Source organism: Neolamprologus brichardi, chromosome 8, assembly GCF_056152115.1.
Source record: "Neolamprologus brichardi isolate AB-2024 chromosome 8, ASM5615211v1, whole genome shotgun sequence".
NCBI lineage: Eukaryota > Metazoa > Chordata > Actinopteri > Cichliformes > Cichlidae > Neolamprologus > Neolamprologus brichardi.
This window is the reverse complement of record NC_142111.1, coordinates 17,606,382-17,728,277: the sequence shown is the minus strand read 5'-3', so window position 1 is coordinate 17,728,277 and position 121,896 is coordinate 17,606,382. Positions and strand designations below refer to the sequence as shown.

Here is a 121,896-nt window from a genome sequence, read left to right as displayed (position 1 = left end):
TTAAAATATTGAATACTGTATTTGGCTTGCCGTAACCTAAAATCAGATGGTTTAATCCCTACAAGATGAATGTTAACTTTGTTTAAATGGAGCTCTTGTTACGTCAGGCATCACATCAACAAGTGTTTGTTTTTCGGCCCGCCTCTCCCTCTGTCTCTTCCCATCTTCCTCTGTGTATTGGATGTTGAGCCCTTGTGCTCAGTAACTCTTTTGTCCTCCAAACATTCCCTTATACTGCTACTTGCTGCTCGGCTGGAGACAGTACCCACTAGCACCTACTTTATATCAACAAAGGCAGTGTTTACTTCCTAAACACTAAAGAGTGAGAAGAACTGGATTCAAGTGAAAAAGGACTGTACGTCATTAACTGGTGAGTAACACCACCATCATGGAATGAAATTGATAATAACTGTTGTGAGTCTTATAACCTAAAATAATATATCTGAAACTCTCATTCTGAACATTTTTCTCATATGTTCTCAAAACAGGAACTGCGACAAAGATGACCTTGATCATTACTGTAACTGCTGATTCCTTGCAGTGCATTTCTAGGATGACTCTTGTCAAGAAGTCGGCTTGAGCCGGGAGTTTCTCATTAATACCTCCACAGTAAACGGCTTTTGTTGAGGAGCTGAAACTTGAGAGCTGTGAGTGGTAACCGAAGCTCCAGAGGGATGACTCTCCGTAGGCCAGCTGCCCACCTAAGGAGGACTCCAGGTTGGAGGAGATCAGGAGATGAGTCCTACTGGGAGAGCTTGATGTCAGAAGGGCCCGCTGTTTCTCATCCACCACGTGCACCGCGGCCCCAGAGCGCCATTGAAGGTGGCCAGCTGGACAGCTGGCTAGAGCACCTGCAGGCTATGCAGAGCAAACTTAAAGCCCCAGCTCATAATCAGGCTCGAGGGTTCAATGACCGAACAACATCCATGCCTGTTCTGAACAAAGAGCCAACTGGACGTGCTTGGAGACACACGGGTTTTCCCTCTTTCAGCAGGGTCTCATCTTCATGTGAGAGTTCAAGCCTATGTGACAGCTCGCTGGGCAGCCAGGAGTCCCTCCAGACTGGGGTTTTTTCACCTCCGGAGCGCAGAGGAAGCTGGGAGAGAGCCCATATCATGCAGGCTCCAGAAAAGGAACAAGCCGAACTTAGTTATCTTTCTCCAGTCAAAATTGGATGGCTGCCAATCCAAAGAAGAGTGATGATGGTTGCAGATACTTGCAACCAAAACCAATTTTTGGACCATGCTCCCGGCCACGTAAGACACATAACACCTGGTACAAAAAACAAAAAAAAAAACGTTTGGCAATAGAATATTTTATGAAATTCTTTTATCTGCAGTTAAATTAGTGAGGACGGAAGAATGTAGAGAAATTGAGCAGTTGCACTCTGCACCTTTCTGGAAAACCAGTTAGAGTAACACAATTTTAAAACAAGCATTGGCAAAGATTTAGCTTGGATTTGGCTTTGGCAACATTTTGAATTGTGTGATTTTTGCATGTTAGGGTTGTGTATGCTCATGGAGTCTGAAGCTAAGTGTTTTGCAATGAAAGTGACGGTGCTTTGTGGCAGGCACTGTAGAGTAAAACACACACAGTGCCACAGAGAGCCATTTGTAGTCAAGTCTCTGTTACCCAGGAAGAAGGCAGCGCTCTGGCATCCTTTGAAAACAGCTTACTCTGCAGGAACTCAGTGGATTCTCAAAAGGTTTACGACTCATTTGGAGCTATGTGCTCTGTGCCCAAAGAGAGAAGCAAGTCAATGTACAGAAATAATTCAATAGGAGCATCACCCAGTGATTTGATAATATGGCTTTGAATTGATAAGTTGCTGTGCTGTAGAGATCTGACTGAACTGATGCATTAAGCAGATTCCTAGTGACTCCTGACTGATAAAAATGACTCTGTTTATATTTTCAGTTGTTTCCACTCTAAAAAAAAGAAGAAAAAAAAAAGCTCTGAATAATTGTGGTTAAAACTGAAAACTTTAAGGGAGATGTGCTTTATTTAGGAAAATTGATATAGATAATAGAATAGTTAGACTGAAAACAAGAGGAATCAGCTAACCTGATATTGTCGGACAGACATGGACTAGCTATACCTTTTCCCTTTTCAGTCTTTCTGAGAAAACCTGTTAGCTAGAAGTTGGCTGCTGTGATAGCATCATATTTACCATGCAGGTCTTAGTCAGTATACAAAAATAGACAGTAAACATATTCCCGTTGAGCTTATTGTGTCATTTATTAGTTTGAAATCTTACTAAATATAACATGATGCACATTTTGAACATTTTGGCCACCATTAGCATCCAGAAGGACAATAAAGGTGGGTGTGCTTCCTTGTTAGTGACACCTCACTTAAATTGTTAGTTAATATTAATCTCTGGCTTTCTTTTCATCTTCCTCCCATTGCCCCCCAACCAGGGATTTTCTCTCTACTATTGTAGGGTCTTTGCCTTACAATATAAAGTACCTTGAGGGGACTGCTGTTGTGATATAAATCAAACTGAACTGAGCTACCCTATCAAAGTGCAGACAGATTAAAATCCACCTGACATAACATCTCTTTTGGAAAAGCTAAGATGCTAACAGCCAAAACACTTCAAAAATGGGGCTTTGCCTTTTCCCACTCTTTTAAATGTATCAAACACTGACCGAAAAAAAAAAATCTGTACTCCTAGACCAGTGGTTCTCAAAGTGTGTGGTGCGGCCCACTGGTGGGGCACAGAGTTCTTAAAGGTGGGGGTGCAAGTTACCTGGCAGAAAGGTCATGCAGAACTGTTTAGCATCAGAATCACTTTTATGGTGGAACAGAGAAATTTGCGGCAGTTACGTTACTAATATGCGCATCCACTGAAAAGCTGCAGCTGCGTGTGTAAGTTGCCAGCCGCAATAAAGAAGTGTACCAAAAAGTGCGAGCATGTGGTCGGGTCTGTCATGCATGCATGTCATTTACAGTGGTGCCGATACCCAATACTGGGTCACTTGAGACCCGACCAATGTTCGCACTTTTCAGTACACTTCTTTATTGTAGCTTTTCAGGTACATCCTACACACATTAACAACAACAACAACAACAGGACCTAGTTCATTCTGTTTTAAGCTGGCGAGGCATGATTGGGGATGCCGCTTAGGTGCGTCCGCTCCCCCGCAGCCGCACCACAGACCACGCCCCGGCACAGCTCTGCAGTCAAAAACAGGCTCGCTGCAGCCACTAAGAGTGAATAGTATTAAACTCTCACTAAATTATATATTTTTCATCTCAAGTTCACACTTTTCTGGATTACTTTTTTTATAAGACTAAAACTGAACTTTATTTTTCCATGTTGGCAATTTTCACATTCTGTTTAACTTGTTCCACTTTTGCAGAAGTGGTGCAGACTAATGAAGCAGTCTAGTGACAAAAGTTACAAATAGTTGTTTGAAATGAAAGTTGTTGGTTTAAAACAAAAATGACTGAAGGATTCACTGGGAATGAGATTATTATCTAAATAAAGTTGCAGCTAGGCTTTTCTGTCATTGTTTTGTTTAGATGGGGCTGAAAATATTTCTTCGTGCCATGTGGGGAACGATGTAAAAAGTTTGAGAACCACTGTCCTAGACAGTTATTACTAATGTAATAATATTTTTTTTGTAATTTCTCTGTCACACTCTTTCTTTTTCCAGCTGAAACTGAAACAACCCATCACTCCAACATTTCAGAAGAATCAAGCAACACCTAAGGCACAGTGTACGTATGCAATTTGCCACTTGTATAACAGCTGGGCTTTCAGCTGAGTGTAGTAAAACAAAATTCAGTTATGCAAATCTATACATTATGCAAGTGTTATAACTGAAAACCATACATAAAATAAAAGATTCAAAAAAAAATGTAAAGAGTAGGCTATTTGTCTGTCACCAAGAAACGTAATTAATGGCATAATAAATATGGTCATAGGGTAACTATAGGGGCTGGGTTAGCTAGGAGGGGAACAAGAGCTTATTTCAGGGCTGACTTGCCACACAGTTTACTTGCCTGTAATCAGCTCCTTGCAGCAGTGTTGCCCCTGTCCTTTTCCAAATGTTCCACACCGACTGGCTGGATGATCACTTTAAACGACATCTTCTAAAACAAAGTCAATTTCAAGAACAACTGATCGTGACTGTTGTGCCACGGTGTTCTGGCAGTATTGCAGGCAAAGGAAATGGGCACTATTAGGCCTGAAAAGCTGATGAAAAAGAGGTAGGGGCTGGCATGGAAACAAAAGGGCAGAAAGATAAGACTGAGAGATGCTGACTGACTGGAAAAGTGGCCGTGTTAATCTTTGAACATGGCATCTAGCTCCATCTGGATTTGATCTGAGGTTTGATCTTTCAGCCTTGTTCTTGTTTATACATAGATTATCCTGACAGGGCTCAGGCTCAGAAATCAAAGTAATCCATTCATGACTTTGATAGACAGCATACTTTCAAAGATAAGTAAACCTCATTAATATCTTATAAAGGCCTAATTAAACTGTGCCGATTAAGGTGCATGACATTTTGTATTTATTATTATTAACCATTTTCAAATAGTCTTTGATATAGGTTAGATTGCCTTGTCACAATCCAGCTGTTATTTACCGTTTAGTTATAATTTCTGTGCAACACATACTTTTAGAAAAACTGCTTTTAACACACAGCTTTTCCCAAGGTTTTCTGAAAACAATAATAATTACCTCTCAGTTAAATAGTCCATAAATATAGTTCAGTTGAACAAAAATAATAAATAGTCAGGTGCACACAATGGCCGAACTCAACATCAATCACCACCAGTGAGTTGAAACAGGAAACAACTATCTCTATGAAGGACTGCATCCAAATTTGTTTTATTGCTAGTCACTTTTGCTCAGCCGCCAGTGGATTTAAGTACACAATTTCACACCTGAAACCAAATGAATTTTAAGTCGCAGTTATTCCAATGAGAATCAACTCAGTTGCCCTGGAACTAGAAAATGTATTTCTCGTTATTTTCTCTCTCTCTCTCTCTTTCTGGTTGTTGCTGACAACAGAACAAGCAGAAGTAGTTTTAATCAGAGCTGAGGTCTCATTGCAGACATTTAGTGCCCTCTGCCTCCATAAAAGTCACATTTAACAAACTTGAAATGGTCTGGTGTTAATGAGCAAATGATAATAAAAATTGGATTGTGTGCTTCAAGGGCCTTCATGTTTGGACAGGGTGGTTAATTTTCACCCTGCTCACACTTACTTTTTAGATAAAACTCATGAGGATGATGAATAAATTGGGAGGGCAGGAACTCCAGATGGGTATTTGCCATATGGCCTTGCTTCTTTATTTTCCTCTGGGATATTATGGTCAGCTGTTGATTCAGGGAAATGGCAATTTGAGCTCAGCTAGTAGAGGTAATGAGAGAAGCTTTTCAGGGTGGTGGGGCGGGGGCTTTCTACAGACAGAAAAAAGCTATGTAATGATTAAAGCAGGTGAAAGGAGGCCTTAGAAGGGCCAAAGTCTTTTAGGAAGTCTGGGAAGACATTTGTCTTTAGGTCTAATCTTGTTTGCAAAGCTCTGCAATTTTCACCTGCGCTCTCATTTTCTCCCTCAAACTGAAAAAAAAAAGAAGAAACCCAATACAGATTACACGCACAAGGGTTATCCCAAAGTGAGAGCATGTTACCATGGTAACAGCAGCAGGTGGAAACGCAGCCAGGCAAGCAGTCAGGGTGGCAGTCAGGGCTGAGAGGCAGACCAGTCAAGTTGCTGTATCTCCTGGGTAAGGAGACAAGTGACTCTGGAGTGGTGCTAAATTCACTTTGCTGTGCCACTGTCAATTATTGACAGTGTCAACATTGCTCTACAGTCACAGGAATGCATGACTTGCATGTTTGTGTGTGGCAAAGACAGAGAAAGAGAGAGAGAGAGTGCGGGCGAGTTAGGACGTGAGAGTATGTGTTGCAGAGACTGTGACAGTGGATCATTTGTTTTGCCTTGATACACAGATGCAGAGGTGGAGAGAAGTCACGCCATTGCCACTGCTCTGGGTGTGAAGACGTGGCAGACACCTGATCAAGGCGCTCCTGTTATTAAACAGGTAACTGATAACAGGTTTTGGAATATAAAGTACCACATAGGTTAGGAGACAGTTTTATAAAGGAAGGATATGATGATGATTGTTATTACTGGGCCCATTTATGGCTGGAGATGCAAGGTATTTCTTTTTATATAATGATAAAAATTGTTGTTATTGTTGTTATCATGCTCACTTTTGCTCTTTTGCTTAAACCAGAATCTCGCATTTCTAACCAGGCTTGGTTATATACAAACAGCAATGTATCTATCTATCTATCTATCTATCTATCTATCTATCTATCTATCTATCTATCTCTATAGCTATATCTATAGATAGATAGATAGATAGACATTGTTGCTGTTTTTTTTTTTTTTTACCTTTATTTAACCAGGAAGTATCTCTCGCAAGATCTCTTGCAAGACTGTACTAGGCCTGACATATAAGAGAAATAACATTTTCACATAAATAACATTTTTTTCTAATGGCAGGAGAAACTAGATTATAGAATTAATCCCTTAAAGGATTTCTCAAGATAATTTATTGAACTAGAGCTTAAAAACAGACAAATAAATGGAGCAGTGGAAGGAGAGAGAAAGCGAGAGAAATGGTTGCAGTCTACAAATAGTATCTGACTTGATCAAGACAAAGTTAAGAATGAATGTCATGAAGTGATCTCTTTGTTCTATGGATCTATAAAGTTGTGCTAGATGATTTTTCTTTCTGGCAAATTGTTTTGTTTTTCCTTAAAATTCAGCCATAGAGTGCAATCGCTATAGTCACTTCAAATCAGGTAGAAACTCCCCAACATTGTGGATAATAATCCTGTGACACAACAAACCCCTATGAGAAACCACTTGCCAACAGTGAGGAGAAATAAAAACTTCCTTTCAGCAGAAATTTCTGGCTGCTGAAGCCACAAGTTATTGCTAAACCACACTCTGGGAAGGTGTCATCTGCTGTGACTAGTTAGAGTGAGGGGGAAGCAAAGAAAGAAAATGAAATCCAAAGATACAACAAACAATATAGGTAGAAACAGTCAGCAGGTTGTTTAGGCCCATAACAACAAATCAGGAACACGAAGCTGTGGATTCAGTTAAACCTGCAGAAAGTACAGGAAGGGAAAGAACACAGAGGACAAAAGCACATACTACAGAAGAGAGAAGGCACAGTATTGTCATAAGGAAACCAAGGTTAACACAGTTTAACGGGTAGTCTTTACAAACACAGCACAAAGTCATGGTCAAAGCAGTGGTGTGGACTTCCTTAAAAGAAAACTGAAATGGCTAAACTCCTTTATGGTTTATGCACCTTTGATAAACGAGGGAGATATGTCTTATCATTTAAAAGAGGGACATATCAGTGTTTCTCCATGCTCCATAAACACCATCAGAATGCTCCAGCCTAAGGACCAGAATCTTTGCTTTTCGCCTATTGAGGATAGAGTCTCATTGTTATTCTGTGAGGGATAAGTCACGCTGTGTGCTGGCTTTGCCTGCTGCTGCTTCCATTGCCACTGGGGCATTTAGTGTGTCAAGCATGTGGAGAGTCATCTGACTAAAGAACAAACAGCAAAGCCCTGAAGAAAGACAAGACATTTGACCTGTTGTTGAAATGTAATATTGGAAAGATGTCATGTTGTCAATATTTTATGCCAAGCTATGTTTCATTTTCTACATATGCCACTTAAAAGCAGCAGCACAGACTGAATGCAGATGAATGTGAAGCACGTCTTTTAATGTGTTGATGTATGACAAATCATTAACCATAAGACATCATCAACAACAGTAGGGTAGGACTGGGTTTTCATATATAATTAAAAAATGTTATCACATAAAATCTCATTTGTCCACACGCTGTAGGTGCCAGAAAAGCCTAGCTTTCCTGCTAATGAAGGGGACAGACCTGTCGGCTGGCAAGCTCTGAGGAGGGGCTGGAATACCAACAGGGTGTCAGCTTTCCCTGGAGGCAGTAAGACCAATGAGCTCCCCACAGGGACCAACTCAGACCCTAATAGGAAATCCCTTTTGATGAAAACAGCCAGCACAGAGGCCCTCAGGCATCCTCTGCTGAATCGCACAACTTCTGCAACAAGCAATAGTACGCAACCTTCAGACATACAGACAAACTCTGCTGTGGGAATCCTTATCCCTCAAAACAAACCTGGCTTCTCCTCCATCACCATCTCCTCCAGAAAAGTGAGCAGAACAGCTAGTCTACCTGGCTCTGATACCAGCAACCACTCTTCCCAGTCACGTGAGTCTCCTTCTCCACACAACAGCTTGGACCACCAGCTCATGGACCCAAACTCCAGGCATTTAACAGTGCAACGGAAAGCCACTATAGTCAAAGTAACAGAGAAAAGGGTGATTTCAAGTCCTGTATCAAACACAAACACAGCACGGACACCACCGGGAAGCAATGGTCTGGACACAGTGGTCCACAGAAGGAAGGCCACCATCATTAAAGTGACAGAACACAGAGAAAGCTACAGTCCAGGCAGACTGAGGGCCAAACACCCAGAGTACAGACACAGCTATAGTGAGGGAACATATATGGGCAACAACACATGGAGTCAGGAAAATCATTCACAAAATAATGAACAACCTTCTTATCGTCATCTGAATTTTATCCCAAACTCTGCAGCACCAAATACATATACTTCAGATCCAGAGAAAAATGGCTCGCGGCACAGATCCACACTGAATCTTTTCCTAAACAACCCTCCTGGTGTAGCAGCACCCACATCCTCAGAGATTTCTCCAAAGCCTGTTGGACAGCGATCGGGGAGGCTGCACAGACCACTGAGCTGGTATGGCAATGTGATTGGACACACTGAGACAAGCAAGGAGAATTCGACACAACCATCTGCCAGGAAATGGAGCGTTGGACTTCCAAAAGAGACTGATATCAACCCTTTGAACTCGGACAATCGTTTCATCAGTCCTGAAAAAGCAGTGAAAAGACCAGGTCAGCTTGTGGCAGAGACACTCATGTCAAAGGCCGGTGAAAAAGAAAGATTGCCTCTACCAAGAAGCACTTTGCAGGCAGAGTCCTCCAGTCTGACTCTCATCAAGGCCCCAGGTAGGTTTCTCTGTCCCACTTTGGGAGCCTTCTTGTCAGCACACATACTCCCTCAGTCTCTGATCTCCACTTTCAAAGGATGGCAATGTCTAAATATGCACTTCCTTTGTGCCATTTGTGTGTTCTAGCTTGAAGTTATTACACACCCGCCTAGGTTTGATACAGTCTTTCACTTTTGATGTTTTATAGGCATTATTAGATTGCAATGATATTACTTCTTGATCTGCTGACACGAGCCCAATTGTCACTCTCGGAAGATGTCTTCGCCTGTGTCGAGCAACATCAGCTAGACGCAAAGGCGCCCATCAGCACCTAGATATGCATTCTCATTTTCACCTTTTTTTCCATTTTCCCACGCAGGCCTTTGCATGCATAATCTATTCCTGCCCCCTTTTCACTGGCAGCACAGGGAAGGAAGGGAAATCACAAGCTGCTAAACATGGTGAAAATAAGGTATTAGAATGTGTTAGGATCTGGTTTGGCGTTAAAGCCCTGCAATGCAGCAGTTCTATTTGTATGTGTTTCTTTGCGCTAATCAGGTTGTGGGGGACACAAATCTGTTCACACAGTAATATTGTGGGGACTCGGGCCATCTGGATGCCCAAAATAAGTCTTAAAAGTTTTCTGCTTACTTTAAAATAGATCTAACATGCATTTTCTCACCTTCTGTCATATTTACAGTTCTGTGCAATAGTCTTACGCCATCACCGTTTCTTTATATGCTCAGAAAATAGGAACTAGGTGCAGTGACTTTTTGACAACATACATGGAAAAAAGTATGTAAGGCAAAAACAGAGTCTGTAAAATTGTAACAAGCCTGAAAGTCAATATGTGGTATGACTACTTTTATTCTTCAGCACAGCCTGAACTCTCTCAGACAAGCTTTCTTGTCATTTCTTTAAGTGGTCTTCTGGAAGAGTTTTCTGCAAGCTTCTTGAAGGGCATTCAAAGATCTTCTTTGGGTATTGGCTGCATTTTGTTCTGTTACCTGTCAAGATTAGAGATGGGAATCCATAAGAAGTTAGGGATTCTGATTCCATTATTGATATCCCTTATCAATGCGATTCCATATTAATTCTCTTATGGATTCTCATTGGGATCTCACTGGCTCCAAGTAACCACCATTGCTAAGCAGCAATAAATAAATTACATTCATGCAAATGAATTACATGCTGTGGGTCCAATGTTTGTGCATGTTCGTTGAAGTATTTCCCCTCTTTGTCGTGATCAGTGTCAGGAGTCGTTACTCATAAAAGTAATTACACATACTTAAAAGTAATGCAGTACGTTACTTAATTACTACCAGGTTTATGTTACTCTGTAAAATTGAAACAAACTGTCTCAAAATCAACATTTCACGATATAAATTTGAGGCAATAACCCCACAAACCAACACAAATGCCCAATTAGGACACACAACTTTAATATCTTTTTCTCAGTAGAATACAAAGTTGGCCGTACAAAACAATGACAAAAATCAGCACAATGATTCTGCTTTAGAAACACGAGCAGGTAAAAGGCGGCTGCAGTCTGACTGCTCATCTGTTTGTTATTTGTTGAAGTCCAGGGTCTGCATTCATTCAGCTTTCACTTTGGGATCTTGGCTAGGTTAGCGTTAGCTATCTGTGCAGAAGTTGTGTTAGCCGCATAATGCGTTTTTTTCTGTCCTGGGTGCAGTTTTCCACTTTACCATTTATCACTGACGGCATATATGATGACTCTTCAGCGAACAGCAGTTCCTGTGTGAGGTCTTTGGTGATTCTTTTTCCTATTTCTAAGGGCATGACTTGCAGATACTACTGGAAATTGGGTTGTTGTTTTTTTTTAGCTTAGCATTCCTTTTTGTTTTGGTTTCCTCAAATTCTTTTTAAGGACACACTGCACAACATTCAGAAATAGACAAAGTTTTTGGGTAGCAGCTCTTCAGGAATATCTTGTTGTTGCAAAAAATAATATTTTATGCCAGTCAAACTGTGTTATCGTTGTCATTTTTCATAGCTTCAGCAAACAAAGGAGAAATATTGTGTTTTTGACAGGCTGCCCGCCAGTGACAAATTGCCTAAAGATTCTATTCAAAATTAATTCTTTGCTAAGTTGTCTGGTATGTGTAGACACAACACTGGTTTATCCATTGAGTTATGTGTATTTTTTAATCCTTGAATGATTAATAGATCAATTTTAAGTGGCTTAACAAACAAAAAAAAAGCAAAAAACCTCACAAGGACTGGACTGAAAGTGAGTGAAGAGCAGTCAATGTCAAAAGAAAAACATTTGAAAGAACTATTGTGCAAGGCCACTCTGGCTTCTCAGAAGAAAAAGATAAAGAAATGATTGGTGGCTCAATACTTTTACACAGTGCTGTATGCACACAGAGAGATGGATACCACTACTAAATAAATATTGCCACTAAAGTTTTGAATAATGAAGCTAAAGTTGTTACAAGTAATCTATACGAGCCAAAAGCTTTGTCCTCACACTGATTCTAATTCCTTTCTGCCTGTAGCATTATATTCGATCCAAAAAATATTCTTGGCAAGAAAGCAAATAAGTGTATTTTCCAAAAATCTCAAAATTTCAAGTTAAGTCTTCACAGTGTGCAGTTGTTAAAACACTCAGCTGAAGCTATCTTTCGGAAAATCTGAATATCCAGGTGAATAAGTAAGAAGATCAGGGAGTCTTCTGCTGAGCAACTGTGTTTCTTGATTCATGATGTCTTTTCTCTGTGTGAAATTATTAATTATTCTTTAATCACATTCATTAAGAGTGTCATCAATTAATTACAAGGCCCTAGGCAACATCATTTAAATTCAACGTTTGTTACAGTCAACCACCAAATGAGGCAGGATATTATACGGTGCAGAAATCTGCGCCGAAGCAGGAATGATAGCTCCGAAACAGCCACTGTCAATGTTTTACTCACTCTTCAGTCACATCAAAGCCCTTTTGGATTTCAGATCCCCACTCCCAAAAGTCTCCAGAGGAAGTGACTGCCCTCAATGCGGCTGCGATCATAGCAAATATCAAACTCCAAAGACAACTTAGTAAGAAGAAAAAACCAAGTGGCGATTCTGAAACGGATTCCACTGCATCACCCCCGGGAAATTCTGGTATTATTACTTCTCTCTTCCTCTAATTATATATATATACTCATAATGTCTCATTGTATAAAGCATTTATCTTCATTAAAATAAAGTAAAACTATTAGTGGTTCAACATTTTCCCCACACACCTATACATCCTTAATTTAATCAATACTAATATGGTAAAATTCGTTGACTTTTACATACTATGCCAATCTGGTTCACTCCAGTAATTAATATGTCATGGAGACCCAGGGGGCTGCTGAGGAACTGTGCATTGCAGTCAGGCCTGTGAAGCTAAGCCATGTGTACATGAAAACACAAAGTAGTTGATTTCCTCTGTCTTGATAGTGACAGATGAGGGAGAACGTGCAAAGCAGCATCCTAATCACAGCCGACGCCTCAATCGGCCTCATGCTGAATTTGTTCCACTGAGTCTAGATGCTGAACAGTCATCTGAAGCTGTTTCTCTTCAGGTGAGTTTATTTTCTGTGCTAATAAAAGAAATTTGAAAAATTGATTTCATTTTCTAAATAAAAAGTCCAGAGCCACAGTGTAACCAGCCAGAGTAACTTCCCTCTCCTAAGAGTTTTTGTTTTAGGTTTACAGAACTCACAAGGCAAAACTAGCCAGTGTTTTCTTATAAAGGTTCCAAAAACAATATAAAGAAACCACTGTAATACAATTCAATATCAACAAAAAAGAATGACATATTTATACTGGCTTTAGGGTTTTTTTTTCCACAACATGCCTCACCGTGTATGCTCAGGTGCACAGGGAGTTTGAAACAAGGGTTGTGCTTAAATGTTTTCTCAAGAAGAACAATGTATTTGTGGTTTTGGCAGGACGCGTTGCAGAGGTCTAGACCAGACTTCATTAGTCGTTCCCAAGGTAGAGTGCGAGAGCTGGCGCGAAAGGCACAGGAGAGAAGGAAACTGTCAAATTCAGTAGGCCCACAGTTGGAGAAGGCACCCAGGCAGAGGAGAGCTCTCAGCACTGGGTCTACCTCTCTGAACGGTAATGCGCTAGCAGCCAGCCTCACCTCTTGTCTCCAGTGTACTGTCCATTGTTTCTGTGCAGCTGCAGTGGCTTTTTGCCACACGACTAATCATACACGGATACAGATTTAGACAAAAAAGGGGGGCAAAGGGGTGTTTGTCAGTCAGTGTTGTTTTTCTGAATTCGTGAAAATATTTCTTTTCTAATTAAAGTTAATGATAATATCTCCAAATATTTCCAAATCCACTACAATCAACAACAACCAACAAATATTACATTAAGATTTTGCAGTAGCTTCTTCAGGAATTATTTAATTGAAATTATGAAATGAAAAACCTGGATAAGTACGTTTAATAACATAGATAAAATGTTAAAGTAGCTTAATGCATCTTATGGATTACATAACAGACTGATATCCTAAAGTAAATCACTCTGATACACTTTATTACATTTTCTTTTCTTTTGAATGTAGTTAAAGATTTTGGAAACAGAAAGTGGCACACCAGGTGAAACTTTGACTAAATATAATAAAAGCAACCTGAAGTAAGATGTTAAATAAATGGTTTTAAAGACTTAACGGAGATTTTATGGCTCTCTCTGCCCTCTACAGGCTACAACAGAAAGGTGCACCAATGTCAAAATACCAGCTGAGAAATCAAAATGATCAGTGGTGTAATTACAAATACCCTGCAGAATGTGACAGGTGCAAATGTGATGGTGCAAAGTGCCTTGAGAAACAAAAAGAGAAGGTTACATGCTTTTTAAAAAAAAGATAATCTTATATGTTCAAATTCAATGTGACATTTTTTATGTTCAAACAAAAAGGAAGTGTTTTGTCTATTCCAACTTGTGTAAAAGAAAGACTGACTGCGATGCTTTGCCCTTGTGTGTGTGTGTTTCTAGGTAACCTTTTCACACACAGAGACAGAGCATTTTCTAGGAAAGACATGCAGCCCAGATCCAAGCTGTAAGCGCCATCTATGTTTTTACTTTGGCTCACTATCAGATGCTTTTGCGTTTTAGGCTTGTATCACTCCTGCATGTCTAGGCAGAGCTCTCCTCAGTGACATCTCCCTACAAATATGCTGTTCTTATCTTCTCTGTCGAACCTTTTGTGCATTTTTTCCTTAGGTTTTGTCTTATTTTCTTGGCAAACTTACAAAAAATTAACAAGCTGACATAGTTGTATACATATAATACTGAGCAGATGTTTTTGCACCACCCCTTTTCCATTTATATATGTATATATATTTCTGCTGAGCCACTTAACAGTGACCTATGAATCATTGAAGCTTCGAAGAGGCACTTCAAGGTATACCTTCGAGGAATAAACCAGTGTCGACACATAAGAGCCAACTTAGCCAACCAATTTTGAATTGTGTCTTGAAGCACTTCGTTACTAAAAGCCTGTGGAGGCTCTGGCTTGCAGGCAGTCCTTTTAGGTTGGAAATCTTGTCAAATTATGTCATCCCACTAGATTTTGATCCAAAAAAACGATACCATCTGTAAAGCGTCTCATTAGAAACAGCTTCATTTTCAGGATGACAATGATCTTAAACACACTGCCAATGCAGTAAAAGCCTTCCTGGGCAGGTCTGTGGCAGGGTCAAAACAGAGCAACAGACAACCATTCACACCTTTGACCAATTTAGAATCACAATTAACCTTACCCCACTAACTGCATATTTGGACTGTGGGAAGCCAGAATACCCATATATAAGTGTGACCCCCCACAGGGACACATTTAAACTCCATGCAGAAAAGTTCTGGACAGAGGTTGGATTCAAACCCAGAGTGCTAACCACTATGCTATTGTGCTGCCAATGTGGCACATGTTTGTGTAAATCTTCAATAAAATTTCCGATTTTGCTACCAAATAATGACGAAACAAGGGGTGGCTCAAGACTTTTGCACAGTAATATAGTTCCTAATAAATGTTTTAGTTTTTTTTTTTTTTTTTTGAGAACCGCAGATTCCATATCTAAAACACCATTTTTATTTTTGTACAGGACACCTGCAGATCTCAAGAGACAAAAAGAAGAAGAAAGGAGGGAGGTCAGTTTGAACAACAGATATCGAGCTGAGCTTTACAAAAAGGTAAATCCTCTACCTATTTTTCACAAAACAATCACAAATATATTGTTGATAGATTGATAGATTTATCAATTGTGACCTAATGGCTGTCAAAAAAAAAAGTTTAAAAATCAAAGTGACTTGATTTCTGTTCAGGAATGCAAGAGAATAAATGTAATTCGACATCTTAACCAAAAAATAACAACGTGCTTTACTTTTTTCTGCTTTTTTGTAAAACAGTACATTTTAAAGTTTGTGGATAACAACAATAAGCAAATGAAAGATGATCAGTTAATGAGACATCTCCACCTAACATGAGTTCAAACCATCTAATTCTAGTTGTCATCTCATTAAATATCAGCACCAGACGTTGTTACAAACACATATTTAGGTAAAACTTACGTCATCAAATCATTGAACATGGAGAATAAAGCAAATAACTCCTGTCTGGTAGTTATCTGCCCGAGACACTGAACAGAACATTAATAGCATGTATGACCCGCAGGCAATTGAGCAAGTAATAACACACCTTTCCCTTACAGCTCAATTAAACCTTGGAAAGAGTGAAACCTTTTTGCAGTAATGGCAAACACTTAAGGGTTTCTATGTTAATAATGCAGCCTTGTCTCTCTTCAGAACGAGGCCGCTGTTGAAAATAATGCAGTAAAGTGGGCACGTAATCCATTATAATTAGCTGAAAAAAAAATGGATTTGAGTGGGTCGCACGAGGCTGAGTTTAAAGGACTTTTTTGATGCAAATATCAGGGGGCATATCACATGGACAGCCTTTATTCTATTTTCTTGTGGGGCCCTAATATCAAATTATAACAGATAAAAAGACCCACAGTTACTGATAAGGTTTGTCATTTGCTTTTGGAGGTCTGAACAATGTTTTGGTTTGTAGAAAATTACACTTTAGTTACTGCATGATCCACCAAATATTCAGTGTTGCAATAAAAATCTAGCTATAGGGAGAAAAATCGACTTTTAAATGGTTTACCTTTCATTTTTATACAGTTTTTAGAGCACTAGTTGTTTGTTAATCTGATGAAAAACAACAAAGAAGCTTCAAGCATGTAGCAATATAAAAAATTCTTTACATAATTAAATGTCTGCTCTGATTGTTTACAGAGAGACCTACAATAGACTGACTTTTTACGCCATTGCATGATTACTTAAACTTTCCTTTGCACTTATTTTCCACTAGAGGGCGATGCTGCCTAACTTTTCTATTTTCTTGCACGCCTGCAAAAGGTTCTGTGAGGGAAACCTGATCTTAAAAAACACACTTCAGAGACATATTTGTCATGTTTAGCGACTGCTAGCGAGCATTCCTTTTTTGCCATTTTATAGTCAATAATTCTGACCCTCTATAGAAGTGAGTTTGATTTAGAGGAGCTGTAGTCTCTCTTTCTCCCCCTGCACCCCACACCCTGCCTCTCATTATGAAGAGAGACTGTGAACAGTCTCATTGTGCTGGGTGTATGAGCCCGTGTTCCTCGTGAAACAAAAGGCCCTTTAGTGGCAGAGAAATCCACAGCGCAGTGCCACCATTCAGCCGAGCCTGCAGACAGAGTGGGTGCCCACACACAGCTGCTCCTCCCACACTGCTGCTGTGGCAGATAATGCAGGGGAGAAGGGCTATGATGCCAGAAGATCCAGCGGGTCTTGAAAAAGGAGCTGGAAAGCTTAACAGTTTGGGTGAGAGGGTGCCATGTACCAGGAATCAGTCCTGTTTCTGCACATGACCTCTGAAGATTAAGGAGCATGCTAGGAGACTTTTGTCTGGACCAGATTAGTTGTCTGTATATAGCCTTTATGTTGTGATATGTGTCAGCCACTTGTGTGTTTTCTTGTTACAGAAACTGCTGGATCAACTTCTTCAAAGGAGCAACAACTAAACAACTGACCACATGGATGAAGATGTAGAGAAAGGCATAAAAGACTGATACAGTGAACTTTGCCCTTTGTCAGTTTAGTTTATTATTTTTCTAGAACCTGTCTTCTTATGTGGATTAAAAACATATATTCTCATACAAAGTAAAAAAAAAAAAAAAGACATTTAACCTTAATGCAAATTTATTGCACTTCCTGATCAAACAATATGTAGTAAGCAAAATCAGCATATCTCACTATGTGACCTTATCACAGATAAATCCAATTACATATTTGTTCATTCTTTTGCTCTTCTATCCAAATCTGGGAAGAATGTCTTTCTGTGCTTGCTTAAAACACGTTAAACTGCTTGGAAAGCGAGCAGTGAACACACTCGGACAGGGTCCTTATGGATTCTAGAAACATCTTCAAATCAGCAGTGCCTGCCGTTTAAATGACCTTTCTATGCTCTGTCACGTGGTTGTCCTAGCCACCCTTGTGGTATGCAATTTCAAATAAAGGTCGAAAGTATGAAATCATGTCTGGACAGTCTGTTGTGGTTTTAATCAAACATCCGCCTCGCCGATATGGTTTCGATTAACTTCTGTTTATGCAGTTTGTTGTCTTGTTTGCACTTGATTGCAAGCTGCCTTTGTTTTGAGACTACTCCATGTAATTGGATGCAGAACAAGCGTCTCACTGTAGCAGTGGTGTCTTCTGACAGTCACTTTCACATGATACCATGTGATGTGAAGCAGCGATGTAAGACAAAATCATCCATTATGCTTCACAGTCAAATCCGGGACAGTCTTTAACCGTCGTCTTCATTTAACATCCAATGCTGAAAGAAACGTGAAGTGGGCTCTGCCACCTTTCGATGCCAGATGGAGGAATGTGACCTCTTTACAGTGGAAGCCCCCCCTGTTAATGGACAGTTCAACTGAATGGAGCCTTTGTCTCTGTCATTGTGTCATGATGGACCAAGCCTCGCTGTTGCAGATTCAAATTTGTGTGTTTTGATTCAGAATGAATATGCAGTGAGCGAGGGGTGTTGCACAACAACGTGATGATTCTGGGTAAAGCAACGTGTCAATATGTATTTTTAGAACAACAGACAACAGAGCAGAAGATCTTCTCATTACTCTCAATTGTCATTTTTCCTCATTTGTCTTTAGGTTTGTTATTTGTTGTTGTTATTTTGAAAGTTGATTACCTCCTGTATCTCTCCTCAATATTGAACCCAACAGTGCTCCTCCGTAGTCCAGTCGTTTCATCCGTTGTAATTTTCATTGGTGTGTAGAGAAAACAGATGGTTGCTACTATTTTTATAAACCTATTTTCATGTCTGTGCAATTGCATGTGTGGGTGTATTTGGACAGTGGGAGTGCGTTAATAACACCATTCATGGTGCACAATGATAATAATTTGAGACTAGAAGGACACTTGTGTACCATGGATGTTCTTTAAAGAAGATAATTGATCGCATGCATGAGGCCTTAGTCAAAGATTACCTTATTTTACCCTTGCAACTGAGTGTGTGCATATAAAAATAGGTTTCTACATTTATGTGTTTTATATCTGAACAACTTTTGTGTTTCAACTTTTGTAAATGTGCTTTGGGAAGTGAAATTCTTTACCATTTTGTTTCTCCCAAAATCGTTTTCTCATTGTTGCATAGGTAAGATGGAAGGACGTTCATTAATCATCTGTTCTAGCACACCAACAGAGAGACCTGCTCTGTGTACCGCCTTCCTTGCAAGCACCCCTTGGTTCTTAAAAAGCAAGCAGAGTGCTCCTCAGTATTCATTTATTTCCATGTTTCATCTTGGAGGCAGAGTTTTGAGAGGTTTCTGTGTGAGGGTGTATGCTTTCACACTGTGTTAAGATAACAAGTGGATACGGCGCAGTGACTTTACCTTAAGCCTTAATGCTGGAAGCATGCTGGAGCCCTACCTGAAATGCTAAACAACCCGATGCGGCGCACTGCAGAGTGCACATCGCGAAAAGCATAATTGAGCAGAGCGCTTTGGGTCTATCAGATGGCTTTCTGGCATTTTAAAATGTAAATGTGTTGAAGTAAAACCACTTTTTTGTGGCATGCGCATGAGTGAGTCTGGGTTTTTTTTTCTTTTTTTTTTTCTGGCTGAGTAACAACAAGTAATTGATTTACCTTATAACACCTTCCCAGGGAGGCTATAGTCAAATGTGGCCTTAGTGTGTGCTGTTAAGCTCCCTGGGTGAAGTTGATCAAGGAATACCAGGAAAGAGGAATGAAATAACCTGGTTTACCTTCAGAATAAAAGGGTGTCTACGTCTACAGCAACGAACGGTGGGCAAGAGAGGTGAAGAAGAGAATGCAGGCAGGTAGGAGTGGGTGGGGACCAGTGTCAGGGGCGATTTGCGACAGAAAGATAATAGTCCCAGGTTGGGAGTGACCAGAACTGACAAGACTAAAAATGAGTATTGGGACACCTCAAGTTGAACGGTTTGGAGACAAAGTTGGAAGCATGGCTGAGATGGTTTGGACATGTGCGGGGGATGGATTGTGGATAAACTGGGCAAAGGATGTTGAATATGGATCTGCCAGGTAGGAGGAAAACAGGAAGAGTACAGAGAAGATGCAGAGGGTTGGGGTGACACAAGAGGATGCTAGGGAGAGATGGGGGCCGATGATTCACTGCCAACCCCTTAAAGAGAGCAGACGAATTAAGAACTTCAAAATAAAACCTTATAATATCTCTCAGCATGTGCGCTTCCCAGACTTATGCTTTAACAAATGCATACTAAATTGGTTAAATTGGATTCATGCAGGTTTTGCAGTAGCTTTTGGAACACACTGTGTTCAAAAGGATGACTTTAAAATGAAACAAGGGAACTCTTTAAACTTGAGGATATAAATCCAGTAGATTTTTTTCCATCAAAAGAATCGATTTTGCCCTAAATTATTTATTTATTCTCCATGGAACTATTGCCTTCTTGTTGAAAGATGGGACCGGAAATTGCTTCTTTTTTGCGCCTAACTTGACAGCCTGGTTGCCATTTGTGTGCCCTGGCGGTGGCTTTAGGACCTCGCGGAGCGCTTCATTGAAGCACATGGTCGCTACTCATAAGACAACACTCCTCGCCAGTAATTGCTGTGGAATTGATGTCATTCCAGTGGGGCGACTGAGAGACAGCAGCGGCTCGTGCCTTTGTCAATATTTTCATCGCTCTCCACAGTTTTTACTTACGCGCGAGCGGCTTCGCACTTGGACATCTTTGAATGGGGACGAAGTGAGTGGACTTGAATCAGCTGTCTTTGGGATTTCCTAAAGCACCGGTCATATACTTGATCATATTTCAGGAAGTCGTTTTATTTGTGGGGAGGCTCTTGCACATCAGCTGTTGTTGGACTGGAAGTGTATGATGGTTGCGCTGCAGTGAAAGACAGTTGGCTAGTCCCCCTCCACGCTTCAGCATCATGAACCCCGAGAGCTGGAGTGTGAAGTTTGTTATTTTGACAGCACTTCAGGCTTTAACTGTCACTTTGTCGGTGTGTGACAGGATGCTCTTAAAATCTGTCAAAGGTAAGAAGGGGAAAGAAGGGGTCTTGCCATATGTTGCCAGGTATGGATACTGAAAGTCCGTGCGTAAAAGTAGCAGATTATTTTCCTGTGTTTTCTTTTAAATTACCGTGTTCATGTTACATTTAAACGCGAAGAAAAAGCTTTATTTTTTCTCAGTTTATATGACCCTGTAGCATCGGTCTATGTGCACTGTGTTTCTTGTGTATATGTGTTTTCCGATTCATTCTGTTCTTCATTCGTGTCTCCCTTTTGGCAGCGTGGGATACATCGTGTTTTATATATGCAGCTGTTAGTTGCTACATCAGACCTACAGATATGTAACACATGCTGGGGTGCAGGGATACATCTTCAAGTACAAAAACTTGCTTAATTCATGGTTCACACTCAGTCTCTCCATGTGTGAGCAGCAGAACATGATTTTTTATGTTTTGTTCCAAGTCCACCCACTGTGTAGCTCAAAAAAGAGGAGCTGCTGTATAATTGATGGTGCTGAAAGTCTCTTTAGTAATCAGTTGTAACACTTTTGGCGTTTTGCTGGTGCTTTTAAAAGCATACTTCAAGGCACTTTAAGCATACTTCACTTTTTCAATTCCAGGGTTTCTCTAGTGTTAAATTAAAAAATAAAAGCCCATAGTTGATTTGAAGTTAATCAAGTGAGAAGCTTTTATGAAGCCTGAATTATGTGTGTGGGTTCTCAGCAGCAGCATGACAAAGGGGCTGCACTGAGGAGATGTTCAAATGTGAAGTCAGGTTGTTTTTATATACTAGTATGTGCTTGTTTGTTTATCTGGCATTGTGACTGCAAGCCTTTGGGCTCGTGTCATCTGAGTCACCAGCATTCTACGCCCTAGGTGAGATTCAACAAGGATGCCACACACAATAAAATTGCAACTGTGGTGAGTCGAGGAGCTGCATTTCAGTAACTTCTAAACACACTGACAGTCACGACACTCGCTGTGTGAATCCTGGGAATTAATTACCAGGAAGGGCAAATGTGTGAAACTGGGATTGAAGTATAAGGAAGTTGTTCATTTATTCATCAACAGTTCATCATCGTCAGACGTTAGCCTTGATGTGCATTTCCCGCGGTGCTGGGCTCATCGAAAACCATCATTGTCAGTTGATCGGTCTGTGAGAGTCTGAGACTGTCTGTATCGGCAGAATATTACCAGCTTTTAAGTAATTTGGGCTGATGGGGAAAATTGATGGGGGGTATTCTTTGTTACGACCCACAAAAAAGTTTGCAGCAACGATTTTGATGGTCCCTTTAATCATTAAGACATTTCTGACCAGACAAAACAGGCAAAACAAAGATGGTATATTTCACTTTCTAAACTCGAGAGGGGTTCTTTTTCTTCATGATTTCTTGGACAAGTTGTGCAAAAAATAATTTTTGTGATCAATGAAAGTAATTAGTTGCAGCCTTACTTAATGCAAAGCATAATTAGTGAGGATAATTACTGCTCATTTTCATGTGGCTCTACTTTGTCTCTGGACTCTGGGTTTCATCCATCTAAGGCAGCTGAAGGAGCGACTCAGTGCAATGTTGTGTTAGCATACATATTTAATGACACCCTTCCTTCAACTTTCATGTCGATTTTTCCCCCTGTCTGTCTTATGCATGTTCCTGTCCTGGCTGGGCATCGTTTGTGAATGATTTCCTCCCATTGGTTGACACATTTTAGTGTCAGTGAGTATTTACGAGCCAGATGTACTGCTTCGGCCAACATGACTGCCTCTGCCTTGAGCGCTGCATGCAGCTTGCGTGCTGCACCCTCTGACAAACGAAAGCTGAGCTGTGAATATATTTTTGGACTGTAGTAAAAAATTTAGCAAACAGTGTCCTCCCCTAGAGAGACATTATCACCGTGATGTGACCCATCTCAAGTCTAAGGCATTTAGTATCTTCTCAGTACGAATGGATTCAGTTCTTCCAGATGAGTTGTTCAGGATATTTAAGACTCAGGAGACTGGTAAGAAGAACTGGCCGATCTGTAGTTGTGCATCAAGACAGATTGATCAACCAGTCGTTGTTCCGCAGTGGGGATATTTGTATATAAGAGGGAAAATATCTGGACTGTGCTCATGTGGCCTGACCCTACATGTGTTACATTAATTTCTTCAAATCTGCCGTGGACTTGTTTGACCTCTCCAGCAAACGTTTAAAACACGAGCTGAAACCTGATCCTGGCTCTGGACTTTCTCGTTTGGCTTTCACACCCAGACAGGTCAGAGTTCGACTCAGCATGTCATTCCCAGAGTCTGTCTTCCCTTGTTTGGTCAGAGGTCAGTTGGCTGTGATATGTCTTGCCAGTGTCAAATCTGTCCGTGGTAATTCAAGTTCCACCCCATCAGTATTTCACCCCAAAGACATCACGTAATTATATACATTACTCTATAAAAAAAAGAAAGACATCATACTAGAAATTATCTTACAGAGGGATTACAGAAGCATCAATCCTAATGAAGACTTCTAGTAAAGAAGGCCCACAGCGGCTGCTCTTCTTCTATGTCCTGAGGAAGAATAACTTGGGAGCTGCTGCTGGACTCCTAGCACTCCTAGCGCTCATACTGCCTGGGTGTTTGGGCCACAACTGAGAACAGGATGGCTGCGCAGAAGGTAATTAACACTGCCCTAAAAAATCATCAGCCTCCCTCTGCCACCCCTGAAGGGCATCGGCAGATCCTCCTGTCACAGAAAAAACAGGGCCATTACAGGTGACCCCTTGCACCCTGCCCACCACCTGTTTGACCCCTTGCCCTCTGGTCAGATCCCACACCTACAGACTCGGAAGCAGCTTCTTCCCCTGTGACATTCGGACTGTTAAAAAACACTATCCCCCACACGCCGCCTCTGCCCACTTACCTCACCAATCTGAGCCGTGGTCTGAGTAAACCACATCACTCAGGCCACTTACATACGGACTCTTTTCAGACTAAGTACACTGCACTGCTTCGAAGCACTTTGTGTAACTTTTTCTTGATTGTATATATTTCTCCTGTTAGTTATTCCTGCTGTCTTACTGTTTGTGTTTTATTCCTGCACAGTTGGCTAGGAGCATCCATAATGTCGCCGTACATGTACAATGACAATAAAGGCATGATGCATGGGCGTAAAACAGTCAACAGACTATAGCTCATCATGCCTTGTGACACCTATGCTCAATGTTAGCCAATTTGACTACATTCAATTTACAGCTTGGCCTTTATTTTTAACACAGCTATGCATTTGTAAAGTCTGAAGACTGCATCTCATAGAGTTGTAATGCTAATTCTTTTCCTACCCTCATCACTCACTTTATTAGTCAGGGTTGGACTCCCGCTTTGGCTTTAGAACTGCCCTAATTCTCGATGGCATCGATTCAACAAGATGCTGCAAACATTTCTAAGAATTTGTTCCATATTTACATGATAACAGCACACAGTTGCTTTACATTTGTTGGCTACATATCCTGTTCCACCAAATCCCAAAGGTGCTCTATCGGATTAAGATCTGGTGATTGTGGAAGCCTTTTGAGTGCAGAGAGCTCATTGTCATGTTCAAGAAACAGTTTGAAAGGGTTTGAGGTTTGTGACGTGGCATCTTGTCCCGTTGAAAGCAGCCACCAGAAGATGGGTATTCTGTGATTATAAAGGCTTGGTCAGCAGCAATACTCAGGTAGGCTGTGGTGCTTAAACAAAGCTGATTTGGTACTAAGATTCCCAAAATGTTTCAAGAAAATATCCCTCAAACCATTACATCACCACAACCAGCCTAACTGTTAATAGAAGGCAGGATGGATCCATCCTTTAATGTTGTCATGGCAAACTCTGACCCTACCATCTAAATATGGGAGCAAAAATCTAGACTCATCAGAACCTGGTGCTAATGTGTTTCAAGTGTTCTTAAGTTGAGTTTTGGTGTGGTCTTCTGCTGCTGTAATCCATCAGCTGCTTTGAGAGAGGCTCTTCTGCATATCCTGATTGTAAAAGGGGGTCATTTGAGTTTCTGTTGCCTTCCAATTCCTTTCTGTCACCAGTCTGGCCATTACCTTCTGACCTGTGGCATCAACAAAGCAGTTTCACCCAGAGAACTGCTGCTCTCTGGTTATTTTCATTTTTTCAGACTGTTCATTGCAAACCCTGGAGATGCTGAGTGTACGTGCATCTGAGAGTTAATACTGGTTTTAGGTAAATGGTGATACCAGTAATTAATTTGGCTATATCAAGCATTAATGCACTGAGCATTTCAGAAATGAACATGCCACACTCAAACATGCACATCTGAGTAGCAGTCATTGTCTTCCTTTAAGGTTTGAAACACAGAATTTTTTTCCCTTATCTAGCCACCTGCCAGATTTTACATGCCCTGTTCCCGTCACAAAAGGAAGCCAGCTGCAATATGTTTCTTAATGGGCGCACATGTTAACAGGAGCTCGACAGGTCACCTCCTACCTTGGCCAGTTTCTGACAAATTGGCTGCAGTGAAATTCTCCTGTTGCCGCTTGCTTTGTCTGTGTCTGTTCGAGTTCTGGTTCATAGGTGGAGCTGTGATGTATTTTTAAGTGAAGCAGCACGAGCCGCACATCAAAAACTGAAGACAGTTTGAAGCATAACCTTGACCAGTCCAGGCTTGTTAAAAGTTTGGGTTGGTTGTTTTTGGTTTTCATATAAAAAAGAAAATAGCACTTTTTTAAAAATTGTAATTTGATACACCTTCAATTGTTTCTGTGTGACAAAACCTCAAAAGCTGTACAAATTACACTGACACGACGAATAATTATGTGAATCCTTACATTTGTATCTGGGAATGTCAAAAGAGTGTGTGTGCACAAGAGCGAGTATGATTTAGTAATCACTTTTTCTCTTCATGAAACCTCCCAAGAAAAATGAATGTTTTGCAGTTTTGCCATAATGAATTAGTTACATGAACAGAATTGACGTATATTTAAATCCGAGTTGCATTATCTTCTGTTGACGCGCTAATTGATTAATCAAATAACCATGCCAGAGCCATTTCGGCTTCGTCAAACACTTAAATGTCAGTCGCTGCAGTTGTAATCCTTGAGCTGTGTGACTTGTTAGGCGGCTTTGATTGTGCGCCAGGCATGTGCTTCCCATGGCAGAAAGGTCTTCTAGGGAGTTGTAAATGAAATCTATCACAGGAACCATATTAACAAGCTTTCATGCAGCTCCGCTTTAAAAGCTACCTGACTCTGACCTTCGATGCTGAGGCAAAGCGTCCAAACCAGGCAGCAAGCACAATCCATGCAGCAGGGAGGGACTGGGAGGGAGGAAGGGCAACATTGTCACCCAGCCGGAGGTGTAACAGCACTGGTTTCTCAGACAGAGTTAACCTCCTGCTGAGACAAGGGGAAATTTTTGCTGCAGGACCATCTATTTCCCATAGAGTAATTATGTGCTGACATCAGGGTAGTGTGACAGTAAATGAGTTGAGTATATGAGAGAGAGAGCATACAAAAGAGCTATTTACCGGTAGAGGGAGCTTAGTGTTAAATGATTTGGTTATGACCCTAAATATACACCCCAAAAAATGTATTGTCCATTAATAACAACCATTAACAGCCTACGTTGCTGTGGCTCTTGACACATTGCTACCTAATTAGATTTAATTCAAGGAGGCCCTGTTTTCCAGTATGTGTAGATTCCTGTTACCATGATGTCACATACAGGTTTCTATGCTCCCTAATGCAACCCTTTGGGTGTTGACATAATGACCCCCCAACTGAGTGAAGTGTTTACTGTGGAGTCGAGCCAATATTACCAGGCACTTTTCACCTTTGCTGAACAGTCTTTATAAATTCAGAGCTGTGGCTTCACTAACAAATTACAGGTAACAAGCAGAGGATTTGTCGATAAAGTGGTGAGCGCAATATTAAGGCCTGTTTTTGAAATGTGACACTTTCTTTGCTTTCTCTTTTTCATGTGGATCCAAGTACCAATTACTTTAGCATTAGCATTTATATCTGCTTCTTAGTGTAAAGACAAAACAAAGAAAAAGCCTGACAATAGTGACAGTCCTTAGTTTCAAGAGCTCAAAGTGGGGCGGTTGTTCAGCTGATAGGGATATTCTTTCTACAACGAAAATGAGAGAACCTATCAAAAGAAGCCAGTCTTGATTTTTGTTTTTGGAATGATTTAGAGAATATAAAAAATGTGATTTAATTCTGAATATGCTTTGATTTTACTCAGCTGGCTAACCACAACAAGCAGTGTGATCTCATCTTGGACTGTTGGAATTTGAGATGGGCATTTTTTGTTCTTGTCACGCGTAAAAGAAACCTAGAAATAAGTCAGTAATACCACGATAATAATTCACCCTGGACCTAGAGAAGATCTTCAAGGACTCAAAGAGATAAGGAACATGATCAAAGTTCAGTGCTTTTGCGTGTCAAGGTCATCTACGAAAAAATGTCTACTTGATGGATCTTCCTTTCGATGTATCGTTCATCATTCTGTTCCCATTCTCTTTGAATTAGCATAAATTGCCCACTCTGATTGGGGATAAATTGAGTTCGTGATATGCTTGTCAATCACCCTTTAATAAATGAACAATAGCCATAGACCTAGACATTAACTAGTTTTTTTCTTCTTCTTTCTTGCCCCATGGCCTGATGTCAGAACCAATTTTGGTCTTAGAAACTTTTCTGGATCGTGTCCCCAATCCAGTCAGAGCTCTGATTAAAGACAGTAAGCATCTGCGGACACATGCTCTTGATGCAGAAAAAAAGTGTTCTTTTTATTTGATTTGCTTTATCAAGAACACATTTCCATATGGATCCCAGGACATGACATTTTCATGCTTTTTCCCCCCTCATGTTGTGTCATAGTTCCACATGCAAAAGGTCGACTGAACTCATTACTCTGTTCTAATTAATTAATTCCACATGCTCCTATTTTACGTCAATTTTCTTGGTTTTCATTGTAGCCTTAGTTAAGTCACCTATACGGCAGTTTAAAAGTAATCCATTGCAAGTATTCAAGCATTTAAATACACCCTGTACCGTATTACTTTGTACTACTACTGTTAGAATAATAGTCAAGCAAAACTTTATTGCAGTAGCTGTTCAAGATGGGGCTAATGTTTCATTATTTTACATGACATTAGACATTTTAGGGGATTCTGCTGTTGACTTTGCCTCTGGGGGCATCGGCCAGTGTTTCAGGGGTCCAGGGTAGCCAAGCGATATGTGTAAATCTGTTCCAAGACTTCCTGTTCCATGTGTCAACTCATTGCATTGTTTATTTTCACACTGTAAATAAAGACACATTTAAGCTGAACTGTCAGATAAAAGCAGGACTTTCCATCTGCATGCAACCAGACACGTTTAAATGTTTTTGGTCCCTACTCGTGAGATTACATACCGAATCCAGGAAGTTACCAGTGCTAAAAATGCTATCTCTACAGATTTTGGATCTTTCTCTGGTGGACAAAAGTAGAGAAGCCTTAATGATTTTTAAGTTATGTCACGATTAACAGCAGCCTAGAGCTGCAGGTTATGCTTCCTATAAAAAGTCTATCAACTCTATAAATCTTTTTTGAGTGTGTATGCCAGTTTTGGCAGAGCAGATAAGCTTCAGGGCAATAATTGGTTACAAATTGCAGAACATTTTTGAATTTTAATTTTCTACTGTTCCAATATGCCCCTCTGAGCAGCTTCCACTGCAGGACCAGCGATACCAGTAATGGTTAATGTTTAATGCAATATATAGGCAAAATGATGGATACTGTATACCGTAGAGGTTGCATAAACCTAGGGTGTTGTTACATTGTCAGAGAGAGCCATGTTTTTGTAATGAGTAATATTACCACTTTGCAATCCTAGTGAATATGGTTTCCAGATTTAGACTGAGATTGTTTTCTTCCTGCTGTTCCTTATCTTTATTGTGTAGAAATACAAAACTTATCATTGATACAAGTAGAATCTATATTGCTACATAAATGCTTATTCACTATGCACTGATTTATGGCATTCAGTGTTGCCTAAACTGTAGTGGTGTGAAGGACAAGGAGCTCAGATGGTACTTGACACTATGGTACTTGAGTTAATATTGCTTGGTTCACACCACTATAAACTTGTCTAAAACAGTTGTGGATGCATGTGTCCTCTTCACTTGTTTTGTACCGTTGATGGGGTTTTGCTTGTCAAAGAGTCTCCTTGAGGCTGTCAAAGGCGTTGTTTTTCCCATTTCAAATCGTAACATTTTCAAGATCGGAGAGAATTGCTGTCAAAGTCACTTTGGAGTGTGTCCTTGTGGGCTTTTGTTGTGCCAGTCATCAGGGTAAGAATGGCTGTCATTTGGATTGCTCTTGATTGATGTATCCACATATGTGAAGCCTGTATCCCATCTCAGTGAGGACCTGCATGCATGTGAGGGGCACGGCCTCATCAAGTACGCAGATAAAAAGAACAGCATGCCATTTGTGTTGGAAAAACCACAATTGTTATGAATACATTATTATATGGTTGTCTGTCAAAGAGAGAGTTGTGGTTCCAAACAACTGGGCTCTGGGATATAATAAAGAGGAAGAATTGTGTTGATTTGTTTTAGTGTGATGGTTAGAAGGGAAAAGGGAAGAGCTGGAGTTGTGACAGGCTGGTAAGAATATGTCTGAGATCTGCTAAGAACTGAGGAAGGTCATCTGTTCCCTGCGGCCAGCAGCTCAAAGGCTGTGGAAAAGCATTCTTTTAGGAGCACTGACAATGCCAAGAAATGCTTCACTGTGAAACAGCATCAGGAAAAAAAGTACATTTAGCTTCTTTAATGTCTAGGATAAAACTGGTCTTGTGGCTGTTCTTTCAGAGATGCATAAATGAAGCCAAAATGTTAAAAAGTGCAAATTTTACAAACAGACTTTTGCCCAGTTTTAGCACCAGTGCTTCTGTTGCTCTAGATCAATAAATCAGTGCTTTCTGCTCAAGGGTCCCTAAGATTATCAATGCAGCAGGAAAACAAACAACGATCTTTCTTAGATTTCTAGAACCCTGGAGGGCGCATGGCTCTACAGTTGGAAATTGAAAGGTATTAAATATAGGATGGATGGATTTGCTTTGAAATTTTTCTAAAGATATTTTTTTTGTCTCTAGAGGAGGAATATTTTTGACTTGACTACCAAAAGGTTTAACTTTAAACTTGAAATATCTCTGTCTTTTAGATGGATTGCCACAAGATACCCTACAGGCTTGCTTTACACTTTTCTTTCTGCACCATAATAAAACTGACATCTGCAGTTTTGAGTACAGTATCTTTTGTCATTGGATCAACTGTATCATGATATAAAGTTTGCATGTGTTCCCCAGGTACTTTGGCCTCCTCTCAAGAGGGTTTATTGATAGAATAGTCAGCAATCCTTGACCAAAGTCTTGTTAAAAAAACGTTTTAAAACAACCTCTGTGCTTTGAGGGTTGGGAACTAGAGTCAAATTTATCCCAGATTCAAATCTTTGGTGCACTTGAGCCACAAATCACTCCGTTTATTCTTAGAGTGAATATTGTGCACCTTTAATCAACCAGTCAAACACAGTAATGCTCTGTAAAATAATAAAACACTGACTACACATGCTCAGTATGTAATAGATTTTTGGTTATTTTTCTTAAGAATGCTGCTAGGGAAAGCCAGAATTATTGCTTTATCCAGTCACGGATCTGTATCACCTTTCCGTCACCCGCAGGCAAATACACACACACACACGCAGTCATATTTCTCAGTACACAGGCACACCTCTCACCTAGCATTGACTTTATTGAGGCAATATAAGTGGTACAAGCTCTCATTGTGTACACTGGAACATAAAGGAAGGTGGACATGGCCAAAACTTTATTAAGACCCCTGTTTACACTCTCTGTTATTGAGTATATAAATAAGGCACTGGGATCTGGTGCCACTTTTACCGCTCCCTTAATGCTTCTGGTGGCTCTTATAACATTCCAGCTAACAAAAGTCACTTGCACATTGCATACACTGCAGTCCTGTCATGCTTCAGTTTTACCTAATTTCTTTCTCAAGCATGTGGAAAAGAAATGAGCCTCCAGACTATTTCCACTAATATAATGCCATTCATAAAAGCAGGAATTAAACCTCAAAGAACCCCACATTTGCAAAAGGGTTATTCACTTGTGGACTTTGAAGTCAAGGAACCCAACGCTGTATGGTTGTGAACCTCGTCTCCAAAGATGATGAGGCTCATGCCTCAATATAAATCATAACTCTGCTAACCACAATGTGAACCTGACCTTTCTCTGTCAAAGCTTTCCACAGTTTCCCCCCTTGTCTCTTGTGTTTATTTGTCCATACCTTCCTTAGAGGTTGTCATCTGTTCCCTTACTCAGCATGTCCATCTCCCCCAGACAGTGTGGTTTTCTGGGACTAATTAGAGTAGGAGTGCTTCTCTTGTTGTTCTGTGTATTATGCCGTTCCGTCCTTGCCTAAGCCTGCTTCTCATCATCAGGATGAAGTTGCATAGAAACTGCTGAGCAGGTCACCTCTGGCTCTCTGCTATCAGCTGGAATGGGTCTGTGATGTACTCCAGAGTGGTGGTATCCTCAGAGGGTAACCAGAACAAAGCTCAGCTGGGGTGTGTTGTGCCTGACCTGGCTTGCTAATGCTGGATAATAGGCAGACTCAGCAATTTAGATGGGTGAGTCATGTGTAGAGAGACAGCAGGGGACAGAAACCTCAAAAGAAGCGCAGTGAATCTGCTGGAAATAATAATCAAAGATGAGTATATTCCCTCGAGTTTGCTTTATGTTTATGTGTGCTTAGAATGTTCTTCAAAATTAAGATGGAGTAAAGTTTCAAGTTCAAAATATTATGCACAGACCGACCACGCGCATAACTTTCCACAAACGCGCTGACATCAAACTCAAACTAAATCTGTCTCTCTGTTGTTTGGAAGTGCTCAATGGAGTATCACTGGGAGAAAACAGAAAGCAAGCAAACAATTGATTTAGTATGTTTGCTCTGAAACAAATGGTTCTAACAACCCCTGCTGTTTTAGTAAGAGACCCAAGCTGAAAAATAACTTCCCCAATGCGGGGAGCTGATTACTGCAGGAACCCTGTTAGCAGTGTCCTCAAGAGGCTCACTATTGCATTCTGGCTCAGTATGTGCTCATAATGTACTATTTAGAAAAGCTGCAGCTTCTGTCTTGCTTAAAGGTAGTAGACTTGCTGGGGTAGTGGTTGTTTACCCGCCGTTTCCTGTCGGCTCACTTTGGGGACGTGAGTATTGGATTTGGAGACGAATATATTCTTAAATGACTGGCAATACAGCAGAGCCCCAAGTGTTGTAGCCATTCGGAGGCTCAGTTAACACCCTGTCAGAACAGTGAGAGAGGAGATAAAAGCGTGCTGGGAACAATGCCCCAAAGCTACGTCTAATCCCTGCGCTGCATTCTGGACACTGGCCCTGTGTTAGGAGTTATCGCGGCAGCAGCAGCAAGTCAAGCCGTCTTCGCTCAAAACTCTCCATTAGTCAAGAACTACGGAGATTTATGCAGCTCGAGTGTGAGAGTGGGTGGTTACGGTTTTGCCACAAGTTAACAGTTTTCATCGCTTGATGTCTGAGAGTGCCATTTAGTGTTGTTGTATTTATGTCTTTATGGCAGAGGAGAGGGGCTCCATTCTACTGATGGTCTATAAAAAGAAGACAAACATATGTTTGGGAACAGCTTAGATATAATGGAAATGGCATTTTTGTCAGCGTAGATAATTGTTAGCTATGAAAAACAAATACATTCAGGGAGCATTAATTGCACGCTGTGGTGCAGAAAAGCCATCACATATACAAACGCTGTGATTCTGTTGAAGTGACACTTTATATTACAAGGCAGCTCTACTGTCAGGTTGTGCTCTGACTGATGCTATTAATGAACACCAGGCTCAGGATTTAATAGCGAGGAGGAATTCGCTGTCAGTATTGTTTGAAGAAAATCAGTTTTGAAAATGTTCCTCTTGTTTGTGAACACAGAACAGAATGTGGACATTGTCTGTCTTTCTTTCTTTTTTTTTCAGATACTGACAGAATTTAGAATAAAGAACACTTTGAAGTTTTCTCTGCATTCTCACTTGGTTTTTATATTTTCTTTTATAGGAAATCCTCCGAGCACTGTTGTTCCACACAGACCGACAGCAAGGCAGAAACACTATGGGACTACAGTACCTCTTCAGCTTGTTGGAAAAGACTGGAAACCAATCAGCCAACTCAAACCCCAGGTGGACAATAGTAGCCGTTTTATGATTTTACATTTTTTTATTTTACTGTTCGTCTAATTTTCAGCATCTGTTCATCGTACAGTGGATCGATTGTCTTTGCATATTAGTATTACTGTGTCACCTGTGACCTAGGTGTGTTTTTATATATGGTGTTGTGTAAGCCTTAAGCCACATCTCATTTCTTTATATTTTGCTAGGAAAATGGGAAATGATATACAGGGCAAAAACAAGAGTTTGTGCAATTTTAACAACCTTGAAAGTCAATATTTGGTATTACCACCTTTATCCTTCAACACAGCCCGAACTCTCTTAGGTAAGAAGTCTTCAGAAATAGTTCTCCAGGCTTCTTGAAGGAAATTCAAAGCTTTTCTTTGGATGTTTGCTTGCTTTCCTGTCAAGATGATCTACTACTGCTTCAATGCATTGTGGTCCAGGCTCTGAGGAAGCTAATCCATGACTCATAGTGATCCATTGTGGGTTTTTTTTTTTTTAATATTCAGGTATGCTTTTACTACATTGGCAGTATGTTCGGGATCATTGTCATGCTGAAAAATTACATTTCCAATATTCCATATTGAGAATATTTGAACCACCTGATTCAAATGATGTTCAGTCCACTTCTTGTTTAATTTGGCATACCTCAAACTTTTGTTTTCCATTTTCTGTCTTTAAGAATGGTTTTTTTGACAGGCACTCCTCCAAAGGGTCAGAGTTGAGTCTTTTCTTGATTTTTACTTGTTTTTCTAATTTTTAAGGACATGACTGCATACACAGTTTATCTGCTATGGATAAATTTTTAGGTCTCCAACTTCTTATTTTGTCCTGTACATTGTGGCTGATTGCTCACCTTGTTGGTGCACAAATCATATTTTTGCCTATTAAACTGTTATTCTTTTTCTTTTTTTTTTTTTTTAATAAATTCAATGTGCCTAAAGGTGAACATTTTTCTTTTACTAAATTTTCTGTTATGTGTAGGCGCAACACTGGTTTATCTCTTGATTTGCATGCCTTTTTTTACACTTGAATAATTCATAGGTTAGGGTTAAGTGCCTTAAAAAGCAAAAGTACATTCCTTTTAAATGGTGAGGTGAGGAACTGGTCTGAAAATGAATACAGAAATCAGCCAATGTTCAAAGTCTCAGGATCAACTGACACCTATCAAAAAGGAAAAAAAGAGCAACTCGACTCCTAGTTCACTAAAGTTATATTTGGAAGGCAAAATAATGGGGTCATTGGGGTCAGTTTAACACAGCTTTTCCAAAACGATTTTACAAAAACCAACAACTACCAGCGTCAAAATTATTAGTCTCTGTGATGTTATTTGTGCCTCCATTTTTTGCTGGGTAACAGTCTGCAGTCCTTTTGTCCTGTTGTAGTTTTCAGCAAGTCTCGAACATGCCTCCTGAGCAATCCAAGCCCATTCTTCTTTTTCCAATCTCTCAAGCTCCTCCAGATTTGATGGTGTTCTTGGATGGACCTTGGTCTTCAGTTCACCCTGCAGATTTTCAGTGACATTTAAGTCAGGGCTTCGTGTAGGCTATTTTTATCATTTTAAAAGACAAAGTGATAATCCAGACTCAGTTTTGCTGCAGATTGCTTACAGTTTTAGTTCATATTCTTCATGATTCCTTCCACCTTGAAGAGATTCCCAGTTCCAGATGCACTGTAGCATCCTCACAGTATAATACTTCTACCACCATGTTTCACTTTGGGGACTATTCTTCTAGTTCTACTCCTCTACTCCAAACATAATCAGCATTTCTATGGCCAAAGAACATGCTTCAAATATGCATATTTTTTTCTTCAGAATGTCCTTAGCATACTTCAGTCTGGCTAGAAAGGATCTCTTCTGCAGAAGTGGTGTTGTGTTTTTCCTCGGTCTGCAAGCTCACAGTCTATTCCTGTGCAGTGTTCTTGTGATTGTTTACTTTGAGACTAAAACTCCTGAAGTCATTCACTAGTGTCTTGGCAGTTGTTCTGGGGTCTTTAGTCACATATCTCACAATTTTTCTTTCAGAGTCATTGAAATCTTTCACTGCCAACCTCTTACTACCTCTGCCAGGCTTGTGGCTTTCTTTCAATTTCTTGATCATACTTTTCACTCCAGTTCTTGACACTTGAAAACACTGTGATAACTTAGTATATTCATCTTCTGCTTTGTGAGCGTCAGCAATTCTTTTTACGAAGTCTAAACTGATTTCTTTTGGTTTTGGCATGCTCACTTAAGTGACAGCTCCAAACCCTGGTTTGAGTTTGTGTGTAAAGTGGAAGATAACACTCATTTGTAACTTGTTGTTACAAGGTTTGAGCATTCCAAAGTTAAAGCACATAATTGCACAGCAGTTGTTTCTGTTAACGCTCAATAAAAAAATCTGTATTTCAGGTGGCCAGTAATATTGAACCTAGTATTTTTCATGTTATTGTATGCTGATTGCAATGATTTATGATTTCTGTAGTAAACTGATATGTGTAGAAATGCTATGTTGAAAACTTATCTGGAGCTATGATGCATACTCTGCATGTGCTGCAGAATATTATTAACAGTATCATATCAAATTCAAATTGATTCAAATTTGAATCAAATTGATCTGGAAACTAAATTAGCACAAGTATCTTTTCTGCAGTAATCTATGTTCAGAGGTAAGTTCACTAGTACCCATGCTACAGTATTGTTTAGCAGGTTTGTGTTGTTGGGAAACTAGTATACTTAATCAGATTGAGAAAAGTAAAAACTTGGGGTGGCCAGAGTCGTTTATATAGTAAAATAAGTTCTTTTAGCCTTAAACAGATTTTTGTAGATATAAACGAGATGGTATTGTAACGACGTAAAACTGATAGTATTTTCTTTTTAAGTATAAGTGTATGGAACGTCATTTTAGCCTGTTGCTAGGTGACTGCAAGGCAACATGGCTGACCTAATAATATCTGATATAGATAAGAACCTTCGGTGGCCTAAGACCTATCTGTGTGCTGGGTTTGGTTGTTCTAATCCTGGGGGCTAGTAAGATGACATAGCCTGTCAGTGCATGGCCCGGGCCTGGCTGCTGCTGGATCTCCAACCAAGTCTCTGCAAAACTGACTATGAAACACAACTGAATATGATATTCTTTTTGTTTTGGCTAGCCTAACTATCTTGACAGTTTTTTTTTCATCTCCTATTAATGTAATCTGACAAGTAACATTGCTTGTGTATTTAACAGATAGTCTCAGTGTAGGAGTCATTTAAATTCAATGCAATCTGAACTGAATTTAAAAAAACAAACAAACAGATCACTTACTAACGGATCAGGAACAGCAGGTAAAATATATTTAAATGAATTGGATCACATACAGTCAGCATAGTCATAATCATTTCTTTATGTTAATATTTCAAGCACAGACAGCTGTTCGAATTCAGCATCTGAGAATGGAAGAAAGCACTAAGTGACCCGCTGGAACATCGATGAAGTGTTTGAAATGTGGGCTCCTTGGCTCAGTTTGTTGATATAATCCCAGACTATACAAACAAAGTACGTGGCTGCGAGCAGACATAAAAGCACAAAGCTGAGCTAAGCTTCCAGGTTGTGTTATTGACTGAATTCATTTGTGCATTATTTTGTTTTGTCTTAACCAAACGATCAAGGTGCCACAATATTTCTTAATGAACACTCGCCATGAAGGCGAAATCAAGTGCAACTGCCTAGCAACAAATCCAAATATCCTCTGCATCATCTGTAATTCATCTGAAGACAATGATGGTTGTACCCATTATATAGTGTAAGACTAACCATGTGTTTGGAAAAATGTGTTTGCAGAAAATAGCGGAAGGTTTAGTCCCACAGACAATATTACTGCCTGAAACCTTAAGTGTTCTGCTTCCACATCCTCTTATGATCCACTAGACATTCTTCTTCATGGGGGGTGATGGATGACTTAACCCAGAGCAGTGCTCTTTGCTGCAGTTGACCCAGATTGAGCTGCATGTGTCAAATGTGTTTGTGTGTGCTTGTTGTTGCCCTGGCAATTTGGAAAATGTGAGGCAGAGGAGGATTTCTCTTTTTTTTGTGCTTGTGTGTCTGAGTGAGGGTATCGCACTAAAAGAGAGAGGTTGTGTGTGTGCGTGTGCGCGCATGTGTGGGGCGGAGGGAAGACAGGAAGGCACGTTTGTTGCACAGCGTGACTAACAGAAGTGATATATATGACCCTGTGCCACTTCATCTGACTCTAACAGAGACGCGCGGTGTTGTAACTCATTGGGTGTGAACACTCATGGGTTTCTGCAGGATTAATGTCAAATGCAACAGAAGCATAACGCTAATCCTCTCAGCTCTTGTTCTAAGATACAAAGTAGCTTCGTAAGGATTTCCGACTCCTCTGATCAATTGAAAACAGTCGTCTTGCATCCTTTCTCACAGTGCTGGGTGGTTCAGTCAAAGTTTCATTCTGATTGGAGTAAAGTTTCTAGTGGGGTTTTTTTTTTTTCATTATACTGCCACACAGCTATTTTCTAACTAATGCTGCAGCATTCGAACAGCAACAAGTGTCACAACAAGTCTTCCCTCAATCAAAAATCTGTGTGTGAGAGTCCAGAATTAATTTTTCCTATCTCCTCTCCTGCTTGTTGTCTCTTCAGAGCCACCCAGCATCACTGAAGCTCCTGATTGAAGTGGAAAGTGAACAGCTGCTCCTGACTCTAGAGAAAAATGAGTAAGTGTCCCTCTTTTCATACATGCCTTTAGCTTACAACTGCGTGGTTTCTGGAGTACAAATAGGTGACATATGCGGTGCCCAGGGGCTACAACTGGGGATCTATCCAAAGAACGAGAGGGAGGAAGTGTCTCTTTGCGCTGTGGTGTGGGCATGCCGGGGCTCTCTGTGCTCGAGTCTTTTTGTGTGCTGAAACAAAGACCTGAAAGATAGAAATTCCTGGAAGCATCAGCCAGACTGATGAACACCGACGTCTTCTTCCTTCTTCTCCCTCTATCTTTTCATTTGATCTATTGGCATAAGACGGGGGAGAAGGAGGCTTTGTTTGAACACGGCAGACACCCAGCGCTCTGCGTATTAAGATACTGTCAACACGATGTCAGTTAAGGGACTGGCGAGGAGGAGTAACATCATTTGAAAGAGATGAGGTCATTGGCGGAGATCGATTTTGACAGAGATGTAGCTGTGGAAGTGTTAGGAGGAATATTTGTCATCTTTGCATTTTTACAGAAGGACTCATTCAATGTGGCCTCAGACAGTCGGAGTTGAGCGTACTGCTGAGAAGGATGGGGCGTGATTGATGGAGCAATATGTTTTCCATCCAGCCTGCTGCCACACATGAGCAACCAGGAACAAGCAGAGCTGTCTGTGTGATGGAGAGAAAGCAGGCGAGGGAAGCAGAGAGCGAGTGTGAAAGGGTTTTTATACCATCGTTAGCCATGAATCTCACTTGTTTTCCAGACTTAATATATGTAAATTCCACCTGCAAACGGTGGGACAAAGCTTTCAACACTAGCTACAGCAATTTCTATGGCTCGCCTGCGCTGAAAATATTTTTTTATTGGAAATCACACTCGTTTTTTTTTGTTTTTTTTCTGTTGAATATTCATGCTTTGCACAGGTGGGGATTTTGCAAAGCTGTCTTTCAGATTGTCAGACTTTCCTCAGCTATATTTCATTTTAAAATGGAAACAAAGCTTTTCCCACAACCAGCAGCAGTGGAAACCCCTTACGTTCTCATACGTCGCCCATCTGATTTTCATTCGGCATGACTGCCATCATTGTCCTGTAGCTTGAAATGTACAAAGTCCTGTGTTAGTTTCAAAGCCATAGCCAAGAGGAACAAACAGAGATGATGGAGAGGTGCAGTCTAGATCTTTCTAATGAGCTTGAGCATGATGGAACGACTTTAGTCAAACAAACCTCCGTGCTTTCCAAATACCAATCTGTCACAATGTACTGTCAACGCTTGCAGCGAGTCTCGAGAAAAAGGTTTAATTACTATCAATGAGTGTTCTGTCGCGAGTCAAAATAATACTTCATCAAAAAAATAGCTACTTAATGCCATATATGTTTGACAAGACAAAACACACACAAAGGACATGAGTTGAAAGAGACGTGTTGATAAGCGTGTTGGCTTTGGTCAGTGTCGACACCGAGAACAGAACCTGCTGTGCTGACATTTAGTGAAGGTTCTTGTCTGAGGTTGCTGGCAGACTGGCTCGACGTCGCTGATGAAACCCAGTTGTTCAAACACAGCCGACATCTGTAGAGGTAGGAAAAAAAATGTTTCAGGATGAAGAGATTTGAATTAAGCACCCAGATTTCTTTATTTATTTTTGGGGTTTCTTTTCTTTTTCAGAAATCTGTTAATAAATATTGCTGGCTACAAAACATGATTGAGGTTTCACTGCACGGTTGAATGTGATCAGTTCAGCCGTAATGATAGGTGAACGTGATCTGTGTGACAGAGTAGCGGCTGCTGCCTTTTTCACAAAGTTCATCAAATGCATTTTCTTTCACAGTTTTTAAATACGTGTTGCAAAACTTAAGTCAAAAACACATTTTTGCAACTATTGCCGGGTTGTTTTTCACTTACAGATTAAAAACACATGTTTTTAAGGTGTTAGCCCAGGAAACCAAACCTTCAGACACAACTGAGCCAACGGTAAGGTAACAACTCTGGTGTATAGTTAAAAAATGCAGCTGTAACTGGCACCTTGTCATTTTCAATTCCTGTATTAGTTTCAGTCAATATTTAAGAGGATCTCTGGTGTTTCTGTGATGGTGAGTTGCGTAGCGTCTGTGGCACTGATGACATTTGGAAAGCCTGCAACATGATGAAAACTCTTCGTGATTCTTGAAATGTGTTGTGCGCGGCGGCACGGAAAATGCTTTGGTGTCTGCTCTTTGGCATTAAGGGCTGCGGAAGCACGAGACACCGACTTCAGATATTCCTACAACATCCCCGGACACACTCACAAAGCAGCCTGTTGTCAGGATGGAAAGGGCGCTTGCCGCCTGGAGCAAAATGTCAACGTGTGTCAATGTGTGAACTTGCACTTTTAACTGCAGTTCAAAAACTTGCTGCCCGACCGCACTGTTAAACTAAAATATGTAAAGTAAAAAAGAAATGAAAGCAGAATGAAATAAGCTCCAGACTGCTACCTATTTGATTTAGATTACGCTTTTGGATGTGTGCACATCAAATAAATTTTTATGGGGATCAAGTCACTGAAACATCCAGCAGGTATTGCTTGCAGAGGGATTGCATCTAAAAAAAATATTAGCAGTGGTAAGACATTTTAAACATCCCCCGCTGCAGACAAATTAAAGTCCCTACAATGCAGATGTTGAACATGATTTACATTTCCCACCTGTGAAAAATAATCTGTTTTTATGTGAATTGCATATTCAGCAGATGAGTATCGCACTTCAAGCTTAAGTGATCGGTGGGTGTACATCATTCCACGTTTTCTGACTCTAAAAGCTCCAGTTGAACATGATGAAGCAACACATTGTTTCATTTACTGCAAAGAGATTGGCTGTTGAGATGCCACTAGGCGTCCTAGACTCGTCTTCTTGGATCGGTTTTGTTGATAGGAGACAGTCAAAATGAGACTTGGTGTTGTCTTTGTTTCTTATTACTAGAAGGTCAAAGACCTTAATTACAGGCTGTGGCAATACTCAGAGGGAAAGTAAACAGAATGCACAGCATATACTACTGTATATATCTCATTACTATTGCATATACTCTATCTGTTCTCATTTCCTTTGTCACTGTTTGAAGCATTCATTCAGATTCTTGCCTTTGCTGGGTGAGAGAGGCTTATGCACATTTAGTCTAGTTGTGACAGTTACTGAGCTTTGACCTCAGGGTATTGAACCACTTCTGGTCAAGCTGTTATAGCAGCTCTTGCTGCTTTGTGCCTTTGAATGTGAAGCCTCCAGGCATATCAAGATGAGTCCCAAGCTAAGCAGGCAGCATGCTTTCCATCCATATTTCCCTTTCTAAATGGACTGCAAGAGACTGAAAGAAAGCCTGGGGCTCATCAGCTGGGTGGAGAATATTTTTGGTTGCTTACGCTTGAGGTTTCTCGCTGCTCATCATGGCTTATAGCCTTGAGCATAATGTGCTTGGAGGTTTGCTATTCATCTTCTGGAGTCTTTTGTGCTGTCAGACAAACAATCACAACGGAGCACACATCGATGCAGATCCACAATCCTAAAACTGGCCCTTTCCCTGCACAGAGGGCAGACAGGAAATGTTTCCTGGCTGCAAACTTCTTCTATCGCTCTGGTGCTTGGCAAAACAAAAGAGACAGAGTCCAGACACAGTTTGTCCTAGTTTGCGTATTGGACTTTAAGATGTTATTTGATTCCATGTCTTGGACTGGATCACTGCTGGCCTGTGACCTGTTGCTTCTCTCAGCGAAGACGTTCTCATGTCTCACTGAAAGCACGGTTAGGAATCGGCCTCTCCTGGGGAGCTGAACAAACAAAAGGCTAAAGACTCTGCATAAGTGTTATTGTTCTCGTCTAAGCCACACACAGATTGTTTAAGGAACATCAAAACCAAAGATGCTCATGTGTATCAAATCGTTGCTCTTGCTATAGAGCTAAGATTGAGACAAAGAGAGCATTAAATCTTTCTCCAGTATATACATGAAACGACATGGATTATATATAACGACTTGCAGATACACTCTTTTTTTCCCTCCATGACAGCTTTTTTCTTAAAGGTCTTTTCTTTTTTTTAATGATTGATGTAATATTTGGCAGTTTGTATTTCACTGCAGCACAGATGATTGGGTAACTATAGTCAGCTCCTACACTGTATTTTTTTTTTATTTCCCCCTGTTAAAGGTTGAAAGAATAATCCTAAACTGTGCTGGCCTAAGTCTTTAATGCATCGCCCTGAATGATCATCTCGGGGATGAACAAGAAAATCTATTTTTAGCCAATGAAATCGGGCGACATCATCAGCGGCGATGACGATTCCAACGCCAGTGAACGGCGATGAATTTTCATCCGTGACTTGATTGACTTTAGATTTGATCTTTATGTGCATTTAAATTGCTGTCTGTCTGCTGAAGTGTTTTTGTGTGCGTAACAAACTGTGCATTTGCTCAGGTGACGTTTGCATCGAATGTTTCAGCTTTTATTTGTGGTAAGTACACGGTTGCTGTGTTCAGTGTGAGAAAACACTATGGTGACACAATTTACGCACTACACAGGTAAGTTTCTAGCGTGGTGTACTAAATGAAAAGGTATCTGAACTCATTTTTTAAAACTTTTGCCAGTATACAAATGTGAGAGGGCAGATTTGATCTAATTGTAAAAGACTGTGTCCCGCTAAGCCAACAACCAGTGATTGAAACCCAGTGATAATCAGTTTTCTTAAGCAGCACTTACACTGAAAACCTATTGAATTTCTCCCCATTGCTAACTGCGGTACAAAAGTGTGAAAAGTAAGGTGGAATTTAATTTCATTAGGCGATACCTAAATACATCTTCCCTCCTGTTAATGCTGCACATGCTGCATAGATCCAGTAAATGTATTTTTTTGAAAGAATGCGTCTCATGTATAGACAGAAATATACATGAGCTTTCTTTTATCACTGAAACACACAAACACACTATAGTCTAAAATTCATTCAGAACCAGGAAACCTTTTTCTCAGCGAAGGATGCACTGAAGCTTAACTAGCCTTTGTACCTTTCTTGTTACCCTTGCGGCTGCAAGGCCATGATACACTGTGATTCATTAGTTTCAAAGACAAGCCTTGGAAATAGGCTCATCTTTTCCAGAGCCTGCACCTTTTAACTACTTCCTTCAAAATGGAATTTTTTGGAAGGAGCTTCCCTCTTTTGAATTACCTACTCAGAAGCTCCAATTATTTTCGAGCTCAGAGCTGTAATTAATAACTTGGACTCAATGTTCCTAATTAATTAGAAAGTTACACTTGAAAGGGCTTAGAAAAGCTTGTTTCTTCTTTCAGAATGGGAAACAGAAAATGAAACGGGCTTTTGTTGTGATTATTTCTGTAGACGTGTGTTTTGGTGATCTTGAAACCTTTCATTCCGGTCTGTAAGCTCACTTCAAAGCTCAAGGTGCAACAAGAACTGGGACCATTCACCAAATGCAACCTTGTTCCTCTCGAGTTTCTTTGTCACCTTTTTTTTTTTCTTACTAAAATGTACATGACATCTAAATAAAGGCTGATATTTGCTATGTTTTAAGATGTCATTTGTGTCTGATGTACTGTAGTTTTCCCCCTGGAATTGGAATAATTGGAGTTTCAGTTATCAAGGTTCAACTCTACATGTAGACCGTTTAGCGCTGTGATTTTGAAATGTCAAAACAAAAATTCACAATAGCAAAGGACACTTTTCTAAGTTGTGAGGGACGTTTTTAGTCCTTTACTCTAAACCCGGAGCATTTTTCCAGATAGACCACAGGGGTCTCAAGGCTCCAGCTGGTAGATCTATTCCTTAGCCCCCCTCCTCTCACCATCAAGTACACAGCCAGCTGAAACCTTCTGAAAGTAGCAGTTTCTCTCTGGCGAACAAGCCGTCACTCCTCCTTAAAGAACTTATGGAAGCTCCTGCTAATAATAAATATGCCTCTACTTTTAAATTTGGACCAATCTGGTTTGGTGTCTCTTGGTGATTGCAGGTGATGGATGGGGAGCATTTCTTAAAAATAAAAACGTGGTTTCTTTTAACTAGTCGCCATCCCGTACAAAGGAGCAAAGATTTTCTGAATGCTGCTTGTGTGTAGTGCTCAGGGTTTTGGAAATAAATGAATTGTAAAATACAGGGCACTAGACAACCCTGATCCTTGTTTCCTGTGTTTTGTTTGACTCTTTTGCAGCTAATTCATGAATTGAAAGTCTTAACAATAACCCGTTCGATTTTACCTGTAAATGCCAGCCTGTCATTTCAAACAGACTCCAGTGCATCTTTCAGGATAAGATTCAATAAAAATGAATGAACAAAAGGGGATTGTTAAATATAGACTAGGCCACGTGTTTTATTTTCACACCTATATGCAATTGCATTCTAACATTTAAGAAAGTATAATGTAATTTTCAGCACATCTCAGGTGTCTTCTACTTTCAGTTCTCCATCCGTCTTGTGAATATGTGATGAAAAATCACTTCCCCTGAGTATCAGCTTAATCAAATTTCAGCCCTGTTTAACAGCACCATAGCTTCATCAGATATATTAGCATATATTAGTTTTTACGTCTTGCATTATTGAACAGCATAGTTACATTTTTGTTTTGATTAATTTATTAAAGTACAGCGTTTGAGCAATAAATTATTTGGTGTTTAAACTCGGATAAAGCTATATAGCAGATTGGACTCCAACAATGATAAGAAGTAGGACAGGACCCCCTAGAGTTTAGATGCTGGCGGTGGCGGAGATGAAGCAGGTGGAGGCATGACTCTCCAGCTGATCAGGATATGAAGGGGGCCACACGAATCAAAGTCTGGAAGGCAGAACAGAGGTTGAATGGGTTGCAGAAGACAGGCAAGTAAATCACTTGGCCAGAGTGATCGCGGCAGAATTGAGTTTGACAGTATGGGAAAGTGGAAGCGATGTAACGATTAGATCAGCCTGAACACTCAGGAATGCGAGAGAACCAGTGAATACAAATCTTTCTTACTGAACTTGCACATAAGCTTCATGTCACAACTGTACTGAAGGCTTAAATGGCACCAATAGGTAATATGACAATTAAGATGATCTCTCTGTAAAGGTAAAAACCCGGCAATAATCTAGGACTATTACCACTTTTTAGACACAAATGATGTTGTATTATCACTTTATATTAATGTTGCAGGTGGGCAGGATGTTATTATTTTATTTACAGTTGGCTAATATGGCTATTGGGCAACTCTTAACATTTAGACAGATGCCCAGGTTAACAAGGTTAGCATTTAAGATCATTTCATACTTAAATGGTGTTGAAAATGGAAGATTTACTGACACCTGTTGTTAATGTGTTCAGGTCTAGTTTAGTTCATATATTTTCTGAAGAACATATATTTAAAAAATAAGATGCAAAATATCCAGTAACCTCCTCAGCTGAGATAATAAGGACGTTAATGAGGCTACGTGTTAACAAGATGACACTATATAAATAGATAGAAAATTTAATTCCATGCCTACAATAATGCCTATTTTTTACACTTAATAAATTGAAATTACTCATGTGACATCATGTGCACATTGCATGGGTGTTGGATGTGATACAACTATGGTTCTTAGGGGGAAAATGTATTTTTCACCCTTGTATTCCAAGTACTAGTTGGCAGTGGTTCCTGGAGGTTGCTGGATGAAACTAAATGTACAGAAGCTCCTGCACCAAAAACCTGATTGCTTTAATTTCTAGCAGATTTTTCAGAGTTGCCTGTAGTTTTTCATATTTGTCTGCAAATAGTTGCTAATACTAGCCCAGCAATAGTAAAACTTATATAAGTGCAATTTCCTGCGACTGTTATCATCCTTAAGTAGCCACTTACAACTTATTGGGGAATTCTAATTTTTCCCCCATGACCGGTGGTCTCTAGGTCTGTCTGACTGGGCTCTTTATTCACTTGATCATACATTGTCACCATGACTGTCACATGTTGAAAATGTTTAGTTAATGCCACATTGGTAATGTTTGCAAATGTGTAAGATGCAGTCATGTGAATCTTAACAGCCAGAAATCATTAGAAATATCTTTGATTACAGAATTCGCAATATGCAAAAAATAGAGTATTATTAGAGCACAATTGGAGACTAAGGATTTTTTTTTTTAGTACAAAGGTTAGCTTTAGTCTTACTTTTCCAGGTTTCTTCATCTATGCATCTATCTTTTTTTGTTTGTTTTCTTCTCTTAGCCTCTAATTATCTGTTTTTCTTTCTACCTCTGCTTCACAGCTTTTCCCTTTCACCTACTTAAGCAAACAGTCTTCATAAATTCTAGTGGAATCTAATTTTCTCAAGGCTCAGGGGTGCCAAAGAGAACAAACAAAAGCAGCCAAAGTTTTTGACCTTTGTGGCTGCTGACCATGAAGATATGCAACCCGAGAGTCATAGTCCTGGCTTCCATCCTCCTTCTGACAGACAAACAGATTTGCTGGTTTTACAGTGTGAGTTAATGTCAGCTGGGTGGGAATGCTCTCTGTATGTCCTTACTTCATCCTCCATCCTGTTCTCTCCGTTCTCACAGTCCAATGACCTTCCTTTGACCAGTCTTGCTTGTGTATGGGGTCACTGGCTGAGCGAAGATGCCACGTGTGGTCATCAGTCAGACGGTTGGATTTTGGCCGTCTCCTTTAGCTGATCCAGGGTTTTTTTTCACCCCCTTCTGCTGCCTTGCACATGTTTAGACAGAGCGGTGTCCTTGTGAAAAATGAATGCTGAATGAAAAGCAAAAACAGCATTTGTTCCAGTTGACTAGCAGTGAAAAATACCAGCAGCAGTTTCTCTTCCTTGCCCTACAAGGTAGCGTGTCTATTGAGAAACTTGTGGTAATTTGTTTAGTTTTGTTTTTTTTTATGTTCTCCAGTCCTGTTTTTTTGACTCATTTAAAACTTCAAGACTACACAAGTAGCGGTGGGAAACCTGTGTAGGAGTTAGAGCTCAGATAGCTCTTTTATCACTAAATTTAGCTTAGTGATAAAAGGAAATGGTGCAAAGAAAGTCAAGGACATGGAGCAAATAGCAAAGCCCTCTCTACACGTCATGCAAAAAGCAGATGCTTTTGGCTTCACATCCCACTCATCATTAACAGTATAACTCCAGGTTGTTGTGGTGGACACACAGGGAGTTAAAGAAAGCATGGGGAGGATGTGTGAATGAAATGGAGATCTCTGGTGTTCTTGATTTGCCAGATAGGTTGTGAAGGCAATTCCCCCTCGTCTTTTGTACCAGCCTTCCTGTCTCTCTGATAACTCCCTGTTGGCGTATGGGACACGATAGGGTCTCCTTTGGTTGGCCCCTGTACTCCTCCTCACTCACTCTCACCCAATCCCTCAAGCACTGAGAAGTGAGCTGCCAACAACAATAGGAGCTGCTAGGGTTTAATAAAGAGGCTGTGGACTGCTTTGGGGTGCAGGGACCCAATGAAATCAAAGCTGGACTCCATGACACAGTTTCCTTCAAATCATCAGCAGCGTTTCTGAGAAAAGGGGTCAAAGGCAGGTTGTAAATTCATATAGGGTTAAGCAGGAAACTACACTTGCTGACTAATGATGGGAAATATCATCGAGGACACTGAGAGAACATCCTTTATATTTTTCCCTGCATTTTTTTTTTAAGCAACAGTCAGCAAGTTAAAACAATGGATTTGGAGAAATGAATGTGAAAGGTAACATCATGCAAACTTCACACAAGACCAAGTAAATTAATTAATAAAATATGAATTTTAAAAAATAATTATTTTAGTGACTCAATCATGACCTCGTAGTTTCTATGAGTCTGACTGGCCCTGCTCCTGTGATTGATTTTCCTCCAAATGCGATTAAAATGTAATAAATGAGTGTTTTGTGTGGTGGCAGATCTGGTATACTTTCCCTTTCTTTGTGCCTAATGGGTCATTGATGTTGTAAAAATGAATGAATCCCAGCTGTGTGCTTCATCTGAAAGCTCTGCTCCGTGATGGGATGTTTGCAGACAGTGTCTTAGAGCCAATTATGTTCCACTTCCTGCGTGCGTCACCTGAAATACAGGAGTATTATTCCCCCAATGATCAATGGACCATGGATGATTTAGTAAGGCGTCATTGGAAAATCAGTAACCAACCTTACAAACGGGGTAAAATGATTTTGAGACACAATAAAGTCTTTTATCAGTATTCGCTGCAAAAAACAACTTTTTCTTTTTTCTTTTTTTCTGCACCAACTGTGTGACTTTGCAGAAGGAAGCGTCCATCTGCATGTGACAAGAGACTGACAGCATGACAGGATGTACAACATTAATGGTGCTGACCCTCAGATAAGCTGTAATGTTAGCTGCACACTTCCTTTGGTTTGTGTATGGAAAGAAAATAATTCCTACGTGAAACTGCAGGCAGCAAGATTTGAAGATTTTCTTTAGTAATGACCTCTGGCGTCATTGCTGCTGAGTTTTCTAAATGTGTAATCCGGTTGTTAAGTGATGACGTGACGAATCCTACTTCCGGGCCTAAAGTAGTCTGCGTTTAATATGGCTTTTGTGTTGTTAACATGTTTAATGTTATGTATTTTCTTCTATTTAATCTCAAAAAGCTCCTAAAACAGTCAGTGATCACTGTTGACCTCCCTTGGCTTTTATTACCGCTAATCATTTATTTAAACTCAGTTTTTAAAACCTTAGGATGTAACTACAGCCCAGCCCATGCAGCAGTATATGAATGACTAACCTTGTATTGTGGATGGATTATCTCAGTTGTTCTCCTGGCTGAAGTTTGGTCCTTTTACAGCATCCTGCCATGCGATTACATTTGTTCCTGACCACCAAGAACACTCACGTTAACTTTTATCGAGTGGGAAAAAAAGTTAGCTTGTTTATATTATGCTAACATAGCTGTGTCGCTAGCGGTCACGTAGCACATCATTTTATACCAGCTAGCCAAACTTCAGTAACCCTACAAACGTCACTGCTGTTTAGTTTTCTGTCTTCATTTATGCTGGAAATGATAACAGAGCTGTACATTTTAATTTGTTTCCAAAACCCCACAGTCAGGACATGCTATATTGTATTTAGATAGAAGCTAGCGAGCTAACTTCCTGCTAACTTCTAACTCCGGTTAAATGTCATAAATTCCGTTTTCATGGATGCCTGGATGTTAAACTCAATTGTTACACCTGGTAGAGCAGAACACTGATCATTTTATTAAAGATGAAAGACTTTAGACAGTTTTTCAACTCTCAGTAATGCCATAGTGATCGTTTGATATATGGACCTGCAGCGGAGTTTAGGCCCAGACACGGCTAGTGACGTCAGACTGAACGACCGGATAGGTACTATGAGCCCTACAAGGCAAGCGCTGTCTCCAAAACTGAACAATTCACACCAAAACAACCTTGATGGATAAATAGCAGCACAAGCCAGAGGGAAAATACTTTGATAAATAATTTGATTTTGATGCGAACTGTCCATTTAAAGATAAATGAATACTTTGCTGTACGTAAGATCGCTTAATAAAATTGACATAAAATAATTCCTCATCTGAGCTCAGACCACACCTTTTGGCAAAGATTGCTGATAATTCAGTTGCTTATTTGCTCTTCTAACTTTAATCTTGTAGCTTTAATCTTGCAAAGGACCCCAGGGTCACAGTTATAAGCAAACCCACTTTAATACATCACTTTTTCTAGACAGAGTGAAGACATCTCTCTCACTGACAGATATCAGAGGGGTGAAAAACAGGATGGGAGGGAGAGTACATTTGTATTCAGGTCTTAATTGTTTGATTTCCCTTAAGGGAATGCGCGGCAGAGGAGAAAGGCAAGAAAAGTATGTGGTTGTACAAGTACCGACAGGCTTAATTAAATGAAATGCTCCTATTTTCTGTGTGCATTTACCTTGTGAAAAGAATGATAGGCTTGATTGTTTGAAGTTCCCTCGTCGCTCATTAGTCAAAGCACAAGGTTGCAGTGAATATAGATGCATGAGCTTTGTGCCTTGGGCCAGTTCCCTGCAAAACATTGGAAATGATGGGAATGCTCAAAGCTAGTCTGTTTGTTTGACCCATCCCGAAAATGACTTTGCATTCACCTCTCCACGGTATCTCCTCTTATTCTTGGTCTTCACCCACATAATAATCAGAAGAAAAAGCAAAGTAATAAATGATGTAGACAACAGGCAAAAGTCTGTTTCACAGTTAATTGTTTTGGAACTACACATAAAGCCTTTTGTTTACACTTGAATATATTCACAGAAGGGAATATAAATTAAATTGCATCCATCTCCATCTGTTAGCTTTTATCATTTCCTGGTTTTGCAAAACACAAAAGGACACGGATTGCAAAATCTCTAAAGGGGTGTTTCACTCAAAAAAAGAAAAGAAAAAGATTTTACAACTTTTTTTGATGTTCTTGCTCATTTTTCTAGTCCAGATTTTGCAATATCAGTCTCTTACATAGTTGTTTCCGATTTAACACGAAACAGCTAATCTTAAATTTTGTTTGTGGTGCACGCAATATTGTGGAAAACACATTTTCTAGCAGCTTTGTCCTTTTTTAATTTTGTATAACCTGTAGATTTAATTGAAAAGAACTATTATGGGAACTGTTCCTGTGGTAAAATGTAGTTCCAGTGAATGCAGCTGGCTGTAATTTGCTGTTATTGGCTCCTTTTTGACAATTTTGTTTCAGAGGAGTTTTTAGGAAAAACATTAAAGTTCTATAATTCATTCATGATTTTTCCAATGCAGGATGCTCTGCATAAGTCGTTTTTAGAAATCGGGCAGAAAGTGTTGTGGTTTGCTGATAGTGTTGAAAGAAAAGAATGTGTTGCATGATCTATAAGCCATGAGCCTGCTGTGTGTGGAACACGAGCGCAATCTGCAGCTATGCCTGGATGTGAAATGACACACTCGCGCGCACACATGGACGCATGCACACAAATTACCACATAGATGTGCATAAATCATGCTGAGCTACCAACACATACAGTCATTACTGCACACAAACAGGGACACGCTCTTTCCATCTCTCCCACACCCCCGCATGCAGACACATAACGGGAGCTCGTCCTAGGGGAGAAGGAGCGGCAGAGCAGAGGCCCCGTCTCTGCTACAGAGGAACAGAAGCCCTGGGGGCAGATGGGAGTAGAAAGCAGGATGAAGGATCTCCTCTCCACTGATCCACAGCAACAAAGGCAATTGGAGAGGCTGCTGCTTAGGCACCTGACATAATTAGTTTCAGATAACAATGTCACTGGCCCATGCCAAAGAAAAGAAAAATAAAAGACTATTTTTATTTGTTTTCCTGAAGTTTCCCTTGGATTGTTATCACTCATTTAACTGCAGTCATGAGGAATACAAAAGATTCATATATCTATTTGACCCAAAGTGCAACATTTAGTCTTTTTTACCGCACCAATCAGTTGCCTTTAATTAGTCACATGTGATTACTTTTCCGTAGCCCTCTGGGATCAGCAGTATCATGAGGAATAAAATGACTATTTATGTCTTTTTGGGAGAAATAAGAGAGGCTTGCCTCGTTGGAACTCATGACTGAGCGGGTGATTTTAATATTCCGGGTGGCTGTTGTCATAGATACCATTTGTTCCATTTGGCGCGTGCATGAAGGCTTTTGGGTGACAGAGACCGTGGCATAAGCAAAACAAATGAGAGCCAGATGTGTCTTGACGTTACATGTCAACAAGTGACAAATGATGAAGAGACAAAAGAGAGAACGGATGCATAAAAACAACAGACTACATCTGAATCAAAGTCGAACCTTTCTCCTAGTTATCCTGCTTGAGACTGTTTGTAGTTGAATTTTACAGCACACCTATGTGAAGACGCAGGACTGTGCAACTGGGAGGAAATTAAACGTATATTTTTTTATGCATTTCAGACAGGAATATTGAGGTATATGCCACTCAACACTCAATCTTGGAACCCATCAGCTATGGTCTGATGACTTAGCCTCTGGGGGGCAATGGCCAAGCGCCTTCATTATTGCCATCGGATTTCTAGAAAATGTATAACTGATATCCAGGCCAAGACTATCTGTACTGTGCTACAGTCATTGTATTTACTTATTTAAAAAATAAACTGATAGCCAGACAATAGAGATGGCTTTGGAATTGCATTTGGACTATTTAACCGTATAAGGCCAAAGCCTGCCTTAATGTGAGTGGTCAGTACTGCTCAAAATACAAACAGAAGCCAAGAGGTTTCTGGCACCCAGAAATCTTTCCCCTCCGCTGCTTAGCCTGCAAATTTTAATACAGATATCTTTTTAATACATATTACTTCCCATTGAACCACGGCTTAGTGAAAACAGTAAATACACAGAGCTGCTGCATCAGTGTTTTCTGAATCTGAACAGGATGCAAATGTAGCATTGTACAGCCAATAGAAAACACGTCTTCCTACCTACAAGTAGAGCCTGACTCATAACTATTAACTATTAAATGAAACTTCGTGCATGTGTGAAACACTCTTCAGCCATGTTATGAGTGTTGATGTTGCATAGTTTGTCCGTGCTGACAAATGTTAGGAAAATCTGTTTATGTTTCGTGTGTCTGAAAGGGAAAAAAATAAAGCTCGGCCTATATATGAGATGGTTAAAATACCAAATATTGGTATCGGTTTGTAAAATTTAGCACTGGTCAGTTGTAATGGTTTACACACATGCTTGGCAAGCAAAAGGTCACATGTTCAATTCCAGTTTGGCACAAATCTCCTTTAGGGTTGTTCTAAATCAAACGCGGAGCTAATCGCTGTAGTTTTCCTGTAACAATAAAAGTAACTTTTACAGTTAAAGTAAACTTGATTTCATTGGACCATTGTTTTAAATACAGGTCAGTGAACCTTTTGGTTTGTGTCTCATTCTGTTCTAAAACTGAAAATGTTCAAAGGATTTTCTGCAATTATTTTCCTTATTAGTTTTAGTCTGGATCATTATCTTCACACTTTATCAAAGATACGTGTTGCATTTCTGCCCTAATTCCAATTATCTCATCTATTGTTGGGGTGGTATTCATCATTCCCTTTCTTTAATTGGGATCCTGTGGAATAATCCATCACGCAGACATTGCTCAGAAATGACACTTTATTGATTTCACGGGGCGTGCCTGGACTTAACCACATCAATCTCCAGGTGACAGTCACTGCAATAATTGCATGCCAGTGCTGCTAATGGCTCTTCTGTTTGACCATCTTGCTGACCAATTAACCACCCCTGGATGCTACACAGGTGTAAAGAATAATAATGAGGCTCTTATGATGTGGTAAAGCTGGGATGAAGGCCAAAGAGACCTGCTTGGTGTAGAAATGAATAAGATAAGCATTCTTATTGTACCCGTAGGGCAACTGGCCTTCTTGACACAATCATTTTTTGGTTCTTACCCTGTCGTGTTTGCTGCTGGAGCATTGGTCTTGAGGCCAGGAGCAGCACTGTGCAACATCTTAGCTTGCTACTGAACACGGCAGGCTATATAAACACAGCTAATACCAGCCGTGTTGATTTCTTTTTTCTGTTTTTCCGCTTCCTCCCCCTTTCTTAAGCCGTAATCATTGGCTGGCATGCTCAAGTGGTTCTCTTCATGACATGCTTCATGAAGGTTAGGAGTTGTATTGAGTACAGGGCAAGTAGGGGGAATTCATGCTTCTCTGCTCTACTTGGCACCAGACTGAAACACCGCCTGATGTCAGACACATCACAGCCAGAAAGACTGGCCCTCTTCCCTTGTTCATGGAAAAAGAAAATCTAACACTGAGACAAGGTTTTTTTGGTGGTGTTGAGGGAGTTGCACTGTAGTTTTTCATGCACACAATCCCACTTTCCCTTGACTTTTTCCAAGTGAAACTGGGTTCTTGCCATTTGCCACATAAAAGCAGTGGGACATTATAACTCCCACAATCCCTCACAAGTCTTTCAGTTGAAATGTAATGTACTAATTGGAGGTCCCAGATTAAGTTTTACGAGAAATGTTTCTCTTTGATGGCGATTTCATTTGCTCTAAATGTTTATCTTTACATCTGTTCTAAATAACTTTCCGTTAGAGACTTTGGTTTCCAAGAGCTTCAGAGCAACTTGCCCTTCTGAGGCCTAAAACCTCACTTCTCATCTATCATAGTAAATTCCAGGATTTGATTTCTCCAGAAGTCTCTTATTAGGTTGTCTGAGTTTAATGAGTTTAATGAGACATATCGGAGACTGTGACTGGGAAATTCAGCTTGTTTTGCCAACGTCGTAGTGTTCTCAAGTCAGTTGAGAGTATTGAATTCATGTAACACAAAAAGGGAAGTTACTCTACTCTTTCCTTTTCCTTGCTTAATTATACTGGCTGCTTTAACTAAATGGAGAAGAGAAAGAGCGTTTGTCATCCCTGACTGAAAAAGAGACCTTTTTGTATTTTGCCAAAGGGAACGCTATGATCCGCACAACTTGAGCAAACTTTTCCCATATTTCTTAATCCATCTAAAAAAAAAAAAAACGGTTTTCCAGGAAAACCTTCCTTTCTCACAAGAACAATTCTCACTCTCAACTTTTGTTGTTTCTCCAAGATTTTATCAAACGTCTCCAAACAGTTTGAAGTCTTCTCTCCGCAGTATTTTTGCTGTATTTGTTTTTTAACAGCCTGTGCGTGACTTGAGCTCAGCTCTCGATTTGCCTGTATGCTTTGACATTTAGTTGTTGCCATAATCACATCACAAGTTTTCAGTACAAGTCTACAGTTGTGTGTCATAATCAATAAAAAAAACTGGTGCTTCATTAGCATATAAAAGCTCCGAAATGTTTTCTCCAGCATGACTTCTAAGCAGAATGTTTGACATTTAGGACCTTTCTTTTGAGGTCAGCTTTCACCCACAAATGAGACTCCCTCTTCCTGTTGATTGATTAGGCTCTGGCACCGATTCATCAAGTCTGTTTCAATTAATGTACCTCACATACCTCCCCATTTTAGACACCTGGCATGCGAGCCGAAGAAACCCTGATGAAGAAGACCGCATGCAACAAAAATGCGGAATTTATTGGTACATCACTGTTGGTCAGCAAGCCTCGTGTTTTCTCAGTTACATTTCCAACCAGGAATGTGTTTGAAAGGTTAGTCCTCTATTTAAAAATTCCCTTTATATAAGAATTTGTGTATATCCTGACAAAAGAGGCTGACAACGCCGAACAGAGATACAACATCGAAAAAAAAAAAAAAATTTAATGCAGAAAGAACAGGAGTGACATTTAGTTGCTGGCATTCAGGATTAGTGTGAAGCGACTTCATTGTCTTTCTGTCTGCAGTGTCAAAACTACTGACAAGCAAATCAAACTCTATCCACACCTAATGCATTTTCTTTCAGAAAGTTATATGGATGCAGCATGACAAGGTAAAAACATGACAGCTGTAATTATGTGTACCTGTCGAACAGATGCAGAGAAGTTAACAAACATCTCTGGTTTGAGTGTTTTGAAAACAAGTCGATGCCGCAGTAGCACAAAGTCTGTGATATTTTGCCTCGCACTGTGTCCCATTTTGAAGTCGCTGAGCCTTTGTGGTTGTCTGGTTCTCGGGCTGCCTGCATTTTCAGACTGATTCTGTAGCTTTAATAGCCAGAACATGAAAACTTGTTAACTCATAGCGCCTCTCCCTCATTGCTGACTCCCTGTCACTCAGGCAGAGCCCTGCTGGAAGCCCGTCCTCTGGGTAATGCATTTTAAATGGGAGGGCGTGACCCTCCTCTCTCTCCATTTGCCTATGCCTCATTAACTTTGCGCTGATTGATAAACAGTGAGCTGCTGCTGCTGCCACGCGGGGCGAGTGGCTCAGACACTTAATGCAGTTGGGTGGTGGTTCATTGCTTGGCATGGATTAGATGCACCCATAAGTATTGTCAGCTGGGTGACATGCAGCGGAAGGCTTTTTGCACTTTGAAGACTCATCGTTGTAAAACCCATTAAAGATCTTTGTTATGTGCTCTTCTACTTTTAGTACTTCATTATGTTCTAGTCTCTTTACCACAAAACCTTCTTATGTTCATACAGTGTTTATGCTTTTCTTGTATTTCTCCAGTTTTTGATTAAAAATCCCCACCTTACACTTTCTGTGTCAGTAATGAGGGACAAAAATTCACAGTCCTAGTTTTAGCACTTAGGCATATTACGCTGATATCTTCCAAAGTTACACCCATTTTAAAACAGAATTTTCCCACTTCACTTTGCTCCACTGCATCATGTATGCTTTATATTCCTGCTGCTAGCACCATTTTAATAAATTACTCCACTGATATTGCAGTAATATTTCATCCGTGTTCTTCATGACAACCAATACTAGATTTTTCCAACTTATTTTAGGGAGTAAGAACATTCTGCTGTTGATATATCAGGTGACATTTTTTGTGTTGAGCCAGTGTGCTACTAGTACAAGTCCAAAGTCCAAGTAGATGAAGAGGGTTTCATCAGGAACGGCATGTGGAGTAAAATCGTAGCTAAATTAAACACGCTGATCATAAGAATATGAGATTTCTCTACCAGATCGGTTGGGCTCAGGTTAACAATGACTGCCTTCGGTGCTGTTGGCCAGCAGGTCGCCAGTGGAAACTGTGCTACTATTGGTTGCGGACAAAGGAAGAGGAGAATGCTATGGCAACCTCAAAGAGAGCAGCCGAAAGTAGAATCTAATATGCAGAGAGATCTGGCAACATATCATCCCCATGCTGGCTCCTGGTCAAGTCACACATCCTTCTTCTTACTTAGAAATCCCTCAATTCCCTGGCCCGTCAGTACCTGTTTGACCTCCTTTAACCTGGCATACAAATCTAAGTTATTGTAACTACTACTTTTTTTTTTATTAAGAAGAAGAAAACATTTCCATATCTCCATATAGGTCTTCCAACTAAAAGTCAAAGCTTAAAAACATCACTAAGATCAGCAGTTTGATTAGGATTCTTGGAGTCAATTTGTAATTATCCAAGATGCTAAACTCAGACTGACTGAAATCTGCGTGTGCACTGTAGCTTGTATCTGCTTCCACTTAATATTATGATATATAACATCTTCTTTCATTTCAATGTTGATCATTTGTAACAATTATCTTGCCATATTTCCTATAGCTTCTACTAGGCAGTCTTGCAGACATTAAAGGTTAGGTTACTAAGCAATTTAGATCATTTCATCTCATGCTCTGGGTGTTATTTTCATGATGAGCTTTGCACAGATTTGTTCTGTTGTCAAAAATAGCTACTGCCAGTTTAAGAAACATAACAAAACAGAAATCTTTTCTGTTTTTCATGGTCTGGAAAAAGCAACTAGGTTTCCCCATGTTTCTCATTTGCTGCAACTTCTTCAAAAGCATTCTGCAGCAAGACTGCAAAAGCATATGAGGACATCATAGTCGTGGCATAGCTATATTGTGTTCCTGTCCATTTTAGAATTCAGTTTAAGATATTACTGATTGTTTTTCATGCTCATAATGGATAGGCCCCAGTTTATATCATCAGTCTTATTCATTTACATTCATCTCTTAGGACTCTCAGACCCACTGGTACACATCTCTTACATGTCCCAAGGGCACCCCTCAGACAACAAGGCGACAGAGCCTTTGCAGTCACTGCTCCATCTTTGTGGAATCAGTTTCTCTGCTTTTAAGCCTAGGCTCAAAATCCACCTTCATTCTCTGATTCTCTGGCATTTCAGCCTATTAATCTCACATTTACTGTTGCATCTACTCCCAACTGGTCGCGGCAGATGGTTGCCCCTCCCTGAGCCTGGTTCTGCCGGAGGTTTCTTCCTGTTTAAAGGGAGTTTTCCCTTCACACTGTTGCCAAAATGCTTGCTTATAGGGGGTCATATGATTGTTGGGTTTTTCTTTGTATGTATTATTATAGGGTCTACCTTACAATATAAAGTACCTTGAGGCGAGTGTTGTTGAGATTTGGCGCTGTATAAATAAAATTTAATTGAAAAAAAGAAAAGAAATAAATAAATGAAAATATATATATATATGTGTGTGTGTGTGTGTGTGTGTGTGTGTGTGTGTATAAAAAGCTGTGTTTAAATGTTTAAATGTTCTTTGTAAAACGATTTCACCAGCTTGAACATTAAAGTCTTTCTTTATTTGCAAATATGGGCCAATAATAGCTGTCAGCTGATATTATAGTTTGGACACTAATGAAAAGCAGATCCTGTCCAGTAATTTATCTGTAACCAATCTCAGACCACACTGTATATTTCTTTCTTTTTTCTTTTCTTTTCTTTTCTTTTCTTTTTTCTTTTCTTTTTTTGTTGTTTATGTATTGTTGCATGAAACCAATGTGAGCTGAAACTTGCTTGTCTTTATTTGGAGATATTAATTGGATTCCCTCTGTGTTTAAATGGAATTGTGAGCAGCTTCTGTTTTAAAAATGATCCTCACTGTTGGGTCAAGGATGCTCCGAACTCTGAGAGAGTCAAATGAGTATAAATCAAGGGCTACAGTACGTCAAAAGTGAATGACTATTCTCTTTGTTAAGCAGTCTGGTAAGCTTAGGTCCTAACTTTTCTGTTACTTACACTCTGCAGTGAGTGAACGCTTAAAGGATTTCTCCTGTGATTCTCCTGTGTTAGGAAGGCACTAATTCCCTTGCGCTTATTCATCGAAAGCCACAAGAACGTAACATATGGATGACACATGGAGGTCTGCAACATGTTTTTTCATGCCAACACTCAAGCGGCGAGGCAAATGCATACGCGCATTCACCACATCATATTGTCTGTTGTGGGCAGATGTTGAACTCGTGTGTTCAACTGAGTGCATAGACCTAATTAAGACTGTAGAAACACATCATTTTATTTGGCTCTCTCTCCTCTTTGGCCTCGCTTTGATCTAGTGATTATTACCAGTTCATTGGCTCTGTAGAGGACTGGAGGGTGGGGAAGCATTGTGTCTCATGCTGACAGCTCCCAAACAAAATAACCCCCCTACTCGGGTTGTTACAGCTGAAACTCCCAGCTGGGTTGTCAGTGGTGAGGTCAGTAAGAGGATCCAGCTGCCTGCTGAGGTTTGTTCCTCTGCTGTGGATTAGCACCAGCCAACCATCTGCTAATGTCCTGGAGAGTAATACAGCACATGTGCTCACTGTATGTACAGTACATGCACGCTCTCATGTTTGTTTGCACAAATACTGAGCACAAATACAGATATGTTCTCATCAACACAGGAGGGGGTGCACACAGTTTTTTTGGCTCATTGATTTCTTTCTGCATGTGATCCACAGCACCCCAGCTGAGTATCCTTTCCTCCACCAGAGAAAAGCCTAGTGCTCAGGAACCTCTCTAGGTGGGGTGAGAAAGGCAGCCAACATCATAATAAGGCTGTGATGGTATTTTCTTTGTCCTGCGGTAAGAGGAGAGCACAACCCAGAGGTTATCTGGTGTACTCATGCCATAATCTCACCCTGTTGGCTCATAAAGGCCACAGAAGGCTCTTTAGGATTGTGGGTTTTTGTTTCAAGAGAAGTTGGACTTAAACTTTGATTCTACAAGTAGCTACTAGGAACAGCACAAAGCATCTAAAATCAAAATGCTGGATTTTAGTGTGTTTTAAAAATGTATAGATTTGACAAAACATAGCCATTAATGTCTCCACAAAATTTGACATCTTAGGTGTGTAAAACAAACATGTTAATCACTATACCACAGAGCCATTAATGCTAAAAAAATAACCATAGACTTAAAGATGACCAATGTGAAAGTGCCTTAAACGTGCATTCTTTCTGTTTTCCAGTAGGGGGCTCTGGCTTTTAAAAAGAAGTCAAACTGCGTAGAAGTCTACGAGAAATTCTCACTTAATCTATAATCTCAATAAATAGTTTATGGTCCCAATCACCAGATTTAAGTCTTATATGATAAAATATGATGCGCATATTTGAAATTATAACAAGCGTATTATTATAACTAGTGATATGCTAATTGCTTATTGGCTGTCCTAATGGTGATTAGGACCAAAATTCCCAAGTTAGGCTTAAAAATATGACTTCACCAACTCATGTGGGATGTCTATGTGATTCTGCCAGGAGCTATAACTTGACTGAAAAACATAAATGAAATGTAAACTGAGTTTGCTACCAGCCATGTAGCCTTATTGTTGACAGAGATACTGTAAGTAGGTGCTTTGTCAAAATTAGAGGAAAGAAGGTGGCAGGTTCCTCATTTCCACACTATTGCAATTTCTTCTCTGTTTCCAGTGAACAATCAAATTTCATCCTGTATTTTCTACCCGTCTTTGTGTCAAATAGACAATCCTTATAAAATATTAAGTGGGTTGGTAACAGCTTTTCTTTTATGATAAAAATCCTCCAAAAGGCAAAATGTCTTGATAATAGCAAAACATGCAGGACTCACTTACACTGAAGCATTAAACTAGCATGACTGTTGGGTCATAGGTTATTTTTGGTTTTTATTTATAGGTTAAAAATAAATGAACAGTGATGGTAGACTGAGTTTTACAAGTATCTCGATACACCTCTTCATTTTATTGAATCTGTATTTTTATTCTCAGTGCTGACTTATACTATTTATTATTTTTTTATTAAGTGTGGTTATACCTATATGGTTCCTTCATTTAAAGCACAGTGTTATCTATTCCCAGTCGTTAAAAAAAGAAAAAAAAATCAACTCATGACTTGCTGTTGTCTGCAATGTGTAAACTAATTATTGTTCCATTTGTTTCACATGGAATGAGTTATTGATTGATATTTAATGCGTCTTCATGGTGTTGGGAAAGTGAATTAATAGAAAACGTCACTTCGGCCTCTTTTGAATGTGTTTTTTTCCCCTTCATGCCTTCCGCTCGAATCAATTTATGCTATCCTAAAGCAGTTTAAAGTTTTAAATCAGACTGTTTATCTTCCATGCCGGTCTGGCTGTGGTTGAATGGCTTAAGACATTGTGATTGATTTTTTTTTTTTTTTTTTGTTGGATGAAGCCCCCAAGGGTCAGTGCTGAATGTTTGTTGTCTTTGTTTATCCTTTCTAGGGGGCTCTTTGCAAGTAACTATACAGAAACCCATTACCTGGAAGATGGCAGCGCAGTCACAGGCGTTCACAACTTCACGGTATGTTTCTTTTTATTTTCTGGATTTGTGTGTGACAAAACAAAGTGATTGAATTTCGAACATTGTTACATTTTCTTCTATGTTACCTGCCCAGCAGCTCATATGAATGTTGACCTTTTGTGAAACTCTTCCTCTGGATAGACTCTGCTTCGCTGTGCTAATATTAGGGGTCCGTGAGAAAGTAAAGGAAACTCTGATATAGCAGTTAGAACTGCTTTTAAAACCACCTGGAATTGTGCAGTCGTGCGCACATAGAGGACAATCCAGGTGAGTGGGGCCATTTTCAGCCGACAGATTCATATTTGATGAAATGAGAAGGCAGATAGAGGTCAGAAAATGCACTCTGTTTTAGGCAACAGCTCAGATTTTTCTTTTTTTAATGGATTGGATCAAAACAACTCCTAAAGAATTGTTTGTTATGAAGGACTCTAAGAAAGATTGAATTGGTGACCATGAAATATTAAGCACCTATCAAGCATTCATGAGGTTCCCACTTTGAAAATTAAGATAGAATTCTATTTAAAATATATCTCTAAAGTATAACAAATCACTTGTAAATGTTAACCATGAAGAAATCAATTTAGACATAAAGGGATTACATAGAGAAAAGCAAAGCTTCTGGTTGGTTGCATGATGCTCCCGTATGAGGAACACACTGTCTGCCAGTTCAAATTTAAACTTTACTTCAGCTGTGACTAAAATCTTTTGACCGTTAGATACACAGCGTGTCTAGTGATCACCAGACAGAACGTTTTTCTTTGTCAGTGCAGCTTTACTTCCTCTCACTCGGCTGCGTTGACTATGTGTGGTTTGATTGTATTATTTGAACGTGCATGTGATGTGAAAAACAGCACAACAAATAACATTCAGGACTACATGCGAAACAGCAGAGCAAAGCATGAATTTGTCTGCACTGACACAGACAAATGTTTTCTTGCATGAGCATATGGCCGGACAATCTGTCAAACAGCTTTGCTACAACTGAGGTAAACACTCACCAGCCACTTTATCACATACACCTTGCTAGTACAGCCTAGGGCCTCCTTTTGTCTGCTTAATTCTTAATCTGCAGAGTCAATAAGATGCTGGAAACATTCCTCAGAGATTTTGGTCCATATTGACACGATAGGATCACAGAGTTGCTGCAGATTTGTTGGCCGTGATACAAGTCTGCTGTTCCACCACATCCCAAAGGTGCTCAATTGAATTCTGATCTGATGTTCATGGAGGTCACTTGAATGCAAGCAACTCATTTTCATATTCAAGGAATGATTTTCGAGATGGAGCTTTGTGACATGGTGTGTTATCAGAAGTTAGGTACACTGCAGTCATGGTCAGCAACAATGGTTATGGTCAACAAAGGATCCCAAAGGGTTCCAAGAAAATCCCCCACACTATTACACACCATCATCGGCCCGAATTGTTGATATCAGGAAGGTTGGGTCCATGCTTTCATGTTGTTTACACCAAATTCTGAATGTTGCGGCAGAAATTGAGGCTTGTCAGACAAGACAATCTTTTTCCAGTCTCCTTTTGTCCGGTGTTTTGTAAAATTGTAGCCTCAGTTTCTTGTTCTTAGCAGACATGCATGGTACCCAGTACTGCTGTAGCCCATCTGCTTCACAGTTCGACATGTTATGCTGCAGATTGTCTTGACCATGTCTAGATACCTAAGTGCAATGAGCTCCTCCTACGTGGCTGGATGATTAGACATTTGCATTAACGAGCAGTTGAACAAGTGTGCCTAATAAAGTGGCCAGTCAGTATTAAAAACAGAAAATAAATGTTTCTTCATACCCGACACAGAAGGCATGATTGGGAACATATTCTTGGCACAAATGAAACCTCATAGAATTGAAGTGCCTTCTTTGTTCTTGGCTTCAGTGCTGTAATAAATATTGTTCATATTCATTAAGCTCAAATAGGTTTTCTCCAGCAACATTTGTTCTGCTTTTAAATGCTGCCGGTCTCTCAAATTTTCTATGGATCCATAAATACTCTAAAATATTACAAATGGATGTAAAGAAAATATTCATCTTTTGAAAAGGTTTTTTTTTTGTTTGAGGTTCAGAAAAAGAAAGGCTATTATAGCACGGAGTAACGAATGAGTTTGATGCTGCTGAACCACGAGGAGCAGTTTCAATCCCTATGAAATAAAACTGCCACCAGCTTGCTTGATTTCAGGGATTTGATTATCAGCAGTTTGGAAAGCAATTTAACGTTGCTTTTTCATTTCGATAACAATAAACGGTCTATGAGGTCTGTGTGTAAAAGGCCTAGCAGACTTATAGCTGAAATGCACAAAAAGATGAGATTATTATATTCAGTAACGTCCAACCCACACAGCGAAATGATTTTCCACTCGAGACCAGAGTTGGGTCATCCCTGGCAGGGCTTGGCCAGCTCATCAGAATTGCTGCCATTCCAGAGCACAAAGACAATGAAGGAGTTGTAGTGGAGTGTGAGATACAGAGTCCGCAGCTGTGGGTGGATAAATAGCTTCCCATTTTCCATAGCTAGCCATTAATTATAAAAGCTGCATAATGTTTCTGTGGACAGAAAGAGTAACAATGATCATAACAATAAAAATGACACAAAGAAAATAAAGAATAAATGTCTGTGTTACAAGTTTTGTGTGACTACAGCCGATATACAAATAAAAATTTGGGAGAATGGATGAAGCCAGACGCAGGAATGTGGCATTTTGCCTCATGTTTGCATTTCTTTTGTGGAGACTTTTGTGGAGTCTGCAGTAGTTGATTAAAAGTGCCGACACTTCTGACCTCCGTCCCTTCTCTCATTCCTTGCTCATGACCACAGCCAGTTCTTCATGGGAGGATCTTTTTACTGGAAACAACCAGATCATTCGAGACTGATCTGTAGTTAATTTATTTGTCCTGCCGGCAGGGAGGAGACTGATATAGTGATCTGGGCAAGGGATCTTGTGGGTTCAGTTCTGTGTCAAAGGCAAGGTACTGCTGGGAGTGACTTGAGTATGAGTCAGCTCTCCCACCATCGTTCCCATTATCTGTTTTACAGTCTCCCTTTCTCACTAAATCTAAGTCCACGTACAATCCAATAAATACATAGCATGTAACAAAAGCCATCTACTGGGAATATGAATGATTTCCATGGTTATTAAAGCAGTAACAGAATAATAAGATTGTGGTTATAATAAACAATGTAATGTTCACACCCAGGATTTCCACCCACAATAATCTGGATTCTGGTTATTAATCCTCTGTATTTCAAAAATGAATGCATAAGCGCTTTCCTGTCTTCCTGCAGAAACCTTAGGAACAAAAAGTCTATTCATATCCTTTATATCAATGCATCATAGTCATGATCTCATCAAAGAAACATGAGGTGCGAGCATTAACTGAGTGTACTAAATCCAGCCCTACTCCTCTCTGCTAAACTATAATTTCATATTTCATGTAATGTGCTTTCCTGTCCCTGCACCTTTTTTCCCGACTATAATGGATTGCTCTCTTTTCTATCCAGTCCACCATCAGAAAGTGTCCGCATAAAAGTTTTCAAGGTTTTGGTCCACTTCTCTTGTGAAATACGCCGCACAAAAGTACTAAACCACCTACGCTTTACGCCTACAGGAGCTGCTCTGCCATGGAAACCAATGCCATGAAGCTCCCAGTGGACAGTTTTTGTGTTGTGAAATATCTAGAAACAAAAGAAATCTCCTGAGCCGACTTGCTGCACCAGTGGCATCCTAGTAGAGTGCCATACTTGTGAAGAATGACCCGTTCTTTCGCAAGTGTTTCCAAAAGCATGCTAGCTAGGTGCTTGATTTTACACACCTGTGGCCATGGGGACTGAAAACACCTGAATTCAAAGATTGAGAGTTATCCACATAGTGTTTCACATCTTTATTGTCTTTTTAATACTTTGGAGGCAGCAGAACAACTAGTCAACTGGCATATAACATGTCAGAAAAGAAATTACCTCCACCCAATAGACATTGAACAAGATTAATATTCATGAGATGCTTCCTTGCAACTCAGTGTTTATAAGCCCAGTGAACAACAATGCTTAAACCTAATAATTCATGGTGATTTTGTCACTGCGTCTAACCCCTCTTAAAGAGTTGGTTGCATATGAAATATTCATGAATGTAGCTAAAGGGATTGAGTGCATTTTACATGTGTCAACCAAAATTAAGGTGATGGTAAGACTGAAAGATGCTATTTGGTAAGCTCTTTTCCTCTAGCTATTTCGGAGAAGTGTGATATTAATTGGATTATCATAACAGAATTACTGCTAAAAGTGCTGGGATTCAGTATTAAGCAAGGATTGCCTTTAATGCCAGAAACCCACTGAGACACTTGGCATGCAAATTCAGCTGCCTATAGAGAGTAGCCACCTCGAAGAAGGCCAGACATCCAAATTTACTGCCTGAACTCTATATTTAGAGTCAGTCAAAGTGGGGTGGAAAACTCACATTTCCTTGTTTTCCAGAACAGGGTGGCAGAAGGACCTCACCTGAGCGAGGCTGTCTAGCTGTAGCAGAAGGCCTGTTTTCACTCTAAACCAGACACTTCCTCCACACCCTCTAGGCCTTGTTCAATAAACACAGGCTTAATTCACTTTCTTTACTCCCTGCTGCAGCTTGACAGGTGGTCCGTGAAAGTGGGTACCTGGGAATACGGCAAAAAGCAAAGCTTGTGCTGGGAAATGTGGAACTCAGATTTCAACCATCATTAGCCTGTGGTGATGAGCAGGAATGGCTTTTGCTAAGCTGGCAAAATACTATTCCCTTATAGTTAATTTACTCGTATTTCACAGTTACAGTGTAACACCTGGGGCTGATTGGGGTGAACTCTGCCTAAAACCCAACTCCTGTTTTGTTTCACATGCTGCTGCTCTATTCCTTCGTTGTTGAGTTTAAAATCCTATTGTTTTGTTTGTTTTGTGCTCCCTCAGGCAAACTGCTACTACCATGGTAAGGTGGAGGGTCATGACAATTCGGATGTGAGCCTCAGCACTTGCGCTGGGATTAAGTAAGTGTGCCAGGCGCTAGTTTGTTTCCCATTTTTTGACATGACACCACTGGTGTAAAAGCTTAGTGATACATTCAACAAGCTAACCCTGATCTCTCTGCTTTGGCACCTGGAAAAGTTTATACTGTAGTGCCAGGTGTCACTAGAACGGTGTAGATTTAAAGTCACTTAAAATATGCATAAAATGCAATATGCAAATATGCAAAATTGCTTATCATAATATAATGTTTGATTGCTTTGATTTGTTTTTGTTTTTTTGTTTTTTGTTCTCCACATTGACCAAAAATCCCTCAGTAGCAGTTTTCTATTACATCTGAGTAATAAAGTGGTAATAGTAGGGTAACAAACAGCGTAGTTTAGCGTAATAGCTTGGTAACAATTTGATAAGCTGCTAGAAATAAGAAAGTAATGTCTGTGAGTTTGAATCTTCCCATAGTTATAAAATTGTAATAACCTCATAATAATAAGGTAATATCGGTTGATGTTTTAGCATACAGTATTTGGATAGCATTACTATATTATAATGTTTAAATTAATCCCGCCTTAGCTTCCAAGCATTCTGCTTTGCTTAAAAGCAAATATGTAAATATTATGTTTAATGCTCTGGATTATTAAATGGAAACATCAGCATATTTTATATCTGGATGACAGTAGATAACATGGTAGGAAAGAAAGAAATATTTAAAATGTCCAATACACAAAAATAAGACGTCATCCATGTTCTCCCGCTCATCCAATTCAGTGTTGTGGGGGGGCGGGGCCGCATTTGTCACCAATTGACCTCTAACCCTCCAAAGATCCAGTTTCTCCTGCAGCAAGTAGCACCAACCCGACAACTTGTATACTGACAAATTTGAAGTTTTGAAGGAAGAACAATGGTAAAGCAAGCATGATGTAATTGACAGTTATTTGAGTATTGTCTTATTTAAAAAGATGCACTATTATATTTTGTGTATAGAGTAAAATAATTAATTCATCTTTTTCCTATTATGCCCAAAATGACATATCGGAACACGTTATTAATGTCTGTCATTAGAAATAAACCACTACTAAATTCACTTGGGGTGGATAGCTATATTCTGAGTACACCACACCTCTAACCCCCTCAACTAAACTGTTGAAGCTGGAGTGGTACATTTTGGGCGAAAACTCTTAATAACATTGGCCAAGTTTTAAACAAGGTCCCAGTTTAGCTGCACACATCAGCTTCCAGGTAAAATTTGGGCTGTGCACAAGTTTTTGTCTGTGCAAAGAGGACAGTTACAACCAATAGTTATGATGCATTGATGGCTTTACTCCAAGTTTTAATGGTTTAGATGATGGCTAATTTGTTGGTTTGTTTAAAACCTCTCTGGCTGCTTAATTTATGTTAGTAAATACTGAATTTTCTGCAAACCATGCAAACCAAGGTAAAACCCCATGTATGTAGTACTGTTGCAAATCTTTAAACCTGACATTCATTAAGGTTTTTAACCTCTTAAGCCCCAACGCCCCCTGATACAGGGGTAAAAGGCAGAAGATCAGTTAGGCTTGGGGCTTAAGAGGTTAAGGCAAGTGGAGGATTTCAGTGTTGTCGAAGCGCACTGCAAATGTCAGTGAGGAGTAATGATTGCAGCAATATCACTGGACACAATCAGGAATGTTTTCATGAAGCAGCCAGATGTCGACACCCTCTGCAGAGGGATATGCCTGATTGTGAAGCTCATTCTGCTGACCTCAGTCTTGATATTTATTCATTTATTTCAGTTATTCTGAAACCTGTCTGCATAATAATAACAGGTCACCAGAACAGTTTTGACAGGAAGCTACACAATTCTTGACCTGCTCACGGAGACAAATAGCTCCCCATTTGTGTTTGCAGCAGTGAGGCTTGGAGTTGGTTCAGTACAAGTTTGTGTGATTGTGAACATTGTGCAAGGTTTACAGAATCTTACAGTTTATGCACAATGGGTGCACTCATCGCTAATGACATGTCATCTTGGTCATCGCGTTTGATTATTTTTTATTGCATTGTCGATATTTGCACCTCTGATAGCTTCTTCCTCGTTCTGCAGGGGTTTTATATCTCTTGGCGAAAGATCCTATGTACTGGAACCATGTGCTGATCGCTCTGATGGGACTCACTGGATTTACACAGCTGAACACCTCAATTTTGCTCCTGGCACCTGTGGCCATGATTTCAACACGACCTATTCATCTGCGCACACAGACGGCAGCCCATTCAAGGCTTTTAGCACAAGGGTAAGGATTATTTTTTCTACAGCTAGTAAACTCTCAGTATGTAGTATGTGATTTTATTTTCATTCAACAAAGGTACACCCCATACAGACTGGGGTCATGGTTTGAACTTTAGATCCCCGGCCTTTCAACCTGTCTGTTTTTTTTTCTTTCCAAATAAGTCCGATCGTAAAATCAGGCAGAGCAGAGAAAAAGTTTTAGCTTTCAGCCTTCTTTGTACTTCAAACATTTAACTTCAGTGAAAACTAAAGACGTATCTTTAATAGGACTAACTATTTATACCTGCTCCACTATAATTGATAAATTATCTAGTAATGTACAAAAGTCTTGAGCCACTATCAATTTCTTTATGTTTTTTGGGGAAAATGGGATTTATAGGAACACATGTAAATACAGTATATAAGGCAAAACCAGAGTTTGTACAGTTCTAGTGAGCTTTCTAGTCAGTATTTAGTATGACCACCATTCTTCTTCATCATAGCCTGAACTCCCTTAGGTAAGCTTTCTTGCAATGTTTAGCCTAAGCTCTCCAGATTTTTTGAAGGATAGTCGAACCTCATTTTTGGATGTCGGCTTCCTTTTGTTCCGCTTTCTGTCAAGATGATCCCACCCTGCTTCAAATATTATGCAGTTCAGGCTCTGGGGAGGCCAGTCAATAACCAGTATTTTTCCATTGTGTGTGTTATCTATCTATCTAGGTATGCTTTTACTGCATTGGAAGTGTGTTTGGGATCATTGTCATGCTGCAAATCAGGTGCTTTCCAGATGGTATTATATGGTGGATCAAAATCTGATGGTACTTTTTTGCATTCATAATTCCACCAATTTTCCACCAATCTCCAGCACCACTGGCTGAAATGCAGTCACAAACTATGACAGAGCCTCCGCCATGTTTTAAACTTGTTTCTAGACACTCATTGTTGTACCTTTTCCTAACCCGCTCTACAATATTGAAGACAATTTGAACCAAAATATTTCTAACTTCCCGATAAAGATTCATCACTCCATAGTACCACAGATTTTAATGTGTAATTTGGCTACCTCAGACTTTTCTCTCAGTTTTCCTTCCATTAGAATGGCTTCTTTACAGCAACTGTTCATGCTGAGATCATTTCAGATGAAGCTTTGGTGAACAGTATGTGGATTCATTAAATGACCAGATGCATTTCTTAGGTCTTGTATCAGGTCTTTTTTTGGATTTCTTTTCCCTTCCTAATGAGATGACTTTTGGATGCGGTTCATCTGCTGTAGGAAACTGCTTCATTTGCCATCCACTGGTTCAGTTTCCCAAAATTCTTTTGAGGACACAATGAACATCATGCCAAGACATAAGTTTTTAGCTAATAGCTTTTGGGGAACCACCTTATTGGTCCAAAAGTAAATCAAAGATAATTGTGTTATCTTTGGCATTTTTTGTAGATTCAACCAAATAAATGGAAAGAAACTTAAAACGGCCTCTTTGCTAAGTTGTCTGCTATGTGTAAACACAACACTGGTTCATCCGTTGAGTCCGTTCAAGCCTTTTTAGGCTTGAGTGATTCATAGGTCAGTGTTAAGTACGTTTTTCTGAACATGGTCAGGTTCAGCAAAATGTTTAGATGAGATAAAAGACCTTTGATAAGGTCTGAAGAACTGTTGCTAAAGACTACTTTAAACAATTAAAGAAGTCTGGCTCCTTGGAAGCAAAATATAAAGAAATAAGGGGTGATTTTTTTTCACAGCACTCTATGATATATTAACCCCGTTAAAAAAAGTGTCTCTCAAGTTCTTTTGTGCAGCCTCTTTATAGGACTGATGGTTATGACAGTATGCTAAAATTAGTAGTTAGCTATTAAATATGTCTTCACAGAGCAGCTACCACAGGCAAAACTCTCTCTGTTTCATAGACTTAAGAGAACATTACAGTCCCCAGTAAGAAATTAACACTTTCTTTTGTTTTTTTGTTTTTTCTTTATGCATTAAGGATGATATTATAATCACGCGAGGCTCTAAAAAAGATGTAAAGATGACCAGCTGCATCAACTAGCTAGTGAGAAATATTCCAGTTTGATTTTCTGGACTTCAGAGAATATAAAATGCAGAATTGAACAATGACAGGATATATATTTTTGAAGCCGATACTTGTTCTGACAGATGCTCTGGAGTGTGTTAGGAGAGCAGTTTAAAAAAAAAAGCCTGTGAAAAAAGTACATTTGCTGTTTAGCAATAGCATTTGCTCTTAATGTGAGATGAAACTGCTGGGTTGTGCTTACGGCCTCCAGGAGGACCATCCAGAATTAAAGAGATTGCTTTTAAGAAACCCCATCCCACTCTGCCCCCTGCTACAACACTGAGCATAGAGATAAATCACAAGGGGCACGGCCCTGAGGAGTTTCTAACCTCAGAAAGCATAAGCTTTACAGATGATGAGCACTGATAAGTGAAAAACATAAACTCCAGTCATCTTTATCTTTGGGGTGAGGTAAAGCAGGAGTGGACAAACATGGCTGATTAAGCGGATTAGTACAGGGAAGGACTCGGATATAGGTGGTGCATAAGATGAAACAGATGTTCCAGATGGAGGCTAAGCAAACATACTAAAATCATAATGCAGAAAAAATGTGAGGGACTTTCCAGGGCTTTAGTTAAAACTGATTTTTATTTTTGCAACCATTTCATTGAGATCAGTGTGGGACGCAGACCAAACATATGGGTATACTGGCTAAAACATCCTGTGTTTTCACATTGTTATATTTATTTATTTCTCCAGTATTAGGGATTTTCTGATGTTTTATTGTAGGGCTTGATAGCTGCAAATGATTATAGCGCTGGCTTTAGTGGCGAGCATTGTCTTAAAACTTAAGAGAGCTACAAAGATTTAGCACAAGTGAACAAACCCTGACAACAACGCAATTTAGAAGTTCAGATGGATTATACCCATGTGAAAAATGAACTTTTATTTGTTTTATTGGATCAAAATGTTCTCATTTAAAGCACTATGTCCCTAACACTCATTATATGCTAAGAGATGCCAGAATTAGAATGCAAATCATCTCCACTAAGATGCAGTTTATTCATCAGGATGTCTAATGTCGCGACCCCATTGTCAAGTTAAAAATGTGAAAACAGAGGAGACAATGCTTTAGACATCAATGTCTAACTAATGGCGAAAGAGCTTAGCAAGCAGTCTTGTTAATATAGCAAAGAGTATGGTAATAAACAGAGTTTAGTGTAGCAAAGAGAGAAGAAGTACATCAAAAAGCACGAAGCCTTATTTGCTGTACTTAGCAGAAGGCATGCAGGTTCATCTCAGCATGTTACACGGGGGCACAGAGGTGTGCACTGTAGCTTTGATAAACTGCAAAGTAGTCTGCTTGAGGGTCTAAAGATTAAAAGGTGTGTTGACAAGAGTGCCCCTGGATGATGAACATCAGATGAGGCTGAAAAGGGTAGAGAGATATGATGGCTTGCTGAGAGGAACAGCACGTCTGCAACATGAATTCTAACAAGGATCCATGTTGAAAACGTGACTATCCGTAATGACCATGATTTGAGTGTCTTGTCTTTCATGCTTGAAACAGATCATAGCACATGGATGAGCCATGTCTGAAGTGTGCTTTAATTCATATTAAAGAACTATGAGCTTATACATGCTAGCCTAAACTAATTACAGACATCACATCACCTCCTTTGGTAGGTTAAGGGCGTATACCACATCAGCATCTGCTGCCCTGTAGATGCATCCTTCTTTCACTCCCTTTCCTAGGTTGATTATCTAGGTTGAGTTTTTTTATGCACACCAGTGGAAGTTTCATCAATGAAGGGTGTGTCATGCAGATTTTCCAGATAGATGTTAGATAAGATAGATGTTATAAACAGGATAACAGGTTTGTGTTCCACTTTAAATTAGCAGTGTTTTCCTGTTCCCATAGCAGTTTCAGTTTTATTTTGATAAAGATGCTAGAAAGTATCTATTGTACATTTAGACCTATGACTCTAACTGACTGGATTCTCCTCCAGAACAACATTGCTCTTCACTGAGTTGAAAGAACAGTATTTGTGTGTATTTTTCCTCCCCAGTGGCCTCCTAGAGACTTAATCACCATAGGGTGTATTTAGAGCACACTTGCCCATCCTGGCTTATCTATGGAGGAGGCAGATAAGAGCAGAGAGGATCCAAGCTGCCAGGCCAGCAAGGATAAAGAGGCTCAGGTTGAAAGAGGGCCATGGTGTGAAGTCAGAACCTTTAGCTCGCAGGATCTGCAAGTGTGTGAGTGGAAAGAACAAGATTGTGTGCGTGTGTGTACCTATATGCAGGTAAAACAGACTGTAGCACCGCGTGTTGCATCAAGTAGTTGATGCCAAAGCATGAACACAGCCTGTGAATTCTTTTAGAATTGGATTTATAGAAGTTGCATCATCATCACAATGGCGATTTTATAAGTTTCCTTTCATAAATACCATTAGATCAAAATTTTAATGAACCAGTTTATGCCCAAACACTAACGACATTCCATTCAATGTTTTTCAATTTACTGCTAATCAGCAGTAATGGTAATGGTAAATAACTTAAATAGGACTGGACACTCCTATTTAGTATTAAAATGTCAGCCTAACAATTTTAGCAATAACAATTTTACCTTTAAGAATCCTCAGCCAGGACATGCTTATTCAAGCATTAAAAACTGCACCTAATTTAAGGGATGACTCCAATGTTGTGTCTAGACATAACAGAGATCATTTCTTAAGGCATTTTGTTACTAGCAGCCTGTCACAAAACACATAATTTGTATTCTTTTTCTCTAGCTCAATCTATGAAAAATGCCAAAGGAATACAGGTTCACAGACATAAAGTAGCATTTTGTATTAATGAGGTGATTCCCAAGGAGCTATTAGCCAAAAACTTGGCATATCTGGGCATGGTGTGCAGTCTGTCCTTAAAAACATTAAGAAAATTGGGCAGAGTGGAGTGGAAGACCTAAACAACAATCGACAGCAGTATTTACTGCTCTCAAAAATCCACAAAGACCTGTCAGAAAATGTTGATCCAGCATTGATTGAATAAACTAAATATTGATTTTTAAGCTTTTTTTCCTTATATTTTGTATTTCCATATACATTTATAAACGTTTCAATAAGTCGCTGTACTTTGTTTTCTCATTTTCCTACCAAAACACAAAGAAATCAGGGGTGGCCCAAGACTTGATGCTGTGTTTTAAGTATACTCGCTGCTGTAACTGATATTATTTCAAAGATTTTCATTTTAGTTTCACACCGTTTTCCTGTCTATTCAAAACAGGTTGAACACTCACAATCTCTGGTCACACAAAAAAGAGCTGAATATTCATTAGACTGTATATAAACGATGGGTGTAGCTTCCATGCCCAGTGCCTTAACCCTCTGGGGTCGACGGATGCGCCGGCGCGTTGAAAACTGGACTGATACACCTCCGGTTGTCAGACCTGCAGGGTTAAGGCCTGTGGTATTCTCCTCTGTCTTATAATGGACAGAAACTCTTTTTTTGGAGTGGCACAAATAATTTGTGTGTCTTCTTATTTGATGCAGAACACCTAATTGTTCTAATAGTTATATAAAAACCGCCTGAGGCCTTGGCTGTATTTTTAGGTAAATAGTACCATATAACTTTGTTGTTTGCAAAACTTGTGCATAATTTTTAGAAATGTGCAAATTCTATTTGCATTTCAAGTTATAAAAATGATTCATTAGACATGTTTGTGGTTTTTACAGTAAAAATATACCTTTTTTCTACTCAGATTTTAAATTTTTTGTCTGAATTTAGATCAATTGTGCTAATATAGTATGTCAAAATGAAAAAAGAACTCCAATTTCAGATATTTGAGGTTGTGCTGAAAATAATGATACCAAACAAGGCAAGATAAACAGTTTTTAAAAGTGAAATATAAAGGTAAAATCAAAGGTAGTCCCCAGAGGGTTAAACCTGCATTCTTTATAATAACCATCTGGGGGAGAAAAAACAAAAGCTGGTAAAATCCCCATAAATTTGTCTAAAATTTGTATTTTATATCTATTTAGCAAATCAAAATCTTTTTATGTTTTATAAAGAAAATCTATTCATTTTTTTATATTGTGTGCCAACAGACCATGCAGCACTGCACTAAACAAACAATAGCAATTCGTTTGGAGTGTTATCAGATTTGTGTGACCTTAGTGGCTCTTACTGGGTCAGATGTGAAGCGTAGCTGATTGTTTTTTGCTGATTTTCATTTCTGCTGCCTTTTGTGTAGAGTGCAGTTCAGGTGAAAAGCCATCTCGAGTGGCCACCTGCTGGATTTAGGCTGCCCTTTCCAGAAAGCTGCAGTAAAGTGCTCCTTACTAACATCCTTCTGTCTCTACCCTCTCCTCCCTACTCCTTTCTTCTCATCCCCTGGTTTATTGTTTTGTTATTTGCACCCTCCACCTCCTCTGTCATTTGCTCTTCTTGGATTCATATCTCCTTTTCCTCCATCTTTCATCCTTTTCTGCTTTCCATCCAACTGTTGCCTGTCCACTCCCTTTCATTTATCTCTTGCAGCATAAGCGCCATGCCCAGACTACAACCAAGTATGTGGAGCTGATCATCGTGGCTGACAACCGAGAGGTAAGCAGAGGTCAAACGGTCTCATCATCCTCTTCATCTTCCTGCTGACTTCCAATGTAAAGAGGCTCAAAGACCAGATCCCAAGCAAGCTTCCTTCCTCTTGAGACACAGATAAGAAGGCGCCACCACTGCCTTTGTGTCAGCTCTGATGCGTCCACTCGCTCCCCCAATTCGCTCTCCAGCTCCATCTACATCCCGCTGCATACATCACTGACCACTTGACTCACAAATGAGACCGTTCCTTATGTGGGCTCTTAGACCTTTTAAGAAAGCTAAAAGAAGAAACAGTTTCTCACTAGTTTGAGACACATGGGTCAAAGTCACATGCTTTAGAGCCTGAATAAATTCCGAATATAATACAAAGCAGTTGAGGTTATCTTTTCAGCATAACCTTTACCGAGGAGCCTTTTGATGATAACAGCTACAGCAGCAGTGGCAAGAATGGGGGCTAGAGCGCACCCTATGAAGACATTTCTACAACTGATACAATATTACGCTATAATGCGATATGTCCAAAATACTATCTTTGAGGGTAATAAGCATTCAAGAGGGCAGCTCTTTGCTTCATTCTCTCTACTTGTATTGTTCAGTTTCAGAAGCAAGGCAAGGACATGGACAAAGTCAAGCAGCGGCTGGCTGAGATTGCTAATTACGTGGACAAGGTAACAATTGAATCCAAAGAGGGAATGCAGTGGTGGATTGTGATTTATTAGAGGTCACATTAAGCCTGGTGAGAATTGACCGACCTGCGGGCAGAGGTTGATTGGATTATGAATGGATGATCAATTTCATAACTTGGCTGGGAAATTTTGTGATGCAGCCAGTTTAATAGACTGTGCCGTGGGTGGCTGTTAAACACAACAGAAGCAAAAAGCTGATTTATTCATATGGAGAGCCATACGCTGATAAATATTTAAGGACTTATACAGAGCCACTTTTGGTTTTAAGTGACTTGTTCTATAGCATTTGTGGTTAATAGGTAATTTGCAGTAAAGACAGTGGCAAAAATGTTAAACACATCTATAATGGCATCCCTCTCCCTGCTTCCGACTCCAACCTGTTAGTTCTACAGGGCTCTGAATATCCGTGTGGCTCTCGTGGGGCTGGAGGTGTGGAGTGATGTGGACAAGTGTCCCATAACCCAGGACCCATTTACTACCTTGCACGAGTTCCTGGACTGGAGAAAGGTCAAGCTGTTGCCTCAAAAGCCACATGACAACGCCCAGCTAATCAGGTACTGTAGCATAGAGATGCAATGCCTGTGTTTAGGATAAATCCTTTGTATGAAAGGTTTTCTTTATTCCCAACTAAACAAAATATGATGCTTAGTAGTGCAGCTGATGGTTATTCTTTGGAGCTACCCAATTTACTGGGTGGTGTAGAGTTTCTAAACTAAACACATGACTACAAAAAATTGAACTCCCACCTTTTAAAAGATCTGCAAAACCCACAGCGCACAACATATTTGATTTTTTAAATACACAACACAAAATTATAAAGTAAGAGGTCATTTTTAACCATTATTTATAGCCTGCATTGTCCTCCAGTTACAGAACGACCCATCCTACGGTATGTGGGTAGATGCTAGCCACACAGACGCTGTTAAGGAGACATGATGGGTGTTTGGGTCTTTACACAGTTGTTACCCCTCTCATTTGGTAGATGAATGTTAACAAAACAACCACCGCTAAAAAAGAAAACATTCAGAGAACAATGGCTCTGTTACAGCTGCCAGTAAAACAAATGTTAACAGAAACATGAGGTGGAATTTTTTTAACGAATATATCATTTTTAGTCAGTGGAAAGACATTAACAGTAGCAGTGTTACAGTAGTTGTTGGTCTGTCAGTAAAAGACTTAAAACTGTAAGCCGAGATGTGTGGGCATTTATCTAACGTGATGTATAATTTCACACAGCTGCTAACTTGGCCGTATGCTCCCGATTTTGAATAAAGCTTGAGCTTATTTGGCATTCGCGACCAATTAGAAGCAAATGAAATGCTTCCTGCCCTTGTATGAAAGCCTTAATGTATGTTTTTGAAATGCAGCTGCCAGAGCGCATTTGCACTGGTGGACCCGCAGCAGTCTTCAAAACATCATCTTCTGTTACAGGAAACGCCGCATATTGCTAGTGGTCAGAAATCCTCAACGGCGCCTTTAATGACAGAAGTGTGAACACATGCATGGCTGCATATTTGAGCAATATAGTAACCGCTGTGTTCTCATTTTCAGTGGGGTGTATTTCCAGGGAACCACTATTGGTATGGCACCCATCATGAGTATGTGCACAGCGGAGCAGTCAGGAGGAATCGTCATGGTAGGCTAATAAGTGTGTTTTTAAGAAGGGTATGAGGAGGGTATACGTGGGAAACGCCACTGAATCGTATTTAATATATTTTAAGGGATCACAAGCCGAATGAAAATGCAAGTCATAAATAATGAATCATCGCAGAACTTTAATGTGTTGCATTAGCACAAGACATCCTATTATTTCAGTCTTAAAGGCCTGGCTGGCTGGTTAGGTTTGGTCGCCAGATGGTTCTTCACTCTTGTCCTGCAGATGGTAAAGTAGGGAGTGGATCATTAGGATAGATCTGTGTACTGTATGCACACATACTTAAGGCTATAGAACCCCCAGCCACAGATGACCGGGTTTGACCGGGTTGTGTCTCTTCATTTACCAGCTACCTTTGAACTCATTAGTTAGGCTTTCCCTGTGGGTCTCATTGCTCTCTCTCCAGGCAGTTAAATCTTAGACATGTCAGACATGAGGAATCTCCATTCACCAGCCCTAAATGTCATATTCATTTCATTGGTGTGATGAGACAAAGCACAGACGGTTGCGTGACGTGCCCTCCTGAGCTCCTCAGCCTCATCTGTTGGTAAATGAGTCTGAATGGGTTTGGTCCAGGAAACAGAATCCAACTTATTTGCATGAATCTGGGCTGCACATTTGGATTGCACTCAAAATAGCTGACTGTTTCTTTCAAAAGCCCCCAGCAGAGCAGTTCAGCAGCCTAAGCTTGATTTGCACGGTGCTACAAAATAACGCGCTGTGACGAGAGACTCCAAAAGTGAGGTGGTCTGACACGTACAGCTTTGCATCCATGATAGCCATCTACTGTATATTATTTATATGCCCTCTTTGTGTGTTAATGCTTTGAACGCCTTGCAGAAAATCCCCAGCAAACGTCAGGTTTCATTCTGTGTGCCACTGTAGGTTCATCTTTACTGTACATCTGCTAACACTGTCTATTTTTAATTTCTGTCCTGCCAAAATTGAGTGTCTGATTTTCACCGAGGCCTTTCGGTTTTTCTTTGTCTTCCAACCTATTTGCCGAGAGGATGTCTTTATTTGTGAAGATGAAGCAGCACATCTGCCTCTGTCAGAGTTTGACGAGCGAGCTGAAGGTGACAGCCCGCAGTCTGCTTTCATAGCTCATTTCTGTGCCTCAGTGTCGAGCAGACGAAATGCTCTGATAAGCACAGATTCAACAGAATTGTTTGTTTAATCTTGGCAATATGCAATTACGCTCACTTGTTTTGAGTAATGTTTCTCCAGTGGCTCCTGTGGGGAACAACAATTTGGCTTGCGTTAATTTTTTTGTTATTTGCTATTTTCCTCAGAGAATGCAATCAGAAACGTCTGTTCTTAATTAGCTTCTGCTATTGTTGCTGCGACAGATCTGTATACTGAGCAAATTTAATAATGGATATTGCTTCATGGATTCATGCCTAGCCTGGAAATACAGAGATAGCTCTGAAAAACGAGGTAAAGAGGTTTGAGGGGAGATGAGGTAAGACGGCACGTTTTGTGATTGATCTCTTTTGCAGGACCATTCAGACAACCCCCTGGGCGCTGCAGTCACTCTGGCCCACGAGCTTGGACACAACTTTGGGATGAACCATGACACGCCAGAACGAGGGTGCGGCTGTAGAGTGACTGTGGATCGTGGAGGCTGCATCATGACTCCCTCCACTGGGTGAGTCACAGTTTCAGCTCCACCCCATCTTAAAAAACACACGCACGCATCTAAAATACATCATTATAATATAAAACTATCACTAATTTAAATGAATGTACTCATTAAGTACAGTAAGTGTCATCAAAAAAACCCTGATTGCGATCTTATGTAAACATAATTCCACATGCTCTTCCCTTGTAATTTATTGTTTGCTGAGCAGTAAGCAAATTATGCCAATTAACTGTTGGGCCATTGGGTTTATGGCAGATTCAACAGCTGTGCTAATGCCCCAAGGCAATATGACTCACTCCGAATGGGAAGCCAGTAGTTCAGTGGCAGTGCATGGCCGTGACAGCACAAGACACTGACTGACTTATTCCCTGACATAATGCAGATGATGTCTTGCAGACTAAAGATGTGTACTGTACATGTGGAAACAAGAAAGTTGCTCATTAAGAGTATCTGAGTGACAAAATGGCTTAAAATTCAACAGCTCAATTACATCTAATTGCTCACCATAGTCTTGACATCTTATAGTAGACCCAGCAGATGCAGAGGACGTTCTGAGTAGAAACATTGGGGTGTCTGTTTCAGCCAAGGCCTTGTGGTCTGTGGGAGCCTCCGACTGGTGTTTATGCTGGAAACATCCCTCTCTATTTGGTTTGGCCCAAGCCCATGAAAAACACCATAAGAGTATTCCTTATTATAGACTTAGAAAACAACCGAGTCGTAAGAAGTGTAGACTTACATTATACTCTGATTGAGGGTATTCCTGGTCAAGGTCTTTGCCAAATATGGCAACAGAGTGAATATATTAAAAAGGGAAAGAAATGTTTGTTGAAGTAGAAATAAAATGGTTTTGTGTTTCCTTTGCTCTCCTCCTCTTGTCGTCTGCCTCTCCCCTTTTCACAGACAGTTACAGTGACGCTATTCTTTGATATACATGCAACTTTAATGCTGGAAAATCTCTTAGCAGCCCCAAGTAAATAATTGAAGACCCCTGAAAACTGTAGTTTTAATGTAGGCAAAATCCACCACCTTCTCCTTACTGTTTGAATCTCAAGTTGCATGCAGCAATGATGAACCTCTCTGAATGTGAAAAAAGGTGTTTGTGCCACACTTTAAATAAAGGCAAATTAAATAATACATGAATATTTAGCATGTTTTTCTCCACGGAGACTGTTTTCTTTTTTTTATTATTATTATAGCAGACAAAAGAAATAAATTATTTAGTCCTTGGTTTTAAAAATAATCCCCTCTACTCCTCCTCTTTGCTCAATATTTCTGCCCTGCTTTTTAATCCTGGATTAAGGAACCAATACATTTAAATAAGGATGTTTAGGAACTCTACATTCTCTCATTCTGCCTCTTTATTTATTCCAGGTCAGTACCATAAAGTTTCCCCCATGGGTCCAGTTCAAGGCCCTGCAGTTGCTTAAAAGCACTATATTTCTACAAACATTTTGCTAAAATTACCCGAATTCTGTTTTTCTTTTTAGAGAGAAAATCAGATATTTGTACTAAACCGTTTTATCATACACACCTCGACTCAAGGCCTGCTCTGAAAAGAACTGGCACAAATGCCTGTCTGATTATCAGCCCCTCCATTCTGTAATTGAAAGTACTGGCAAGGCTCGCCTACACTCAGTCAATCACGAGTACCATTTTTTCTCTTTTGTTTTAGTCAAATAGCACAGAGTAATTGTAGGTTCACAGAAACATTGTTGCTTATATACAGGCGCCCTTCAAACTCTCCTGGCCTTGCTGTGGCTCCAGGAATAAGGCAAAGGAGATAATGAGATCCAGTTTGTCATTGTTACTGTGGGGTAGAGAGTGTTTGTGGGGTAGATGATAGGGGGTGGGCAATAAAACTGCAAGCTGACCCAGTGCCAACTACACATCTGCACAGAGGACTGCTTGTTTCCTGTTCACACTGGTCAAGGCCATTTGTTGCGTCCTCCTCTCTATCCATCTCTGCATCCACCCATTAGCTCTAAATGAGAACACGCTGGTATTTCTCATCCTTTGAGATTATATCTCCTCGACAAACGCACAAACACAAACAAATGAGCTCATCGCTCTTTTGTGGACACATGAGCACGTGCGTGTGTGCACAAACATGAGAAATCCATGTTTTTGAAAGACTAATGCAGAAACTATGGTTGTGCATTAGTCTTCCGGTCCTCTTCTGTTTTATTCCGTTGTGTCCGAGCTCCAAGTTTGATGATCTGGTTTACTGTTTATTGACCGGTTTTTGTGCTTTCATTCAGAAAGTGCAGCTTTCTGGATGGAAGCTGTTTATTGCAAGGGCCATAAAGTAAGATGTTGAGCTCATAAAACATACAGCAGGGTGTGCAGGACATGAGAATGAAAAAAGAGAGTATAGACTACATTCTGACTGAACAGCAGCTTGGCTCGAATCAAAATGGGATAGAGCGTCTTGGTTTTCAAAAATAAAAACGATTAATGATTCTCATAATTTTAGAAAAACTGACACGTCATTCTAGCTAAAACATATTAGCTGTTTTTTAACAAGCTCTTTTTTTCAAATTATGTCTACTATCTTGATTTGCAGAAGAAATTGTACCAATGCCAAAGCGTTAAACAGTAAATTCAGTATTTCTAATGAATCAGAAAGCCATTAATTTGCTTTAAATGTGTACCACACTGCATGTGTAAGCTTGCCATTTAAGTTGATGGGCATGCATGTCCTTGGTATGTTCTGAAAGAGAGTGTGTTGCAAAATGACTGTAATACAAAGCTGATATATATGTTTTGTCATTAAATAATTAGAAATCACAGAAAGTGAGTCAAAGGGTGCTCACTAGTGCGCCTTGTTTAATTAGAGCTCGGGCTCTACTTGCATTAAGGAATCTGTAAAAGTCCATATGAAATATCTGGTGAAGCAGCAGTTGTTTTGTTCGTCAGTTGTCATGTTCAGGTTCAAATTTTCTTTGTTCACAATTGTGCCAGAACATTAGGTCTTCCTAAATGTCAGTAAATGACTAATTTGGTATTTTGAAAAATATTCTCACTGGATATTGCAGAAGATCTGATTCATAACCTCATCGCTGTTTCGTGGCTGAAAAGATGCAGTATAAATTGAATTTTTGTGATCTGAACTGCAAGGACGGAAAGGCTGTGAGGAAAAAGCCCCGCTGAGCTAAATTTGGGTCTAACGGCTCTCTGAATTTTAATGTGATACTTTGCAACTAATCACTGGTATAATAGAGTTTGGCTTTAAGGTCATAGTTTACAGCAAACGCTCATATTGAGATGACGCTCGTGTGTTGGTTATTTTATGTTTTAATAAGAAATATGTAGGGAGGCAGGACATTTTGTCAGATATATCTTCCTTTAAAGATTACTTACTTCTTTCACCTCTTCAAACAAAACAAACAAACACAAACAAATGTCACATTTTATCTACCTTGTTGTTGCAGCAAAGCTTCCAGCTCTGTATTTTGCGCTGTGCAGATCATTAAGTCCTGATAAACCTGGAAATTATTCCTTATCATAGACCGATCCCCGCTCTCTCCATTTGCATCGATGTTTTGTACTCTCTTTCAACCATCAAATGCTGGACCTCTGAAGCTTAGGAGCCAACTGTCAAACACTGACTATAAGTCGGAGATGAACCAGAGAGCACAAAAAACATTCAATCTATACTGGAATTAGAGCATGAGTGGGAAACATTGAGTTCGATAAGACGGAACAAAGATTTGTCGTAAAGGCAAGGCAATTCGACTTAAACCAAGACAAGAATGAGATCAGCTGGGAACAAGATTGAGTCAAACTGGGTCTTTTGGCCAAGACGATGAGTGGTTGTCTTCAGCATTTCCAGTTCACCGTATGCACCAGATGTGCCAGCCATTACTGGCCTTGGCAATGGCCTGCTAGCCCTGAGGACTGCAGCTGCTAAATGCCATCCAGTGTAAATCATTGGTGCCTCTGCCTTTTCACAGTCATTATTCCTCCTCCTACCTCCAGATTGTTAGGCTATACCAATTATTTGTGTATTGCCTCTCATAAAGAACAGCTGGATCCCCGAGCAGCTCATGTATCTCAAGAGTTACAAAAAGAAAAAAAAACAGACGTGAGAGTTTTGTCATGCATTGCACAGGCTGGTAATTGAAGAGCAGGGCTGAGTTCATGGAAACTGAATGAATGCAACGAAGGAGGGGGTTCAACTTTTCAACGGGCAATTTTGGCTCAGGCTTTGGGGGCAAGGAGGAAATCAACAACAGCAGTTGCTAAGGAAGTGCCCTGCTTGTTGAACAGCAGTCTTGACAGCTGTTGATCAGAGTGGAGGAGGAGGGGGAAAGAGGGCACAATTACGGTTATTACTACAGCTGTCTTGACTGCTATTTCCTTTCACCATTTCATTTCATTACAAAGCCACTCTGATCTTTTGCTTTAATCCAGAATGTCTGGAGATCTGCTTCGAGGTAACCCACTTTTACCTAATGCAACCTGCGAACGGGGTGGGGGGGTCAGCAGCGAGGGGTGATGTAAGCCGCCTCCGCACATGTTGGAAATCAAAGACAAGCCAAGAATGAGGCCGTGCCAAACATTCACAAAGTGTCATGACATATTTAGAGCTGTATTAGATGTGAAAACCCAATCACAGGGAAACACAGTTTGAAAGAGTTGCCAACATTAAGTTACACAGACGTTTCTCCTTCTCAGAAGTCAAAGATTCAAAGAGTAAGTGTTTTATAGCTTGTGTGCAATACAGCCAGTGGGTCCCAACAGCTCTACTACATTCATACTGACCTCAGTGAAGTGAAGAATTGTGGGTTGTTTGCAGTTGTGACATTTCCTGTCAACAATCCACCAGAAAAACCTTTAAAAAATACATAAAAATATCATCAAATTAATGCCAGTAAAGTTTTACCACTCTGGATTTCATGTTTGACTGTGTCTATAATATTCAGTTGTTGAGCACGTTGCTGCTGTGGCCAGGTTCAAGATAGATGTGTTTTATATGGTAGAAAAGGTCTCTCTTTCCCATGCAAAGGAAAGAAAATCAGGCTTTTAAAGCCACAGGCACGTGGGTGGCAGAGGTAGTAAAGGGTCAGCATTAGTGTTGATGGCATAAATAATAAAATGGCACGATAATAATACATTTTATTTAAATTACACCCTTTTTCAAAAGGGCTTTTACAGACTAGCAAGAAAGCAGAATAAAGCCGATCATTAAGGTCCAACAAAACAAGATAAATCTGCGGTGAAGTTGGCGGGGATAGGTGCAAAATGCAAGGTACAAGATGACAATTTAAATAATAAATATCAATAAAAGAATAAAAGCAATAGAGCAGAAACAATAAACAATGAAGAAAGACAACGATAAGAGAATAATGGAAAACTGAGACTATGAGAGATGGCTTCACATAAAAGAGGAAGTGATTTTTAAAGAGGTCACTTATTCAGTGAGACTTATCTGCTTATCTCAGGCGGGTCTCTCCAGAGTCGAGGGGCCCTGATGAGAATGTACATTTAAAAAAAAAATTCAAGGGTCCTTCATCACACCGGTTGAACGAGACATTTGGGTATCAAATCATCCACGAATTGTCTCATGCATGTACTTATCTACGAAGCACAGCGCTGATATAAGTTTGAAGATTACGTATATATTCATCCATTCCAGCTTTGTGCTGAGTTTTATTGTGTCAGTGGAGTATTAAAAATCTCATATGGTGCTTTTGTATCAGGAGTCACAAAGAATGAGATACAATCTGGACTTATTCATGCACATTTTACACAGACGCTGTCATCTAAGGCACTATATTATCACAGAAAAGCTCAATAAAGCCACATGAGGTCTTTAACAAAGCTTTTGGCAGACACAGCCTTGGGCCGAGTGCTTTCCCCACGGAGCAGACCACCCTCTCTCTCTGTTCCAAAAACAATATTAAAAACACACAATCCCCTACTTTTCCTAAATTTATGGGTGTTGTACGTCTTGCAGAGGAAGCACTTTTTGGGTTGAGTGTTCATAATCCTTTTCTCATAAAATATGTCTAATCAGATCTCCCACTCTCCATGGAGAGAGAAGTCACAGGGGCCCTGTGCTGTTCATATGCCGATGGAACTTTGGAGAGCTCGCTGAGCTCTAGTGGTTAATTGATTTTGTGATTAGCAGCAATTAGCCCTGATTACATTAGACTAAAGAGGGCTCTCGTGGGGGGATCTCAGTTGTCTTCTTGCTCTCTCTCTATTTGTGCGACTCACGTAACATTTCCTTCACTCGCAGGTATCCTTTTCCTACGGTGTTCAGCAGCTGCAGCAGGAAGGACCTCACGGCTAGTTTCGAAAAAGGCGTTGGAATGTGTCTCTTCAATATGCCAGAGGTCAAAGTGCTGTATGGTGGGCAGAAATGTGGCAACGGCTATGTGGAGGAGGGAGAGGAGTGTGACTGTGGAGAACTGGAGGTGAGGGTGCTGTAGGTCATAATGAAAAAAATAACAAATGTTTTTATTTTCAGTTCTCTTGCAGCTTTTGCCAAAAACTGTTAGCTGCTGCTCATAAATCATTGTTAATTATGTTTTCCATTCTACAGCAAATTAAATAAGGAGACATGCTAGAGGGGCGTGCTGCCCTGACACTAGTAGTTCGCCTCAGCTTCAAATCTAATGGCACAAAGCTTTTGTATTGCAAACACATTCTTCTGATAATTAGGTTAAAGATATGAGTATGGATTAATTCAATCAGTGGAAAGAAGACATGTGCGCGAGGGTTGATGTCTAATTGTGATACAGTACACTGAGAGGAAGCACTGCTGACAGTTTCACACTGTCAACTAGTGAATTATTTAAATGAATCTGCATTGGCATGCACATATTTAATGGTAGCGCATGTTGCCAACTGTTACAACTGCAGGATGATAAAACAGATAATCGTGATTCGGCTGACAATTAGCAGAGGCGAGCTGCTTATCGAATTATGAAATATGAAGGCGACATCTATTGTGATTTAGAGGGATATTTTGAATTACATAATAGCCTAAATGAGAGAACGCCTTGTTGTCTTTTGTAATTTGTTTATGCTTTTACGCCCCACGAGTCCTTTTGTGAGCTGCTCAAGTTTCAGTCAGGGTCAGACTGAAAGTGGCCTTGTCCTTAAAAACAAAGAGCTAACATAAGCTCCGCTGACCTGAGCCAGCAACAATAATAAAGCTCTCCACAAAACTGAGCGGAGTCATGCCAACTCACGCCAGATCAGAGTTCTCAGCCAGCACCCCTCTCCGCCATTAAAAAGCCTCATTAAAAACTCTGGGTCCTGCTCCTCACAATCACTGGCTACTTCTTTTCAGCGTGACTTCTCTGCCTCTTTTTGGCCCCAGGGACCATGGGAAAGGCCCTTAATGGTTTTCAGACTGAAAGAAGTTTTGGAAGGCCCATCACATCAGCTGTGTCCCCCGCCAGCTCCATCCATCCACTTCCTCCCAACTCTTGCTGCATATTCAGACTATAATGGCAAAAGGAAAAGAGCTGACCCTCGGGGGTCCAGACAACCTGCATGAGATCATATATGCACACACACACACACACACACACACAGTGCATATCGTATATTCTGAGTCTTGATTGAATTCTTGCTTCCATGTGTATTGGAAAGCAGTGTTACTGATTGGTGCGGTGCATGGGTCACGATAGAGGCTAACAGGAAACAGATGGTCCTCAACAGTGAGATGGGAAATGTTATTGTAGATCTGCCCTCTCTCTCTCTCTCTCCAAAATGCCTCTGGATGCTATCTAAGTGACCTAAACCAACCAGAGCAATGAAATAAGTGATGGCATGCTGAGTGACAAAAATGTAAACAGAGCATGTCAGTCATCGTATCGCACCTGCTCTATTTCAGATAAATGGAATGGAATCTATAGCTGCCCCTAAAGGTGCGTGATTAAAATATTTTTTTAAATTAATGCACTGATTGGGAACAGTCCCCTCATTTTTTTCATCAGCCTCCACATCTGCACCTGGAACGTTCTTGGGAAACTGGACGAAGTTGGAGATGCCTGTAAATTTATAACCATAGTTTTAAAAAAAAGAGCATATTTGTATGCTGAGCTTAAATCTCTTTTTGGCATACATTTTTTCAAAAGCTCACAAAATTGTTTTAAATGTGTATTAAAGTGAGGTTATATTTCCACAACGCTGTGATCTATCACAACCATGCCACAAATGTTTTAGTCCATCCATCCATCAATTTTCTGCTTTATGTCTGGGGTGGACACCCTTATTTCTCTGTCCCTGGCCAGCACCTGCAGCTTTTCCAGGGGAGCACTAATAGGTTTAATATCTCTGATATATCCTGGGTCTGCCCTGGGACCTCCTCCTAGTGGAGGTCCAGAACACCTCATGTTCAGGATGTTTCAATGTCTTCACCGAAATGCCTCAGCCTCACAAAAGTTGTCAAATGGAGTTTAATTTTTCTAAACCATAATCGTTATTGCTAAAAGTATTAACTCACCCATCCAAATCATTGAATTGAGGTGTTCCAATCCTTTCCATGGCCACAGGTGTATAAAATCAAGTACCTAGGCAGGTACTCTCTCAGGTGCTCAGTGAATTCCAGCATGGCACCGTGATAGGATGCCACCTGTGCAACACGTCCAGGCGTGAAATGTGTTCACTGCTAAATATCCACAGTCAACTAATAGTGGAATTATAACAAAGTGGAAGTGACAGGGAATGACAGCAACTCAGTCATAAAATGGTAAGCCAAGTAAAGTCACAATGCAGGGTCAGTGGATGCTGAGGCTAATAGTGCGCAACTTTCCACAGAGTTAATAGCTACAGACCTCCAAACTTCACGTGGCCTTCAGATTAGCTCAAGAACAGTGTAGTGTGTGAACAGTTTGGGGACAGCCCCTTCCTGTTCCAACATGACCGTGCACCAGTGCACAAAGCAAACGTCCATAGCGACATGGATGAGGAAGTTTGGTGTGGAAGAACTTGACTGGCCTGCACAGAGTCCTGACTTCAATCCAAAAGAACAGCTTTGGGATGAAATAGAGGAGAGGCTTTTAGAGGAATGGTCAAAAATTCACATGAACACACTCCTAAACATTGTGGAGTTAAGGCTGCTATAGATTCCTTACGGAAGTGCTTGGCTTATCAATACTAAATATGTACCTGACTGTTTTTTTTTTTTACTCAAGCTAAAAAGTGAGCAGTTTGGAATGTTGATTGCTGAAGTTTCACTTAAATATTCCAAATAGTTGTATATAAATTAAGATAACCTTTGCCTATTTAAATTATCGAACCAGTTTAGTAAGCAAAGTAATTACTGTAGATTGCTTACATTTGTATTCAGAAGAATTGCATCTGAAAATACGAAGAATACCTGAGTGAGCCTTATATTATGGCAGCAGAGTGTGGGTTAAGTTTTTGATTGCTATTGTCACACCTGCCTGCACTGAAGTGGAGTTATTAGCTGAGGAAGTGTTGTGTAAATCAGTCTTTTACAATTTGCTTGTAAAGTAGCACCGTCTGTGTTTATATAATCTAAAGTTTCATTCATTTAAACTTAAGTTTTCCTTTGTTCTCTCCTCAGACATTGTCTTAGTTGGATTCTTGAGCGTTATGCTAACTTAAAAAAGTATTTTGGCATTTGCTTGCTTATTTAGGGTTTCTGCAGGGTGTGTCCTTTTCTTTTCTCAGTGAATGGGGCAATTGTGGCTCAAGAGTTGGGAGTTTGCCTTGTACTCGGAAGGTTGCCGGTTCCAGCCCCGGCTTGGACAGTCTCGGTCGTTGTGTCCTTGGGCAAGACACTTCACCCGTTGCCTACTGGTGGTGGTCAGAGGTGGCGCCAGTGTCCGGCAGCCTCGCCTCTGTCAGTGCGCTCCAGGGTGGCTGTGGCTACAATGTAGCTTGCCATCACCAGTGTGTGAACGTGTGTGTGAATGGGTGGCTGACTGGTTGTGTAAAGCGCTTTGGGGTCCTTAGGGACTAGTAAAAGCGCTATACAAATACAGGCCATTTATCATTCTCTCCTGTTCATTTTACTATTGAGTTCAACATGGTTTCTGGGGTCTGAAAAAATCCTGTCAGATGGAAATGTTGTTTTTCGAAACCTAGAAACTGCTGTTTCCTTTCTTCCGTCAGGTTTTTTAGTTGCTACGTTACACAGTCCTGCTAGGGCTGCATCCCCTCTGATAACAAAATTTGAGTTTTTGCTCTGGGGTGAAATATGATCTCTTTGTGCTGAGTTAATTCTTCTTCACTTTTGTTCCCTCTTACTTACTTTTCCTTTCTCTGCTTGTCTTCTTTTACTATTCTTTTCCATTGGAAGGAATGTGTGAATCCCTGCTGCAATGCCACCACCTGCACTCTGAAAGGAGATGCTGTTTGTGCACATGGACAGTGCTGCCAGGACTGTCAGGTAATATGTGTTATAGTATTTCAGTACAAAGTATTTTTACAGACATCTTACAAAAAAGTTATTTTCTCTGATTAACTTGATTTGACATCCTTTAATTCGATGTACTAGAAATGTATTTTTTGGCATAATTCACATTTCTCTGGGCTTCACTGTGAGTCTTTGTCTTTGTTGTCGTGTAGCTGAAGCCATCAGGCACACTGTGCCGTGAATCCAGCAACTCTTGTGATCTGCCTGAGTTTTGCACCGGTACCAGTCCTCACTGTCCCTCCAACGTCTACCTTCATGATGGCCATGGCTGCCACAACGTGGACGGCTACTGTTATAATGGCATTTGTCAGACTCATGAACAGCAGTGCATAACACTGTGGGGCCACGGTATGTGAAAAATCCCCCTTTCTGCGTCACACTCAACAGTTCAACAGTTGTTGCGATTATTTTCTTTTTATGTGTTTAACGCATCTTGCAGGAGCCAAGCCAGCTCCAGGCATCTGCTTTGAAAGGGTCAACTCAGCAGGAGACCCTTATGGCAACTGTGGCAAGGACACAAAAGGCTCCTTTGCCAAATGTGAAGTGCGGTAAGTCCTGATGTCGCCATAGAAACTAGTGAATGTATTCAATAGCATGTGATTTATGGAATGCAGTTAGAAACATAAAGCATATTGTACCTATTGTATAAAAAAATGCATATAACTCATTGAAATAGGAGCACTTTTTCAATGCTAGGCACCACTCTGTGTGACTGAATGAGGCTGACACAGTTTTCTCAGTAGTTAAGAAAAATAAAGCAAAAATGCCAGATTGGTTTCTCAGTTTTATGAAGCTTTATTTTCCCCAAGTAGCTGATCCATTAGATGATAGAAAATAATCATTAGTTGGAGTCCTAATTGAGGGTTGCAGAGTCATTTGATGTAATGCAACAAGTGCTGTCTCTAAAATCTCAGTTGTGATCTGGAAACGGCGTAAACGAGCTGCCTGTTCTTCAGTTTCTTTAATTGGACAGAAGGAGAAAGATGAAAATGAAAATAAAGCTCCTCGTATCCACAAAACAGTGGCATGTAATTTAATTATTGTATTGTTATTCCCCTTGGTGTTTGTTTACAGAGATGCAAAATGTGGCAAAATCCAGTGTCAAGGAGGAGCTAATCGCCCAGTAATTGGCACCAACGCTGTTTCAATTGAAACCAACATACCCCTTCAGGAAGGGGGAAGAATACTGTGCCGAGGTACGCATGTCTACTTGGGTGATGACATGCCTGATCCTGGCTTGGTCCTGACAGGAACCAAGTGTGGAGATGAAATGGTGAGAGCTAAGGCTTGTGCTTTCAGTCTCATTACATTTATCAGTTATGATTAAGTAGATGTAGCTATTTCTATGAGCAGTTCATGAAAGATGCCTATTGTGCTTTTCATATCTTCTATCATATATACTGTTGCAACAATGGAGCCTCATGTTTAATAATGAGGTCAGCATATGTGCAGATAATTCCTATGGGCCAACATTTCAGACTTCTGAAGGCTCTAAAAGATTAGTTTCAGACAGGTTGTCTACTCTCATCTCAAGGGCACAGCACTCCCACCTACCTGCTGTTCAGACCTTCTGTTTGTGAGGACCAGTCAATCAGAAGAATGTAACCTATATAAAGGGGGAAAGGAGCTAAAATGGCTTGCTTTATCCAGTGAAAGAACTGGTAGATCTTTTAATGAACAGTTATAAATGAAAGAGAGGGTGTTTTTCTTTTATATTAAACATCATCATTGTAATCAAGGAATGAAATAACATCAAATCAAACCACTGAATGTGAAAAACAGTTGGTCCACTGTCCTAAAAATGTATGCGTTAAGGTACATACCAAAAAAGGAAAAGGAGAAGTGCTTATTAACTCCCAGTCAGGGTGGAGAAATTCATCCAACATAAACATGCTGTGAAAAAAGCACAAAAGACATACATGGAAAACGGTTACCAAAATAAAACAGGAAGTGGCTTGTAGTAAAACACAGGAAGCACACTGAATCTGCGTCCCAATTCTTTGGATGTATAATTCGGAAGAGTGCCTAGAAAGGTTGCAACTACAGACAGAGACAAAAACAGAGAAAACGTGGTTCAAAATCATAACAACAAAAACAAATATGAAAGTAATAGCACCAATGCTAATCTGTAAGTCGATATAAACACAAAACTTATTGCTGAGAAATAAGAGCGGAGAAGGGATTTGGAGTGAAAGGCCGTGACTAAGATGTTTTGAGGAGTTCTTTAAGCCGTGTCCTTTTGTCATTTCAGACTTGCACTGGCTCAGACTCTTAACTGACTTAACATTATTCAGTCTATTTGGCATCTCCTAGTGTTCATCAATCTAGCCATTGGTCATTTCGCTGATACAGTTAGTCCATTTAGTCTAATTTAGCTCTCTATGAGCCTTGACTCTTAAGGAGGATCTACCCTCCGCCCTCATCTGCAAAGGCATTACATTCTGTGCCCGCTGCTGCCAAGCCCATCTTCACATTCTGCTGTGCTATACTCTCTTTGTGTCTGGTGCCTTTAAGGAGACATATAATACATTTCTGATACATTCCCGTCGGTGGTGACATAATTTTATTTCATGCTATACTGATTTACGGCTGAAGTGCCTGTCAGAAGCAAATTAAAAGAAAGGGCATAGCGCATCTATCTGTTTTTGCCTTAAAAATGAAAGGGTTTGGAAATTTACTGACATTGTTTTTGAGCTCACACTGTTGATTTTTCGTGTCGTTTTCTGCTTCAGATGTGTTTGAATCGTCAGTGCCAGAACGTCAGTGTTTTTGGTGTGCACGATTGTTCGGCCAAGTGCAGCGGTCGAGGGGTGAGTACAGTACGTTTCATCCTGTTTCGCTGTTTGAAAAAAACGATGTGATAGTTGTCAATCCTAACACAAACCGTATTCCGTCGTCTCATCGGCTCATTTGGGCTGTAATGTGTTCAGAATGCCCAGTACACACTGGCTAGAGAGCCATTACACTGCCTTGCAATCAATCACTCTGAATGCTGAAAGGTTCAATCAATTAGACATAATGATTTCATTTCTGTTCTGCGTAAAGGGCCATTCATCATACCATCAGGCAGTCTTCCTTGTCCCGAAAAATCTGTTGAAATCTGAAGGCCCGGCTTTGTTTGGCCAAACCCTCGGAGCAATGACACACAGTCTGACTTTGAGCTGGGGAAAATAGAGATTAGATTTTTTTTAAATGCCACCCATCAAATGTCTACGGTTGGTCCTGTTAGAGATGAAATGTATGGCTTTGTAGTATTAAATTTCCTGGTGAAGCCCAGAGGCTTTGGCTGTGACTGTGACTGTTTAAGTTGCTCTTTCATCAAACGCATACAGACGAAAGAATTGCGACTGTCTGTTAAAGTGAAACGTGTCCGGGTGTTATACAGCGATATTTGTTTGTGTAGCGCCATAAGACATGTCTATGAAATTTTAAGGAATGTTTTACTTGCTGAAATAAAAAGAGACAGGGCACCTCTGCATGTACAGATTAGATCAAGATGTTGCCTTGGAGAGAGGCCCTCACCTGTTCCATATTACTCAGATAGGGAATCCTCTTAGACTTCACCATTCCTGCACGACAGGAAGAGGGAGAGAGAGATTATAAAAATGTGGTTTAAGAGAAAGGGTCTGCTCTGAATTTTATACCAGACATTTTTGCTACGCGGAGCCTAGCAGGGCTGGCCGTTGGTCGATTCTGTCTGCTTCATGCGGCACATAAAGAATGGAAATGATTTTATCATCTGTTCATTCATCAGTTTTCGACTGCTTATTTGGGTCATGGGTGTAGGAGGGCATCGGTTTTAGCAGATCTGTCCAGACTTCCCTCTGCCTGGCCATTACCTGCAGTTCTTTCAGTAGGCATTCACACGCCAGCAGAGAGATGTAATCTCTCCAGTGTGTCCCGAATCTCCACGAAATACTTCACCTAGGAGATGTCTAGAAGGCATCTTAGATAAATGCCCAGACCTCTTCAGCTGGCTAATTTTAATGCAGAGGAACAGCAGTTCTACTTTGAGCCCCTCCCGAACGACTGAGCTCCTTACCCTATCTCTTAAGGGCGAGCTCAGACACCCTTCAGAGGAAGCTTATTTCTGCCACTTTATATCTCAAGCAAAAATCCCACATTCACTTATTCTATCGTATTAAATTTGAGAAATTGTTACTTTGCTGTGAAGTAAATGAAAATTTACTACTTTTTTCGGCAATTCATTTTCTTATTTCTGAGATTATATTTTTAACATTGAGAAATGTACTATGATATTGTATTGAATCACTCTGCATCCCTTTGCATAAACATAACTCATTTGTGACCTATTAAATTTAAGCAGCATAATAAATGTATGGAGTGTAAAAGGTGTTAAAAATAGGGGGTGCTTGGTCTCATATAATAGTTAACTGTCCTTTTGATATACTGTAGGTGTGCAATAACAACAAGAACTGTCACTGTGAGGCTCACTGGGCGCCTCCCTTCTGTGACAAGGCAGGTTTCGGTGGGAGTGTGGACAGTGGGCCGATCAGGCAAGCAGGTAAGTCAGTAGCTGTTACACCACAGGAGTGATTTATTGCATTTCAGGTATGTGAGAAATCCTGAAATTCTGAAGTAATAATGGAATAAACTTGGAGAATACTCCCAAAACTTTTGTGTGTGTTTCTGAGCAGACAATGGGAATCTGACAGTGGGCATTCTGGTGGCTCTACTCGTCGTCCTGGGTGCCGGTCTGACCATGTGCATCAAGAGAAAAACTCTACTGAGACTTCTATTTACAAGCAAAAAAAATCCAATAGAGAAGATCAGGTGTGTTTTCAGACCGTAATAGTGGAATGATTTCTAGATATAATGCATCTTTTTTGTAACAGATCAAGGTCCATAAATGAAAACAACAGGTGCCATCTTTATGATTGGTCACACTGTGAATACAATTACAGTGGTGAATTTACTTTTGATTGCACAGTTTAAATTATATTACTATCGTAACTGGTGTATGATTAATATAATAAAGTATTTAATTTCTTCTTTATATTACAGATCAGTAAGCGCCGCAGTCAGCGGACCAACAGCTCCTAACCAGCCTCCATCAGCAAGCTTAACCTCTCCATCCCGACCGGCACCGCCTCTGCCTCACAGTGCCACCATCTTCAAGGTCACTAGATCGCACGCATCTGCTTTTGACCGGCCGATCGCAAACACACCAATAGATCTGACTCCGACAAAGGGATGATCGGCAATAGATTATCCTTGCTGTTTTATTTTTCCTGGAATGCCGCAGCTGTTTCGACAGCGCACATCATTCTCAACTAGATTGACGTGCTGTTTTCACACAAATGGCAGCTCATTCAGATCCAATTAAATCATCCTTTTCCATATGGACTTGTAGAGGAGGTTGTGATAATGGAGTCTGTGGCGAGCAGCATGTTCAGGCACTCTAATACATTTCATGTCATTAACAGCTGTCTGTTAAGAGAGAAACTGATTCATCTGCACATGAAGAATGTTGATGCAGCTGCTTAGTTGACTTCTAAAGCCATCTTGTTGCTCGTAATCGCAAGGCAGAAACCACATTTTGCTGTACTTGTGTGCCTACATTGCCCCGACTTAGTTTGTAATGGGAAGTGACCCGTGATCAATCGCGTTAGGGGCTGCTGAAGGATAAGAGAAACTGTGTCAGAAGAGCCTTTTGTGTTGCAGGGTGGCACACAAGTGGAGTAAGCTGTTGTGCATTACCATGAGATTGGTGTTTTCAGTTAGTGGCATGTGGTTTTCATTTGGGGTCAACGGTAAAAAAGAGAGAGGATGTAAGGCTGTTTGATGTAGGCACCGAGCAGGTGAGGTCATTTTCCAGTTGTTGGGAGCTGCATTAAACTGCCGCCTGAATGCATGTGTGCCTGCCTTTGTATGTCTTATATTGTGTTTAAGCTGTGCACATCTGGACAGGTTTAAATATCAAGCAAGACTCATATTCTGGCTCTTTAGCTGTGTTCATCTTTTAAGAAGCCCAAGCGAGTGCTTATGGGATAGTCGTGGTCTTTTCCCTTTACGAAGTCACCTGATGTCGACTCGGGGGAATAGAGAGCAACTAAGTGGGAGTGTTTGATTTATGTATCTTTGAAAGCATCAGGAAGGACAGCAGAGGAAGAGGAGGAGATTATCATGATTGTTTCTGATAGGAAGCAGACGGTTTCTCTTCTGACAAACTCTTTCAACTTTAATCTCTCTGTAGCCTCCTCACCGAGGGCCAGAGGCGGGTCTCCCACCGGCCCCCTTCCCTCCCCACAGCCTGCATAGACTGCCCCAGTGCCCTCCAGTTCACCTTAGCCACCCAGTCCCTCTTTCCCTTACCGTGTCCCTCTCCCCTGGCCCTGGGCAACCGAGACCCCCAGTCCCTCCTCCTCACCGAGCCCCTCCACCTCACATCCACGTCGCACCCAGAGGGGCGTCATTTCACAGTGCATCACACCACAACTCTTGCAGGATGGTCATGGTGAGTGAATTTCCTGTTTCCTCAGTTGGAAACATTTTATTCGATGATGTTACTTACTGTAATTTCGCCACCGCTGTGTCTGGGGAGCTTTTACTCGCTTCCCAGGCCTGTAATACCCAACCGGGGAAATGATGATGTTCGATGCACTTTCAGATAGCTGTTTTTTGATGTCGACTGTTTTCATGGTTCTTTCGCGTGCTATAAAAGCAGAGGCATGTTGACAGTTATGCACAGTCACATAAAATAACGAGGTTAGCCCAGGAGCTAGCGCCATCCAAGCAAAGCTTGAGCTCTACAACAAAAACCACGACATAAATAATAAAAACGGAGCCAGACTCACAGGAGGGGAGCGTGTGAGGGCAGCAACTGCAAGGAGCAAGTATGTACAAATATCACAGGGTGGCAAACTTATTGCCACTGTTATTGCATGGGCTTTACTTATGGCATTGCAGGGTTTCAAAACTGAGAGGAACAGAAAGCCAAATAGTAATTCTTATTTGACTTTAAACTGATTTGATTTGTACTCTTGGAGGTACTCAAGCCCAAAGAGACAGAAGTAAAAAGAACCAATCTAAATGATTTGAGTGTTTGAGTGTTGTTAAAAAGACAGAAACTGATTGGAGGTGATTGGTGCACGATTCTTTCAGGCTCAAATGAACAAGGTTGGATCTCAGACAGAAATTGTCGGCATTCATTTCCAGCCTTGGCTGCTTTTATGTTTCGGTTCTATAACATTGAATAGTATCGAAAACGTTTGCAAATGTCACCTTTGCCTGTGGAAAAAGCATAAAGGTCATCCATTGTTTCTAATTGATCAAGAAAACTGAACATAATTGAACCCCAGCGACCCCGGGAATACTGCCGAATTTCTTTTTTTACATTAAATATCTAATAATGTATTTATGCTGAAACTACCATATACATAAAAAACGAATAACAACGTGAGAAAACAAAGATTTAATCATATAACAAATGTCTTCCAGGTGAAAGTTACAGTAGGTGACAAATGCTGCGTATTGCACAAGATGCCAGAAAAAACACACAGAGACACAAAGCAAAATACAGCGTGCATGATAACATCTTCTAAAAAGCAGATTGATAATATACAGTATTGACTGCTGGAGAATTTTTAAAAAGCACCCGTCGATTTCATAAAAGCTCATACACCTGTTCAAAATGTGGCGTACAGAAGCTCTTGGCTGTTTTTACTTTAAGAAGTAGGCCCTCTCAGCTGCTCCTATTAAATGGCAAAGTGATTCCTGTTGGCAGCAGGCTTCATCAACTGTATCTTTAGCAGCTGTTTGGCAGCACCAGGATGTTAACAAAGAACATAAGTCATGAGTGAAATCTCTCTGCTGCGGGCTTTGAAGCACTGTTAAATGTGAGAGCTCCACCTGAGGAAGTGAGCGGGGTTTTAGACAGACTGTTTCGTGGGTGTGTGAGGTCTGAGGTTCATCCCTGTTGATCCTTTCTCTCTGTGGTGTTTGTTGGAACGTCTCCTTAGCCCAGGAGAAGAGGAGGGAATGAATCATGATCTCTGTAGTCTGGAGAAGATTTAAACAGCATGATAGTTTTCCTGTTATTAGTTGGTTAGAGAAGACAGCGTCGGCGCCTCAAAGAGAAGCTCAAAGAAAAGCAGACATTGGCTATACTTATCTGACTGTTAGTGCCACCTGGTGGTGAGTTTCCATCATTATTTAAAAGTGTCTGTCCTTTAATAGGAATTGGAGAAGCCCAGTCCTCCTCAGAAACCTCTACCTGCTGATCCAAGGGGGTCTCGACTGGTGCGAAGTCCCTCTGTTCAGCAGAGCCAAACCGCAGGCCAAGGACCTCCTAGCGTCTGTGGCCCTGTGCCTGCCGTGCCCAGACCTGCACGTCCTATCCCACACCCCAACAGGTGGGTTCAAACCTTACCTAGATATATTTAACTCGCTGAACCATTTTTTTTACATTCTTTTTTCCACTTTTCTCTTCCTCTAGGCCGAGTCCCAAGCACCCCCCAACACTACCAAAGCCTTGCATTATTGCCAACGTCAAATACAGCAGCTGAGATTTTGGCCAGAAGGGACATTGTTATGATAAGACTGAAAAGATTTGCACTATGAAAACTCTGAAAAACCTTAAAAAGGTGGTGGCTTCTCTGAGTTTTGAATCAGGAGACCTGCCGTGTCCCTTTTGGTGCTCTGTCTCTGAATGGTGCTACGAGTCTGAGCTCAGGTACATGTAAAGTATTTATATTCAGTATTTATTGCCACGCAGTGCACTGTGCCAGACACTTTTAAGACATGGTAGCAACTTTGAATTTTGAATTACTTGTTTTCGTTTCGCGCCTTCACATCAGCCGACGTTTATGAAGGAGAGCGATCTGTGAAATTGTGACAACGGAGACGCTTTTGTGGAATGTGTTTAAATGAAGGGAACCCTTTACATTGTGGTTTTGTTTCGCGTCAGAAGTAAAGAATTTCAAAAGAGAGTCGTGCAATGACAGATGGGAGCTTCAAACAACATTTGTAGTATTTTTTTTTTAATCCACTGGGGTTTTCTTGAAGGGTAACGCTCTGTGTAGCAACTTTGGGCCATCTGACAAGGCTTGAAACAACTGCAGCAAAGGAGATTGTGATATTAATACAACAGATCTTTGATGCGTTCTGCAATCAAGAAGAGGGGCCGTTTCTTGGCTCAAAAAAGAAATCCAGGCCTGTTCCTTCTTCTTCGTCATTTTTATCACGGAAAGGTAACAAATTCAACTGTGAAATGTCACTGATTTGCCATTTCCTTTTCATTTGCAAGGCCCAATATGCTCTCTTGAGGGATCCGGGTACAGAGATCTAAAATGAGCCAAGATCATAAAAGCATCCCTCAGAAAGAGTAAACCTATCTGAAATATTTGCTCTGCTAAAGGTCATGTGTGTTTTTAATTTTTTTCCCCCCTCTATGCTTGCTGCACCAAGGACTAGATTAAATCATGGAATCACTGATGACTTGCTTAAAGGTGTTCCTCGCATGTAAACAGCCAAAGTCTGGCTGCGGTGTTCATATGTGCATTTTAAGTCATGTTTTTATCTAACTGGAAAGGACAGTTTTACTTGATAAGAAAACATTTTTCAATTTCATTCTGCCACAGAAATGATGTTTAATGGTTACTCAGTATATGCTGACTCACTCAAGTGTATCTGGGCTTTTGTTCATTTTTTAGTTTTCCTTTTTTTAAAAATCATTTCTACTTTACATATTTTAGATAATCTTTTAAAAATGAACACTGTTTTATCATTTTGGTTTACTTAATGTTTTTGCTGGATTGCAGTGCATCATATATATAAATACATATATACATCCACAATGAGCAACATTTCCTTTGAGCACCGCTGTTGTTCACAAATATGTTTGCTAAAAACTGATATGGATAGAATTTTGTTACTTTTGATACTCTTTATAATAATGCACTAGTTTTACATGCATCGCTTTATTTACTTTGCTTTTTCAATGCTGTCTGTCTATGCCTAATAGAGACCTGTTTGTATGTTACATTGTATGTTCTTTGTATGTTGTGTTACAGGTGAGCACATTTTTCCATGGAGAATTTTTGTTAAGGATTGTTCTTTAAGGCATCATATGTAAAACAAAAACAAAAAAACACTTAAAGTGTCTGTGTCTGATCATGGTATTTTAAACAATCAGTATTAGTAAACCTGTTTTTTACACTGAAAACATTTGTTATTGACTTTTTGTGCTTTTTTTGTTACATTTACAGAAACACGGGCGACACTTGAACTCATCAATTAAAGATTCAAAACTGAAAAAAAAACAAAACAATGACATGTTCATTCCACAAGCCTGAGCCAGTGTAAATACAGAGATTTCATCCAGCTTCACATTTCAAAACCTCAGTGTCAGAACCCTCTGGCACTTTTTATGCTTAATAAACCAATTTTAAATTACATTTCAAATAATAAACATTATAATAAGGGTGATCTAACATTTTAGAGCAGCATTTATTTTCAGAAAAGTCTAAGGCTGCATACTTGCTGTAAAGGCTTATCTCATTTTAATGCTGTGAGCCTTTTTCTTAAAGCAATTTGACAAGGTCTCCATAGGGGATAGAAATAACGCTTAAATCAATAGAACTGCTTACTATCAGGATTCGCTTGCAGTGATGTGGTGGAGTTAAGTGGTTGTGTGTAATTAAAAGGATACTGAAAGGAAACTTTGGGGAGAAAATCTCTTGTTGATAAGAAATTGAGGCCGTGCGCTAACGAAGACAAATGTTTCTGATGAGCTTTTGAAATCAGCCTCAGCCAACATTTTCTAATTAGTCACATTTTATTTGTCAGTGGGTGAGAGATGAGACGCAGTGTCACCTCAGTGAAGTGTCTAAACATTGGGTTTAAAAGCTTTAAATAATGATCAAAATTACTGACATATCTGTTTTTGGCTGCTCTCAGGAGCTTTAGCTCTATTTTTTACAGATTTGCTGTTTATCAGGAGCTGAAATAGTTTCATTTATTACTCTGATAAAGATAAGGTGATTTGTAAATGAACGCCAATTATGTAAGAATATAATTGTAACATTAACTAAAGTTAAAAATGGAATTCCAGCTAACATTTAAATATAAAAACAATAATAATCATCTATATACAGCCTGCTGACTACTGCTGAAATTCTAATACACTTTAATGAGCCTGTACCTTTCAACGTTACGTGAAAAGATATTTTTAGAGATATTGTTACTGGTGGCAACAACGACGCCATAAGTGTCCTCACTGCTTTACACGTGATTTCATGATAATATGCAGGCGATTATGACAGTCTCTCGGACGTGCTTATTGGTGCATGTGAAGCTCTACGCAAATCAAAACACGTGTGAAACCACGCTGAGATGAAATTACGCACCGATGGACATTGCACGTACCAAGCTCCAAAGTGGACAGCTGCAAACTTTGAACAGCTTTAAATAAAACATTAGAAACAAAAGCTTTAGCAAAAGGATTCTCTCACCTTGTACTCCGTCCAAATACGCGAACATAGCGTGGGATTTTTGTTTTTTTAAAACGCCAGATGGAAAGGCACGCAGTCTGTTTTTCTATGCTTCCGATTTGAGAAGAATGGACCTGTAGTTGGAGTGGAAGAAGAAAACTTAATGTGCACTAGTCTTGATAAACCCGTATGTCATGTGGGAGGAAAATAATTTGGCAGAGCCGAGCGTTTGCCCTGACCGTGAAGAAAGTCCCGCAGAAGACACTTTTGGATTTGGAGATGATCTGGAGTTAAATCAGTTCGATGGATTGCCCTTTTCCTCGCGTTACTACAAGTTACTGAAGGAGAGGAAAACTCTGAGTGTGTGGAAGGTCAGATGTCAGTTTGAGGATGCTCTGGCAAACAACCAGCTGGTTATTGTGTCCGGGGCAGCAAAGACTGGCAGGAGTACACAGGTAAGAGTGTAGTCAGTGTTATTATTATTTTAGTAAGGAAAATTTTACATTCAATTTATGAACCTGGACTTATGTACAGGATGAATGTGGAGCTTCATAATAATGGGGCGTTTACCAGAGCATAACCTACACTGCGATTTGATATATTTAGGACTCCCGTTTGTCACTCAGTGTTGCCATGCTTGTGTGAACAGAAGCTGCCCAGCTCAGCAGATGATGTTGTGTCACTGTGAAGCTGTGTAAACTCCTGCCTGCCTGACCATCAGTCTGCACAAAGGCTCCAGCAGGGGTGTTAGGGGACCTCCAGCTGCTAAGCCCTGATCCGCTGGAGCCGACACATGCTGCCAAAGCAGTTTTGCATTATGAGCGATAATAGCATAGGATATCTCCTGTCACAGTTTGTTTTGCTGTGTGCTTAAACAAAAGCTGTTGGGATAATCTGAAAAGGACGCCTGTGAGTGAGAAAAAACAGCTGATGTGGTAGAAAACATTCTCTTGTTTAATATTTGGGGTAGTACTGATGTCCTGAATCATATTTTACTATAAAGACTTTTTAAGCGTTTATCAATGATCTTCTTTCAGATCCCTCAGTGGTGTGCAGAGTTCTGTCTGTCTGTCCAGTATCAGCATGGTATGGTTGTGTGCACTCAGACCGACAAACAGCAGGCTGTAGATCTGGCCTTGCGTGTCGCTGATGAAATGGACGTCAACATAGGCCATGAAGTTGGTTACACCATCCCTCTGGAGACCTGCTGCTCCTCTGACACTGTTTTGAGGTTTGTTAATGAGCTCTTACTGTGTCTATTTCACTGCCAGCAGTGGAATATCATTTGAATATAATCCACAAATTGCCCCTTTCATTCTTAAATCTTTCCTTTCCTCTATTCCTTATTAATTGATGGAGGCTCACTGCTGACAAAGGACAGAGCTCATTCTTGATCTAAATAAAGTCGACCAGTTCAAAGTCAGGAAATTATGCGCATATCTGTATAGCCTAATATTCAACGACTCTTGTTATGGCGCAGTAACTATTAGTCATTTATTGTCCCAAATGTCAAACACTCAGTAGTAGAAGCCTCCGAAATATTGCAATATTAAACTGGACAAGTGGAGGACAAAAGAGGAAGACCTAAAGATATGTAAATCTTTAAGAAGACCTGCCATAACGCCTGAAAGATGCGTCTGACCCTTAGTCAATACTAAGGGTCAGACGGCAGCCAGCATCCAAAGAGGAGCTTTGAATGTCCTTCAAGAAGGCTGGAGAACTGTTTGTGAAGTTAACTTAAAGAAATGACGTGAAAGCTTGACTGAGAGAGTTCAGAGTATGTAGAGGAGTGAAGGTGGTTGCACCAAATATTGACTTTCAACCCCATTAGAAATGTACAAACTCTGTTTTTACAGTATCCTATTATCCATTTTCCCAGTAAAATGAGATGTGTATATATATATAGAGAGAGAGAAATGAAAGATGGCTCAAGACCTTTGCACAGTACTGCATCTAATATATCAATGCAAACTAAACACTTTTTGCTTTTGAAACTTGTGCTGGGCTTTGCACATGATATGGTTTTAATCAAGTAAATGTTAGTAATAAAAACGATCATCTCTGAGTGTTATTTCCTACAGTGCCATGTGCAAATGACCCCTATTCTCACTTATGTTATAGAATACGTGCATCATTTTCACAGCATGGTGTAAATTGAAGTGAGCCTTTAATTTCTGAAAGCAGAAGCAGCTGGCGACTAATTGCTGAACGCAGGGGAGGTTTCAGCAGCTAAAGAGCCCGATAATATTTAGGAGTATGACACGGAGAAATGAAAGGGAGCTAAAAGAGGGTAAATACTGGTCTCACCAGTCAGCCAGAGATCCACTTTGCATAAAAGATGTTTAAATCAGCAGCTGCAAAAAAATTAAGACTTAAAACTTAAAAGGGTTTCAGCTGTTCCCAAGTGTGTGTGTGGAGGGGGGGACTGTACTGTGTGTGTTTTTAACTAACAGGCTCAAGCAAAAGGCTGAGAAATTGACCGTATCTTATTCCTGATTTATAAACCTCTATTATTAACCCTCCTGATCACTTTGGTTTATCAGGTACTGCACTGATGATATGTTGCTGAGAGAGATGATGTCTGACCCTTTTCTTGAGCACTACGGGGTCATAATCATTGACCAGGCCCATGAAAGGACGGTTAGCACAGACATTCTGCTGGGTCTCCTCAAGGACATCCTGCTGCAGAGGCCTGAGCTCAGGGTGGTGGTTCTCACTGTGCCGCCCATGACCGACAAGCTTCTGAGGCACTACGGCAGTGTCTTGCATATCAGTCTAGAGTCCTCATGCACTGCTGAAGTTGTCCACAGCAACAACGGCAACAAAGACTACTTCTACTCAGCACTGAGACTCGTGCTGGAGATCCATCGGACCAAAGAGGGTGGAGATGTTTTCGTATTTTTAGGCTCAGCTGAGGTAAAAGATTTTATATTTCAAACAGCTCCTTCACTGTGCTAACGCCTGTTGTGATCTGGTTTAAATTTCGCTTCCACTACCTCCTGCAGGAGGTCCACTGTGCCTATAGTATCCTCCAAAGAGAAGGGACCAGGTTGGGTGGACAGTTGGGACAAATGGTACTTGTAGTCCTGTGCTCAGGCCAGGGAGGGCTACTTCCTGTCCTGCCTGAGCAGTCATGCTCCACAAAGTCCAGAAAGGTTTTTCTCAGTACCCGTCAAGGCGAGGATGCATGGTGGCCTACAGAGTCTGTCAAATTTGTCATTGACACGGGAGTCCAGAAGAAAATGGTAAGTTAATTCCAAAATGATGTAGTAATCTTAAATGAGCATTCCTCTGATATTAATTAGCACTGTTTTTACTTTTATGTAAAGGTGTACAATCCGAGAGTAAGGGCTAGCTCAGAGGTTCTTCAACCCATCAGTCAATGCCAGGCAGACATTCGCAAGCAGCTGTCTGGAGCATCAGGTATATTGTCATGTCATCTCCTCACTTGGCAATACTTAAAGCGGTTATCTAAAAAGTTTCTTCTTTGAAAAAATGTAAGCTGCCATCTTTGGTAACTAAATCTGATGCTTCTTGGGTTAGAAACAACAAAAATGAGAAAAGCCTGGTTAAAAGCAGACTGGTTAATTTGTCATCCTTTCATTCGTTTGGATAATTTTCATACTTGCAGATTTGGACATATTACAATATTAATTAATATTTGGACTTAAGAAAGCCAAAGAAAAACCTTCCCAGCATTATTTTTTTTTTTTTTTTTAAAAAAAAGCAAAAATAAACAAACACAAAATTTAAGTGCAACAGTTTTACTGATTTTTTTTTTTTTTCCTGTAGGTAAATGCTTCTGCCTGTTTCCAGAAGCAAGCCTAACTTCTGCAGAGAACTCCCCACAGATCTTGGAGTCCAACATTACACCGACAGTTCTTTTCCTCAAAAGGATGGAGATAGCAGGCCTTGGACAGTGCAGTTTCATCGACAGACCAGGTAAAATATCTGTCCAAAGGAAACTAGACAAGTTGCCACTGGAACACATGCAGGACAACAAGAAGTTTTGTTCGTTATTTTAGTTTTTACTGGTTCCCACTAACAGCATCTCTCTCACAACCTAAGCCAAAGATTTGCATGTGGGAGGTTTTTGACTCAGGAAGGGCTCTGTGTAGCTGTTTGAGCCCAGTCATCCATGACTTAGCTGAGCTGACAGCCCAGCTACTAACCATTGTCTGTGCTCTGACCCACCCTAACATGAACAGAAGAGGCCAGCTCATTAACGATTACACAACATGTCTCATGTATTGCAGTGCCAGACGAGCACAATGAAGAGGAAGTCCATGCCAAAAGTGCTGTAATATTTTTTTTGAAAATGTGGGACAAAAGGCACTTGCTATATAAATTATATTTTCTCTATAGGAAAGAAATAAAAGCCGAAGGCATTTGATTTGTGATGACTGTGTCTTTGATTATTCAGATGACACAAGTTGCTGTTGATATTTTATCCCCCTTAATAGATATAGCAATGAAATGTGTGAAATTTTAAAATATTCCATTTGTTGTTGCAGATCCAGAGGGTCTCATGCAGGCGCTGGAGGAGCTCGATTACCTTGCAGCTTTAGACGACGATGGCAACTTGTCTGAAATTGGCATCATAATGTCTGAAATCCCTCTGGAACCTCAGATGGCCAAAGCGCTGCTAGCATCCTGCGAGTTTGACTGTGTGAGTGAGATGCTGACAATCACAGCCATGTTGTCAGGTACGTACGTTTTACATTTTCCCACTCCAAAATTTAAGATTAGTTACAAGTGAGGATCCTTGGACTGGTTTGTAGAATCACCAGGTGGACAGCGTAGTATTGGCTCATCTGCAGTTTCTGATGCTCTTTGGTGAGAGTGGTTTCTCTCAGTGAAGTCGACCTTGTTTGTTGTTGTGTTTTAGCACCAAGCTGCTTTGTGGAGCCGCCTGCTGCCATGAGCCACGAGGCAGTCCAGTGTCACAGAAAGTTCCAGCACCCTGAAGGAGATCACTTCACCCTCATAAACATCTACAATGCCTACAAACAAAACCAGAGAGAACAATGTAAGACTGTCATTGAACAGAACCAATCTATTCTCTTCAAGAGATAAGTCTCATCAGCCACTTCATTATTTATACCTTACAGCTTTATTTCTTCATAGCATTGGTTCAATAAGGTGCTGGAAACATTCCTTTGTAATGTTCAAGGAACAGATTTAAGATGATTTGAGCTTTATTTATTTGAACATTATCCTGCTGGAAGCAGCCAAGATAATGAGCCAGTACAGTGTGGTCATAAAGGGATAGACACGGTGAGTAACAATACTCAAGTAGGCCGCGGCAGTTAAATGATGATTGATTGGTTGTAAGGGGCGGAGAGTGTGCCAAGAAAATATCCCTTAGACCAGCAGCCTGGACTGTTGATGCGGGGCAGGATGAATTAATGCATTCGCAGTGTTTATGCCATCCAAATGTCAGAGCAGAAACCAAAGCTTAACAGACCAGGCAACATTCCTAGTCTTCCATTGTCCAATTTTGTTGAGCTTGTGCAAATTGTAGCGATTTGGTTCAATTCTTTTTTTGTTCTTAAATCTGGTGTGGTCTTCTGCTGCTTCAAAGTTCAACATTGTTGCATTCAGAGATGATCTTCTGCATACCTTGGTTGAATCAAGTGCTTATATGAGTTACTGTTGCTTTTGTATCAGGTCGACACAGTGTGCCCCTCACTTGTTGTTACTGTTTTGCCCATTCTTTGTAAACCCTAGAGATTGTTGTGTGGAAAAATCCCCATTTTGGCAAAATCAGCAGTTTCTGAGATATTCAGACCAGCCCGTCAGGTATAACAACCATACTACATTTAAAGTCACTTAATCTTTCTTCCCCATTCTGATGCTCGCTTCCAACGTCAGCTAGGTCACCTTGACCATGCCTAAATGCCTAAATGCATTGGGCTGCTGCTGCCATGTGATTTGATCAATTAAGGTATTTGCATCAATGAGCAGGTGGTGAAACAGGTGTACCTAATGAAATGACTGGTGACTTGATCTTTGTTCTCTACTGTGGTAAATTAAAACTAGATTCAAAGCCTGTGTTATCCTATGGGACAGATGTTACATTTCAGTTTCATGAAGGATTATAACCAGATGGATCAGAATAAACTATTCTATTCTAGTCTAAAAATTAACGCAAAAAACAGTTAAAAGAAGACATTAAAAATGTTTTTAAAAAAAGCTAAAATGTGTATGTTAATACCAAATGCATTCTCATTTAAGCCCAAGAACATTTCAACTCTTTAGATTCCGAGAGGCAAACTGCTTGAAATTTTAGTAAATCATATTACGGTACTCTTGAATTAATTACCTCCACATTGTCATTTTTTCCACTCAATCTGATCTATTTAAAAGGCATTAGGAATTAAACTGTTTTGACTGTAATAGAAACTTGACGTAAATACTGCTGACCACAGCGCTTCTATCACTGTGCATGACGTTTTCTCCCAGATTTGACGACTGAAAAGTGGTGCCAGGACTATTTTCTAGATCATTCTGCGTTGAGGACAGCTGATTCCATTAGATCAGAGTTGACTGACACACTGAACAGAATTGAGCTCCCCATTTCTGAACCCTCCTTTGGAACCAAGACGAACACTCACAACATCAAAAGAGCTCTGCTGGCTGGATTCTTCATGCAGGTACAGAAAAACAAAATGTCAATATCAATGAATTTGCCTCCAGCAATTCAATTGTGTTCAAGTTTACGAAGCCTGTTCTTTTCCCAGATCGCTCGAGACGTGGACGGATCAGGCAACTACTTCATTCTTGCACATAAGCACATGGCCCAGGTGCACCCACACTCCTGCTACGGGGCTCAGTCACACAAGCTGGGACTGCCTGAGTGGGTTGTTTTCAATGAGTACATCCTTTCAGAAAACTGCATGAGAATAGTCTCGGAAATTTCCCCGCAAGTGTAAGTCAATTCCGTTTTCCTCCAAATCCCCATCAGAACAGTTGTGTACAGATTAGAACTGAGGTCTCATGGCTTATCTCTCGTGTAGTGCAGAGGTAAAACAAACATGTTTATGACTGCAGTAAGCATGAGCCATTTGATCTCATTTTAATTTGAATATTTTTAATCTCTTCATCTACACAATATCTTGTGTTGACGCAAATGTTTTACATTTAATATTGGTTTTCAAATTTCTCTTTTAGGTTCATTGAAATTGCACCACTGTACTTCTTCTACAATCTGCCCCCTAGCGAAAGCAAAGATATACTGCAAGACATGTTGGACCCACAGGGATCCAAAAACCGCAAAGAAAAGAAACAGGAAGCTGCAACAATAAGTGGTGACGTAAACAGTGGCTGTGCAGCAGTGACACAGACCTATGACAGATGTATGATTCAGTAAACTGAAAATCACAAATTTAGACTGCAAATGCATAAATGCTTGTAAGACATTTGTGTAATTAATACAGTAAAGCTTAATTTATTACATTAAATTACTCATGTGTACTACCCAATGTGCTTACAGTGCTGAGAAGGCAAAGATGTCTGTGTTGTAAATATAGAAAAGTTTGCAGTTTAATAGTTGTGATCTAAAAACAATGAGTGAGGGGGTTTTCCGCAACACTGCTTAGGTGTGGACTTTATGCGCACTGTCATTTGATATACCTTCACATCCAAGGATCTGATTTTAAAGCTGAAATACGTATGAAACAACTTGCTCAGAATAACTGTGCTTTGCCCATTTATCTTAGAATGTACATCAAGGAAAGTCTGCTCTTGAAGGGATGAAACGTGTAGCTGAGTGTTAAAAACCACTCATTTGCTCTGTAGCCATTACTCCCATTCTTCTGTTTACAACTTAACACCAAGCTCATCTCATTTTGAAGTCTTCCTATAAACACCCTTTGATACGCAGTTGCATGTAGTTTCTTCCAGTATTCAAGTATGTGATTATTCCCTATGTCTTTACAATTTGTACAAACTGTCTTTAAAATTTCTAAAAACGGGTAAACTATCGCCCTACATATTTTAAATATGAATACACGCATCCCTAAAGCCAACTGTACAAAAATTGAATATATTGAATGTTTTTCAGAAGCTTGAAAGCTGTCACTGTGTCCATAGGTGTCTTGGTTTATTGTGAAGGTCACACTGATAGATATTCTTTGAGTTTCTCCATGATGGCAGGCATTCTGTCTGTGGGTACCAGCATCACAGTCCTGAAAGGCTTCATGGGCACGTCCGTAAATGACCACCTCCCACTTAAACAGGAGTCTGCCTCTTCTTGGACTGTGTAGTGGAACTTCAAGATGGCTTGCTGTAAGGCAAACACGGATCAGGCTTGAAATCAGAGTATAAATATATTGAATAGGTTATCAGATGGCTGTTTAAATATTTATCATGAGCTAACGAACTGCTGTATTATTACCCAGATACTGTTAAGCAAGTAGCCCCGTGTATAATAAATATTTAGTTAAAACCTTGAACTCTGTGCAGATTTTTTTCCCCCACTTTACCTCATAAAAGAATTCCTCCTCTGCATTGACAAACATGTATTCCTCTTTGAGAGCTCCTTCTGTGGCTGGGATGCTCTTGGTCTCTTCTCTACAGGTCTTGCTGATAATCAGGCAGTAGTGGCACCTCCCACTGGGCTTATTTGTCCTCTGAGCTTCAGCGATTTCTTCCCTAAAGGACCGTAACATGAAAATCTTTTAACCCACACAAATGGATGTTTTTCTAGTTTCTATTAAAAATAAATACAGAATGGAAACATTTCCAAATCTCACCACCATATTTTATTAATAGAACACAAAACATCAAATGTTTCATAAAAAATAAAGTATCATTTTGAATTTGATGACCGCAACATGTATTAAAACGTTGGGATGAGAGCAATAAAAGGGTGGAAAAGTAAGTGGTATTAAAAAGAAAAAGCTGGAATCATTTGTAGCCAATTAGGTTAACTGGTAAATATCAGTTCCCAGATGTTCAACAGTTGTTAAGAGGGGATCCTACACTATAGTAATCATGGACCTGTCCCAACATTTTTAAAGGTGTGTTGCTGCTAATATATTTCATGCAATACTAAAAGGTCTCAGTTTAAACATTTGATATATTTCATACATTCTACTGTGAATAAAATGCTGATTTATAAGATTTGCAAAGTATTGCACATGTTCTGTCTTATTTCAATGTTTTCAAACACCATCCTGACCATCTTCTACCTGCTCTCACACCAATAACAAACCACTAAAGATGGAATGAGAAGGTAAAGCAGAACTTACTGGAGCTGTTTGTGCAGTGGAAGGGCAATCTGTGGAGGCACATTGATGAAGCGCTCACTTAGCAGCAGCCCCACAGGCTTGCTGTTATCATTAAAGATCTTCTCCAGCTGTTCTGTCACAATATGAGAAGCATTCTTCTCACACTGATCCACAATAAGCTCCTTCACCTCCTCCACACATTGTACACCCTGTGAACAGTTCCAGACGTAGGTATGACAATTTATATTAAAAACACTGACATATTCCAGCCCATTCAAGACTAATTCGTTTTCGTTTGCTAGTCATCTGACCTTTCTCTCTGTGAGGTTGAGCATGGTGATGAAGCCAAACACTTCATCTGGGTCGTCATCATCGTCGCTGTCTTCGGGCACCTCAGCTTGCTGGAGCATAGTAGAGAGACAAGTAAATAAACAGCTGCTCAGAAATGAATGTGAATGAGCATGAATGTCAATCTTGGGTTTTAAATGTTTTTTTTTTCCTGTTCCTTTTCCAGGTGGAATAATTGCACAACATACACCTTTAAAAAAAAGAAAACACTTGGTTGCACACATTTGAATTTATTCCAGCCTAATGTTGCCATCCACTTTGTACAATGTAGCAATACTGTTAGCAGCAAAGCAGCTCCAGAGCATCATGCTGCCACAACCATGTTTGAAAGTATAGTGTTCTTAGGTTCAAAGGATTCTCTGTGGACAGTGAATTGACGCTGGTGTTCCAGCAGTTTCCAGTTCACAGCTTGAACTTTGGTGGTTCCTGAACATCCAAAACAAGTCTCAAAACAACTCATCTCAGGGTGACAGTTTATGTCTTTGTCCAGATCTTGGCAAAGTTGTCCCACATTCGAATAACTGCTCTAAGTATTGCTGTTAAAGATAAACTACCAGTTGTAGTAAATAATGATTGCAAATAAGATAAATAAGCCTTGGCCTCATCAAGTCAAGACACTGTATAACCTTCAACACCCCTAATCAAAATATTTAAATAAATGTATGTATATATTTCAGCCCTTTGGTTCCTCATGTTTGCTTCTGATCCCATTTGGATTAATAAAACTCAAAAAGAAATTCAAACATGTACTCCCAAATGCTTTTTTTAAGTCATTAAGATGTGTGCAGTATGCATTGTTTGCATTAAGATGAACAGTTCAAAGAAATCACTGAAAGCCCAAATTTTCATGACATATAATTCCTTGATCATGTATGTAAACTTCTGAGCACTGCTGTTTTTGGGTTGAAACTGGAGAAATAAACAAAAATAATGAACAAATCCTTTTTATATTTAACTACCGAGTTACTCACCTTGACGACACTTCCAACATGATTTTGTTGGATGATGATGTCTGTCATCTCTGATGTATTCACATGAGCTTTTAAGAAAAGCTGGATCCAAACATAACAGAAATGACGTCAGTGACAGCTGCTTGCACACAGTATTTGAAACGTGAAATAACAATAGTGAACCCAAACCTGCTGCAGCAGCTTCTTTATGCCGTTGAAGTCATTGTCTGAGATGGTGTGAGCTTCAAAGTCTACAACGACCTCCTGAAAGCGTAGAAGTCGTAATTGCAAGTTTTATTGTAACCCATAAACTGATTAGTTGTGCGAAACTTTCCGATATGAGTTTCACGGGGTTAACTTATTACAGCGTATTCAAGTACAGTATCTTCGAAATAACATATTCTAGTATATTAGTTATTTATTTTCTCACATGATTAACCAAAAAATTATTTTCATGAGCCTTCCCGTTCACATTAGCCCTACTGCTGACTTAGCTAACTAGTTAGCAAGGCCATGCCTCCCTTCTAAGACGTGTTTGTTCTTTTACCTCATTAATTTCCTCATCTGACGCCTCACTGTCCTCTTCTCCGGAATCGTCTTCATCCTCTGGATTCTCATCGGAGCTGTTGTCACTTTCCTCGGGTTTTTCACCAAAACCTACTGCCCTTTTCTTAGCCAATGAAGCCATGCTGCAAACTTAAAACACACGTGTCTACTAAGTGGGCGGGGCAAAGACTAACAACTGTCAGCTACGAAACTAAAACCTTGAAGCCGCCATTATGGCTCCACATATACACGGCTTGCCGCTTATTAAATCCACATTCAGAGCTTCAATGTCGGCTTGTCGCCTGTTGGTGAAATGGAATAAACCATCCTATAAAACGGGGACGAAAATAAATTCAGATGCCCCCGAACTCTTTGTCACGTGTAGTAGATATTAATTTAAATTATTGATACTATATTTTTAAATTAAATAAACACATTCTTGTAATATTACTTGTAATACGATTATTTTACAAGGTTAGTAAATTTGACAGTGTTCTGTCTCCCCTCCTCGACCGTGGATGATGAAAGTCTGAATGAACACTGGAGGTACATAAATTCTGCCTAATAATTCGTCTTTTTCACCGTTTGTACTTCGTGTCACTGTAGCTATCCGCGAATGAAATATTCGCTTCTATCACACATTATCACAGACAGGTTCTGTTAATGGCTACCGTAGATAGTCTGTCATGCACCGTGTCTTGCTAGGGTAAACAAGAACACTCTTACGGAAGAAGACACTAAACATACACTTTCAACTAAAATGGCCCATTCGCTTAATTTATTCGCTGTTCATGTACTGTCTTATGATCGTGACTCAACAACAGTCTTATCAGCATGTGACCGTTTTAGGGTGTAACGTTGCTTAAAGTACCTTCACACCCACTGTCCTCAGTGTTTTTGTAGCTTTAAGCCTCTGACTTTGACATTATTGCAGACCTTAGTAAACCTATTTTACCTTAGTTTGTTCGGAATTAACCATCTTTGTTATTTTAATAATCCAGTGTTTCAAGATGCGTGTATTGCTGCTTAAAGAACCAAAACATGGAGAGTCTGGACCTGATCCCTATATTAAGGTACACGCCCTTTACAGTTAAATCAACTAGCTTTTAACCAGTTTCTTAAAATTTGTCAGTTGAACAATTATTATTTTCACTCCGAAGGAGCTGGAATCACGAGGACATAAAGGAACCCTACTTCCGGTGCTGTCTTTTAAGTTTGTGTCATTAAACACTTTGACAGATAAGGTAAATTGTTGTTCCATTGTCCTTTCATTAATTCGTTCATTTTAACAGTTTGCATATTCAATGGATTTATGTATTTGTTGCTTATTCCAGCTTTTCCAACCAGAGAAATACGGTGGGCTCATATTTACCAGTCCAAGAGCAGTGGAGGCTGTAAGGATGTGTTTGGAAGCGGATGAAAGAAGGGAAGGTGATAAACATTACTTTTCTCCAAGCTTCTGTATATCATTGATATAAATGACTTTTTTTGGTAAAGATCTTAAAAATACAAGTTAAGTTTGTGTAGTACATTCTGTAATGTCCAGTGTACGTTGTGCTTTTGAGAATGGGACAAAGCAGTGAAAAACAAATGGAACACCAAGTCCATCTATGTGGTTGGGAAGGCCACCGCTTCATTAGGTGAGTCACATTTACGGACAAAGGTATGTTCTCCCAGAATCCTCCTTTGTGTCTTGAGCTCCTTGTAAACTCGTGCTAATTGCACCAGAGTGTGTCGGGCACCTGGTGCTCATAGTGATGTGTGAAATGCTTTGTCTACCTTCAGCCATTTGTTATACACAAGTGACAGTTTGCCGTTAGTGATTGTTCTGTGTCTTTACAAAACAAGCAGGTGCAACACTTTCTACATGTGTGCTTTAGCTTCTTTTTTTCAGTAACATTTGACAGTGGGTTTTTATTCTGAGTCTCTCAGTGAGTTTCTAATTTAGTTATTGAATTAGTTGAAACGATTGAATGTGTTTTCTCTGCCACACTCTTATGTCAGTATTTAGCAGACTGTGCAAAAGTATTGAGCCACCCTCATTTCTTTGTATTTTACTTCCAAGGACCCAGATGTCCTTGTAATTTTTCAAAGTGCTCTTGAGTTACTCATCCAGGCTTTCAGAAGGTCTTTCAAATTTGTCTTTTGACATTTGCTGGTTTTTCCACTTATTTTCAATCCAGGCTTTGTACTGTGCCATTTTCAGAGGAATGTGGTTTGGTTGTTAAGCCACTTACCACTGGCCTATGAATGCATCAAGTATAAAAAAAATGCACCCAAGTCAAGGAATGAACAATTGTTGTGTCTACACATAGCAGATAACTTAGAAAAGACTAGACTGTAATGTCTTTTTAGTGTTTTCCGCTTTTAAAAACATTGCTGCGCCTATTTCCCATTTTCTAGCAAAATATAAAGAAATGTTGGGTGGTTCAAGAATTTACCACATTACTGTAAAGCTTATCAATTTTTTTCCTTTTCATGATTTTTATCCCATACAGTACAGAATCTAGGTCTGAACCCTTTGGGAGAGGACACAGGGACAGCAGAGGTGCTATCACGACTTATTATTGAACGTACGGCGTAACTTTGGAGTCTCACATTCCTCACAGTTTAATTTTAATAGTAATTTTATGATTGCTCTTATTACTCATATGATCTCACGTATAATTCCCGTCATAGGAGAGGCCACCAATATCCCACCGCTTTTTTTCCCCTGTGGCTCAATCAAAAGGGAAGTCTTGCCCACGGCTTTAAGGGAAAATGGTAAGCATTCCCCCTGTTGTGCCTGACAATTAAAAGTCAAGGTGATAAAATTCCCATTGGGATTATTCTAATTATAAAATAATAATTGCACTATCTTTATCACTGTTGGGATCTGTTTCTTTGTTTCCAGGAGTGCCCCTGGAGACATTAACTGTCTATCAAACAGCAGAGCATCCCAATCTGGAGAAAAATCTAAAGAACTATTTCACAGAGCAGGTAAAGTGTCATTCTTATTGCTTGTATTTATTTATTTGTTTCAATATAGCAGCTGTTCATTTGTTTGTGTGCTTATAGGGCATTCCAGCAAGCATAGCTTTCTTCAGTCCATCAGGAGTGAAGTTTTGCCTTGAAGTGGTGCGGAGGTTCTCGGCTGAACAGCTGACTCAAATAAAGGTACATCTTCCTCACAGTCATACACAGATCGATTTAAATAATGCATGAATCTGAAGTGCTTAACAGAGCTTTACTCACATAAATGTCTTTGTTTCCAGTTTGCAGCCATAGGGCCTACTACACAAGATGCAATAGCAGCAGAAGGCCTTTGTGTCAGCTGCACTGCAGAAAAGCCAACAGCTGAACACCTGGCGATAGCGATAGCTAAAACTCTGCAGTGACCAGCTTTTAAAATCCACCTGCCTCATCTTTGGTGTTTGTTGTTATTATATATGTAAATATGTACCGTTATTTGTGTGTTTTACTGCTTTACTGCTCATCATTATTGTTGTTGGACAAATGATTCTGCTATTTTTGCACTGAAAGAAGTTATTTTTTGCAGCACCAGAGCCAGGAAAGTCTAAGATAAAATTATAATTTGCTTTATATGATGTAAGAAAATGACTGAGAAAATAAAAGCCAATCATTGTGATGATATTGAAGGTTTTGTCTGTGGTAATTGCTTGTGTATGTTTGTGTGTTTATTTCCTGTTCAACACAGTGCTTGCAGGGGTCATCCCTGTCTTTTACGGTCCACATGAAAGTGAAGGTTTTAACATCTTTCCACGGATCAGCTGCGGTCCATTTAAAACCACTGAAGCTTGTATAACATAACCACAGAGAAAGAGTCAAATTGAGCAGTTGTAGATTGTAAAAGTTTACTTTTCACGCAGAGGTGAAGAAAGCAGGTTACATCTGTAGAGTCACACCTCTGGAGGGGTGTGGAGAAGCAAAGGATTTGCTTATAAAGCAGCGTTGCTCCTCACTTGTCATCATCTCATCTTGAATATAGACCCAGGAGTGCACCGCTAAAGGCTACGATGCTGAATTTAATCCAGCTGATATTTATGTTCTTTTTGACCAACATTAGCACAACTGATGCAGAGAAACTTTTCCATAATCGGGATCACTCTGATACGCAGACACTTAATTCTCACAAAGCTCAGGCTATAACAGACAAGTACACAGCTGAGGTATATTGTTTTTTTCTTCTTTTTTGACTTCCTGTGTTTCTCAAACGTCAGCATCCATTTAACCAGACACAGGATTTGTCTAATGTAACCCGTGTCTTGTTTTAGTTATTTCTCTCTAGATATGGATTCATCAAGCCAGTTAACTGGGAGGAGGTTCGGTTTGAGGATTCAGACACTTCTTTCAGTGGTGACTTCCTTGACGATCTTCAAGCCACAATCCAGGAGGGAACCTCAGCGTCTTACTCGAGGGCTGCTCATAGAGCTGCTGATCAGCAGGGCTATAACCGTCAAAATGAGAACCAAGCCTTTATTTCAGCACTTAAAGAGTTTCAGAGGGTTTCAGGTCTGCCTGTTACAGGGGTGTTTGATGAGGCCACCAAGTTAGCAATGAACAAACCAAGGTGTGGAGTCCCTGATAAAGAGACTGGTCTGACCATCCCTGTCATCACTACAGCACCTCAGAGCAGTGGTGACTTTGATTTTGAAAACAGTACCACTGACAGTTTTACTGAGACCAACAGGAACAACATAGCAAGTGACATAATCAGTGGCACTTCTTTAGGTACTGCAAATTTCTCTGAAGACGACATATTCAATTTTAATGATACAGACGGTGTGTTCACAGCCATTTCCAATGACACCAGCGTGAATTATACAACGGAGCTTTTAAAGATCACTTCCCTAAACAGCTCGCACGACAGCAGACCGGGCAGCCAAACGGGGAATACCAGTGCGAACGCGCATCAGAGTGAAGCGGTGAGACGCAAGAAGGAACATCTCGCAAGTCTCATATCCAAAAGCAGGCAAAAGAGAGATTTGACTCCAACTGGCCACATGGCTTTTTCCAAGAAGGTGTTAAACTGGAGGCTGATAGGAGAAGGCTACAGCAGCCAGCTGACTATTGACGACCAGAGATACATCTTCAGACTGGCTTTCAGGATGTGGAGTGAGGTGTCGCCACTGGAATTTGTGGAGGATACACATGCCCCATTGGAGGATGTTGACATCAGGCTGGGATTTGGTACAGGTGGGTTTTAGTCAATGTTTATGAGCTTCATTGCAGCATGAAAGCTACTTTTGGCTGCTCCTTTATTCACAGGGGCCGCAGCAGGTAGCTCCGCATGTCTGGTTTGGCAGAGATTTATGCCAGATGCCCTTCCTGACACAACCCCAAAAGGATTTGTGTCTTCTCCTGAGATGACACTGGGGATCTTTCACTTGTTAGGTGGATATGTAAATCGCTATTTTTATGAATAAAATGTGGAATGTTTAGATTTGATCTTTCACACCACTAGTCTGTGAAGGTTAATTTGTCATTTCAGGATAAAAAAGTTAAAGGATGTTATCTCCTTGGCCACATATATGTTTAAGACTAATAAAGCATCTGTTAATGAGGCTTATTAAACACAAAAACTAAGTAAACCACCACCAGTCTTCTTAGACTGGCCCTTCTTAGGGTCGTGTGTATGTATGTCTGAAGAGGATCATTAATGTTTCCACTGTACCTCTTTTTTGTGCCAAATAACATACTGCATCGTTGTGAAATTCTTTCATAGGAAGGCATCTGGGATGTAATCAGAAGTTCGATGGCACTGGTCAAGAATTTGCCCATGCTTGGTTCCTGGGTGACATACACTTTGATGATGATGAGCACTTCACAACTCCCAATGTTGGCAGTGGAATCAGCCTTCTCAAAGTAATTATATTACTGCACGATCAAAGGAACTGCCAGATTGAAATAATTCCAGTGATTAACAACGCATTGCTCTAACAACGCCTTAAAAATATTAAACCTGTTCAGGTAGCAGTTCATGAGATTGGCCATGTTTTGGGTCTACCTCACATATATAGACCCGGATCCATAATGCAGCCCAGCTATCTACCGCAGGAGTCCAGCTTTGAAATGGACTGGATGGACAGAAAAGCTATACAGCAACTCTATGGTACATGGTTACAGCACCATCTAGTGGTTACTTATACACTCTTAGAGAAATGCACTTTGCTGTATTTTTGCCCTAATTGACTGACGCAAACCCTTTTTTTGCTTGCATTTGACACCAGGAGGCTGTAAAGGTCGGTTCAACGCGGTGTTTGATTGGATCAGAAAGGAGAAGACACCCTATGGGGAGGTGGTGATCCGCTTTAACACCTATTTCATGAGAGATGGCTGGTACTGGCTGTATGAGAACAGAAATAATAGAACGCGTTATGGTGATCCAGTTCCGCTGCAAACTGGCTGGCATGGGATCCCAATGGATGGAGTAGATGCACATGTCCATGTCTGGTCCAGGAAAAGAGATGCTGTATATTTCTTCAGAGGTACACTAAGTGGAGAGTTATACTGTTTGAAAAGAGTTAGTGAACAAATGAATACTTGGTGAAAATGTAATTAACTTATTTATCTACAGGTGCTCAGTTCTGGAGGTATGATAGTGAGAACGACCAGGTGTTTGGACAAGACTCTGAAGGCCACCATTATCCGAGGTTAATCTCTGAAGGATTCCCAGGGGTGCCAAGTCCTATTGACACAGCCTTTTATGACAGGAGGGACTCCCACATCTACTTCTTTAAAAACAATCTTGTAAGTGCAATATTACCTGGCTGTCAGATATTATTACACTGATATAAGAGCAAAGACATGAGGTTCAGTAAGAAAGTAAATTAGGAAATATTCATGAAGTGCTTAAATGACAAGCTGGAACGATGTGGTTCGATATTAAAACACACAGACCATTATACATTATTTAAACTTAAACTGTGGCTTAGGCTTAATGGTCATTAATCAAACTGTTTCCATCTGTGGTTTGCAATCTAGCAATACCGATTAGTAGAACATGCAGATATAAAAAGCAGAGTCCTGGAGAAAACCCAAGCTAATTAATTGTTTCTTAGGATTATGAGGGAATGTCTTCAAGCAAACAAATGCACTAAAGTTCCTCTGTGAATTGTTTGCATTGTATAATTGAATTGATTTCTGCATAACAAAAAAAAGAGCAATTATCTCTTTGAACAGGTGTATGCATTCAGCGTGGAAGCCAACAACTTGGCAAGAGGCTCCCCAAAAAACATCAGAGATGTTTTCCCTCCTGTGGTGAACACAGACCATCCAGATGGCAACATTGACGCTGCCTACTTCTCCTACACTCACAATGCCATCTTTCTACTCAAGGGCATACGCTTCTGGCAAGTAGTGGGCAGTCGTGATCGCCGGCGACGGCCCTTTCTGCCACGAAATGGCCTGCTGCCACATAAGGAGGTGGATCAGCATTGGTTTGATATCTGCAATGTTCATCCCACTGCACTCAAACTAACCCGCTGAGAGTGTTGCAGCAGAGATGTGATAGAGCTTGCTAAAGTTTGCATATGTGATCTACTGATTTCGTTTTATGCACACATATTGTCAAGCTGCAATAACTGTCTAATTTCTAGAAGACAACAACAATTTTGAATTTTGTTGGCTAATTTTCACCAAGGTGTGTTATTTATATATGTAACAGCTGCTCTTTCATTCCTTTTCTCTTTTTCGGAGCAGTGCTGAATGCATTCTGCCACAAAAACAATCCTAAAGGACTTCCTATTATTAAGATATTCAGAGATTATATATATATATATATATGTATAATGCAAATAAAGTCAATAAATGTTTTGCTGAGCTGCTCAAAATGATATTTGATGTGCTTACTGTAAGTGCACTGTGTAGGAAAATGCTTTCAAATGGCAAATGTGCAAAATAACATTAAAACAGCTTCTGCGTACTGTGAAGTGACTGTGAAGCATCTTTCTTTTGACGTAATAATATTGAAAAAAAAAAGACATCAGATTTGTATCCTCGGATTGTTTCTTTTTGGTACAGTATGTGCCTGGAAGGGATACAACATTATTCTCTCAACTTAGATTGATGATCGAGGTGTAGATATACAGTACTAGTCCCTATTGGCACGACTGGATGATTTGATACTTCTATATTTGTACGAAACTCTCAATTCCTGTAAATTATACTTGTAGAAGACATCATCTGCCTGTAGGCATGAAAGAAAGAACGAAAGAAGTGACCTGGAAGCCATGAAACTTCGTCTTTATTAAAAACCCTTAAAAGTTAACTCTTCCACTGCAATAGGGGCTGAGGGAATCAGATAACTCCTATCAATAACAACCTGGAGGTGGTGGAAAACAACTATCGAGACATCGTATTTTTGAATGCCCTCTCATTATGAAAGACTTACGCACTATCATTTAAAAGAGAGCCTTTTGAAATGCGCACTGAAGTAAAACGATTGAACAAGGTGCCACAATACTGTTATATTTTATAATAATGATTTGAGCATGATGCAAAGAAACAGGCATTGATTCTGTAATCAATATGTTACTTGAAGACGCTTATTAATTCAGCTCATCTTAAGAGATTAGGCTCCTGGTGGGCCCCAGATAACTAGCATTGTGCTGCAGGCGCTCTATAGGCTATATTAATAAATTAAAGTAGAAATCAATTACAAGCAAAGGAACAAAATGTTGCGGTAAGTGGAGCTACATAGAGGGTTATCATGGGATGATGAGTCTACTCGCACAGCTATAGAAGGAGCTTCTCTGTCTGCTCATACCTCTGCTTGTTTTTTGAGTTAATGTTTTGTTTTTTTCTTGTAACATTAAAGAGATTTCTGTGATTTAACAGGATTAGGCAACATTTTAGCGATTATTATAAACACGAGCTTCATATTAAAAATGCAAACTTAAAGAAAATTAGAAAATTTATTTATTAAAATACTATATTGTAATATTAACAATCAAGAGAAATCACTTACATATACCCAAGGTATTGTTGTTTGAATAAAATCAGCTTTTATTCTGCAAATCTCAGCATAAAATATTGACACAGGAATGTTGAATTCAGTACATAAGATGATGCAGTGCAGTGCAGCCATTTGATCTGTTTGTTTATCCCATTATGAGGCACCATACACCTCCTCCATCCTGGAATTTCACATGCAGCAAAATCCTAAATGCAAACTGTTATTCATGCATTCATGTGGTCCCCAGCAGCTCACTGATCTGTGCTTTTGCACTGATGGTACTGCCGTTGAAACTCCCTTCCCTACACCTCGGGCCTCTTTGAATGCGACTATGATAAATGAGATCAGTCATGCTGATGAAGCTGCTGCAGCCCCAGAGAAATACAAAAACCTGTGTCGTTGCAATTCACACGGGAGGCACTTTAGAAACTAGAGAATGGGATGAAACTCCCGCAGCACATCCATATACCGAAAATCCCCAAACTCTTCCAAGACATGAAAATAACTTTGAATACTGTTGCCTTATTTATTTGTCTCCAAGGGAGTTTTTTTTTCTTAAAACATGGAAATAAATGATTTCTGGTGTTATTTCAAATGAGGATCATACAATTATGTGTTTTTGCATTTGTCAAGGGATTAGTTCAACAAGCTGCTGCGTGTAGGTTATGTGTTGCATTTAAATGTAGAGATTTTTGTCTGTGAGTGTTATCCTTTTAATGATACCCTTGCTGTCCTGTGTCTGGGGCTGAATTAATAATGAGTGCAGGAATTTTATCACTGTTAGTGTGTTCATAGAAAGATAACAAATGTCACATCTTGTTGGAGGGAATGGAAAATAGTCTCTTTAAAAATGGGCTTTATATTAATTCACCCAAAAATCTTTCATGTCCAATTCACCACCTTCCCTTGTAGAACAAAAGGCTCACCAAGTGGTAGCCTGATTAGAAAAATTCATGATAAAGTATTGATTGTTGTCATGGACCTTTTGAGCTTTTGTATAGTATTTTCTTATGGGTTTTTTGTTTGTTTGTTTGTTTGTTTTCCATCGGGGGAAATGCTTTTGAAATGCAGTTTCATTTTACCTTTTGAGTTTCCCTGTTTTGTGTGTCTTACTTTCTGTTTTACATCCTGTATCATTATTTATGGATTTAGTTCACCTGCCTCTTGTTCCCCAGCTGTTTCCATTCTCCCTTATTACCCTTAAGTGTATTCATAGCCCTGCCCTTCCCTTCAATCCTTTGTCAGAGTGTCTGTTTACCTTCTGTTGTGTGTGCGCTTTGTGCCTTCTTTGGGATCTATGCCCTTTAGTCTTATCTGCTTAACCTTACAGTACCTTATACCCAGTGTTGGGGAGTAACACTGGGTATGTACTGCCGTTACGTATTTAAAATACAAAATATGAGTAACTGTATTCCGTTACAGTTACCGTTTAAAAATGTGGTATTTAGAATACAGTTACTTTGTTGAAATAAATGGATTACACTGCGGTACTTCCCTGTTTCATATTGTGGCGGGTCAGGCCTGTTTGGGTTT

At 40.1% G+C, this 121,896-nt stretch overlaps 6 protein-coding genes across 10 annotated transcripts; 5 read left to right on the top strand and 1 right to left on the bottom strand.

Annotated features, from left to right (window-relative positions):
- The first annotated feature begins 229 nt into the window (after positions 1-229).
- On the top strand, positions 230-17,647 carry c8h10orf90 (chromosome 8 C10orf90 homolog). Of its 3 annotated transcripts, none has more exons than XM_087844728.1 (11): positions 230-370; positions 489-1,256; positions 3,663-3,726; positions 5,973-6,064; positions 7,903-9,124; positions 12,079-12,231; positions 12,562-12,680; positions 13,050-13,221; positions 14,107-14,170; positions 15,213-15,300; positions 17,139-17,647. In XM_087844728.1, exons 2-11 carry the CDS (start codon positions 675-677, stop codon positions 17,175-17,177), a joined length of 2,595 nt encoding a protein of 864 aa, XP_087700854.1. In that variant the 5' UTR covers positions 230-370; positions 489-674; the 3' UTR covers positions 17,178-17,647. The 3 variants fall into 3 exon arrangements, with proteins under 3 accessions (XP_087700854.1, XP_087700853.1, XP_087700855.1); XM_087844727.1 differs by having other exon boundaries at positions 12,556-12,680; XM_087844729.1 differs by lacking the exons at positions 13,050-13,221; positions 14,107-14,170 and having other exon boundaries at positions 12,556-12,680.
- Positions 17,648-20,293: 2,646 nt separating this feature from the next.
- On the top strand, positions 20,294-99,054 carry adam12a (ADAM metallopeptidase domain 12a). 2 transcript variants are annotated; one of them, XM_006791052.3, is made up of 23 exons: positions 20,294-20,717; positions 32,811-32,932; positions 37,545-37,618; positions 60,567-60,645; positions 65,584-65,660; positions 67,715-67,901; positions 74,431-74,496; positions 75,087-75,158; positions 75,561-75,730; positions 76,728-76,812; positions 78,330-78,478; positions 84,717-84,894; positions 88,761-88,850; positions 89,030-89,225; positions 89,317-89,425; positions 89,952-90,150; positions 91,610-91,687; positions 93,294-93,402; positions 93,536-93,671; positions 93,903-94,017; positions 95,095-95,355; positions 97,077-97,252; positions 97,336-99,054. In XM_006791052.3, exons 1-23 carry the CDS (start codon positions 20,612-20,614, stop codon positions 97,403-97,405), a joined length of 2,904 nt encoding a protein of 967 aa, XP_006791115.2. In that variant the 5' UTR covers positions 20,294-20,611; the 3' UTR covers positions 97,406-99,054. The 2 variants fall into 2 exon arrangements, with proteins under 2 accessions (XP_006791115.2, XP_087700852.1); XM_087844726.1 differs by having other exon boundaries at positions 93,533-93,671.
- A 1,372-nt stretch (positions 99,055-100,426) lies between these two features.
- Positions 100,427-108,748, top strand: dhx32a (DEAH (Asp-Glu-Ala-His) box polypeptide 32a). The gene is made up of 11 exons (XM_087844725.1): positions 100,427-100,785; positions 101,368-101,561; positions 102,874-103,246; positions 103,336-103,575; positions 103,660-103,753; positions 104,123-104,272; positions 104,845-105,036; positions 105,219-105,359; positions 106,796-106,986; positions 107,074-107,261; positions 107,504-108,748. The coding sequence occupies exons 1-11, from the start codon at positions 100,525-100,527 to the stop codon at positions 107,700-107,702; spliced, it is 2,223 nt and encodes a 740-aa protein (XP_087700851.1). The 5' UTR covers positions 100,427-100,524; the 3' UTR covers positions 107,703-108,748.
- On the bottom strand, positions 107,407-111,600 carry bccip (BRCA2 and CDKN1A interacting protein). Its single transcript, XM_006791271.3, has 7 exons — positions 111,409-111,600; positions 111,051-111,125; positions 110,883-110,963; positions 109,875-109,964; positions 109,585-109,772; positions 108,817-108,985; positions 107,407-108,617 (listed from the first exon to the last, which is right to left on the bottom strand). Exons 1-7 carry the CDS (start codon positions 111,547-111,549, stop codon positions 108,447-108,449), a joined length of 915 nt encoding a protein of 304 aa, XP_006791334.2. The 5' UTR covers positions 111,550-111,600; the 3' UTR covers positions 107,407-108,446.
- A 276-nt stretch (positions 111,601-111,876) lies between these two features.
- uros (uroporphyrinogen III synthase) lies at positions 111,877-115,045 on the top strand. 2 transcript variants are annotated; one of them, XM_006791054.3, is made up of 10 exons: positions 111,877-111,953; positions 112,409-112,480; positions 112,568-112,651; positions 112,742-112,838; positions 112,973-113,047; positions 113,906-113,980; positions 114,087-114,170; positions 114,301-114,386; positions 114,465-114,563; positions 114,662-115,045. In XM_006791054.3, exons 2-10 carry the CDS (start codon positions 112,418-112,420, stop codon positions 114,782-114,784), a joined length of 786 nt encoding a protein of 261 aa, XP_006791117.2. In that variant the 5' UTR covers positions 111,877-111,953; positions 112,409-112,417; the 3' UTR covers positions 114,785-115,045. The 2 variants fall into 2 exon arrangements, with proteins under 2 accessions (XP_006791117.2, XP_006791119.2); XM_006791056.2 differs by lacking the exon at positions 111,877-111,953 and adding an exon at positions 111,969-112,113.
- Positions 115,046-115,423: 378 nt separating this feature from the next.
- On the top strand, positions 115,424-118,895 carry mmp21 (matrix metallopeptidase 21). Its single transcript, XM_087844724.1, has 7 exons — positions 115,424-115,576; positions 115,682-116,603; positions 117,133-117,272; positions 117,378-117,519; positions 117,638-117,895; positions 117,985-118,157; positions 118,590-118,895. Exons 1-7 carry the CDS (start codon positions 115,424-115,426, stop codon positions 118,893-118,895), a joined length of 2,094 nt encoding a protein of 697 aa, XP_087700850.1.
- Positions 118,896-121,896: the final 3,001 nt, after the last annotated feature.

Coding starts and splice junctions, on each gene's coding strand:
- c8h10orf90 (XM_087844727.1), top strand. CDS start 675: ATGACTCTCCGTAGGCCAGCTGCCCACCTAAGGAGGACTCCAGGTTGG. Junction 3,727..5,972: donor AGCAACACCTAAGGCACAGT/GTACGTATGCAA, acceptor CTTGATACACAG/ATGCAGAGGTGGAGAGAAGT. Junction 12,681..13,049: donor CTGAAGCTGTTTCTCTTCAG/GTGAGTTTATTT, acceptor TGGTTTTGGCAG/GACGCGTTGCAGAGGTCTAG.
- adam12a (XM_087844726.1), top strand. CDS start 20,612: ATGAACCCCGAGAGCTGGAGTGTGAAGTTTGTTATTTTGACAGCACTT. Junction 32,933..37,544: donor TCAGCCAACTCAAACCCCAG/GTGGACAATAGT, acceptor TTGTCTCTTCAG/AGCCACCCAGCATCACTGAA. Junction 89,226..89,316: donor CATAACACTGTGGGGCCACG/GTATGTGAAAAA, acceptor CGCATCTTGCAG/GAGCCAAGCCAGCTCCAGGC.
- dhx32a (XM_087844725.1), top strand. CDS start 100,525: ATGTGGGAGGAAAATAATTTGGCAGAGCCGAGCGTTTGCCCTGACCGT. Junction 104,273..104,844: donor CAGTTTCATCGACAGACCAG/GTAAAATATCTG, acceptor TTGTTGTTGCAG/ATCCAGAGGGTCTCATGCAG. Junction 106,987..107,073: donor TGGCTGGATTCTTCATGCAG/GTACAGAAAAAC, acceptor TTCTTTTCCCAG/ATCGCTCGAGACGTGGACGG.
- bccip (XM_006791271.3), bottom strand. CDS start 111,549: ATGGCTTCATTGGCTAAGAAAAGGGCAGTAGGTTTTGGTGAAAAACCC. Junction 109,773..109,874: donor TCAACCTCACAGAGAGAAAG/GTCAGATGACTA, acceptor AACTGTTCACAG/GGTGTACAATGTGTGGAGGA. Junction 108,986..109,584: donor CCACTGCACAAACAGCTCCA/GTAAGTTCTGCT, acceptor ACGGTCCTTTAG/GGAAGAAATCGCTGAAGCTC.
- uros (XM_006791054.3), top strand. CDS start 112,418: ATGCGTGTATTGCTGCTTAAAGAACCAAAACATGGAGAGTCTGGACCT. Junction 112,481..112,567: donor GACCTGATCCCTATATTAAG/GTACACGCCCTT, acceptor TTCACTCCGAAG/GAGCTGGAATCACGAGGACA. Junction 112,839..112,972: donor AGCGGATGAAAGAAGGGAAG/GTGATAAACATT, acceptor TGTGCTTTTGAG/AATGGGACAAAGCAGTGAAA.
- mmp21 (XM_087844724.1), top strand. CDS start 115,424: ATGCTGAATTTAATCCAGCTGATATTTATGTTCTTTTTGACCAACATT. Junction 115,577..115,681: donor CAGACAAGTACACAGCTGAG/GTATATTGTTTT, acceptor GTCTTGTTTTAG/TTATTTCTCTCTAGATATGG. Junction 116,604..117,132: donor CAGGCTGGGATTTGGTACAG/GTGGGTTTTAGT, acceptor ATTCTTTCATAG/GAAGGCATCTGGGATGTAAT.